General features: G+C 40.3%; 1 protein-coding gene and 1 non-coding gene across 2 annotated transcripts; both read right to left on the reverse strand.

Moving 5' to 3' along the window:
* Positions 1-2,632: 2,632 nt before the first annotated feature.
* On the reverse strand, positions 2,633-121,253 carry SNTB2 (syntrophin beta 2). The gene is made up of 7 exons (XM_036273837.1): positions 120,657-121,253; positions 62,188-62,401; positions 46,471-46,681; positions 36,418-36,560; positions 20,635-20,831; positions 6,307-6,491; positions 2,633-2,781 (listed from the first exon to the last, which is right to left on the reverse strand). Exons 1-7 carry the CDS (start codon positions 121,237-121,239, stop codon positions 2,689-2,691), a joined length of 1,626 nt encoding a protein of 541 aa, XP_036129730.1. The 5' UTR covers positions 121,240-121,253; the 3' UTR covers positions 2,633-2,688.
* LOC118639725 lies at positions 63,942-64,048 on the reverse strand. The gene has a single exon (XR_004961277.1). It is a non-coding gene; the product is annotated as a U6 spliceosomal RNA (small nuclear RNA).
* Positions 121,254-127,534: the final 6,281 nt, after the last annotated feature.

The raw sequence follows: 127,534 nt of genomic DNA on the forward strand, positions 1-127,534 counted from the left end.
ACTACCCATGGATACCCAAATCCATGGATGCTCAAGTCCCTTATATAAAACAGTGTAGAGCAATGGATACAGTCAGCCCTCCTCATATGTGGATTCCCAACTGTGGATCAAAAATACCTACACATTTATCAAGGCTGTCTCACTCCTTAATAAGTACTTTATTTGTGGTTTGAAAATCCCACAAACACACATAATTGAAGAACAACCTGGTCATTCATGATTGGAAAGCGTTTGAACTATGTTAAACAAGCGGCTTAAGGGCTCTTGCTCTTAGGGGTGCTAGTGGTCACAGGAAACCTCCCATCAATTTCATTTCACATCAAGACTCAAAACCCTATTAAATATTAAAAACCCTATGGACCTTGGGCCTATACATGACAGTTTTAGCTTGAACAAAAGGGGTTGAAATGCACACGCTTTACCTCTCCTGCCCACATTTTAATCACACCGATTTTACAGGTCTTTTTCATATAACTAATGAGCAGGTGGCTCAGAAATACCCCCTGAAAATCTTCTCAGTAGCTTAGCCTTTCACACTAACACAGAAAACCTAACCAAATGGCTTTGCTGCAAAAGTCTGTGATTACATCATTCATCTCAGATTAATACTCTCACTGCAAAGAATAAGCTCTCTTATCTGAGGTATTATGTATTCAAATTTTTCTTCCAGAAATCACAGCTGGATCTTCAAGATATTTTTTCTTCTCTAGCTTTAAACTTACTCCAGATGGAACCAAACTTGGGTTTACGAATTTTCAAAACATAAAAAGCTCTTGAAAGACGTATTCTAGTCTAGATTTTAATTTCCAGTTTTAAGTGGATCAGACAATTCATTTTTGGGACAGGTGGTGGAGGAAGAACAGACATCTCTCCCCAGCCTCTGCTTATGGTAAATCTTACCGTACACTGGAAGGGAGTAAAGACAAGGGGGTTACAATGTCTAACTATAACTTTCTGGTCAAGAGTAGTTCTTTCTTATGTCCTACCTATACATTAGTCTGCACTCAAACCAAATAGTTCATGTGCTGTATATACTGTTGTGTTTTCTTTTCCTGTTTGGAGTGCTACCCTCCTTCACCCTCCATAGTGTTCACATCCTCTTATGGTACTCCTGATAGATCTAGTAAATGAGAACTAATCCCAGACCTTTCTTCACAGGAACACAGAGAATATCCAAGTCAATGTTACCTTTCCTTTCAGTTCCGGGAACTACACAAATCTTGACATTTTATAGAGCTATTACACTATTGTAAATAGTTTCAGATATATACCTCCATACTCAGAAATAACAAGCTGAATGTATTCTTCAGTACCACAAAATCCAGTACCACAATCTTATTGCTAATGTGTCCTAACGATGACATCTGGAAATGCTTAGCAAAACCCATGGATCTATTCCATGGTGTCATCGCCCTACTCACTGTAGGATGTGTTACTAAGCTACACTGAGTCTTGAATTAGCAGCTGCTTGTCCATGCCACTCTGCTGACACAGGGGAGAGGGCCACGGCCAGGATCCTACATGGGTGCACAGAACCCAAAGCAACTCGACGTTTTGTTTGTGTTGCAAAGCTGGCTTCACCCACAAATTCTGTTCTAGAAACAAGCTTGCTCTCTAAATTTATCTTCCTCAAAGATATCTGCCCATTAGAAAAGATACCACTAGGAAAACCCGCCTCAAAGACTGTTCTTCAAAATTAGGCTTGATAGACTCCTTGGAATGGCAGTGATATCCAGCTATTCAAATAGTGACTGATAAAGCTCCACTAACCCTAACCAAAGGCACATTTGGTAAGTGATAAAAAATGGCTTAGGATAAAATGAGGATTTTCTCATTAAAGTATATATCAATTATAAGGACATGAAAAAAATAAAATGAGGATTTTCTTTTAAAATAAATCTTACCACATTCCCTGGCTCCTACCAAAGATAAAATCAGAAAACCCTCAAACGAGTTAAACTTTTCTTTCAAAGCAGTGGTTTCCAACTTGCTTTTCAATTTGGTCACCACAAGAAAGGGAGTGGAAGGCAAGGCAAATCAAATTTCGCAAGTTCTAAGTCCTAAAGTTAGCACTTAGGGGTGGCAAAGCTTGTGACACAGTGGGATGTGATGGCCAGGGTAGGATGTAGCCAGAGCCAGGACAGATGGAAGAATGGTTTGGTGATACAGCTCAAGGACTTCCTGGGGTGGAATGAGCAAGTGAGGACAGTCAACTCCAACACAATGTACAACCTATCTAGAATGACCAAGAAGCATAGCTGCTGAAAACTAGCACCTGGGAAGAGATAAACATCTTAAGCAAGAGATCAAAGCAAAGTCTGAAATGCTACAGGAAGAAGAAAAAAATCAACTTCTTGGATATTTGACTACATCCAAAAAGAAAAACAATGAGCCACCCTTCTTAATAGGAGACTTAAACCAAATTACTTAGAAACCACATTAGGAAACCAACAATAAATCAACAGCTTCATTTTGGAGCTTATTAGAGTCCTAGAAATTCTGGCCAAGGTAGCTTGTGAAAGGCAGGCTCTTCTTTAAACATGGTTATGGTCAGCAGTGATTTGCAGGTCCTCATCAAGGCACTGTGCTGGAGGAGAAAGGAAAGAGCTTTCATTTTGTGCTTTTTTTTTTCTTTTTTGAGATGGAAATACTTGTGACATTCAAGGTTCTTTTCTGATTTTCTGCTACTCATACAAGCAGTCCCATGCGAGTGACTTTGGCCGACAAGAACGTGTGCAACACAAATACAATCGGCTTTGGACAAGAGTGCAGGTCCATGGTCTGTGGAGAGAGGACATCAATTATCACTACCACACACAGGTGCTTTAATAAATAAACACGCAAAATAAACAAATTTGGATGGGATGTTCTATTTTTTTTTAATCCTCACCTGAGGACATTTCTTTTTTTTTTTTTTTTCGATATTTTGTTCAGATAGAGTGGGAGGGAGAAAGAGGGAGAGAAACATCGACGTGAAAGAGACACATTGAGTAACTGCCACCCACACGACCCAACCAGGGCTGGGGACAAACTGCAACCGAGGTATGTGCTCTTAGCAGGAACCGAACCCGGGTCTCTTCAGACCACAGGCCAATGCTCTAACCATTGAGCAACCTGCCAGGGCAAGATGTTCTATTTTTTAAAAAGAACTTAGTTATAGAAACTCTTGGGAACTGAAAGCCACAAATGAAAGCATACTCTGAAGTTAGATATTCCACGTTATAATTAAACATCAGTGTGAGGTTTCACATCCACAATTAGGATACACTTGGTAGTATAACGGGCTACACCATGCCTGGTAGAACTAAAAAGCAGAGAATGTAAAAGAAAGGAATAGCCTATATGGAGACCATTAATTGGAATTATATGTATTTCTGAGTGAGAACCACAGTAGGCTCAGCTGAACAGTGACCTTATATGGTATGATTTTTGACACCCCACATAAATTTGTGGTGGGAATGACAACTCTTGAGGCCAGTAAGGAGGGCTATTATACCTTCCTATACACAGGCTTCTAATTTGGACCCTAGGCACCAGAAGAACAGGAGACCTGGGGTCTGGCAGCAAGGGTCAAGTGGGTCGTCAATCATTGGCACTGATAACAGAGACCAGGAATAAGACATAGCTTAATTATGTCTTTAAAAAAAAATACAACTTTATGAAGAATATAGTTATAGCCTGGCCGGTGTGGCTCAGAGGTTGAGCATCGACCCATGCACCGAGAGGTCGCTGGTTCAACCCCCAGTCAAGGCACATGCCCAGTTTGTGGGCTGGATCCCCCAGTGGGGGGCATGCAGGAGGTAGTCAATCGATGTTCTCTCTCATCAATGTTTCTCTTTCTCCCTTACCCTCCCTCTCTCAAAAAAAAAAAAAAAAAAAAAAAATATATATATATATATATATATATATATATAGCTATAGAGCACTAAATTCTGTATATATTAAATATAAAGCAAGGATTAAAAATATATAAATAGCCAGGGATAATAATCTAACACCTTGCTTGCTAACTGGCAACTAATATTAATAACTGGCTAAATAGAAGTTAATAGAAGCATTTAACTTTCTCTAATGCTTCAGGCATTTGAAAAGCCTTGGTCCAGCTAGGACAGTGTGGCTCAGTGAACTAAGAGGTCCTGGTTTGATTCCCATTCAGGACACACGTTCAGGTTGCAGGCTCGACTGGTACGTGCAAGAGGCAGTCGATCGATATTTCTCTCTCACATCGATATTTTTCTTTCTCTTTCCTTTACTCTCTCTCTCTCTAAAAAAAACAAAACAAAAACCAAACCAATAAGCCCAGCCTGTGTGGCTCAGTGGTTGAGCATCAACCCATGCACCAAGAGGTTACCAGTTTGATTCCCAGCGAGGGCACATGCCCAGATTGTGGGCCAAATCCCCAGTTGGGGGCATGCGGGAGGCGGCCAATCGATGTTCTCCCTCATCAATGTTTCTCTCTCTCCCTCCTTCTTCCTTACTTTCTCTCTAAAATCAGTAAAAAAAAAAAAAAAAAAGTCAATAAAAACACATTAAAAAAAAAAAAAAGAAAAGCCTTGGTCCATGGCCTACCTACAGTTTCCCAAGATTCATCATTTAAAATAAGATTTCTAGTCAGTTTTCTCATTTATATATATATATATTTTTTAATCCTCACCCAAGGACATTTTTTCCATTTTTTGTTCAGATAGAGTGGAGGGGGGGGCGGGGAGAGAGAGAAACATCGACGTGAAAGGGACACATCGAGTGGCTGCCACCTGCATGACCCAACCAGGGCCGGGGACAAACCGCAACCGAGGTACGTGCCCTTAGCGGGAACCAAACCCGGGTCTCTCTGGACTGCAGGCCGATGCTCTAACCGCTGAGCAAAACCGGACAGGGCTCTCATTTACATTTTAATTTAGTTCTAAAGTGTTGAGATTCTGTTTGCTAAACTTACACCTATTGTGAATGTGTCAATGGACATAAGATTTCCCATATAAGACCTGAACTACTGGCTCAATATTGATAAAAGAGAAAAGGCACTGTTTTACTCTTTTATCATAATTTATGATTTCTGAAGTATACTTGACATACTTTTCTAGTTCTCTAAAGGGGAATCATGAATTTCTGTTGCTATTTCCTTAAAGGGACAAGGAGGTAAAAAAGAAAATGATGGCTGTATGGACATATCTCTGCATCTTTTTTTCTGATCAGCAAAATTTCTGTAGCAACCAAGTCACTCTATTACTTTAAAAAAACAAAATTCTTACCTGAGGATTTTTTTTTTCAATTGATTATAGAGAGAGAGAAAAGGAGAAAGAGAAACATTCATTTGAGAGAGAAACATAGATTCAAGAAACATCAATCAGTTGCCTCTCATACGCACCCCAATTGGGGATCAAGCCCCCAACCTGGGTATGTGCCCTGACCAGGAATCAAACTCCAGCCTTTCCATATGTGGGACACTGCTCCAACTGAGCCACACCGGCCAGGGCTCAATTCCCTTTAACTCTTATCCCAACAAACTGCTAAACAGCAACGAATAGAATTTATTTAGTATTTAATATGTTTAAATACTTAACGTCTTATTTTTTATAAAAGCCTACTTCTTAAAAGGGCTATTTTTTCTAAGATTCAAACAAAACTTCTAAAAAAGAGAATGATTTCCTAAAGTGGGGAAAAGGAAAAAACAGAACCCAAATCCAACACATCTTGAAAAACTAAAGAATAATTTCCTGGAAAAAAATGGAGTATCAGTCCATAATATTTCTTCTTCTTTTTTTTTTTATCCCCATCCGAGGACATTTTTCCATTTTTTTGTACAGATAGAGTGGGAGGGAGAGAGAGGAAGAGAGAGAGAGGGAAACATCGATGTGAAAGAGACACATCGAGTGGCTGCCACCCGCACGACCAACCAGGGCCGGGGACAAACCGCAACCGAGGTACATGCCCTTAGCGGGAACCAAACCCGGGTCTCTCCGGACCGCAGGCGGATGTTCTAACCGCTGAGCCAAACCGGCCAGGGCTCAGTCCATAATATTTCTATACAAGAGGGTAATAAGCAATAAATAAGAAAAAGACTACCTATTAAAGTAAACATATTTTCTGCCTGGCCGGTGTGGCTCAGTGGATTGAGCATCCTCCCATGGACTGAGAGGTCCTGGTTCCATTTGTGGTCAGGGCACATACCCGGGTTGTGGGCTCGATCCCCAGTAGGGGGCATGCAGGAGGCAGCCCATTGATGTTTCTCTCTCCCTTCCCCTCTCTCTAAAAATACCAATAAAAACATTTAAAATAAACAAACATATTTTTCAGAAATTCTCTTACCAGCTCTCCCTCAGGACCACCAAAATCCAGATACAGATTTCTAATGCCATCATCAGCAGACATTTTCAGCCTTTCAAAGGGATAACGGTACAGTATGCTGCTGGTAGCTCCATTTTCCCTGGAGATAGTGAACCCATTTTCGTAGTGGACAGTGAGTCTTACCTCTTGTCCATTTAACGTGCAGCCTGTTGAAGATAAGCAAAACATTAATAAAGTTTCTGCTTCAGTTATCAAGCGGAAAAGGATTCTTCTGACTTCAAAAAGAAAACAAAATCTTTTCTTAAGAATGTGTGATACATAACCTATTTGGAACCTCCTAAAGTGAGTTTTGTCCTGGTCACTCATGTCAACATCTTGATTGAGATAAGGAAGAAATCACCATAACTCTCCTTGACATCTGATCTGATTCAGTTCAATTCAGTGAGTATCCACTGAATACTTGTGCCTGTCGTAGTACAGGAGAAGAGGCACAGTCCCTGTTCTCAAGGACCTCATAAATGAATAGGCATAAACATGAACTCCCTAACTGTGTCAAGTAGAATGTACAGAACATGAATAAACACTAAACTGAATAAGGCCAAAGTCCAGGAAAGGTTTCCTGGAGGAGATGGAACTTCAGATAGGCCCTAAAGAATAGATCAGCCCAGCCAGTGTGGCTCACTGGTTGAACATCGACCCACGCACCAAGAGGCTGCCAGTTTGATTCCCAGTCAGGGCACATGCCCAGGTTGTGGGCCCGATCCCCCATGCAGGAGGTGGTCAATCGATGTTCTCTCTCATCAATGTTTCTATCTCTCCCTACTTCTCCCTTCCTCTCTCTCTAAAATCAATAAAGAAAAAAAAAAAAAAAAAAAGATCAAACTGGATAAGCAGTGAGGAACAGGGAGAAGGCTTCAAGTGGACACAAAGAAGAAACAACCAAAGGAGAAAAAGTGCGTTTCAGAGGCAGTAACATGATTTGGCTGGTATTTGGGAAGAGGATAGAGATAATGTTTATCAAAGATAAAGGCTATACCTAGCAAAAGTTGTACCATTGGTCCTATCAAGATAAAATTCAAAGGATACATTTAAAATGATAGGACAAAAACCTTTGATCATCAAGACTGGCAAATGTCTTCTCTCGAGACTGGGGAAGTCCCTGTCTCACTAATATTTGAGTACAGTTTTGTTGTTAGTACAGGTGCTACATGTGAGAGGCCCTCTGTCTGAGGCCTGGGAATGAACACAGCCTTTGAGGGCTGACCTTAAAACCACTTCAAGGGTCAGAGTCGAGTATGCTTTGTCAGTTTAAACAAAAAGAATGGTTCCCAAACAAACAAGTGCTCACACTCAAACCAGTTCTTTCACTGGATGTGCAAAAACATTCAATTGGTCAAGGCAGCTGATGTATTTAGGAAATAAGGAAAACAAATAACATAAATACTGGCAGTGTCTCTTCTTAGCACTACTCAAAGAAGAGAGATTTGAGACAATGGACTTTATATATTAGTTACCTTCAGAAAAGAAATCTTGGGGAAGAACATGGATAAAATGAACCTGTAGAAGTAATCTAGTACAATAATCTCTAAATGAATGGCTGAGGGGTTTGGAAAAAGAACAGACAGATCCAAATTAAGGCAACCAGGGTAGAGTTTTCATGAGAATTTTATTCTGTTAACATCCCTGAAACTATAGCATAGTCAAGGGTGTTGAAGTCTGATGAGAAGAGAGGGGTCGTTCTAGTCTAGAAAAGAGAAGCTCAAAGCACAAAGATCTGCCCAAGTCCTTGCAGCACTGGCTGAAGAAGGTGTAATGCAGGGGGGCAAGTATTTCTGCCCCAGTGGGGAAAGATCTGCAATCACAGCTAGCAAAGGCAAGCCATTAAAGCCTCAACAAACTTGTCATGCAAGAGATTTCTTAAAATGTTCTGTTCAGGGTTGTTTCCCCTTAGGAGAGAAGGAAAGGAAAGAAACCATCAGTGTTTGTGTGGGTTATAGCACTGACCCGCGAACCAAAGAGTTTCTGGTTTGATTCCAGTCAAGGGCTTGTACCTCACTGCAGTTTGATCACTGACCCTGGTTGGGGTCGTTCAGGAGGCAACAGAATTGATGTGTCTCTCTCACATCAATGTCTCTCTCTCTCTCTCTCTCTCTCTCCCTCCCTCCCACTCTATCTGAAAATCAATGGAAAAATATCGTTGGGTGAGGATTAAAAAAAATAATAAAATTGTTGTGCCTAATAGTCTTAACTAAATGGTTTCTCCCTAAATAGTAGAGAAAAACAGTTAGGCGACGTTGATTAAGTACCTGACACACCTCACCCTTAGAGGGTCTCAGGAGTAATAAACCAAAGATAAATAAATCTCTGATGATGATTTAAAAAGAGACAGAGAAAGAGAGAAACAAAGAGGGAGAGAGAGAAAGAAGGCAGAGAGGGGGAGAGAGAGAGAGAGAGAGGAGAGAGACAGAGAGGATAGAGAGAGAAGAGAGGAGGGAGGGAGGAGAGGGAGAGCTCAGGCACACATGCATACATATGTGTACATGTATAGGGCAGGCACCTGTGACAAGGTGCCTTGTTCTGATAGGACTGGATCTGAGATTAATTATCAGCAAAATTCTGAGCTGGTCCAGGTGGCTTTTATAACCATCCCGATGTCCTGATTCAACTAAAATCCTTTCAGATGACTATAAAACTACTATCCACCTCAATTTATAGATAAGTCAGTAAAAAAATTTAATATACTCATTTTGCTTAACAGTTATTAATCAGAAATATAATTCAAGGACAATCACAGGATATCATATACTGAAGTTTAAAAGATAGAGAAAACTACAAACTACAGTTTTTGAGGTAACCAATGGAGGGAGATAAGCACTCAGCACTCAGCAGTGGGTGCTTTGTGTTCCTTCTGTAGGGTACAATGTGGGTTGATGGACGGCAGAGCTGAAGATAAAGCTAAACAACTTAGGAGCCTGGACCCAGAATAATTAGAAAACATACATGAAGAGTAACTGTCCAGTGAAATTGTGATTATGTTTTACTTCATTGATTGTTCATTATTTCATTTATTCATGTATTTTTATATATTAAAAAAATTTTTCTTTATTGATTTTAGAGAGAGAGGAAGGGAGAAGGAGAGAGAGATAGAAACATCAATGAAAGAGAACATATTCCGGCCATCCCCCACATGTCCCCCAATGGGGACCTGGCCCACAACACAGGCATGTGTCCCAATCGGGAATCGAACCGGTGACCTCTTGGTGTATGGGTTGACGCCCAACCACTGAGCCACACTGGCCAGGCCTATTGATGTATTTCTAAATTCTCTGCTCTCACTGGGCAGCTGGGAAGACAGATGGGTAATCACAACCAATCTATACTGGATTGTTTTAAGAATATATGTGCCAGACATTGTGTTAGGTGCTAGGAGATACAGAAATGAATAAAAGATGGTTCTGTTCAGACTAGTGTGAGAGAAAGAAAAGGAAATCTAGATGCAGAAGAATGAAGTAAGTGCTGTAACAGAAAGATGAACAAAACACTGTGAAAGGATAGAAGAGAGGGGTGTAGATTGACTCTGGGGAATTGAAAAAGCCTTAATAGAGGTGCTATTTCAGTTGAATCTTAAGTGATAATAAAAAGTATAACAATGGCCAGTTTGCTGAGTGTGTACTATACATCAAAATTAATCATAACCTTTTAACTCATCTAAAAATTAAAATAATAAGCTTTTGGGGGAAATTTTATTACCGAGTAATATGCAAAAGAGACATCCTCATTTCTTGTCTAAGAGTCATCTCCTCCCTGAGACCTACTTCAATACCACCCACAAACTGGGGTAGGGGTCAAGAGCAAGGTGGTGACCAGGGATAGGGTGAGAGATAGTAGGGGAGCAAGACCTATGTGCAGACCAACCACATTAAACCAGGAATCCTAAGTTTACCATATGTACTCATCCAAGCTCAATCATTCTAAACACAGTTCTCTGATGAGACTCTCCCTGTATCATGAATCACTGTACTTGAAAATTCTGACTTTACTTTCAAGGTTTCAATTCTTATACTGATTTATTTATTTTTTTAAATCCTCACCTGAGGATGTTTTTCCATTTATCTTCAGATAGAGTGGGAGGGAGAGAGAGAAAAGCATTGATGTGAGAGAGATACATTGATCAGTTGCCTCCCACATGACCCTAACCAGGACCGGGGACTGAACTGCAACCAAGGTACATGTCCTTGACCGGAATCAAACCTGAGACTCTTTGGTCCGAGGGCTGATGCTCTAACTGCTGAGCCAAACTGGCCAGGGCTATACTGATTTATTTATTTATTTAAATATTTTTTCTTTATTTATTTTAGAGAGAGGAAGGGAGAGGGAGAGAGAGAAACATCGACGTGAAAGGGACACATCGAGTGGCTGCCACCCACACAACCAACCAGGGCTGGGGACAAACTGCAACCAAGGTACATGCCCTTAGCGGAAACTGAACCCAGGTCTCTCTGGACCACAGGCTGATGCTCTAACCACTGAGTAAACTGGCCAGGGCTGATTTATTTTTTAATAATAGCTTTATTGCTATATAATTCACACACTCTACAATTCACCCATTTCAAGTACACAGCTCAATGGTTTTAGTATATTCAGAATTGTATATATTTGTTTATTTTTAATTTTTTTTAATCCTCACTTGAGGACATTTTTCCATTTTTTGTTCAGATAGAGTGGGAGAGAGAGAGAGGGAGAAGGAGAGAGAGAGAGGGAGAGAGAGAGAGAGAGAGAGAGAGAGAGAGAGAGAGACAGACATCGATGTGAAAGGTACACATCGAGTGGCTGCCAACCACACAACCCAACTGCAACCGAGGTATGCGCCCCCTAGTGGGAACTGAACCAGGGTTTCTCTGGACCATAGGCTGACGCTCTAACTGCTTAGCCAAACTGGCCAGGGCTTAATTTCTTTTTTAACTTTTAATTGAATTTATTTTGATAATCTGAAGTAGTGGTTCTCAAACCATTAACGGTTCAGATAATCTGTGGACCTTTTTTTTTTTTTTTTCTTTTTTTTTTTTTTTTTTATCCTCACCCGAGGATATTTTTCCATTTTTTGTACAGATAGAGTGGGAGGGAGAGAGAGGAAGAGAGAGAGAGGAAGAGAGAGAGAGAAACATCGACGTGAAGGGACACATCGAGTGGCTGCCACCCGCACGACCAACCAGGGCCAGGATCAAACTACAACCGAAGTACGTGCCCTTAGCAGGAACCGAACCCGGGTCTCTCCGGACCGCAGGCCGACGCTCTAACCGCTGAGCCAAACTGGGCCAGGGCAATCTGTGGACCTTTTAATGCCCTTGTCAACTGAATTAAAACCTATGTAGGTAGAACTTGGGTCTCAAAATGATTAAAAAGCTTTCCAGGTTATCCCACTGTGAAGTTGGAGTTGAAAACCACTGATCTGAAGCATTAATACATGTTTTTGGGTACAATTCCTGATAATTATGCTAATCTTATTTAATCAGGCAAATAAAAGACATTGGGATTCAGACAAGAGGGTCAATATTTAGGCCCTGGTAAAATCCATTATTTTTGGCCCTTGACTTTCACAGGAAATCCTAACTAAAAGTCTGCTATTTCTCCCAGCTTTTCAGTAATATGATATTGTAAAATTCTTTACAGTGATGGTTTTGGTGTATGAAACTAACTAATGGCTTCCTAGGCCAAAAAAAAAAAAAAAATTCCCCCCTGTTATACAAGATATAACTTTAAAAAGTCAAACAATATAAAAGTAGCCTGTAATTGCACTTGAAGTTAGGGATGAAGTAAAAGCCAGAAACGTCCACAGCACACATTACTCAGGAGAAAAGGCAATGCCCACTTCAACAGCTAAGATGTGGATATACAGCTCCACCCAGCCTCTCCCCTCTCCCATCTCTTCCTCTTCTAGGCTAAGGCCAAGCCCCCCTTGTGCTTTGGATCTGGTCCACTCCTACCTTCTCAGAAACTGTACAAGACTGATTATTCCTTTTTCCTCTTGCCATTTTCAACATTTCCCTCTAAACCAGATCCCTCCATTAATTTTTTAAAATGTTCAAAGTCTCTCTCATTAAAAGAAACACCTCTACTCAACTCCTTACCTTCCTCTTTTTATCAGTCTCCTCTCCTCTTCACAGAAAAACTTGTGGAAAGAGCTGTCTACACTCAGTTTACCTACATTTCACCCTCTTCCCCCATTCAATCTTCAGCCCTCTGCAGTGTGCCATCACGCCCCCAAGAGTCTCTCTTAAGGGCACCAATTATCTCCATATTGCTAAATCCAACCTGCTTCTTCAGCCCTCATCTTACTTGATACTTGCAGTGCTCATTGTTGGCTATCTACCTAGCTTCTCTATCTCCATTCTTACTTTACAGCCAAACCCCAATTTTATTCAGGTTTCTACTTTCTCCTAATGTATTTCAGAGAAGAGTGACCTCAACTTCAAGGGTAGATAGCCCCTGGGCCAGTCAACCTGGCTTTCACCTGGTGATTGGCGTTGGTCCAGGGTGTGCATATGAACCAAATGGGCTCTGACTGAAAACTGTGATTGGGAAGAGAAAACACCACACCGCCCTCCTTTTACTCTTGTTCCTCTCTTTTATGTAAGGGAATACATTTCTTTAATGTTTAATCTATTTTGAGAGGGCATTTTCTGTTAATTGCAACCTAAATCATTCAACTGATACATTTAACCCTACTGGTTATTCCTCTTCTTGAATACTCTTCCTTTGGCTTCCGTGACACTTACTGTCATCACCCGCCCTGGTTTTCCTTCTACTGCTCTGGCTACAGCTTCACAATCTGCTAAGTGGATGGGACATTGGCTTTTTCAAACCACAAGGATACTGTTGAGTGTAATGACACATATTAAAGCAGCTCCCTTAATAGTAAAAAAAATAAATAAATTTTAAGCTAAGAGAATAAAAAGCTCATTAATTAATAATAAATCTATTAGTGTCACACCAAGATGAATACTAGTAAATACAACTTGTGTTTTCTATTTTGTGTCTTTCTAACTGCTGGTAGTTAGCAGTGTATCATGAAGGACTAAGACTCTGATGTCAAAGAAATTCTATCCTGCAAATCCTGTTTCTGCTGCTCTGGTGCCAGTTACTTGGGAGGAGGGCTCTGGGGACTCCAGTGTTTCCAGCAAGACCCTTTAGCAGCTGCAGGGCCATGTGGGCTCCTCTGGGCATTCAGAACAACTCAGAGGAAGTGAGTTTCACAGGTTCAACCTGGTCTGACTGCTCATGACTCTATCAAAGACTGAGGCAACACTATCCATTACTGCACATAAGAAAAGCCAGTCCATCAAGTATAATCATCAGGCTAATCATACACAGGGTTACAAAGGAAAACATGACACTACATTCCTTTCTTATAGCTATTTGGTCAAAAGCATGAGAAAAGTTTTATTTATTTTTATTTCTGTCATTACCAAGAAGAGCTTTGTAACTAATAACATACTCAGTAAACATTTATTGATTTAATGAATTAAGAAAAACCAATAATGTATATGCCTTTCAGGAGTTTAACTTGGCCATAAGAATGAGTCATTTAGAGAGGTAAATGCAGGCGCTTGAGGCACTGTTTTGAAGTCTCGAATTCAAGTCCCAGCCACACTACCCCTAGTTCCTGCATCTTGAAAATGGAGGTAATAAAATTTGCCTTACAGGGTTGTGTGTTAGGGTTATATAACATGTATCTTATTTATGACTTCTAACAACCTTAATATATACCTACTGTTCTTCTCTTTCTGTCCTTCCTACTTCAAAGGCAGAGGCTATTCCTACCTTATTTATTTTAGTATAGTCAAAAGCACAGAGAATACACTTAATATTTTCTGAGTACATGAATAAAAAGGTATTCAAGAGAATTTCTATAAAACTGTAAATAACATGGTTACAGCAAACTCTTTCCTTACATAATGCTAACAACATACTTTTATTTATTTATTTAATTTGTTTTTCCTTTATTGATTTTAGAGAGAAAGGAAGGGAGAGATAGAAACATTGATGAGAGAGAACATCAATTGGCCACCTCTTACATGCTCCCTACTGGGGATCTGGCTCATAACCTGGGCATGTGCCCTGGCTGGGAATCAAACTGGCACTCTTGGTGCAAGGATCGATGCTCAACCACTGAGCCACACCAGCCAGGACAACATAAATCCTTTTATTTATTCATTCATTTATTTAGTTTTTGTTTTTATTCCTCACCTGAGGATATTTTTCTATTTATCACCAGATAGAGTGGGAGCAGGGGAGAGAGAGACAGAGAGAAACATCAATGTGATAGAGCCACATCGACTGGTTACCTCCTACACAACTCAACCAGGGCTGGGGACGAACCGCATCTGTGGTACGTGCCCTTGACCAGAATCGAACCCGTGACTCATTGGTCTGCAGGCTGATGCTCTATCCGCTGAGCCAAATTGGCCAGGGCAAACATAAATACTTTTAAATGCCCATATTCCTTCTCCTCTTGCAGATTTTCTGCATATTTATTAATGCAATTCCTACCTATATCTATGACTTCTTAGTACATATCACCAAAGTTATAGAAATATAGAGCATCTTCATGAAGTTCCTGCATGATTTAAAAACTTTAATAGCTTGGATAATTGGTATAATGACATTAAACCTTTTAAAAGCATACTTACTAAGTTCAAAAAACTACACACATATATGTATTTTCATATTTTCAATCCCTATGACTAATGGAAATGGTTTTATGGACCTAAGGGAGTTAATTGCATTCTCTGCTTAGTCATCTTGAAGTTCATCTTTGCTAAAAGAAAAAAGTCCTGCCCTGGCTGGTTTGGCTCAGCGGTTAGAGCGTCGGCCTGCGGTCCAGAGAGACCCGGGTTCAGTTCCCGCTAAGGGCACGTACTTCGGTTGCAGTGTGTCCCCGGCCCTGGTTGGTCGTGCGGTGGCGGCCACTCAATGTGTCCCTTTCACATCGATGTTTCTCTCTCTCTATCTCTTCCTCTCTCTCCCTCCCACTCTATCTGTACAAAAAATGGAAAAATGTCCTCGGGTGAGGATTAAAAAAAAAAAGAAAAAAGTCCTGAGACTTCCGGTCAAGATGGCGGGTAGGTAAACGTGGTATCGCGTCCTCCCACAACCACATCAAAGTTACAACTAAACTACAGAACAACCATCATTCAAAACCGCCTGAAATCGAGCTGAACAGAAGTCCTACAACTACGGAATTAAAGCAGCAGCCACATTGAAACTGGTAGGAGGGGCGGAGGCAGATGGGCTGGTCCCACACCCACGTGTGGCGGATAAAAATCAGGAGGACACCTCGGCTGGGAGGGTCCTCCCTGAGGACTGAGGGGTACCCATCCCATACCAGACGCCTACTCAGGGTTCCAGTGCCAGGAAGAGAAGCCCCCATAACTTCTGGCTGAAAAAACCATCGGGAACTGAGGCTCAGGGAGGCTGACGCGGCTGGAGCCCCAGGCAGCTCCTTAAAGGGCCCGTGCACGGACTTATCGGACTCACTCCCTCTAAGCTTGGAGGAGAGGCAGCTTGAGGGGCACCAGAGACATACAGGGAAGAACTGAGCTGTTTGGCACTGGAGCAGGGCTGGAGAGGGGGCTTTCTCCTGGACAGGTGTGCTGTCAGAGGCCTTTGTTCCTTTGGTGAGCCCTGCCCTGGGGCGGCAGACAGTCGCCATATCTGGGACTCCAGCAACCTGGCTCACACTGGTAGCCCCGCCCTGGTGACTCCCTGAGGCCCGCCCCACCCAACTTTCAGGCCCACCCAAGCTGTTGGCACTTGCTTAACCATAGGATTGGCCTGTCTTGGCTCCTGCTTCAGGTTTTTCCTAAATTCTTTCAAACGAGCAGCATCTGGTCTCAGCTAGCCCCATACCGCTTGTTAAGTAATACACAGAAACAAACACAGGGAGGCAGCCAAAATGAGGAGACAAAGAAACAGGTCCTAAATGAAAGAACAGAAAAAGACCCCAAGAAAATAATTAAGCGAAATGGAGATAAGCAACCTAACAGATACTGAGTTCAAAATACTGCTTATAAGGATGCTCAATGAACTTAGTGAGGGCCTCAAGAGAATAAAAAAGGGACCAAATTATGGATGCACAGTCAGAAATGAAGGGGGCATTAACTGAAATAAAGAATAATTGACATAGATTCAATAGTAGAGTACGTAAATCCAAGAAGCAAACCATTGATTTGGATTATAAAGAAGCAAAAAACACCCAATCAGAACAGCAAAAAAAAAAGAATCCAAAAAAATGAGGATAGTGTAAGGAGCCTCTGGGACAACTTCAAGTGTGCCAACATTCGCATCTTGGGGGTGCCAGAAGGAGAAGAGAGAGAACAAGAAATTGAAAACCTATTTGAAACAATAATGGCAGAAAACTTTCCTAACTTGGTGAAGGAAACAGACATACAAGTCCAGGAAGCACAGAGTCCCAAACAAGATGAACCCCAAGAGGCCCACACTAAGACACATCATCATCAAAATGCAAAAGGTTCAAGACAAAGAGAGAATCTTAAAAGCAGCAAGAGAAAAGCCGTTAGTTCCCTACAAGGGAGTTCCCATAAGGCTGTAAGCTGATTTCTCAAAAGAAACTTTGCAGGCCAGAAGGGAGTGGCAAGAAATATTCAGAGTGATGAAAAGCAAGAACCTACAACCAAGATTACTCTATCCTGCAAAGCTGTCATTTAGAATCGATGGCCATGTAAAGAATTTCCCAGACAAGAAAAAGCTAAAGGAGTTCATCACCACCAAACCGTTGTTATATGATATGATGAAGGGTCTTTTTGAAGAAAAAGATAAAATATATGAACAAACAAAATGGCAATGAATACATATCTATTGACAATGGAATCCACAAACAAAATGAACAGGCAGAGCAGAAACATTCTCATAAATACAGAGAACATTTTGTTGGTTGCCAGATGAGAGGGGGGTTGGGAGAATGGGTGAAATAGGTGAGGGGATTAAGAAGTACAAATTCATTGCTAGACTGACAAACCTCAAAGGGAAAGGGGTTGGGGGGGGGGGGGGGAGAAATAAACCAAAGAACTTATAAGCATAACCCATGGACACAGACAATAGTGTGGGAAAAGGCGGAAGGGGGGACAGGAATGGGGAGGTGGGGGTCAATGGGGGAAAAATGAGGAACATCTGTAATACATTCAACAATAAAGATTAAAAAAAAAAAAAAGAAAAAAGGCCTTATAATCTAATCTAATAGAGGCTTAAAACTAAATGAACATTATGAAGATCATGTATTACATTCACTAGTCAAATCTTGTAGGTAGTCACTGAAATTTTTCTAAATGAATCATCTATAACCAAAACACATAAGAGACAAGAAAATAGAGCTTAAGTGATTTTTTGTCAACTATCTAACTTTCTTTAGGCCATGAATATCTGGATATGTGATACAATGTGCCACAATTATAGTTTTCAATGACCCCTTCTGACTCTCCTAACAATGGAACAGAAAGTGCTGACATGTATCTGAAGGACTTGCTTGTCTTATGTGCATATGTGTGTATATATGTGAAAGTGTATGTGCACACTAAGCATACACATAACACCTAATAAACTAAGTGTACATACACGAGTATGTGCACACACACACACACATTTTAAAGAAACTGACTTTCATCAAAGTGGTTTATGTTTAGCCAGTTTAATATATCTGACACAGGTCTACATACTGAGTAAGTGATTAACAGTTACAGTACACCAGTTGACCCGAATTGTGAAAATGAAAGTATTACCAAGGTAATATTAAAATACAGCTATGAATGAGAACAAAAAAGTTCAAAATTACCTAAAAATTTTTCTTTTGTCTACTTAAAAATATAAGGAACCAGCCCGTCCCTATTCTCCCTCTCCTTAAGCCATCTCTATTTAAACAACTGTAAGCCATGGACTAGACAGATTTTGATTTCCTACAATGTGCAGTTTAGCTGCCAGACACCAAAGAAACAACCTAAAACTAAAGAATGTTAAAAATCCAAGTTGTACTCATTATTTGGGAAGCATATCTTTCTGGATCCTTGGAGAAGATATGATGACCCCAGATGCCAGTGAAGAGTCTGATGAGCTCTTCACAGGAACACAGAGGCTCCTCATGGGAACACAGAGCATCACGGACCTTCACACTGATGACTGGCCCATCCCGGAAAGCACATTCTGTGGTCAAGAAGAAAACCAGAGCCACATAGTCCTTAATGTGGTGACCAACCACTCCACAGAGAAAACAGACAGAAGATAGACAAATGAGGAAGACAGTGTGGATGTGGTAGCTTTGGTGAAAATCCACAGTGGGTTCTTACTAGTCACTGGTGTTACTGCTTGAATCATCATTGTGGCTGTGAAGGAAATATGAAGCTGGTCCTAAACAGATGAAGATTTGCATCGTCTGACAACATTAAAAAACTCTCTTGCCCAGCCGGTGTGGCTCAGTGGATTGAATGACGTCCATCTCATGGACTGAGAGGTCCCAGTTTAATTCCTGGTCAGGGCATATGCCTGGGATGTGGACTGTATTCCCCAGTAGGGGGCATGCAGGAAGCAGCCAATAGATGTTTCTCTTTCACATTGATGTTTCTATCATTCACTCCCTTCCTCTTTCTCCAAAAAAATCAATAAAAGCATTTTTTGTTTTTTTAATCCTGATCTGAGTATATTTTTCCACTGATTTTCAGATAGAGTAGGAGGGAGATAGAGAGAAATATTGATGTGAGAGAGGCACATCGATTGATTGCCTCCTGTACAACCCCAACTAGGGCTAGGGATTCAATTGCAACCAAGCTACGTGCCCTTGACTGGAATCAAAACTGAAACTCTTTGGTCCGCGGGCTGACATTCTAACTGCTGAGGCAAACCAGCCAGGGCGTCAAAAATTTTTTATTACATTCAAAACAAAACAAAACAAAAAAAACTCTGTCCCCGTTCCAATGTTAGATGATGACCCATAGAAATGCTCCCCATACAGTTCTCAAACTATGGAGCTCCCTCACTTTCAAAAAGCAACAGAAAGAAAGACAAATCACAAGACATTCTGCTCTTGAAACATTTTCTCTTTTTATATAAATTCTGTAAAACTAGGTTTATAAAATAAAATCATAGATAAAAGAAGCAAAATTAAGTAAACTAACTTATAACCAAAACATTTAAAGTAATCCAAACTATATTAGAAACTGTAATTGTATGTTAATTTTTACTGTTCTGTTCCTATTAAAAAAAAAAAAAGCAATCTGGAAACATCTATACATATATATGGTACCTAACACATGCACAAACTTACTCTATACGTATACATAAAACCATATCCCAATTCACATAGACAAGCCACAAGAGGGCGCTTCAAGAATAGGAAGAGAACATCAGAATTAATTCCTTGGCTCTCAACCTTCCTAATGCTGTGACCCTTTATTACAGTTGCTCATGCTGTGGTGACCCCCAACCATAAAATTATTTTCGTTGCTATTTCATAACTGTAATTTTGCTACTGTTATGTCTTAGGCGACCCCTGTGAAAGGGTCGTTCAACCCCCAAAGGGGTCGCCTCCCCCAGGTTGAGAATTTATTTCAGTAATATTGGGCGCAGATCTTCAAACTTTTGAAGATAAACTCCTATTTCAAATTACTTTTCTGCAACCATAAGCTTTGCCAGATGCTCTTATTTTAAGGGTATCTATCCATATCTTATATTCCAAATCTCAACTAGAGGGTTAATGCATCTACTACTTGGTAAATGAGTCCTTATATTATCATATGACTTAAAATGATGAACAGTAAAACTGCCATCTGGGCCCTGGCCGGTTTTGCTCAGTGGTTAGAGCACCAGCCCACAGACCAATGAGTTGTGGGTTTGATTCTGGTCAAGGGCATGTACCTCAGTTGCGGTTCATCCCTGGACCTGGTTCGGATCATGCAGGAGGCGACCAGTCAATGTGTCTCTCTTGCATTGATATTTTTCTCTCTCTCCCTCTCTCTCTCCCCCACTCCCTCCCACTCTATCTGAAGATAAATAGAAACATATCGTCGGGTGAAGATTTAAAGAAAGAAAGAAAGAAAAACAAACAAACAAAACAAACTGCCGTTTGGTACAGAGGGTTTTATGATGTGTTCAGAGCTATGTACTGGCTCAGAAAACCTTTGCTATTGAAACAAAAAAAAAAAACAGGTTTCTTCCCATCATTATCACTTTAAGCTGCCATTTCAGCACATTTTAAAGTCTGGTACACATGACAATGGTTTTTACTTTATGTATAACAACAGTTCCCTTTAATTACTATTAGAAATGAAATGCCAGGATCCATACCTAGAGACACCTCCTTGATGAGCTCAGCAGCAGCATGACAACCCTGAACAAGTATCCTGGTCCAGGTCGACAGATCCCGATGTGTCTCCACCCTGAAGAGATGCATCTCAATGCCCTGCCGAGAGCCTGTCCTGGTAGCAAATGTAAGGTCAGAACCAAGGGAGGGTGATCGACATCCAGAGCCAGAATGAACCAATCTAGAACCACAAACAGAGCAAAGATTAAAAGTAATTAATGTACTATTACAGGAAAATATCAACAATTTATACTGACTAATATGCATAAAATTATAAAAGTTATAAGCAGTGTCTAAAAAAGTACATTTCAAAATAACAACCACTGGGCCTGGCCAATGTGGCTCAGTGGAATGAGTGACGTCCCATGGACTGAGAGGTCCCAGTTTGATTCCCGATCAGGGCACATGCACGGTTGTGGGCTAGATCCCCGGGGATGTAGAAGGCAGCAATCAATGTCTGTCTCTCACATCAATGTTTCTATCTCTCTCCTTTCCTCTCTCTTTAAAAAATGAATAAAAATATATTTTAAAAAAATTTTTCTTTATTGATTTTAGAGAGGGAGAGAGAGAGAGAGAGAGATAGAAACATCAATGAAAGAGAACATTGATTGGTCTGCCTCTTGCATGCCCCAAATGGGGATTTGGCCTACAACCTGTACGTGTGCCCTGACTGGGAATAGAACTGGAGACCTCTTGGTGCATGGGGTTGACAATTCAACCACTGAGCCACACTGGCCAGGCTCATTAAAAACATATTTAAAAAAATAAAATAAAATGACCCTTGGTGTCACAGGCAGAACACAGGGCTGGTGGGCCAAGCTCTCAATTTCCCACCAGCATTTTTATGCCCCCAAGAGGCTATGTATATTAGCAAAAGATTCTATTTTGATTAGGAAATGATAAGCCCCTACACATGCATAGCTGCCTACATTATCTATCACTCACCAGAGTAGTACTATTTTTTTGTAACCAAGGATGAATCTACATTGACACATCATGATCACCCAAAGTCCATAGTTTACTTTAAGGCTCACTCTTGGTGTTGTACATTCTATAGGTTTGGACAAATGTATAATGACATATACCCATCATTATAATATATACAGAGTATTTTCACTGCCCTCCCCCAAATCCTCAGTACTCTGCTTATTCATCCTTCCCCTCCCTCAGCAACCACTGATCTTTTTATTGACTACACTGTTTTGCCTTTTCCAGGATGTCATATTGTTGGACTCATACAGTATAAAGCCTTGTCAGATTGGCTTCATTTACTTAGTAATATGCATTTAAATTTCCTCCATGTTTTTTCATTGCTTGATAGTTCATTTCTTTTTAGCTCTGAATAATATTTCACTGTCTGGATGTACCAGTTTATTTATCCATTTACCTACTGAAGACATCTTGGTTGCTTCCATGTTTTGGCAACTACGCATAAAGCTGCTATAAACATCTTTTTGCTGCTTTTTGTGTGAACATGTTTTTGCAATATATTTTTATTGATTTTAGAGAGAGAGGAAGGAAGAGGGGGAGAGAGATGAAAACATCGATGAGAAAGAAACTTGGTTAGCCCTGGCCGGTTTGGCTCAGCGGTTAGAGTGTTGGTCTGCGGTGCGGCTGCGGTCCGGAGAGACCTGGGTTCGGTTTCCGCTAAGGGCATGTACCTTAGTTGCAGTTTGTCCCCGGCCCTGGTTGCGTCGTGTGGGTGGCAACCACTCGATGTGTCCCTTTCACATCGATGTTTCTCTCTCTCTCTCTCCTCCTCTCTCTGAACAAAATATCAAAAAATGTCCTCGGGAGAGGATAAAAAATAAATAAATAAATAAAATAAAAATAAGAAAAAACATTGGTTGGCTGCCTCCTGCATGCCTCCCACTGGGGATTTGCCAGGAATAACCTGGGCATATGCCCTTACCAGGAATTGAACTGGCGACCTCTAGGTGCATAGGTTGACACTCAACCACTGAGCCACACTGACCAGGTTATTATTGTCTTTTCCAGAGCAGAAATTTTAATTTAATTTTTTTTGAGAGAGACACCAATTTGCGATTTGTTGTTCCACTTATTTATGATTGATTGATTGATTCTTTTTTTTTTTTTTTTTTATCCTCACCCGAGGACATTTTTCCATTTTTTTGTTCAGATAGAGCGGGAGGGAGAGAGAGAGAGAGAAACATCGATGTGAAGGGGCACATCGAGTGGCTGCCACCCGCACGACCAACCAGGGCCGGGGACAAACTGCAACCGAGGTACGTGCCCTTAGTGGGAACCAAACCCGGGTCTCTCTGGACCACAGGCCGACGCTCCAACCGCTGAGCCAAACCGGCCAGGGCGATTGATTGATTCTTGTATGTGCCCTGATGGGATCAAACCCATAATGTTGGTATATCGAGATGACACTCGAACCAACTGAGCTACCCGGTCAGGACAGACATTTTAAATTTTAATGAAGTATAGCTTATCAATGATTTCTTTCATGTATGTCCTTGGTGTTATCCAAAAAAGCCATCAATACACCCAAGGTCATACAGGTTTTCTCCCATGTTATCTTCTAGGAAATTTATAGTTTTGCATTTTGAGTTAATTTTGTGAAGGGTGTGAGTTCTGTGCCTAGATTCGTTTTTCTCCCCCATGTTGACGTCTACTTGTTCTAGCACCATTTGTTGAAGAGACTATCTTTGCTCCATTGTATTGCCTTTTCTCCTTTGTCAAAGATCAGTTGACTATATTTATAGGGGACTAATTCTGGGTTCTTCATTCTCTTGCATTGATCTATATCTATCTATTCTTTCACCAAAACTACACTGTCTTGATTAAGTATAATTTTATAGCAAGCCTTAAAGTTGGGTAGTATCAGTCCTTTAATTTTGTTCTTCTTTAATATTATGTCGGTTACTCTGGTCTTTTGCCTCTCCATAAAAACTTTACAATCAGTTTGTCAATATCCGTAAATAACTACTAGAATTTAAAAAAAATTTTTTTTCTCTATTGATTTTAGAGAGAAGGGAGAGGGAGAGAGAGATAGAAACATTGATAAGAGAACATCAATTGGCCACCTCCTGCATGTCTTCCACTGGGAACTGGGCCCACAACCTGGGTGTGTCCCCTGCCCAGGAATCGAACCAACGACCTCTTGGTGCATGAGTTGACGCTCAACCACTGAGCCACACCGGCCAGGCTAACTTGCTAGAATTTTTATTGAAATTATATTGAATCAATCTATAGATTAATTTGGGAAGAACTAACTGATATGTTGACAATGTTATGGCTTCCTATCTATGAATATGGAAATAGAATATCTCTCCATTTATTTAATTCTTGTTTGATTTTGTTCATCAGAGTTTTATAGTTTTCCTCACATATATCTTAAACATATTTTAGATTTATACCTAAGTATTTCATTTTTGGGGGTGCTAATATAAATGGCATTGCTTTTTTTTTTTATCCTTTTTTTTGCACTTATCTTCAGATAGAGTTGGAGGGAGAGAGGGAAGAAGAGAGAGAGAGAAACATCAATGTGAGAGACACACACCGAGTGGCTGCCACCCACATGACCCCAACTGGGTCGGGGACAAACTGCAACTGAGGTTCGTGCCCTTAGCGGGAACTGAACCCGGACCTCTCTGGTCCGCGGGCCAACGCACTAACTGCTGAGCCAAACCGGCCAGGGCTGTATTTTAATTTCAAACTCCACTTGTTCTTTGCTAGTATACAGAAAAGCAACTAAGTTTTGTATGTTAACCTTGTATTTTGCAACATTGCTATAATCGTTTATTAGTTCCAAGAGTTTTTTGGTCAATTGCTTTGGGTTTTTGACATAGATGATCATGTAATCTGTGAACAAAGAGAGTTTTGTATCTTCCTTCTCAATCTGCATACCTTTTACTTCCTCTTCTTGCCTTATGGCATTAGCAAGGAATTTCAGTATGATGTTGAACAGGAGTGTCAAGAGGGGACATCCTTGCCTTGTACCTGATCTTAGTGGGAAAGCTTTGTTTGTCACCCCCAAGTATGATGTTAGATGTAGATTTTTTTATACATAGTTTTTAATAAATTGAGAAAGTTCCCCTCTACTGCTAGTTTACTGAGGATTTTTATCATGAATGGGTGCTGGATTGTGTCAAATGCATTTCTAAATCTCTCGATAGTACCATGTGATTCTTTTTTAGCTTGTTTATACAATGAGTTACATTAATGGATTTTCAAATGTTGAACTAGCCTTGCATACCTGAAAAAAACTTCACTTGGTTGTGGTGTATAACTCCTTTATACTTTTTTGGATTTGATTTGCTAGTATTTTGTTGAGGATTTTTGCATCTATGTTTATGAAAGATCTTGGTCTTTAGTTTTCTTTTCTGGTAATGTTTATCTGGTTTTGGTATTAGGGTAATGCTGGCCTCATGGAATGAGTTAGGAAGTATTGCCTCTGCTCTTATCCTCTGAAAGAGATTCTATGAAATTTCTTCCTTAAATGTTTGGTAAAATTCACCAGGGAACTCATCTGCGTCTGGTGCTGTTTTGGAAGACCTTACAGTTTTCACAAATATTAAGTCAAAATTAATCTTAGATCTAAATGTAAAATGCAAAAGTATAACATTTCTGTAAGACACCTTGAAAGAAAGTGTAGGTGATCTAAAATAATACACTAAAAGCACGATCCATGGCCTGGCCAGTGTGGTTCAGTGGACTGAGTGGTCTCCCATGGACTGAGAGGTCCTGGTTCGATTCCTGGTCAGGGCACGTGCCTGGGCTGCAGGCTTGATTCCTAGTAGGGGGCATGCAGGAGGCAGCCAATCAATGTTTCTCTCTCACATACATAGATATTTCTATCTCTCTCTTCCCCTCTCTAAACAATCAATAAATATATAAAGAAAAAATAAGTAAATAAAAGCACAATCCATGAAAGAGAATATCAGTAAGTTGGACTTCCTCAAGTAAAAACTTCTGCTCTTTGAAGGACATGGATAAAAGAATGAAAAGACAAGCCACAGAATAGAAGAAAAAAATATGAAAAACATATATCTGATAAATGACTGGTATCCAAAATATACACAGAACTCTTAAAACTCAACAACCAAAAAACAAAAAAACTCAGTTTAAAAATGGGCAAAATAACTCACTTCTTGTTATATAGCCAAAAGAATTGAAATCAGGCTCTTGAGGAGATATTTCAAGCCCACGTTTGCTGAAGCATTATCCACAATAACCAAGAAGTGGAAACAACCTAAATGTCTACTGAAGCATGGATGGCTAAAGAAAATGTAGTGTCACCCTGGCCGGGTTGGCTCAGCAGTTAGAGCATCAGCCTGCGGACCAAAGAGTCGCAGGTTCAATTCCGGTCAACAGCACGTACCTCGGTTGTGGTTTGTCCCTGGCCCTGGTCAGTGTCATGTGGGAAGCAACCAGTTGATGTATCCCTCTCCCACTGATGTTTCTCTCTCTTTCCCTCCCTCCCACTCTATCTGAATATAAATAGAAAAATATTCTCAGATGATGATTAAAAAAAAAGAAAGAAAATGTGGTGTCAACATACAATAGAATACTATTAAGTCTTAAAAAGAAGGAAATTCTGTCATATACTACAACACAGATGAACCTTAAGGACACTATGCTAAGTAAAATAAAGTCAGTCACAAAACAACAAACACCACATGACTCCAGTTATAAGAGGTATCCAAAATAATCAAACTCAGAGAAATAGAAAGTAGAGTGTGGTTACCAGAGACTGGGTTGGATGGGGAAATGGAGTCTCAGTTTTGTAATATTAGAAAGCTTGCCCGGCTGGTGTGGCTCAGTGGTTGAGCGTTGACCCATGCACCAAGAGGTTGCCGGTTTGATTCCTGGTCAGGGCACATGTCCAGGTTGTGGGCCAAATCCCCTGTTGGGGGCATGCAGAAGGCAGCCAATCAATGTTCTCTCTCACTGATGTTTCTGTCTCTCTCTCCCTCTCCATTTCTCTCTCTAGGGTCAATAAAGAAATAAAAAGAATAGGAAGCTCTAGTAATCTGTTGTGCAACAATGTATATATAGTTAACATTAGTACTGTTGTACACTTAAAAATAGTTAAGGTGGTAAATATAAATATAATTTAAAAAATCTTTGGAGTTAACAATACTGAAAAAAAAAAAGGGAAAAAGATCTGAACAACCACCTCATCAAAGATGATATATAGATGGAAAATAAGCACATGAAAAGGTTTTTCTATTAAGTAAATAGAAAAGAATACAGGAAGAACAGGTTTGTCAGAGAAACACAAGATTTGTTTTTAGAAATACTAAGTCTAGGATAGGTATTAGATACTAGGTTTGTCCCCAGGAAACTAAAAACATATGTTAGCACAAAAACTTGTTCACTAATGTTCACAGAAGTATTATTTATAATAGCCAAAAAGTAGAAATAACCCAAATGTCCATTGACTGATGAATGGATAAACAAAATGTGGTATACCCAAACAATGGAATATTATTCAACCATAAAAAATAATGAAGTTGTGATACCTGCTACATGGGTGAACCTTGAAGACATAAAATGTATGATTCCATTTATATGGAATAGGCAAATCCATAGACAGAAAGTAAATCTGTGGTTGCCTAGGGCAGGGGGAGGGGAAAAGAAGGAGTGACTGCTAATGGGTAAGGAGTTTCTTTTTGAGGTGATTAAAGTGGCCTAATATTGATTGTGGTGATGGTTGTACAACTCTGTGAACATACTAAAAATCATTAAGCTTTACACTTTCAATGGGTGAATCATATGGTATGCATATTATATCTCAATGAAACTGCTAAAAAAACAACAACAGTGATGTAAGTACACATGTGGAAAAAATAAAGAGGAAAGTAATTTTCCTTAGGGTCATTAAACTATTCAACATTTTGTTTCATGACAACCACTTAATACAGTTCAATTTATTCACTTCTAAATATATTTCCCTATGTTTAAGAAATTCCAAGTAGATCATATAACAGAACAAACATACTTCCTCACTTAATGGAAATCCAGAAGACAATGTTTTCCATACAGAATTTAAAAACACTTGGCTGAGAAATGTACAGCAAAGAGAGAAATAAAATAGCTATTGGTTTCATAGTAGGCTGTAAATTTATAATATTTTTCTACACATTTGTTGATTCCTTCCTTCACTCCTCTAACAACAATCTGAGCAAGAACACATCTAAGAGCAAATGGACGCTCCTTTACATCTCCTTTAGTTGTCAGGGAGTCACTATTGGTTTAGCTACAAGGCAAGAGTGTCTCTCTCAAAGAAAAGCAATTTCTTCCAATCCACCAACTGGTTGGCCAAGATAATTACTATAGTTCTCAATCCTGGCTGTACACTAAAATCACCTGGTGCATAGCTTTTAAAAATGACTGATGCCTGGTTCACATCTTCAAATATTCAGATTTAACTGGTCTAGGGTGGGGCCCAGACAATCTTATTTTATTAACATTTTTCCAGATGGTTCAAGTGTGTAGCCACAGTTGAGAATCATGAAACTAGTAGTTTGCCAACTTTTTGGTCTGAGTACCCTTCTACCCTCTTAAAAACGACTGAGTACTCTAAGATGCTTTTGTTTATATTGGTTATATTTATTGATATTTACTATAATTAGAAATTAAAACCAAGAAATTTAAAAATATATATTAATTCATTTAGAAATAAAAGTAAACCTGTTATATGTTAACGTAAATAACTTATTTTTATTAAAATATTTTCCAAAACAAAATAATTTAATGTGAAGAGTGGCATTGTTTTAAATTTTTTACAAATCTCTTTAATATCCAGCTCAATGAAAGATAGTTGAATTCTTATATTTGCTCTACATTCTGTTGCAATATGTAGTTGAAGTAAATGAAGAAACCCCAGACTTGCACAGTATGTAGTTAAAAAAGGAAGTATTTCAGCCTGGCTGGTGTGACTCAGTGGTTGAGCATGCACCAAGAGGTTGCCAGTTCGATTCCTGGTCAGGGCACATGACCAGGTTTTGGGCTCGATCCTTAGTAGGGAACACGCAGGAGGCAGTAGATCGATGTTTCTCTCTCACATCAATGTTTCTATCTCTTTCTCCCTTCCTTTCTCTCTAAAAAATCAATAAAAACATACTTTAAAAAAATCCACTGCCCTGGCTGGTTTGGCTCAGCGGTTGGAGCGTCGGCCTGCGGACCAGAGAGTCCCGGGTTCGGTTCCTGATAAGGGCACTCACCAAGAAAAAAAAAAAATCCACTAATTGCCCTGGCCAGTTTGGTTCAGTGGTTTGAGCGTTGGCCCGTGGACCAAAGGGTCTCGGTTTGATTCCCATTCAAGGGACCTTGTCTGGGCACGTGCAGGAGGCAACCACTGGATATGTCTCATATCAGTATTTCTCTCTCTCCCTCCTTCTCTTCCACTCTATCTAAAAACCAATGGAAAAATATCTTCCAGTGAAGATTAACAATAAATAAATAAATAAACCCACTGGTTCTGTCCTGGCTAGTGTGGCTCAGTGGTTGGAGCATTGGTCCTCGCACTGAAGGGTTGAGGGTTCAATTCCCAGTCAAGAGCATGTACCTAGGTTGTAGATGCAATTCCTGGCCCTGGTTGTGGTGCGTGTAACTGGTGGATATGTCTCTTTCACTTCAAGGTTTCTGTTTCTCTCTCTCTGTCCCTTTCACTCTCTAAAAATCAATGGAAAAAATACCCTCAGGTGAGGATTACCAAAAACAAACAAACAAACAAAAATCCATTAGTGTTTCTTGCACTTTGAATGGATCTTTTTTATACACCTGCATGATTTTGTAACTCATTTATTGGTCACTTGGCAAATATTTTTTCACTGAGCTATGCAGATTTCCAAATGTTTAAAGAATCTCATTAAACAATATCAAAAAGTCACATTTGATAATACCGCTACTGATCTCATCAGAAAATTCTTTAGGTATTGAGAAGCTGTCAACTCAGTGACAGATACAAGTTTTCCAGAGTTCTAATTTTTGTTTGAAAGCTAGAATTTTATAATTGGCAACAAATACTATCAGTGTTTTTCTTAAGTGACAAAGTCATTTTGGTCATTTTAGAGAAAAATGTCTGACAAATAACCAAGTCTGACTAACCATAGTTTGTCAGAGAGTTGTTATTTCAAGTAAAAAATGACGTTTCCATGAAAAACACAGGTAGTTCAGCTCATAACTCAAATATACATGTGCTTTTCTTTTGAGAAAACTGTCATACTTCAGAGAATATTTAAAAGATAAATATTCAAGGACTGAGAGTGAATTAAACTAAATTTTTACTGCTTTAACAAAGACATTTTGAAGTTAAACTGGCATCCTTCCCAAGGCCATACAGTTTGGTGCAAACTGCCTTGATTCATGCTAAGACACTAGCAATTTTACCAACCCTCAGTGAAAATGTCAACAGTGAAAAAAAGCAAATTATGTCTTAGTAATAGTTTTGAACTCATAGATTCCCCTGAAGAGGAACTCCCCAGAGGTCCATGAAAGAAGACTTTGAGAACCATCTCACTGAGCTGATTCCCAGAGAACCAATATGCCACTTAAACATTAGCTATTTCAGCAAGAGTTAAATAAGTTTCAAAATTACTCTACATATGATCCACGTAAGACAGAGCATGGGGAAAGTGACAGGGTGTAGCCTACCATATTCAGTTTGATTGTTAATCCCAAGTCAGACATTAAAAAATATAAAGTCTAAGAGAATTTTTCCTACAGATCTGGTTATGAAATATTTGGCAGAGAGAATCTAATGCAAACCAGCTGCTGGAGTCTTGCTGGTTAGCACACACCGCCAAAAGGCTCCTATTAGTGGGAAGGCCAGATGAGCTCATGCAAAGGCGTTTTAGCAGCTTTTGCCCCATAAATCCCATAAGCACACCACCACTCCCTTTTCCACACTGTAAAGTAGTCACACTTTCTTTGGATCTTTTTCTACTCCAGTCAAGAAAGCTATTGGAAAAGACAACAAAATGCACATTCTGCAAAATCCATAGGACCTTTAAAATCATTGTGTTCTTCTACCTCTATTATGTATCTGGCTTTAATCTCAAGAGATGCATAAAATAAAAATAAAATAAATAAAAATCCTCTTCATTTACCACTTTCATGGTTTAGTTAATTCTTCACCAGCCTGAAATATCAGCTATTAAGTAAACATACACACATACACAGAGTCTTGGTTTCTAAGAATAAGGTACATGCAAGCCAATATAAATGATAACATGTTAATTATACCACTCTAATACAGTGATACCTCGGTTCTCGAACGCCTCGGATTTCGACCAAATCGGTATTCGACCAGGAGATTCGAGAAACTTTTGTCTTGGAATCCGAACAAATATTTGGAACTCGAACTTCCGAGATGAGCCGAGTTGAGCCGAATGGCGTTCATTCGGCCCAGCGCGCCTTGCTTGCGTCATCAGTGTGAGTGCAGAGAGAGAGTCACGCTTTGTGGAGTCACGCTTTGTGGAGAGAGTCACGCTTTACACTGAATTTAACCCTTAGACATACTGTACACTTTTATTTCTTGTTGAGACTTATGTTTTTCTACATATTATATACAAATTAGGCCAGTAAATAGGCATTTTCTGGGGCTTGGAACGAATTAATCCAGTTTCCATTATTTCCTATTGGGTTTCATTGCTTCGGTTCTCGAACAATTTGGTTCTCGACCGTCCTCCTGGAACGAATTATGTTCGAGAACCGAGGTATCACTGTAATGGTCTTTGATTTTTGACTATTTTTGGTAGATAATCAAAAGTCCTTAATTTATTTTTTCTTCCCCATGTGTTTATGCTATCTTTTTTTAAATCCATTCATAACATGTTACAAAGTATTAGACAGAATTAGTGAAAAGTAAACATTCAGCCCTTCCTCATTATTCATATAAATCTCAAACCTTCTCTTTTCCCCACACTAAAAAAAGATAAGCACACCATTTTCTGGCCTTGCATTTCTTTGTAGTATACCTCTTGGTCTGGTTCCATCTCCTGGCCTCTCTCAGTGGCTATACTCTTCCCACTCTGGGAGGCAGAGGATGGTTAAGTCCCACTTAATTCTATCATGCAATGACTTAAAGCAATTCCACCTGGCGGACATGGCCACATGGAAAAACTAAACCTCTCATTTGCCTGTCATTTTTGCTCCTAATCCACTGGTACTTCCTGAACAAGGAATTGAGAATCCCTGCTGTTACATTAATTAAACTTAGTTCAGGGAGCTACAGCTCCCACCCATTTAATTAATGGCCAAATGGCCAATTTCAATGTGCATGTCTAGGTTGATACAAATAATATATTTGAATTCCTCCAATTTAATATGAAACTTTCACTACTAGAAAACTGTAGAACTGAGACTCACTTTTAACAATGGTCAAATTAAACCAACTATACTTTTATATATAGACTTCATTGACATTATCACTTAATAATAAATTATTATTATCATTAAAGCAGCTAACAATGTGTCAGGTACCACTGTAGACATTTTACAAGTATTAAGTCATTTATTTATTTATTTAGAAAGAGAGAGACAGACACATTGATGTGAGAATGTTTCAGCTGCCTCCTGCACAACCCCCCACTGGGGATAGAGCCTGTAACCCGAGCATGTGTCCTGATCAGGAACTGAATTGGGACCTCTCAGTCCATGGGACAATGCCCAATCTACTAAGCCACACCGGCTGGGCATGTATTAACTCATTTAATACTCACACCTGCCATATCTCATTAGGGTCCATTAGGGTTTCATTAACATATGAAAATCTGTAGTTCAGTACCATGCTCCCAGTTGCCTACTAGAAGTGGCAGAATAGAGATTCAAATTCCGGTTTATTAAGGATTGGCCTCAGTCCCTTCTTTTAAATCGTCTTTTTTAAAAAAAATTATAACATATTTATTAAGATATAATTCACAGGGGGGGTGGGAGTGGGAAGGAGGGGGTCAATTGGGAAATGGGGGACAATACTTTTAACAATAAAAAAAAATCACATACCATACACTTTACCCATTTAAAGTGTACAGTTCAATGGATTTTAGGGTATTCAGAGTTATGCAACCATCACCAACCACATTCAATTTTAGCACATTTTCATTACTCCCAATAGAAATCCTATTGATTTCTAATGACTCATTAGCAGTCATTCCTTGTTTCTCCCACTCCCCTTTCCCCACTCCTGGCAATGACTAATCTTTCTGTCTCTATAGATCTGCGTATTCTGGACATTTTACAAATGGAATCATATAACATATGGTCTTTTGTGTCCTTTCACTTAGCATAATGTTTTCAAGATTAATCCATGTTGCAGAGTTATCAAAACCTTATTCTTTTTTATTACCGAACAATATTCTATTGTCTAGATATACCATATTTTGTTTTTCCATTCGTTAGTTGATGGATACTTGGGTTGTTTCCACTGTTTGGGTTTTATGAATAATGCTGTTATAAACATTCATGTATAAGTTTTTGGGTGGACATAAGTTTTCATTTCTCTTGGGTATACAACATAGGAGTGGTGACTCAATGTTTATCATTTTTGTTTGTTTTTTTGTTTTTTATCCTCACCCAAGGACATTTTTCCATTTTTTGTTCAGATAGAGTGGGAGGGAGGGAGGCGGGGGGGTGGGGGCAGAGAGAGAGAGAGAGAGAGAAACACCGATGTAAATAGGATACATCGAGTGGTTGCCATCCACACGACCCAACCAGGCTAGGGACAAACTGCTACCGAGGTACATGCCCTTAGCGGGAACTGAACCCGGGTCTCTCTGGACCGCAGGCCGACGCTCTAACTGCTGAGCCAAACCGGCCAGGGCCAATGTTTATCCTTTTGAGGAACTGCCAGACTGTTTGCCACATCAAATGCAGTGTTTTACATTCCCACCAGCACGGTATGAGGGTTCCATTTCCTTCACATCCTAGTCTACACTTATTATTAACTGTCTTTTTAATTATAGCCATCTTAATGGGTGGGAAGTGGTATCTCAATGTGTTTTCAATTTGCATTTCCCTGATGGCTAATTATGTTGAGCATCTCTTTTTTTTATCCTCACCCGAGGACATTTTTCAATATTTTGTTCAGATAGCATGGGAGGGAGAGAGAGAGAGAAACATCGACGTGAAAGGGACACATCGAGTGGTTGCCACCTGCACAGCCCAACCAGGGCTGGGGACTAACTGCAACCGAGGTACGTGCCCTTAGTGGGAACTGAACCTGGGTCTCTCTGGTCCACAGGCTGACGCTCCAACTGCTGAGCCAAACCAGCCAGGGCTGTTGAGCACCTTTTTATGGGCTTATTATCTGTTTATATAGCTTCTTTGGACAAATGTCTATTCAGATCATTTTCCCATTTTTTAATTAGGTAACTTATCTTTTTAATATTGAGTTGTAAGAGTTCTTTAGACATTTCTAGATACAAGTCCAAAATTACATATATGATTTGAAAATATTTTTCTACCATTCTTTGGGTTGTCTTTTCACTTCCTTGGTTTTTTTTTTTTTTTTTTTGCTTTTCACTTTCTTGATGGTGACATTTGAAGCACAAAAATTTTTAAATTTTGATGAAGTCCAATTGACTTTTTTTTCTCTTCTTGCTTAGGTCTCTGGTGTCACAGCTAAGAAAGCTCTGCCTAAGCCAAGGTCATAAAGATCTACTCCTGTTATAGTTTTAATTCTTAAATCTTATTTATATCTTTTCTCTAGTTGCAAATTAATACCACACTGATAGTACAAACACAACCACCCCATTTCCTTTTTTTCTAAGCCCAGTCTAGTCTATGGCCAGAAATGATTTGTTCATGGGACTGTAATTTCTAAAATTAAACAAAGGCTCACCTATTAGATGTCACCGGTTTCTGTTCCATCCCTCCAGTGACATACAGTTAAGGAAATGTCTAAGGATAAAATACCCTCCTTGCATTTTATGATGATAAATAGAGAATAAGCTTTTTCCACGAAATTTAAACTTAAGAGATCTCTACAGTCATATTCATAAGCTCTAACTCTTTGGAAAATAAAAATGTAATCACTCTACTTATATCTACTGAGACACATCCACATGTTTTCAAAGGATTCCTGTCATGTTCCCAATGTCACCATATAACTTAAGTAATAGAATTGACCTCAACTAAGATTTATTGACAGCCTGCTATATGCAAAGCATTACGGGAAGTGCTGAGATGACTAAATCACAGTTCTTGACCTCAAGGTTATAATTTAGTGGGGATTAAAAAAACAGAGACAGCCCTGGCCGGTTTGGCTCAGCGGTTAGAGCGTCGGCCTGCGGTCCTGAGAGACCTGGGTTCGGTTCCCGCTAAGGGCGCGTACCTCGGTTGCAGTTTGTCCCCGGCCCTGGGGGTGGCAGCCACTCGATGTGTCCCTTTCACATCGATGTTTCTCTCTCTCTCTCTGTTCCTCTCTCTCCCTCCCGCTCTACCTGAACAAAAAACAAAACAAAAAAAATGTCCTCGGGTGAGGAAAAAAAAAAAAAAAAAAAAACAGAGACAGAGAAACTGATGGTTAGATTCAGTCTTCTTGCAGGACCCTTATATTCTGAAGAAATTAATGAGGGCACACCTCTCTAATTCTGAGGCTCAACAAACCCCTTATTTCTTTGCTATGATCTAGGTGCTCCAGCTCTAAATTACAGAGAAACTCCTGAAAAGTTATGTAAAACTTATATTTTTATTTTAAAAAATTATATATGTAAGGGAACTTGGCAAGTTGAAGGAAACCCTATATAACATGAAAGTTCTTGTATGTAAAGAATACCCTTCCTCACATGAATCTTTGCTCAAAGCAGGATCTATTCCCTGTGGGACATACCAGATGGTTTCATCATTTAGCTTTTTTGACTACCAAATACTTTTCTGTGGGATTCCTTTTTAACGTGTAGTTTTTTAGTTACATCAAAACCTGATTCTTTTTTTAAGCTCCAATAAAAGTGAATGTGAATATGTTTTTTAGTTTTACACTACATAACTAGTTTCCAGTTATCTCAAGACATATTGGCACCAAAATCTACATTTCTCTGTTCTTTGTGCTTCCAACTCTCCACTCTGACATGCTAGAAACATCCTGTTGCTTTAGGTCGAATCAATGTTTATTTGATGGAATCAAAATTATGTGCTCTTATACCAGAAAGAGAAATTGAAGAATATTTTGGCTGAGTTGTGTGGTTTATCCACAGTACCACATTATGGTCTAAATGATTTCATTACTTAGTCAAAAGGTTACCACAATTTCAGTGGTTTTCTAGTCACAGTCAATAAAGTAAAGGAAAAAAACAACAACACTATTTACTTATATTCATGACTAAGCAAGTCTTGAAGGGAGCAGTTATGAAGCTGTTTCAACAACTTAAAAAATGCACACAAAAATACAAATGAGCCCTGGCCGGTTTGGTTCAGTGGTTAGAGCAATGGCCCTTGGAGCAGAGTCTAGAGTTCAATTCCAGTCAAGGGCACGTACCTTAGTTTTTGTTCGATCCTGGCCCTGGTTTGGGTCTTTCAGGAGGCAACCAATCAATGTGTCTCTCTCTCTCCCTCCCTCCCTCCCTCCCACTCTATATTAAAATTGGTGGCAAAATGTCCTTGGGTGAATGACAGAAACCATTTATTCTGAGCTGGGAGATGCAAAACAATCAATAAGGTTGTGAAAGAAAAGTTTTTGTTTAAATCAACTACATCAGCTACTTAAATTCACTTTAGGCACCTAAGATAATACCTTCATTTTAAAATTCTTTAGAAGATTGAGAGTAGGATATTTTTTTTGTCTTTTATCTTACCTTGTGGCAACAAGAGGGTAGCTGTGACATGGTGATGCCCAGGCATCCCTTGTCCATGGCATACAGTCATAAAGCAGCAAATCCTTCTCAGTCACTGCCATGAGAACAGGTCTCCACTGTTGTCTTCCACCATCTAGTTTTGCCTGTTACAATGGTGAAATCCAGAAAGCAGAGCTAACTATAACAATATGTAATTGTACAAGTCCCTTCAGTGATGGTCTAACATAACAGGTCTCCATTTAGTTTCCCCATCCATATACTCTAAACATCAGTATTTTTCAAAAATGTTTTATAAGAAATATATTTTACATTACAGCCCAACACACACATATACAAATTAGTGAATTAAAAATTTTCTAAAACCATACAATCCCTATATTTTACGCAGTGTACTCTGATAATTTCTTCTTCTTTTTTTTTTTATCCTCACCTGAGGACATTTTTTCATTTTTTGTACAGACAGAGTGGGAGGGAGAGAGAGGAAGAGAGAGAGAGGGAAACATCGATGTGAAAGGGAAAAGGGACACATCGAATGGCTGCCACCCGCACGACCAACCAGGGCCGGGGACAAACCGCAACCGATGTACACGTCCTTAGCGGGAACTGAACCCGGGTCTCTCCGGACCGCAGGCGGACGCTCTAACCACTGAGCCAAACCGGCCAGGGCAATTTCTTCTTTTTTTAAATCTGATGACCTGCTATGCTATATTTTGGTAAACGCTCCTATGAAGTGTTATAAAAGATTTCTCTATTATACTTAGGAAGTTTATTTCAGTTTCAAATGTACTACTGCATTTACTTGCATAAAGTTCAGTTATCTCTGTGAAGGTTTTAAAATGTAGGAAAACAACCACTGTTTATTCATAATGTCAAAGATCCAAGGCCCAAAAGCAAAAGACTATATTCAAGAAAAGCTCTGATATCATCAAAACATTTGCCCTCATGTCCCTGGTCAGGTAGCTTAGTTGGTTAGAATGTCAACTCGATATGCCAAAGTTGCAAGTTTGATTCCCCGGTCAGAGCACATACAAGAATCAACCAATGAATGCATTAATAAGTGGAATGACAAATAGATGTTTCTCTTTCTCTCTAAAATCAATCAGTAAATAAATTTTATTATTATTATTTTTATCCTCACCCGAGGAAATTTATCTTCAGATGGCGTGGAGGGAGAGAGGGAGGAAGAAAGAGAAACATTGATGTGAAAGAGACACCTCAACTGGCTGCTACCCACATGAGCACAACCGGGGCCGGGGACAAACTGCAACTGTGGTACATGCCCTTAGCCGGAACTGAACTCAGGTCTCTTTGGTCTGTGGGCCGACGCTCTAACCTCTGAGCCAAACCGACCAGAGCTATTATTATTTTTTTATTTTAATAATTTTTCTTTATTGATTTTATTTTCTTTATTTATTTTAAGGTTAATACCATCCTTTTATTTTCCAATCCTCACCTGAGGACATTTTTTTTTTTCTATTTATCTTCAGATAGAGTGGGAAGGAAGGGGAGAGAGAGAGAGACACATTGATATGCGAGGGACACATCGACTGGCTGCCTCTTGCAGGACCCAGACCAGTGCCAGGGACAAACTGCAACCAAAGTACATGCCCTTGACCGGAATTAAACCTGAGACTCATTGGTCCACAGGCCAACACTCTAACTGCTGAGCCAAACCAGCCAGGGCTTTATTGATTATAGAGAGTGAGGGAGGGAGAGGGAGAGGGAGAGAGAGAGAGAGAAACATCAATGAGAGAGAACATTGACTGGCTGTCTTCTGCATGCCCCCCACTGGGGATCGGGCCCACAACCTGGGCATGTGCCCTGACCGGGAATCAAACCAGCAACCTTTTTGTGCATGGGTCGACACTTAACCACTGAGCCACACCAGTCAGGCAGTAAATAAATTAAAAAAATATTTTTGCTCTCCTGAGATAAAATCTTTGAGCAGACAATGTTTAACAACGGTGTATTTTAACACTGATCTTTCAGCTCACTATCATCACAGTGATGGATGACTTCAAGGAGAATCCAAATTGATGGATCATTTGTCTCTTAAAGAGTTGTCTCAGAGCCACTTTATTTTCTCCTCCTTAATGACTTCTAAAGGCAATTTGGACATGTTAGAGCACCTTAAGAATCTATCTATAATCTGAAAAGTGGCCAAAGTGGTTCTATTCTGTGTTACAACATCTAACACCCAGACTCTTTTCTCCTAGCTAGAGCCCCCAGATGATTCCAGGAGTGGGAAATGAATTTCACCCAGTGAAGTGATTCTTGTTTTACCGTGTGCTGAAAGCACACAATATATGACTTGACTTTGAGAATTCAAACAAAGTATTGTAGACATAATTATACTTTTCTTATTAGTGAAACCAAGTTTTCTATGACTCTATTAGTCCATGGGTAACTCTGTAATATCTAGAGGGAGAATATCATCTCTAAAGAGGTTCTCTGGATTCTTACATTTTTGGGTCACAGGTACCCCAAAGGATTTCTAGTTTATGTGCACTATTAAGTCTTTGTCTCTGAGGTTGTTATGGATAATATTTCAATAGGGAAAACAATGTAAAATCTATCTTCCCAAAGGGTTAAAATGATAATCTGATTTTTTAAAAAGTAATTATTCCCCAGGTTGTACGAAGTGATTTTTAAAAAATTTTGTTTTTAAATCCTCACTTGAGGGTATTTTTCCATTTATCTTCAGACAGAGTGGGTGGGAGGGAGAGAGGGAGAGAGAAAAAAAGACAGAAACATTGATGTGAGAGAGACACATCGATTGGCTACCTCCTCCATGACCCCTACCAGGGCCGGTGACTGAATTGCAACCAAGGTATGTGCTCTTGATTGGAACTAGACCCGAGACTCTGGTTCACAGGCCAACGCTCCAACGACTGAGCCAAACCAGCCAGGGCTAAAAATATGTGTTTTTTTTTATCCTCACCCAAGGACATTTTTTGATATTTTGATCAGATAGAGTGGGAGGGAGGGAGAGAGAGAGAAACATTGACGTGAAAGGGACACATCGAGTGTTTGCCACCCACACAACCCAACCAGGGCTGGGGACAAACTGCAACCGAGGTACGTGCCCTTAGCGGAAACCGAACCCAGGTCTCTTGGGACTGCAGGCCGATGCTCTAACCGCTGAGCCAAACTGGCCAGGGCTAAAAGTATGTTTTTATTAATTTTTTAGAGAGGGAGAGGGAGAGAGAAATAGAAACATTGATCAGCTGCCTCCTGCACGCCACTACTGGGTATCGAGCCTACAACCCAGGCATGTGCCCTGACCAGGAATCAAACTAGTGACCTCTTGGTGTGTGGAACGATAATCAATCTATAGAGCCACACAGGCTGGGTTAAGAAAGTGATTTTGAAGGCTAGATCAGAGTATATAAATTTGGAAAACTTAAATTAAAAGTATTTCTTCCCAAGGAAGATATTTTAGGCTCTAAAGCAGTGGTTCTCAACCTTCCTAATGCTGCGACCCTTTAATACAGTTTCTCATGTTGTGGTGACCCCCAACCATAAAATTATTTTCGTTGCTACTTCGTAACTGTAATTTTGCTACTGTTATGTCTTAGGCGACCCCTGTGAAAGAGTCATTCGACCCCCAAAGGGGTCGTGACCCACAGGTTGAGAACCGCTGCTCTAAAGAAAAACTGCTAATGTAATTGAAGTAATTTCAAGAGAGAACTTTTTGTTCAATAAAGAATTTTATTTTATTTTATTTTTGATATGTGCCCCTAGCGGGAACCGAACCCAGGACCCTCTGGTCCGCAGGCCGATGCTCCAACCACTGAGCCAAACTGGCCAGGGCTCAATAAAGAATTTTATTTTATTTTATTTATTTATTTATTTTTTTAATCCTCACCCGAGGACACTTTTCCATTTTTTGTACAGATAGAGTGGGAGGGAGAGAGAGGAAGGGAGAGAGAGAGAGAAACATCGACGTGAAGGGACACATCGAGTGGCTGCCACCCGCACGACCAACCAGGGCCGGGGACAAACTGCAACCGAAGTACGTGCCCTTAGCGGGAATCGAACCCGGGTCTCTCCGGACCGCAGGCCGACGCTCTAACCGCTGAGCCAAACTGGCCAGGGCTCAATAAAGAATTTTAAAAAGTGTTTATTCTTTAGCTCTCTTGAATCTTTAGTTTTTGGAGAATATCTTTTCCCTCTTCTACTTCACTGGAGAAAAATGAAACCTCAATTTAAGTCATTCTGTTTGCCTTAACTTATAAAGATACTATTTGCTTTTACTGGAGTCAAATGCTGCCTCCTATATATAGCATGTGTTTTGGGTTGTGGTATCAGTGCAAGCAAGCCTTAGGGCTCCCCTATTGAGGTTTGGCTGAAGAAAAAAGAGACATTAATGTTAGGGTTCTGGTTTGCTTGTGTTTCAACACCCACACATCCATATGCATGCATACACTCTGGCCAAATTAAGAGCCTTCTCCAAACTTTATTTTCTAATAAATAGAGTTGGACAGCACTAAAGAGGAAAAAATACTTATATTTATTACTCATTCCCTAAACCTCTTAATCTTATAAGTATTTTGACAAGTGATATACTTCTATTCTTCATTTTTATAATATAAAATACAGAGCAAACATTAAATAAACCACTTTACTAATACTAATTTGAGTCTTTACACATTTGAGGAATTATCAGGGACCGAGTAAGAACTGTGGGAACAAAGCTTTCTTTGGCTGCCTTGGTTTTTCTAAACTATACTCAAATGCTTAAAAATACTGGTTTTACACATAATACATGTTCCCCATTTGGTACACTTAAAGAAAATCCCTTTTAATAATATAACCAACTAAAAGGTAAACTATCAGTCACATAAAAATCAGTATCAACAGAGGACAGAAGTCCCTAAGCATAGAACAGATTATCAGTTACCAAATATCTGAATTATAGGTTTTCCCTGTTTTAAGCAAACTCAATTTATGACAATGTGAAATAACAGAAAAAGATAAATTAAGGAGAAATCATTTAAAGTTAAATGATATTTTCTTAATTTATTTGCCCTAAATAATTATCTTTTCTAAGTGCAAATGAAATGGTTTTATTTATATGTAAGCTTTCAGGTGATGGACCACTTGCCAAAAGAAATGCTTACCTATACTAAACAGATTCCATGATCTGAAATTATCTTGGCCATCTTCACACTCATAAACACTCTTATAGTCAGAAAAGGCTTTGGCATTTAGTTAGTCCAATCTTTATCAGATATAGAAGCTCATAATACCTCTGAGAAATGGTACCCAATCTAGCTTGAACACCTTATTCTGAAAGTGGTATTTAATTTGGGTAACCCAATCAACTATCTCAGAAAAGTGAAAATCAAGAATATTTTAGGAACAGTGTTTTGAATTAGTTCAGTGGTACTATTTTTAAAGTGGTTGAAACTTTTCTTCTTAGTACTATTCCCTAAAACTAAAGTTGTGTTCTGAGACAAGATTTTTAATTAGCAACTTGTTTGCTTGCTCTTTGAATGTATATACAAAGAAAAAAACTACTGAGCATCTACTATACACAAAGCATGATGCTAAGTTCTCTGGTGGCAATAAAGGTTTGGAAAAAGTGTGCTCCCATCTTCCAAGAGCTCACAAATGAGTGGAGGAAACACACATAATACGGTCCATAAAGGACATACTGTGATGAATTGGTGGCTTTATTTTTCTCCCTTCTACTTGTCCGTATGTAGCATAAACCATATTAAGTTCACTTTTTTGTTGTTGTTAATCCTCACCCGAGGGTATTTTTCCATTGATTTTTAGATAAAGTGGAAGGGAGGGAGGGAGAGAGAGAGAAACATCAATGTAAGAGAGACACATCGATCGGTTGCCTCCTGCACAACTCTGACTGGGATCAGGGACCAAACCTTCAACCCAGGTATGTGCCCTTGACTGAGAATCAAACCCATTATCCTTGGATCCGTGGGCTGACACTCTAACCACTGAGCCAAACTGGCCAGGGCTTAAGTTCACTTTAAAAGTCTGACAACTCGCATACATTGCTGGGAATCTAAATTAATTCAAGCATGAGAGAAGGCAATTTGGCAGTATTTATCAAAATTACAAATGCATATACCCCTTGTGGTAATTTAAAAATATGTCAACAGCCCTGGCTGATTTGGCTCAGCAGTTAGAGCATCGACCCATGGACCAAAGAGTCACGGGTTTGATTCCAGTCAAGGGCATGTACCTTGGTTGTGGTTCAGTCCCCGGCCCTGGCTGGGGTTGTATGGGAGGTAACCAACTGATGTGTCTCTCTTACATCAAGGTTTTTCTCTGTCTCTCTCCCTCCCTCCCCTCATAGTCTATCTGAAGATAAATGGAAAAATAACCTAGGATGAGTATTAAAAATTTTTTAAATGTCCACAAATTCTTTACTACTCTTCCCTTTAAAAGGTGAAACCCTTGGGTGTCGGCTGGATAGACTCAGTAGCTTGATTCTAATGAAAAGAATAAAGCAGAAGAGACTAGGTCATAAGGCACAATAGCTTCCATCTCATTCTCTCTCTCAGATCACTCACTTTGGGGAAAACCACTAGTCATGAGAACATTCAAACAGCCCTGTATGGCAAAGAACTGAGGATTTCTGCAACAGGCAGCAAGGAACTGAGGCCTCCTGTCCACAGCCATGTGAATGAATCATGTTGGAGGTGGACCTGCCAACCCTGGTCAAGCCCTTAGATGACTGCCACCCTGGCTGACAGTTTGACTACAACTTCATGAGGGATCATGGCCAGAACCACTGAGTCAAACTGTAACAAGATTCCTGATCCTTAGAACTATGTACGGTAAATGTTTGTTATTTTAAAGCCACTATGTCTGGGGGTAATTTGTTATATAGCAATATGTAATTAATATACCCTTTGACTCAGCACTTCTAGCAATTTATGCTACAGATACAGAAATACCCGTACTCTGAACTGTCATTATCCAACTTCAGGAATTGATACAAATTTTTGGATACGTTCCTTTCTAACCAAAGTTTTACTACTCACTAACACAAACTTAAGAACCAAATATATGTCCAGCCAGTATAGCTCAGTGGTTGAGCGTCGACCCATGCACCAAGAGGTCACCAGTTTGATTCCTTGCCAGGACACATGCCCAGGTTGTGGGCCTGATCCCCAGTGGGTGGCATACAGGACGCAGCCAACTGATGTTCTGTCTCATTGATGTTTCTATTTCTCTCTCCCTCTCACTTACTCTCTCACTAAAATCTATAAAGCAGGGGGTGGGGGACACCAAATATATTCAGATATGTGGGTTCCCTAGTTATCTGATCTATCTGAACTTGGGAACCAGAGTTTAGATAGCACATGTAAAAACGGACCGACTACGAGGTTATTCATTGAAGCATCAATTGTATAAAAAAAATTTTTTTTTCTTCATTGATTTTAGAGGGAGAGGGAGAGATGGAAACATGGAGAGAGAACATCGATTGGCCGCCTCCTGCATGCCCCCCACTGGGGATCAGGCCCACAACCTGGCCATGTGTCCTGACCGGGAATTGAACTGGTGACCTCTTGATGGCGCATGGGTCGATGTTCAACCACTGAGCTACACTGGCTGAACTTAATTTTATTTATTTATTTATTAATTAATTTATTCATTCATTCATTTATTTTTTTTATCCTCACCCGAGGACATTTTTCCATTTTTTTGTTCAGGTAGAGTGGGAGGGAGAGAGAGGAACAGAGAGAGAGAGAGAAACATCGATGTGAAAGGAACACATCGAGTGGCTGCCACCCGCACAACCGACCAGGGCTGGGGACAAACTGCAACCGAGGTACGCGCCCTTAGCGGGAACCGAACCCGGGTCTCTCAGGACCGCAGGCCGACGCTCTAACCGCTGAGCCAAACCGGCCAGGGCCATTCATTTATTTTTAACTCATCTTTATTGTCTTTTTTTTATCCTCACCCAAGGACATTTTTCCATCTTTTGTTCAGATAGAGTGGGAGGGAGAGAGAGGAAGAGAGAGAGAGAGAAAAAAACATCGATGTGAAAGGAACACATCGAGTGGCTGCCACCCGCACGACCAACCAGGGCCGGGGACAAACTGCAACCGAGGTACGTGCCCTTAGCGGGAACTGAACCAGGGTCTCTCTGGACCGCAGGCTGATGCTCTAACTGCTGAGCCAAACCGGCTAGGGCTCTCATCTTTATTGTTGAATGTATTACAGATGTTCCCCCCTTTTTTCCCCATTGACCCCCCTCTTCCTCAATCCCACCCCCTCATTCCTTCTCCACACTATTGTCATGGGTGTCCTTTGGTTATGCATATATGCATAGAAGTTCTTTGGTTTATCTCATCCTGCCCTCCCTCTCCATTTCTCTTTGAGTTAACCTCTTAACTCTTTATTCTGATTTTTGAACCACGTGAATATGTTACCTTTTAAAAATCATGAAGATTTCTAATAATGCTGAAGGCACAAAACAATTACCACTCAATCAAATTTTTCAACTAGCACATAAAAAAAAACTGATAAACATAATTAAAATACTAAAACTTTCAGAAGTCATAAGTACTTATACCATGATTTTCACTAGTTTCTTCTCTATTTAGTTATTCTAATTATGCTTCCTAGAAATGATCACAGTACTAATTCTATGTCCTAATTTATTATAATTATTATTTGAAATGTTCATAAAATTTCAGAGCTGAAAAAAAATAGATTAGTGGAGTTTAAAAATGGTCTATGACACAGTCACTGAAAGCTACCAAACAAAATTGCCAGGCCTCACAATAGTTCTACCACCTTTGAGGTGGAAAGGTATGAGGCCAGACCTGGGAAACTGTCCTTAAAACAAAACAAAACAAAACAAAACAAAACAAAACAAAACAAAACAAAACAAAACAGTCTGCTGGTGTGGCTCAGTGGTTGAACACTGACCCATGTACCAAGAGGTTGCTGGTTCAATTCCAGGTCAGGGCACATGTCCAGGTTGTGGGCCTGATCCCTGGTGGGGGATGGGGCATGAAGGAGGCAGCCAATCAGTGTTCTCTTTCATGATGTTTTCTATCTCTCCCTCTCCCTTCCTCTCTCTCTCTAAGATCAATAAAGAAAAAATATTATAAAACAAACAAAAAACAAAACCACCCTGGGCTGATAACTGACAAAGTCCCTGGCCCCTTGTACACACATAAGGGATCCAGAATTTAAAGAGATGAGGGAACTTTAAAAAATATCTAAAACCAGTGAAAAACAGAACTAGCACTTGAACCCAAAATTCACTTTTCATTTTTCAACTCTTTTCTGGTCCAGCTGACAGTGAAAGACCCAAAAGGAAAAGTATGTATCATAACACTGCATAGAACTTTTAGTCTCCCTTATGTCAAACTTGGATTAAGTTCGTCCTTTCCCTTCAGCTAATATCCACTTAGGTTTTCTTGTTTCTCTTCTCTTCATTTTTCAGTTGTGGAAGACATCTGTCTAATGGCTTGTAAAATATTTTGTATATTTTATACTTTTCCCAGAGCAGGGGAGTAAGCCTGCTGCCCCTGAAACTCTGTTAACAGACTAGAACAGGGGTTGGGAAACTATGACCTGTGGGCTAAATGCAGCCTACTACTGGTTTTTATAAATAAAGTTTTACTGAAACACAACCACACCTATTCATTTTCATATTGTCTATGACTGTTTTATTGCTACAATGGCAAACTCAAGTAGTTGTGACACTATCTGGCCCTTTGCAGTAACAGTTTGCTGATCCTGTTCTAAAATCATGAAAAGTATTCTCTGTCATTAAGAACAGAGATGACAGATAATAACCTCTTTTTAGTTATGTAGTGATGATTATTATCATGAAGGTCAGTTCTTCTGGTGCAGGTGATAATTAGCAACAAATTGCTAAAAGGTAGAGAGGAGAAACAAAAGATGTGCAAGCTAATATCTAGGACCCGACTATATGATCAATAATACAGATACAAGGAATTTGCAAGCCAGATGTCCAGAACCTGACTGCATGATACATATGAAATGGGGGAACCATCCTGGCTCTGATTGGCAACCCTGTCCTACCTCCCAGCCTACCTGTTCTGCCAGCCAGGCAATGTGCTTGACCTCCTTGCTGCCTCCTGCTGTACTGGTTGCACCAAGCATGGCATTGAGTTCAGCCAACACCTGTGGGAGGAGAGCCATTATGTTGGTGTGGATAGCTACGAACCAGGAGTGTGCAGTGGCTGTATCCTTGCAGCGTAGGATCAACGTGTTTCTGCTATCAGGTGAATGTAGCTCTATCAATCTGTGTGGGGGAAAAAAAAGTGAGCTAGATCAGAAGTCATCAAACCTGCCAGGGTTTAACATACATTACTGGAAATCTATTTAAATTTTACATTCCAGAATAGAGATGCTTTCTCTTAATCCCGTAGAGTCCAGTTCCAGAGAAAACCACATATGGAAAGATAATCATCAGAAAGACTAACTGTTGGGTCTCTTGTTTCAATGTGTTAATGTAATAACCTAAGATGAGGGAACCTGCTGTATAGTCTTTAACAGAACACTCCACTTTGCCTTAATTTCCATGTCAAAGAAATAGAAAACACACCCAGCTGGAGTGGCTCAGTGGATTGAGCATAGACCATGGACTGAGAGGTCCCAGTTCAATTCCTGGTCAGGGCACCCGCCCAGGTTGTGGGCTCCATCCCAGTAGGGGGCGTGCAGGAGGCAGCCGATCAATGTTTCTCTTTTACATCAATGTTTCTATCTCACATCAATGTTTTTATCTCTCTCTCCCTTCCTCTCTCTCTCTTAAAAAAAAAAAAAAAGAAAAAGCACGCTTGTTGAATCTGATAGGCACATTGTAAAGAAGGAATTGGTATTTAAAAAAAATACTTAGATAATACCTTATAAAATATCATTATAAGGTATTGCTAGGTAAATAAAACCCACTGCCAAACAGTGAACAAAAATTTCCACTATGTAAAATAAAGGAAAAAGGAAACAGTTGAAGAATATGATTCCTTACAAAAATTTACAACTGTTTTTTAGTGTCTGGGTAACATCATATGATTAAATCATCCACTGACTCAGTAGAAAAACAGTTAAGAGATTTTCAACTCTGTGACTATTATTTGTTAATGCTCAACTGAGAACAATATATATACTTCAAAAGTAACCTTTAGGAATTAGGTAAAATTTTTAAAAAGTACATTAAACAAATCTAAAAAAAATTATTTTTCTTTATTGATTTTAAAGAGAGAAAGGGTGAGAGAGAGAGAGAGAGAGAAACATCAATGAGAAAGAACATCAACTGGCTGCCTCCTGCATGCCCCCAACTGGGGATCAGGCCCACAACCTGAGCATGTGCCCCAACCAGGATTCGAACTGGTGACTTCTTGGTGCATGGGTCAACACTCAATCATTGAGCCACACTGGCCAGGCAAACAAATTCTTCATATAGCAATTTATTAGGTATTGTTTTGTGTTTTGGCTGACGTTTATGTCAAGATGAATTTAAAAAGTCAAATAAATAAGTGACTAACATATACATACTACTGTGTTCTAACAGTTTTTTCGAAATGGAAAATGCTCTTAGAAGTGTTTTTCATAGTAGGCTAGAAACTGACAAATTGCCATTGATCAAGAGATCCGTTTATTCTTTCACCTTTCTAAATACAGTTTTTGTTGCCTTGAAGCACTATAATCAGATACTATACCTCCTGTCAAAGATAAGCAGTTTACACGTACACTGTACGTCTGCCTTGAAGCTTTCATCCCTTTCTTTCACCAAATATTTTATTTAAAAAAAAAAAAAATATATATATATTTTATTGATTTTTAGAGAAAGGAAGGAAGAAGAAGAGAGAGATAGAAACATCGATGAGAGAGAACATTTATTGACCACCTCCAGCAGGTCCCCCACTGGGGATCGGGCCCACAACCTAGACATGTGTCCTGACCAGGAAAAGAACCAGTGACCTCCTGGTGCACGGGTCGATGCTCAACCACTGAGCCACACTGGCCAGACAAGTTTTAATAATTTTTTGTTTATTTGAGTACCAGTCCTTTGATATGTATTTTACAAAGATTTTCTTCTGGTCTGTAGCTTGTCTTTTCATTCTCTAATGGTGTGTGCTGGTTAATTTCATGTGTCTACTTTTTGTTTGTTTGTTTTCAATCCTCACCCGAGGATATTTTTCCATTGATTTTCAGAGAGAGTGAAAAGGAGGTAGGGAGGGAGAGAGAAACATCAACGTGAGAGAGACACATCAATTGGTTGCCTCCTGAACGACCCCGGGGTTGGGGATCAAACCTGCAACCCAGGTAGGTGCCCTTGACCAGGAATCAAACCCATGACCCTTTGGTCTGAGGGCCGACACCCTAACTGCTGAGCCAAACCAGCCAGGGCTTTATGTGTCATCCTTGACTAAAGGATGCCCAGATTAATGGTAGGTAAAACATTATTTCTGTGTCTGTGAGGGTGTTCCTGGAAGACATTAGCACTTGAACCAGTAGACTAAGTAAAGTGGCCCTCATCAACTTGGATGGGTACCATCCAATTGATCAAGGGCATAAACAGAACAAAAAGGTGGAAGAAGGGCAAATTTGCTGTCTCCTTGAGTTAGGACATTTATCTTTTGTCCTTGCACACTGGCACCCCTAATTCGTGGGCCTTTGAACTCAGACTGAATTATACCACTGGCTTTCCTGTTTCTCCAACTTGTAGACAGCAGATGGGACTTCTTGGACTCTATTATTGCATGAGCCTATTCCTATAATTAATAAATCCATCCAACCATCTTTCCTATTACTCTGTTTCTCTGGAGAACCTTAATACACGGTGTCTTTTACAGAGCAGAAGTTAATTTTAATAAAGGTAAATTTATCAGTTTTTTTCTTTTATGTACTGTGATGTTGGTGTTATATCTGAGAAGTCATTAGCAACCTTTAAAGGGGATTTTTTAAAAGCATAATCCTACAAGCTCAGGGAGAACAGAAGAGGAGCAACCACAAAATTTTGGAAACTGACAAGCAGACAGAGGAATAAAATGACTTATTAGACCTAAGAAAAGTGGGGAGAGTCAAATCTTAGCCAATCCATGTTGTAGAATCCCATAGAGGCTGGGGAATTGGAGACACTAGTTACCTCTGGAACTGGGAGTAAAGCACACAGCTAAAATAGAGAGGCTGGCTGAAAGTCTGTTTCAGCATTCCCCACACCCAGACACCAGTGACTAGCCTACCCTCAAACCAGCAAGATTCAAACCCACTCTCATCACACCTAACTGGGTGAAAGAGCCAGTGATGGATATCCTTACTTCAGACCCTCTAAAGGGCTAATTGTTTTCTATAGGGGATAATTATTTCCACCTGGTTGCTTTGGCACTGTAATCAGCTTAACATCCTTTAGATAGTCGTAAAACTATAACAAGAAATTTCTTTCACTCCTCCTCTTGGCCTACTTAGCACTACAGATAGGAATCAGTTCATCCTTTTCTGGGCACAAAACGTTCACCTTCTGAAAAGGCCTTTTTACCTCATACAGTTCCTGGGACAGTCTCTCAGACACATCTCTAACACAATCTAAATAAATTCTGAAAATCCTAAAGACCCTAGTTATTAATAACTGGAAGAATGGAAAGTAAGTTTGTTATAAAATAAAACTAAACCTGATTAATAAGGACCACTAGGTTGGAAAAAGATGTAAATTAGTTCCCAGGCCAGGATCACCAATTTTTCATGAAAAGAGAAATTTTGCAGTATTTTTTAAAAAAGAGATTATGAAAAAAAAATCCAAAAATGTAACAAAGGGATTATGAAATAGCAAATTAAAAGAAACAGAAAAGCCTGGCCATTGTGGCTCAGTGGTTGAGCATCGACCCATGCACCAAGAGTTTGCCAGTTCGATTTCCGGTCAGGGCACATGTCCAGGTTGTGGGCCAAATCCCCAGTGGGGGCATGCAGGAGGTGGCCAATCGATGTTCTCTCTCATCGATGTTTCTATCTCTTTTTTCCTCTTCCTTCCTCTCTCTCTAAAATCAATAAAGGAAAAAACAAAAAGAAACAGAAAAAAAAAAAACCCAAATCCTGATCGTTCTTGGATCCAGAAGAATCTGCTTTCAAGAGGAAGTCCCTATACCTGATAAAGGGGAAAAAGTATTTCCTAAAGCCTATTGCTGTTTAAAAAAAAAAATTCATATGAAAACTCTAACAAAAATTTGAAGGCAGTTTGCCAGTAATTGTTTGGGTCCACGGGAGAGAGGAGGAAATAGCTACAGTGTGAAGAGTTTTGGCTTCTAGTCAAACCACTGAGGATTTCCTGAGAAATGCAATTCCATTTTGATCATCTGAGTCAAATCAATGTTTAGGTACACAGAAGCATAGGATTCTGTAAAACTAGCCTGAGTATTTCTTCTATTTAGTAGTCTTTGACATAACTTATGTGTTAAATTTAGTAATCATATTGTTTTATATGTCATAAAGCCAAAATTAACCTTTCACATGGAAAACAGCCAATGTGAAGATAAACAAGACATTGTGAACCAGCTCAAAGGAAAGAGATCTACATTTCCAAAAAGCAGTGTTTAAGAACACCTTGTCCTTGCTAAACTCCACACTGCCTACAATGCTGTTTGTTAAGGAATGGGCTCATGTTCTCTCCCTGAACTTCATCATTATTTATTTAGCTTTCACTTTCCAGAATGAACTGTTTATAACTATCAGAAGCATCTAGTGAGGTCTTGAGAACTCAAGGTAGAGGAAGAGAACAGGCTTCCTCCTTCTCCTTACTTACTCATTCTGATGGTCAGCACTTTTTTTTTTAGCCCTGGATAGTAAATATGAAACTAAATAAAAGTAGTAAAGCAGAAGAAAAGAATGCTTCCCTTTCATGTCAAATAAGTTTTTCATTTAGAAGGTGAAAGATAAACCATAAAGAGATTCCTACATACCCACCAGTATAGTTAATATTAAAAAGACAAAAAAAACTAACATCACCAATGTTGTTGAGTGTGTGAAGCAACAGAAACTCACCTACATTGTTGGAGGGAATGTAAAATGGCACAACCACTTTGGGGAAAAGTCTGGCAGTTTTATTTTTTATTTTTATTTATTATTATTATGATGATGATGATGATGATGTTTTTGGTATGTGCCCCTAGTGGGAACCGAACCTGGGACTCTCTGGTCCGTAGGCCGATGCTCCAACTGCTGAGCCAAACCGGCTAGGGCTGTCTGGCAGTTTTTTAAAAGACTAAACATATACCCACCCCTTGACCTAGCAATTCCAGTCCTAAGAATTTATCCAAGAGAAATGAAAGTGTATGCCCACAAGAAGAGTTGTACAAAAATATTCACACTAACTTTATTAATATTAGCTCCAAACAGAAATAGCTCAGGTGTCCATCAACATGAAAATGGATAAAGAAAGTGTGATACATTCATATAAAACAATACTACTCAGCAATAGAGAGAAAGAACTATTGATACATGAAACAAGATGGACGAATTTCAAAAACCTTATGCGGAATAAAAGAATTCTATCCCAGAAGAATATAAACGATATGATTACACTTGTATGAAGTTTTAGGATAATTAGAACTAATCTAATGATAGAAAGTCAGAACAGTAGTTGCCTTGGGGGTGGGAGAGAGAACTGACTGAGAAGGGGCACAAGAAAACTTTCCAGGGTAATGGCAACGTTCTATATCTTGATAGGCTTGGACTATTATTGTATGCATTTGTCAAAACTTATAATTTATGCATTGTATGGCATGTAAATATTATTCCAAAAGGAAAAAAAAACTATAACGAAACACCGAACTCTAGTTATTTATATGCATGCTTAAGTATTTATTTGTTTGTTTGTTTTTTTAGTCCTCACCCGAGGACATTTTTTGATATTTTGTTCAGGTAGAGTGGGAGGGAGAGAGAGGAACAGAGAGAGAGAGAGAAACATCGACGTGAAAGGGACACATCGAGTGGCTGCCACCCACACGACCCAACCAGGGCCGGGGACAAACCGCAACCAAGGTACGTGCCCTTAGTGGGAACCGAACCCGGGTCTCTCCGGACCGCAGACCGACGCTCTAACCGCTGAGCCAAACTGGCCAGGGCTGCATGCTTAAGTATTTAGAGGGAAGTATATTAATGTCTTCCATTCACTCTGAAATGCATTAAAAAAAAATTGGATTGAGATTCCAAAATGGCGGCGGAGTGAATGGAAGCTACACAGACCATCTCCCAGGACCAAACTGGAATTACAACTAAGTGACACAAACCAAGCAGAAAAAGACAAATACCACATGATCTCACTTATTTGTGACATTTTTGCATTTATCTTCAGATAGAGTGTGAGGGAGAGAGGAAGAGAGAGAGAAGCTTGATGTGATAGAACCACATTGCCTGGTTGCTACCCACACAACCCAAACAGGGGCCGGGGACAAACTGCAACTGAGGTACATGCCATTTACGGGAACCAAACCCAGGTCTCTCTGGTCCATGGGCTGACGCTCTAACCGCTGAGCCAAACCAGTCAGGGCTGTATAGTAAAATGTTAATGGTAGAATCTAGGTGGTGGAAAAATGAGTGTTGACTATATAAAGCTTCAATCTGAGTGTCTTGGTGACTGCTGTCCTGATGAAACTTATTTTTGCTGTTCCTATATGAACTGTTTTTTGCATGGCTTTAAATGTTGCAGCTGTGCCCTGGCCGGTTTGGCTCAGCGGGTTAAAGCATTGGCTTGTAGTCCAGAGAGACCCGGGTTTGGTTCCCGCTAAGGGCATGTACCTTGGTTGTAGTTTGTCCCCGGCCCTGGTTGGGTCGTGCGGGTGGCAACCACTTGATGTGTCCCTTTCACGTCGATGTTTCTCTCTCTCTCTCCTCCTCTGTCTCCCTCCCGCTCTATCTGAACAAAAAATGAAAAAATGTCCTCGGGTGAGGATAAAAAAAAATTAAAAATAAATAAATAAATAAATAAATGTTGCAGCTGTGTCAACTGCCATGACACTTCCTTTGACCAAGCAGAGATCATTGCAAAGATCTAAGAACTCCAAGTGATTTTATAGATATTATCATATTTATCCTTGAAGTAGCTCTAAAAAGTATAGTTGAGCACGTATTATTATGACCATTTTACAGACAAGAAAAAAACAAAACAAGAGGACAGAGAAATTAAAGGACCTATTTAAGGTCACAAGGACACTAACAATGCCTATCATATATTGAAAGCTTACTATGCCATTTTTACAATCATTCTCTTATTTAATCCTCACATAACCTTTCTTTTTTTTTTATTTTTTATCCTTACCCGAGGACATTTTTCCATTTTCTGTTCAGATATCGAGTGGGAAGGAGAGAGAGGAAGACAGAGAGAGAGAGAAGCATCAATGTGAAAGGGACTCATCAAGTGGCTGACACCCGCATGACCCAACCAGGGCTGGGGACAAACTGCAACGGAGGTACGTGCTCTCAGCAGGAACCGAACCCGGGTCTCTCTGGACCACAGGCCGACACTCTAACCATTGAGCCAAACCGGCCAGGGACATAACCTTTCATTTTAAACAGGAGGAAACCAAGGCTTCTGGAACACAAATAGCTTGGCCAAAGTTACAAAGACCATCATCCTAATGTCTGACTAATTAGTCAATAGTTCTCAATAATTTTCTCTGCCAAGGTATAATAGATGTTCACATTCCTGTGCATATAAGATGCATAATTTTGTCAAGTACCTGTAATTCCACTGCTTTTCTTTTTCTCTAGAAAGCACACTGGAATGCAAGTAAGAGTGCTACAAGAATAACCTTGAATCTCTTCCAATTTATATTTTATAAAAAGAAAATCATTTGCAAATTTTGGTATTTGAAGTAAAAGTAGAAACAAATTACTTTGCAACATTAAAACTAGGAATCTGTAATAGCCAGAATCTTCTAAGACCTTTCCTTGTATGGTACACCATGGTCAAGTAGACAGATCCATTTTACTGAAGAGTAAGGTGTGATACGACTTTTGTAGTCTAAACTGCCTTCTCCAATTCACTCTGAAGATTTCAAACTTGACCATCCACCATATAATCTGAGCGTATTTATATGCTAAAGAAAATGCAGCCCCAAGTTTTAATGAAGGCCAAGGTTACTAAGCTTTTAGTGTCTTAGTGGATGGTCAAGTAGAACAACTTCCAGCAATACAACCAATTAAAATCACCTTCCTGCCCTGGCCGGTTTGGGTCAGCGGTTAGTGTCTGTCTGTGGTCCAGAGAGACCTGGGTCCGGTTCCCGCTAAGGGCATGCACCTCGATTGCAGTTTGTCCCCAGCCCTGGTAGGGTTGTTCGGGTGGCAACAACTCGCTGTGGCCCTTTCATATTGATGTTTCTCTCTCTTTCCCTCCCACTCTATCTGAACAAAAAATGGAAAAGTGTCCTTGAGCGAGGATTAAATAAATAAATAAATGAATAAATAAATAAATAAATAAATAAATCACCTTCCTCCTTCCTTCTATTTCTACTCTCACTCACAACCCCAGAGTTCTATACAGACTTCCTCCAATACCCAGCTATATTAGCAGAATTACAAGTGTCAAAAACTAAATGTCTGTGTCCTCCTATGCATATGTTAAAAATCTACTCCCAATAATATTACAAGTTGGGGCCTTTGGGAGGTGATTAGGTAAACTAGATTGGTGCCTTTATAAAAGAAATCACAGAGAGCTCTCTAGACTCTTCTGTCATGTGAGGATGTAGCAAGAAGACACCCTTCTAAGAATCAGGAAGCAGGACCTCACCAGACAATGAATCTGCCAGCATCTTTATTTTGGAATTCTCAGCCTTGCCCAGAACTGTGACGAATAAAGTTCTGGTATTTCTAAGCTACCCAGTCTATGGTATTTTGTAATAGCAGCCCAAACAGGTGTCTATTCTCATTCTCAGAAATGACTTATAATGAAGGGCCTTAGCTGAATACGTTCTTCAACCGGACAACCAGTTGACAAATTTAACTGCTTTTTGTTCTTTATCACATTTTCTCTATTCTAGTTCCTTCTCTATGGTCCTCACTACCTAATTTTTTTCTTAAGTCCATGGTTAACAGACCAAAGGTTTTACATAAATATATCTCATTTGTAGGAAAAAAATTAAATTTGGGGTTAAGAGGCAGAGATGATTATTTACTTTACAAATTAAATTCTTATTTATGAAAAAAAATAAGTATAGCATTTTTTAAAGTTCATACTGTGAGGACTTCCGGTCAAAATGGCAGCGTAGGTAAACGTGCGTCCTCCCAGAACCACATCAAAGTTACAACTAAACTACAGAGCAACCATCATTCACAACCACCTGAAATCAAGTTGAATGGAAGTCCTACAACTATGGAATTAAAGAAGCATCCACATCGTGACTGGTAGGAGGGGTGGAGGCAGACAGGCTGGTCCCACACCCACGTGTGGCGGATAAAAATCAGGAGGCTACCTCGGCTGGGAAGGTTGTCTCTGAGGCCTGAGGGATTCCCGTCCCATACCAGGTGCTCCACTCAGGGTTCCAGTGCCAGGAAGAGAAGTCCCCATAACTTCTGGCTGGAAAAACCAGTGGAAACTGAGGCTCAGGGAGGCTGAGGCGGCTAGAGTCCCAGGCAGCTTCTCTAAAGGACCCGCACACAAACTTATCTGACTCACTCCCTCTAAGCTTGGAGGGGAGGCAGCTCGAGGGGCACCAGAGACACACAGGGAAGAACTGAGCTGTTTGGCACTGGAGTGAGGGCTGGACAGGAGACTATCTCCAGGACAAATGTGCTGTCAGAGGCCTTTGTTCCTTTGGTGAGCCCTTCCCTGGGGCGGCAGACAGTCGCCATATCTGGGACTCCAGCAACCTGGCTCACACTGGTTGCCCCGCCCTGGTGATTCCCTGAGGCCCCACCCCACCCAACTTTCAGGCCCACCAAAGCTGTTGCCAGTTGCTTTACAATAGAATTGGCCTGTCTTGGATCCCGCTTCAGGTTTTCCTAAATTCTTTCAAACAAGCAGCATCTGGTCTCAGCTGGCCCCATACCCCTTGTTAAGTACTACACAGGAACAAACACAGGGAGGCAGCCAAAATGAGGAGACAAAGAAACAGGTCCCAAATGAAAGAGCAGAAAAAAATCTCCAGGAAAAGAACTAAGCAAAATGGAGATAAGAAACCTAACAGATGCAGAATTCAAAACACTGCTTATAAGGATGCTCAATGAACTTAGTGAGAACCTCAGTGAACTTAGTGAGGGCCTCAAGAGCATGAAAAAGGACCAGTCAGAAACGAAGGATGCACAGTCAGAAATGAAGGAGGCACTAACTGAAATAAAGAATAATTTACACAGATTCAATAGTAGAGTAGGTAAAGCCAAGAAGCAAACCATCGAGACTTCCGGTTAAGATGGCGGGTAGGTAAACGCGGTATCGCGTCCTCCCACAACCACATCAAAGTTACAACTAAACTACAGAACAACCATCATTCAAAACCACCTGAAATCAAGCTGAATGGAAGTCCTACAACTACGGAATTAAAGCAGTAGCCACATCCAGACTGGTAGGAGGGGCGGAGGCGCGAGGGGTGGAGGCCTACGGGCTGGTCCCACACCCAAGTGTGGACAATAAAAATCAGGGGGACACCTGGCTGGGAAGGTCCACCCTGAGGACTGAGGGGTCCCCGTCCCACACCAGGTGCCCCACTCAGGGTTCCAGTGCCAGGAAGAGAAGTCCCCATAACTTCTGGCTGGAAAAACCAGCGGAAACTGAGGCTCAGGGAAGCTGACGCGGCTGGAGCCCCAGGCAGCTCCCTAAAGGGCCCGCGCACACTTATCGGACTCACTCCCTCTAAGCTCGGAGAGGAGGCAGTTCGAGGGGAACCAGAGACATACAGGGAAAAACTGAGCTGTTTGGCACTGGAGCGAGGGCTGGAGAGGGGGCTTTCTCCCGGACAAATGTGCTGTCAGAGGCCTTTGTTCCTTTGGTGAGCCCTTCCCTGGGGCGGCAGACAGTCGCCATATCTGGGACTCCAGCAACCTGGCTCACACTGGTAGCCCCGCCCTGGTGACTCCCTGAGGCTCCGCCCCACCCAACTTTCAGGCCCACCCAAGCTGTTGCCAGTTGCTTCACCATAGGATTGGCCTGTTTTGGATCCTGCTTCCTAAATTCTTTCAAACAAGGAGCATCTGGTCTCAGATAGCCCCCATTACCTCTCGTTAAGTAATATACAGAAACAAACACAGGGAGGCAGCCAAAATGAGGAGACAAAGAAACAGATCCCAAATGAAAGAACAGAACAAAACCCCAAGAAAAGAAATAAGCGAAATGGAGATAAGCAACCTAACAGATGCTGAGTTCAAAATACTGCTTATAAGGATGCTCAGTGAACTTAGTGAGGGCCTCAAGAGCATAAAAAAGGACCAGTCAGAAATGATCGAGGCACAGTCAGAAACAAAGAAGGCTTTAACTGAAATAAAGAATAATTTACAAAGATTCAGTAGTAGAGTACGTAAATCCAAGAAGCAAACCATTGATTTGGATTATAAAGAAGCAAAACACACCCAATCAGAACAGCAAAACGAAAAAAGAATCCAAAAAAATGAGGATAGTGTAAGGAGCCTCTGGGACAACTTCAAGCGTGCCAACATTCGCATCTTGGGGGCGCCGGAAGGAGAAGAGAGAGAACAAGAAATTGAAAACCTTTTTGAAACATTAATGGCAGAAAACTTTCCTAACTTGGTGAAGGAAACAGACATACAAGTCCAGGAAGCACAGAGAGTCCCCCCAAAAATTAACTGCAAGAGGCCCACACCAAGACACATCATCATCAAAATGCAAAAGGTTCAAGACAAAGAGAGAATCTTAAAAGCAGCAAGAGAAAGGCAGCTAGTTACCTATAAGGGAGTTCCATTAAGGCTGTAAGCTGATTTCTCAAAAGAAACTTTGCAGGCCAGAAGGGAGTGGCAAGAAATATTCAGAGTGATGAAAAGCAAGAACCTACAATCAAGATTACTCTATCCTGCAAAGCTGTCATTTAGAATCGATGGCCATATAAAGACTTTTCCAGACAAGAAAAAGTTAAAGGAGTTCATCACCACCAAACTGTTATTATATGAAATGTTGAACGGTCTTTTTGAAGAAAAAGAGAAAATATATGAATAAACAAAATGGCAATGAATACATATCTATTGACAATGGAATCTACAAACAAAATAAACAGGCAGAACAGAAACATTTTCATAGATACAGAGAACATTTTGTTGGTTGCCAGATGGGTGGGGTTTGGGGGAATGGGTGGAAAAGGTAAAGGGATTAAGAAGAACAAATTGGTTGCTAGACTGACAAACCTCAAAGAGAAGAGGGTTGGGGGGTGGGAAGAAATAAACCAAAGGACTTATATGCATAACCAATGGACATAGACAACAGTGTGAGAAAAGGCAGGAGGGGGGCGGGAGAGGGGAGGAGGGGGTCAATGGGAAAAAATGAGGAACATCTGTAATACATTCAACAATAAAGATAAAAAATAAATATATAAAGTTCATGCTGTGTTGCACTTAGATATGATCCAATATGAACACACTCTTTGGTCTGCAGGTTAAAATTTTTTTTTTTAAATCCTCACCCAAGGATATTTTTCCATTTATCTTCAGATAGAATGAGAGGGAGGGAGAAAGAGTGAGAAACATCCATGTAAGAGAAACACATCGATGGGTTGCCTCCTGCATGACCCCAACCGGGGCTGGGGACCGAACCGCAACCAAGGTATGTGCCCTTGAGCGGAATCAAACCTGCGCCTCTTTGGTCTGCAAGCCAATGCTCTAACAGCTGAGCCAAACTGGCCAGGGCCATACCCTTTCAAGAATAAACTGTAGGTAACACAACATAATTTCTATAATGTCTTGAACTTTAAAATTGCTTTTTCCTTTATTGATTTTAGAAAGAGGAAGTGAGAAGGAAAGAGAGATATAAACATCAATTGGTCACCTTCTGCATGCTCCTCACCAGGGACCCAGCCCACAATCTGAGCATGTGTCCTGACTGGGAATCGAAACGGCAACCTCTTGGTGCATGGGTCAATGCTCAACCACTGAGCCATACCAGCCAATGTCTTGAACTTTTAAAAGAAAGCAACAGCCCTGGCTGGTGTGGCTTAGTTGATTGTTGCATCATTCTGTGTACTGAAGGGTTGCCAGTCAGGTCACGTACACAGGTTGTAGGTTCAATCCCCAGTTGGAGCATGGGAGGCAACCAATCAGTGTTTCTCCCTCTCTTTCTCCCTTTTGCTTTCACTCTCTCTCAAATCAATTAAAAACAAATTCTCGGGTGAGGATTAAAAAATCAAAATAAAAGAAAGCACCCTGGCTGGTTCAGCTCAGTGATTAGGGCGTTGGCCTGTGGACTAAAGGGTTGCGGGTTTGATTCCCAGTCAAGGGCACGTACCTGGGTTGTAGGTTTGATCCCTGGCCCCAGTCGGGGTCGTGTTGGGAGGCAACTTATTGATGTGTCTCTCTCACACTGATATTTCTCTCCCTCTCTCCCTCCCTTCCAATACACACACACACACACACACACACACACACACACACACACAGAAATCAATGGAAAAATATCCTCAGGTGAGGGTAACAAAAATATTACAAAATAAAGCAACAAAAACAATACAAATATATTGGAATATAATTTTCAAAATGTGTAGACATAGTTGTCAATTACGACTTTTAAAAGCTATTATTTCTTAAGAATCTACTATGTGCTTGGCTCTATGTAGAGGGCTTCATATTTAAATCTTCATGTTGAGTTAAGTATTATTATTATTACTATTATTATTTATCTTCACCCGAGAACATTTTTTTTCCATTTATCTTCAGACAGAGCAGGAGGGAGAAAGGGAGGAAGAGAGAGAGAAACATCAGTGTGAGAGAGACACATCAACTGATTGCCAACCGCATGACCCCAACTGGGGCCAGGGACAAACTGCAACTTAGTTACGTGCCCTTAGTGGGAACCAAATTGGGAATTCTCTAGTCCATGAGCCGACACTCTAACTGCTGAGCCAAACCAGCCAGGGCGAGTTAAGTATTATTAATTATTATGTTTTGGTTTTTATTAATCCTTGCACCTGAGTATATTTTTCCATTGATTTTTAAAATTAGAGTGGGTGGCCCAGCCAGTGTGGCTCAGTGGTTGAGCATCAACCTATGCACCAAGAGGTTGCCGGTTCAATCCCCTGTCAGGGCACATGCCCAGGTTGTGGGCCAGATCCCCAGTGGGGGGCATACAGGAGGTGGCCAATTGATGTTCTCTCTCATTGATATTTCTCTCCCTCTCCCTCTCTCTCTCTAAAATCAATAGAGAAAAAAAAAATTTTTAGATAGAGCAGGTGGAAAAGAGGAAGGGAGAGAGAGAGAGAGAAACATTGACGTGAGATAGACATATCGACTGGTCACCTCCCACGTGACCCTGACTGAGGTGGGAGATAGAACCTGCAACTGAGGTAGTGCCATTGACCAGAAGTCGAACCCTCAACTCTTTGGTCCGTAGGTTGATGTTCTAACTGCTGAGCCAAATATCCCAAGGCTATGTTCTTTTTATTTTAATAGATGAGAATATGGCAGTTTGTGGAGGTAAAGGCATTTGCTCAGACCCTTCCTTTTAGCAGGTACTTAGGTTAGATTCAAATCAAGGTCTATCTGACTGCAGAACTCAGCTTGTTAGGGCATACCATACAACATATTACAGAACAGGAGCTTTAATGTCCCTATGGCCTAAAATGCACAAAAAAGTCAGTCAGCTTCTTGCTGTCGTCTTCTATGATCCATTCCATCCTGATCGGGCACCAAGCTGTACATTCAGATGGGAGGAGACCATAAAAATAAAAGTTCATTATAAAAAGTTTGTCCTGCCCTGGCCGGTTTGGCTCAGCAGTTAGAGCGTCGGCCTGTGGTCCAGAGAGACCGGGGTTTGATTCCTGCTAAGGGCACGTACCTCGGTTGCAGTTTGTCCCCGGCCCTGGTTGGTCGTGCTGGTGGCAGCCACTCCATGTGTCCCTTTCACGTCGGTGTTTTTCTCTCTCTCTTCCTCTCTCTCCCTCCCACTCTATCTGAACAAAAATGGAAAAAAATGTCCTCGGGTGAGGATTAAACAAACAAAAAAAGTTTCTCCTTAACTATGTCTTTGGATAAGTTTATTTCTCCCCCCCTCCAATCCCTAATCTAACACTAGGTTTACTAATATCACTTCATGGGGTTGATGAAGATAAAGTACCAAATGGCTATAGAACTAGGAGGGACATTAGAAATTATCCAATCCAACTCTCATTTTACAAATGAGGAAACTAAAGTCAAGAGAAGCTAACTTGCCAGGGTTGCATAATTGATACAGTCAGATCTATAATGCAGACAGATCTCTCGCTCTTTACACAATCCACAGTATAAGGAATTTCCTTCTAACGAGACATTTTAAAAAATTCTTCAATAAGATATTTTCAATGACAAAGTAATGTTCATAGTGAAGAAAGTAATAATGACACTCCAGAAAGATATAAAATGAAAACCAGAAGCCCCTTCTTTCCTTTTAATACCTTTTCACTCCCCAGGAGTATCCATCATTAAGTTTTTTGTGTTTGTCCAAAATTTTTCTATATATGTGCTGTACATATATTTATGAAATAATTTATATATGGAACATAAAAAATTATTCTCTCATCTCAGACTGATATTTTCCTCTGTGTAATTTAGTCAGTCATATTCTTGCAAAATAATATGCATAAGTAGTATTGCAACATGTTTTTAAGTATGATGTTCTGCTTAGGTACAGCTCACCTGTTCTCCAGATCCGGCATGCTTAGGTTTCTAGCAGCAAAGCACATTTTGAGAGGAATGACTTTCCTGTCCTTGGTGCTATTCTGGTGTTTTGGAGAACCAGAGTCCTCGCTGCCACTAAAGCTTGGTGACTGGGGAGCTGCACCTTCCCATGGCAGATCTGATACTAATGATGGCTTCTTGATATATGGCGTTACTTCTCGGATGAACTTGACTATGAATGAAAATTAAAGAAGGAGATTAGCATTTGTGCTTCCTGTAAAGAAAACGACAACTAAAATACACACATTCATACAATATCTGACATTAAGTAAAAAGAAAAAAATACACTAAAAAACCAGTACACATAATCAGAACTGGAGGGTCCTTTACGAGCATGTAATCCAAACAAAATAGCATTTCTCTATTCTAAAAATGTTAACTCCTGAGCTTGTGCATGTATTATTCTCTGCTTAGGACATTCCTTTCTCCCTTTGTCTACCTGGTCAACTCTACTCAAGAGTCACCTCCTCAGCAGCCTTTCCCATCCATTCTCTCCAAGGTATTACTATTACAGCCCTGTAACAACCTCTTAGAACCCTGGGTTGTTTTGTTTATTTTATTTATTTTTTAAATTTTTTTATCCTCACATGAGGACATTTTTTCATTTTTTGTTCAGATAGAGTGGGGGGGGGGGAGAGAGAGAGAGAGAGAGAGAGAGAGAGAGAGAGAGAGAGAGAGAGAGAGAGAAATATCAACGTGAAAGGGACACATCGAGTGGCTGCCACCTGCACGACCAACCAGGGCTGGGGACAAACTGCAACCGAGGTATGTGCCCTTAGTGGGAACCGAACCTGGGTCTCTCTGGACTGTAGGCCGACGCTCCACTGCTGAGCCAAACTGGCCAGGCCAATTTGATTCACTTCAATCAACATTTTTAGCTACCTACCAAGTGTCAAGCATTAGGCAAGGCACTGAGGAACAAGAGCAAATGAGGCATGGACCCTGCCCTCAAGGAATGACCAGTCTAGTAAGGAAGATAGCTATGTAAACAGATCATTAGTTTTGAAAACAGGTACAAAAATAAGCATATTCAAGATAAAGTATTTCCATTAATGGTAGCCCCAAATTAAAATACAGCTTTCAGTAGATGGGAAACTTTTTTAAGTTCAATTTTAGGAGTCATAATAAAATAAAACTTTTACCTCAGTCATAACTGGCAACTACTGTCATTTGAGGCATTATGTTCTTGTTTCAAAAACTAGATAAACCAAAGACTATTAAAATCTTAAAGAGCACTAAAAATGTAAATGTATAGTTGAATTGGATTAATTAGTTACCATTACCTTTGCTAACATCAATATATGTTATATCAGTATTCTATTTCCCTCTCAAAATCCAAAGTGGCAGGTCATTAGAGTAGATCATGGAAATTGAAAACTGGAAAGATACGATCATTACCAATGCTTATCAGTATCATAATAGCTAACATTAACATTTTATAGCATCAGAAACTTTGCAAGCCTATGAAACTTTCCTGACAAATAGATTACTAAATCTAAAAAATAATCAAATGTTTCTAAAAACATAGCTAACAACAGTCTTTAAAATAGTTTCTTTTTTGAATAGGTAATATATGCACATAAAACAAAATTCAATGATATAAAAGATTTTATAATAAAAAGATTTCTAGCACCCAGTTCCCATCCCTGGGGGCAACCATTGTTCGGTCTTCCAGAGATATACTGGATATGCTAAGCATATGTATTTTTTTTAATATGGAACAACGCTTCATAAATTTGCATGTCATCCTTGCACAGGGGCCATGCTAATCTTCCCTGTATTGTTCCAATTTTAGTATATGTGCTGCCAAAGGGAGCACAGCATATGTATTTTTTTGTTTCTGTTGTTTTTTTAATCCTCACACAAGGATATTTTTTCCATTGATTTTTAGATAGTGGGAGGAATGAGGGGAGGAAGGGGGAGAGAGAGAGAGACATCGATGTGAGAGACACATTGATTGGTTGCATCCTGCACAACCCTGACCAGGGCAGAGGAGTGAATCTGAAACCAAGATACATGCCCTTGACTGTGAATTGAACCTCAGACGATTTGGTCTGTGGGCCAATGTGACGCTCTAATTGTTGAGCCAAACTGGCCAATGTATAGATATGCTAAGCATATGTAAAACAGATACATGTGAATATATGTGTATACACATTTCACACAGTGGCAGTATATTATGCCTACTGTTCTGTACCTTGTATTTTTGTTGTTGTTGTTAATCCTTACCTGAGGATATTCTTCCATTGATTTTCTAGACAGAATGAAAGAGAGGGAGGGAGAGAGAGAGAAAGAGAAAGACAGACACATGGACTGGTTGCCTCCCAAACTACCCCCAATGGGGCTGGGGATCAAACCTGTAAGTCATGTATGGGATCTTGACCAGTAACTGAATCTGAAACTTTTTGGTCCTCGGGCAATGCTCCAACCTCTGAGCCAAACTGGCCAGGGCTGCACCTTGTATTTTCTACTTAATAATATTGATAATAATCTTTTATAAGCCTAGCATTCTGCAGTTCATTTCACAGCACGGTGTGATGGTAGAGAGGCCTTTGGAATAACTGTGCTTGCCACTTCAGAACCATGTGACCTCATTTGCCTGTTCTAAGGTCCTTATCTATAAAATAGAAGTTAACACTAAACAAGTAAAAATTCCCTAAATCAGAAAGTTGAAGAAGTTAAAAATTTTTTTTCTTTATTGATTTCTAGAGAGGGGAGACGGAGAGATGGAAACATAGATTGGCTGCCTTCTGCATGCCCCCTACTGGGGATTGGCCCACAACCTGGGCATGTGCCCTGACCCAGAATTGAACTGGCAACCTCTTGGTGCATGGGTCAACGCTCAACCACTGAGCCACATCGGCTGGGCAAGAAGTTAAAATTTTTAAACAGCAATCAATAGAAGAGGTGAAGGTATTTTCTTATGTTATTAAACAAGATCTGCTGAAATTAAGCATGATTCTAGAAAATATTAAAGATCACAAAGGGGGACTTCCGGTCAAGATGGCGGCGTAGGTAAACGCAGTATCGCGTCCTCCCACAACCACATCCAAGTTACAACGAAACTACAGAACCACCACCATTCAAAACCGCCTGAAATCAAGCTGAATGGAAGTCCTACAACTAAGGAATTAAAGAAGCTGCATCAAGACTGGTAGGAGGGGCGGCGGTGCGATGGGCTGGTCCCACACCCACGTGTGGCGGATAAAAATCAGGAGGACACCTCGGCTGGGAAGGTCCTTCCTGAGGACAGAGGGGTCCCCGTCCCACACCAGGTGCCCTGCTCAGGGTTGCAGTGCCAGGAAGAGAATCCCCATAAATTCTGGCTGGAAAAACCAGCAGGAACTGAGGCTCAGGGAAGCTGACGCGGCTGGAGCCCCAGGCAGCTCCTTAAAGGGCCCGCGCACGGACTTATCGGACTCACTCCCTCTAAGCTTGGAGGGGAGGCAGCTCAAGGGGAACCAGAGACATACAGGGAAGAGCTGTTTGGCACTGGAGCAAGGGCTGGAGAGGGGGCTTTCTCCGGGACAAACGTGCTGTCAGAGGCCTTTGTTCCTTTGGTGAGCACTTCCCTGGGGCAGCAGACAGCCTCAATATCTGGGACTCGAGCAACCTGGCTCACACTGGTAGCCCCGCCCTGGTGACTCCCTGAGGCTCCGCCCCACCCAACTTTCAGGCCCACCCAAGCTGTTGGCACTTGCTTAACCATAGGAGTGGCCTGACTTGGATCCTGCTTCAGGTTTTCCTAAATTTTTTCAAACGAGCAGCATCTGGTCTCAGCTAGCCCCATACCGCTCATTAAGTAATACATAGAAACAAACACAGGGAGGCAGCGAAAATGAGGAGACAAAGAAACAGGTCCCAAATGAATGAACAGAACAAAATCCCAAGAAAAGAACTAAGCGAAATGGAGATAAGCAACCTAACAGATGCTGAGTTCAAAATACTGCTTATAAGGATGCTCAATGAACTCAGTGAGAGCCTCAAGAGCATAAAAAAGGACCAGTCAGAAATGATCGATGCACAATCAGAAACGAAGGAGGCTTTAACTGAAATAAAGAATAATTTACACAGCTTCAATAATAAAGTACGTAAATCCAAGGAGCAAACCATCGATAAGAAAGCAAAAAACGCCCAATCAGAATAGCAAAAAGAAAAAAGAATCCAAAAAAATGAGGATAGTGTAAGGAGCCTCTGGGACAACCTCAAGCGTGCCAACATTCGCATCTTGGGGGTGCCAGAAGGAGAAGAGAGAGAACAAGAAATCGAAAACCTGTTTGAAACATTAATGGCAGAAAACTTTCCTAACTTGGTGAAGGAAACAGACATACAAGTCCAGGAAGCGCAGAGAGTCCCAAACAAGATGAACCCCAAGAGGCCCACACCAAGACACATCATCATCAAAATGCAAAAGGTCAAGACAAAGAGAGAATTTTAAAAGCAGCAAGAGAAAGGCAGCTAGTTACCTACAAGGGAGTTCCCATAAGGCTGTCAGCTGATTTCTCAAAAGAAACTTTGCAGGCCAGAAGGGAGTGGCAAGAAATATTCAGAGTGATGGATAGCAAGAACCTACATCCAAGATTACTCTATCCTGCAAAGCTGTCATTTAGAATCGATGGCCATATAAAGACTTTCCCAGACAAGAAAAAGTTAAAAGAGTTCATCACCACCAAACCGTTATTATATGAAATGATGAAGGGTCTTTTTGAAGAAAAAGATAAAATATATGAACAAACAAAATGGCAATGAATGCATTATCTATCAACAATGGAATCTACAAACAAAATGAACAGATAGAACAGAAACATTCTCATAGATACAGAGAACATTTTGTTGGTTGCCAGATGGGAGGGGGTTTGGGGGAATGGGTGAAAAAGGTGAAGGGATTAAGAAGTACAAATTGGTTGCTAAACTGACAAACCTCAAAGGGAAAGGGGCTGGGGGTGGGGGTGGGAATAAATAAACCAAAGAACTTATATGCATAACCAATGGACACAGACAATAGTGTGGGAAAAGGCGGGAGGGAGGCGGGAGTGGGGAGGAGGGAATCAATGGGGGAAAAAATGTGGAACATCTGTAATACATTCTACATGCAACAATAAAGATTTTAAAAAATTAAAAAAATAGATCATAAAGGGTCTTTATTAAATTATGCCAGCATTTAGATATAGTTTGTGTTTGTATATATGTGTGTGTGCTTTCTATATAGTTATAAAATATGTATTTCTTTTTCTGTTTTTTATTTTTTATTTTATTTTTTTTTAATTTTTTATTTATTTTTTTGTTACAGATATTTCACCTTTTTTACCCCATTGGCACCCCCTCCCCGTCTCCGGCTTCGTTGTCCATGTCCATTGGTCATGCATACATGCATATAAGTTCTGTGGTTTATCTCTTCCCACCCATCCCCCACCCCCTCTTCTGAGGGATGTCAGTCTGTGCCCTACTTCCATGTTTCTGGGTCTACCATATTCCTCAGACTGTTATGTTCATTATATTCCGTACATAAGTGAGATCATGTGGTATTTGTCTTTTTCTGCTTGGCTTATTTTACTTAGGATAATACTTTCCAGGTCCCTCCATGTCGTCTCAAAGGATAAGAGATCTTTCTTTCTTACCGCTGCATAGTACTCCATTGTCTATATGTACCACAGCTTTTTTATCCATTCATCTACTGATGGACACTTGGGCTGTTTCCAAATCTTAGCGATTGTAAATAGTGCTGCTATGAACAAGGGGGTACATATATTCTTCCTGATTGGTGTTTCAGGCTTCTAAGGGTATATTCCTAGAAGTGGGATCACTGGGTTAAATGGAAGTTCAATTTTTAATTTTTTGAGGTAACACCATATTGTTTTCCATAGTGGCTGCACCAGTCTGCATTAGAACCAGCAGTGTATTAGAGTCCCCTTTTCTCCACATCCTCGTCAACACTTGTTGTTTGATGATTTGTTGATGGCAGCCATTCTGACAGGTGTGACGTGATACCTCATTGTTGTTTTAATTTGCATCTCTCTGATGATTAGTGATGTTGAGCATTTCTTCATATGTCTCTTGGCCATTTGTATGTCCTGTTTGGAGAGGTGTCTATTCAGCTCCTCTGCCCATTTTTTAATTGGGTTCTTTGTCTTCCTTTTGTTGAGTTGTATGAGCACTCTACATATATTGAAAATTAACCCCTTATCTGATACATCATTGGCAATGATATTCTCCCATACAGTGGGTTGCCTTTCCATTTGGATGATTGTTCCTTTTGCTGTGCAGTAGCTTTTGAGTTTGATGTAGTCCCATGTGTTCATTTTTTCCTTTGTTTCTGTTGCCTTAGGTGATGTATCAGTGAAAATTCTGTTCCGTATGATGTCCGAAATTTTGTTGCCTACATTTTCTTCTAGAATTTTTATGGATTCACGGGTCACATTTAAGTCTTTTATCCATTTTGAGTTTATTTTTGTGTATGGTGTAAGTTGATGGTCTAGTTTCATTTTTTTGCATGTAGCTGTCCAATTTTCCCAATACCATTTATTAAAGCGTCTGTCTTTACTCCACTGTATGCTCTTGCCACCTTTGTCAAATATTAATTGAGCATATTGCCTTGGGTCCATTTCTGGGTTTTCTGTTCTGTTCCACTGGTCTATATGCCTGTTCTTGTGCCAGTACCAAGCTGTTTTGGTTACAGTAGCTATGTAGTATAACCTGATATCTGGTATTGTGATCCCACCTACTTTGTCCTTCTTTTTCAAGATTGCTGTGGCTTTTCGGGGTCTTTTTTGGTTCCATATGAACTTTTGAAGTATTTGTTCTAGTTCTATGAAATATGTCGTTGGTATTTTGATGGGGATGGCATTGAATCTATAGATTGCTTTGGGTAGTATGGACATTTTAATGATGTTAATTCTTGCAATCCATGAACAGGGTATGTGCTTCCACCTTTTTATATCTTCCTCTATTCCTTTTTTCAATGACCTGTAGTTTTCTGCAAATAGGTCCTTTACTTCTTTGGTTAAGTTTATACCTAGGTATCTTAATTTTTTTGGAGCGATGGTAAATGGGATTGTTTTTTCAGTTTCTCTTTCTGTGAGTTCATCATTGGTGTACAAGAATGCCGTCGATTTCTTGACGTTAATTTTGTATCCTGCTACTTTGCCAAATTCATTTAAGTCTAGTAGATTTTTGATGGAGTCTTTAGGGTTTTCTATGTATAATATCATGTCATCTGCAAATAATGACAGTTTCACTTCCTCCTTTCCAATTTGGATCCCTTTTATTTTTTCTTCATGTCTGACTGCTGTGGCTAAGACTTCCAGTACAATGTTAAATAAGAGTGGCGAAAGTGGACATCCCTGTCTTGTTCCTGTTCTTAATGGAAATGTTTTTAGTTTCTGTCCATTGAATATGATGTTGGCTGTAGGTCTTTCATATATGGCCTTTATTATGTCGAGATATGATCCCTCCATTCCCACACTGCTGAGCGTTTTTATCAGAAATGGATGCTGGATTTTGTCGAATGCTTTTTCAGCATCTATTGATATGATCATGTGGTTTTTTTTTTTTTTTTCATAAATAAGACTTTTTCTCATTTTATTTTATTTATTTATTTATTGTTAATTTTTTGTGTGTGTGTGGTACGTGCCCCTAGCAGGAACCGAACCTGGGACTCTCTGGTCCATAGGCCGACGCTCAACCACTGAGCCAAACTGGCCAGGGCGATCATGTGGTTTTTATTCTTCATCTTATTTATGTGATGTATCACATTTATTGATTTGCGAATATTGTACCAGCCTTGCATCCCTGGAATGAATCCCACTTGGTCATGGTGAATAATTTGTTTGATGTATTTCTGGATCCGATTTGCTAATATTTTGTTCAGGATTTTGGCGTCTATGTTCATCAGGGATATTGGCCTGTAGTTTTCTTTCTTTGTAGTGTCTTTTTCTGGTTTTGGGATTAGAATTATGCTGGCCTCATAGAACGTGTTTGGAAGTCTTCCTTCTTGAATTTTTTGAAATAGTTTGAGGAGAATGGGTGTTAGTTCTTTTTTGGTGCATAGGTCAACACTCAACCACTGAACCACACCGTTAGTTCTTTTTTGAATGTTCGGTAAAACTCCCCCGTGAAGCCATCTGGGCCTGGGCTTTTTTTTTTTTTTTTTATCCTCACTCGAGGACATTTTCCCATTTTTTGTACAGATAGAGAGGGAGGGAGAGAGAGAGAGAAACATCGACGTGAAGGGACACATCGAGTGGCTGCCAGCCGCACGACCAACCAGGGCCAGGGACAAACTGCAACCAAAGTACGTGCCCTTAGCGGGAACCGAACCCGGGTCTCTCCGGACCGCAGGCCGACGCTCTAACCGCTGAGCCAAACTGGCCAGGGCTGGGCCTGGGCTTTTGTTTGCTGGGAGAGTCTTGATTACCTCTTCAATTTCATTAGTTGTTATTGGTCTGTTCAAGTTTTCTATCTCTTCCCAGTCCAGTTTTGGGAGACTGTGTGTTTCTAGAAATTTGTCCATTTCGCTTAGATTGTCGAATTTGTTGCCATATAGTTGTTCATAGCAGTTGTTAACGATCTTTTGTATTCCCATGGTGTTGGTTGTTACTTCTCCTCTTTCATTTCTGATTTTGTGTATTTGGGTTCTCTCTTTTTGTTTCTTGGTGAGTCTAGCTAAGGGTCCATCAATCTTGTTTATCTTTTCGAAAAACCAGCTCTTTGTTTCATTGATCCTTTGAATTGTTTTTTTGGTCTCTATATCATTTATTTCTGCTCTGATCTTTACTATTTCCTTCCTTCTACTTGCTCTGGGGTTTTCTTTTTGTTTGCTTTCTAATTCTTTAAGTTGTGAGGTTAGACAGTCAATTAGAAATTTTTCTTGTTTTTTGAGGTAGTCCTGTAGTGCTATGAACTTCCCTCTCAGAACTGCTTTCGCTGCATCCCATAGATTTTGAGTTGTTATGTGTTCATAAAATATGTATTTCTAAGTAGAGAGAGTTGAAGCTAGCTAGCTGTCTCAGGTCACTAAGGAGATTTTTTTTCATCCTAGAAAAATGAGTAGGGTTGCTGCCAGTATATCCCTTGAGCAGCCAGCTGACTCAGGCATTTCAATACATGCTTTAGCTTTGTACTTCTAAGAGAGGATTAGATCACAAGAACTTTGGCAGAAATTCCTCCAGTTTCCAGTCACTGCCAATAGCAGAGACTTGCTTTTTGAACTATTTAAGGCAGTATACCAACTACTGGGCTATCAACTGGGGAAACTTAAAGACATTCTAAATGACTAATCTTGAATACTACAGTGGTTAGAAAAGGATCCTTCATAATCTACTTAGAAGTTCATTCAATCACACAGTAGCAATGCTGAACTGATTACTGCATACATATTTAAGTAAAACAAGCATGCCTTGGCCAGTGTGGCTCAGTGGTTAGAGTGTCGGCCCTCGGACCAAAGAGTTGTGGGTTCGATTCCGGTAAGGGGCATGTACTTCGGTTGCGGTTCATCCCTAGCCCTGGTCGGGTCGTGTGAGAGGCAACCAGTCGATGTCCCTTTCTCTTTTCTCTCCCACTCTATCTGAAGATAAACGAAAAAATATCCTCAGGTGAGGATTAAAAAAAATAATAATAATGAAACAAGCATACATATATACATAGCCTACTGAATGGCTTTATTCAGAAAGCAATGAGTTTCACTTGAGTTGATGACAATGATGCTCACCCCCCATCTAACTGGCCATCCATAATGGCTGAAGAACTGTGAATGGACATCTATTTCTAATTCACCTGAGATATGAGGAAGATGGAAAGTTAATGGTGCTGTATTTTATTTGTTTTTTCTTCTTTATTGATTTTAGGAAGGGAGAGGGAGAAAGAGAGAGAAACATCGATGAAAGAGAACATTGATTGGCTGCCTCCTGCATGCCGCTCACTGGGGATTGGGCCCACAACCTGGCCATGTACCCTCCTGACCAGGAATCGAACCAGCAACCTCTTCGTGCATGGGGTCGACACTCAACCACTGAGCCACACTGGCCGCGCATTAATAGTACTGTTTTAGTTCTATACTTAGACCTTTCAAGTTGCCACAGTGCTTTAACCTGGATACTTAGATTAATAAGCAAAGCCTCTATACCCCGACATGGCATTCAGGTCAACTGAGAACACTCAATATATTCCAGAATTATGTCATTTTTCCTGAAAAAGATCACCCTAAAAATGTTTAATTAAACACTGAGCCCTGGCTGGTTTGGCTCAGTGGCTGGAGCATCGGCCTGTGGACCAGAGAGTCCCAGGTTTGGTTCCTGCTAGGGGCACGTACTAAAAAAAAAAAATTAAACACCAATGTCTGCAGTGTTTTAGGTAGTGAATTTCCTTTCTTCTATGTACTGATCACTCTTATTGAAAATGAAAGGGGTGCCCTGGTCAGTTTGGCTCACAGTTAGAGCGTTGGCCCATGGACTGGAGAGTCACGGGTTCAGTTTCCACTAAGGGCACGTACCTTGGTTGCAGTTTGTCCCTGGCCCTGGTTGGGTCATGTGGGTGGCAGCCACTCGATGTGTCTCTTTCACATTGATATTTCTCTCTCTCTCTTCCTCCCTCTCTCCCTCCTGCTGTCTGAAGATAAATGCAAAAAGGTCCTTAGGTGAAAAAAAAAAAAAGAAAATGAAAGGGGCTCTCCTTTACCCTAAAAGCATCACTGTAGCCTCTCCTCTTTAGAGCAACAAAAACATTACATCCACCTGGAAAGATATCTGGAAGGATTTCATCAAAATATCAATAGTGCTTATAAGTGTGGGATTGCCTTTTTCTCTTCATATTGTTCTGTATATTTGAAGTTTTTATGAGTCCATATCATTTATACCAAAAAAAAAATACATTTAAAAATAAAGAACTATTCTGAAACCTTGCTCAAACTTTAAACATGGAACCACTTTAAAGTGAAATCTTGCTAGCCTTCAAAAACTATAATGCACTAGATGGGATCCAAGAGCCAACTGATTCTTACTGAATTCCATCCTCCTAAAGAATAGGGCTACAGGGGGTCCATGTACACTGCTATCCTGGCTTGGAACATTAGGCAATAAATGATTTTAAATGGAATGTCACTTAAAAGCTTACCTAATACTTCATAATTAGGCATAGGTTATGGCTGTTAACACAGATATTCCAGTAAATCAATCAGCTTCATTTATAAACATCAACCTGTCATATAATCATTATTTTCCTCTTTATCTCAAAAACTTATCTTTTTCTTATCCCATCTGGTGACCTTTACTGAGTTTAAGTGAAACTAAATGGATCAGACAATATGGGGGAATGATGCCATTATTTCCCCTGCTTTTGCAAGCAAGTTTTTTTCTGAGTTATCCTTAGAGAGGAAGAGTTGGCTTTTCATTTTGCTCACAAATGAATTATGTTGACATCACTGTTAAAGTACTCTCCCAAGAGTTTTCTCCTTAACCTCATCCCAAGCTCCTCCTCAAATCAGGAATCTGATAGATGGCCACCAAAAACATTAAGGAGGAATTACTTTTGTAAAAAGCTTTTTACATTCTTAACTCACAGGTGTCTTTCAAGTCTCTTGTCAGTTGGGGTCTGAGTAACCCTGGTAACACTATACCGTTCCATTTTAAAATAACATTGCATATTCACCAATCTGTTGAACTCCTGGCATGCGCCAGGAACTGTTTTAGAAACTTAGACTTACACATCTGTGAATAAAACATGCAAAAAAGATGAATGTAATTAATAAGTAAATTACATTCCAGAGAAACAAAAACTTATGTCCACATAAAAATCTGTACAGGAAAGTTTTAGGAATTCTATTCCTAAGTGCCCTGGAAACTGGAAACAGCCCACATTTCCTCAAGTGGGTGAATGGATAAACTGCAGTATAGCCACAGAACAATACTACTTAGAAATAAAAAGGAATGAACTACTGATACATTCAACAACTTGGATAAATCTCCAAGGCACTATGCTAAGTAAAAGAAGCCAGTGTCAAGATGTTACATACTGCATGATCCAATTATTGAAAAGACAAACTACATGATGAAAAGATCAGTGGTTGCCAGGGGTTATCGATGGGGAAGATGTAATTATTTTTCTGGAGTATGGAACTGTCCTGTATCCTGACCATAATGCTGGACATAAGAATTTATACATGCGTTAAAATTCAAAGAACTGTATACCACAAGGGGGGGGGGGCAATTTTACTGTATAATTATTTAAAAAATAAATAAGTAAATTTATAGCATGTTAGAAGATATTAAGCATTGTGGAAAAAGAAAAACAGTAAGGGAAGATGGATCAGGAGTGCTGGGGGGATGTGTAAACTTGCAATTCTAAATAAGGTGGTTAGAGTAAGCCCCATTAAGACATTTGGAAGAAGACTTAAAGGAGGTGGGGGAAGTAGTCATGCAGATATCTGGAAGCATTCTTGACAGAGAGAACAGTGTTAAAGCAGTAAGAGAAGCCAGTGTGACTAGCACAGAGTAAGAGCAGGAAAGAGAAGAAAACAGGGTCCAGAGGTAAAGGGTGTGGGAGGCAGATGGTGTAGGGCCTTTTAGGTCATCCCAAGGACTTTGGCTTTTATTCTGAAATGGGAAGCCACTGGGCGCTTTTAAACAGAGGAATGACATGATGTAATTTGTATTTGAATCATTTTCACTATGTTGAAAATAGTGTGAAAGAGGTTAAGGCAAAAGCAGGAAGACCAACTGGGAGGTTATTAGAGGTGAGAAATTATAGTAGTGTAAATCAGGTTAATAGGAAAGAAGGTGGTAAAAAGTGGTCAGATTGTTTACTAAAGGAAGACCTACTCAGATATCCTTACAGATTGGATAAGGGGGTGGGGAGGATTGAGGATGATTTTGAGATTTTTGTCCTGAACAACTGGAAAAATAGAGTTGCTATCAACAGGTTTAGGAGGAAAGATCAGTAAGTTATTAGACAATCAAATCTATCAGGCAGTCAGATATATGAGCCTGCAATTCAGGAGATGGGTCTGGGTTGGAACTATAAATTTGGAAATTGTTGGCATGTGGTTGATATTTAAAGCCATGAGACGAGATAAGGTCAGTCAGGGTTCTAGCAGGAAATGAATGGCACAGGGTTAATACAGGAACAATTTATAAAGTTGTGGGCAAGAGTTCAGGGAAACCACAAGGGAAAATAGAGTGTGATATCCTGTTTCCACACCTAGGCCTGAAGGGACTAGGAGAGGAAGTGGTTACCAGAACCAAAAGAAGAGTCCATAGAAGGTGGACTTGAGAAGAGCAGTAACTTTCAGTCAGTTCAGTCAGACTAAGTGACCCTGAAGATTGGGAGCTAAGGGTATAAATGCACCCACCTCTCTTTCCTCCCTTTTTCCCTCCAGCATCCCAGGAAGCTTGTTGATAAAGTCCATCAAGTCAGCCTCCTGGGAGAGAAAGCAGGTAGAGGAGGAGGAGTGGACCTAGAGGGGCAAATGGAAGACTTTCCAGCACAATCACCAAGGGAGAGAGGAAGAGGATATTCCACTACTAAAGGGCTGGGGAGAAGAGAAGGCACAGCTAAAGAGACAGGAGGCCCACGAGACAAGTACTCCACGGAAATATTACCAAGTTTATCTAAACTGAAAAGCCTTGCTTTGATCTTACTAACCCTGACTTGGTTCCTTCCTCTCTTTACCACTCCTATTAAAAAAAAAAAAAAAAGTTTATGCCCTAGCCCATTTGGCTCTGTGATTAGAACATTGGCCTGTGGACTGAGGGTTTGATTCCCAGTCCAGGGCATGTACCTGGGTTGCAGGTTCGGTTCCCAGTTCCTGTCGGGGTCACGCAGGAGGCAACCAATCAATATGTCTCTCTCGAACTGATGTCTCTCTCTCTCTCCTTCCTTCATTTCTGGCGAAAAAAAAATGATGCTTACTGTTTCTCTTTTCTCCCGTTGCTCCTTAACTCTTCTGAATAAACCTGAATTCTAAAGTGTCATTAATGTTTTCTTACCCAATTCAAAGGCCCTTTCTCAATCCTTATTTATTTTTAATCCTCACCCGCAGATATGTTTATTGAATATTTTTTAAGAGTGAGAGAAAGAGAAATGGAGTGAGGGAAGGAGAGGGAAAAAGGGATGGGCGGGGGTAGAAAGAGAAACATTGATCGGTTGCCTCCTGTATGTGTTCTGACCAGGGACTGAACCAGCAACCTAGGTATGTACCCTGCCTGGCAATCAAACCTGCAACCTTTTGGTGTACAGGAGGACTATCCAACCAACTGAGCCACACCCCCCGGGCTCAATCCTTATTTATTTATTTTTTGTCCTCACCTGAGGACATTTTTGCATTTATGTTCAGATAGAGCGCGAGGGAGAGAGGAAGAGGGAGAGAGAACCATCAATGTGAGAGAGGCACATTGAGTGGTTGCCACCCCCATGACCCCAACTGGGGATGGAAACAAACGGCAACCGAGGTATGTGCCCTTAGCAGGAACTGAACCCAAGACTCTCTGGTCTGCAGGCCGATGCTCTAACTGCTGAGCCAAACCAGCCAGAGCTCAATCCTTATTCTTGACCATTCCAACATCTGACAATGTACTCTATCAACTGTTTTTTATTCCTCCTTTGTGGCCATTATTTTCTAATGCCTTGTTTCTCCTCCAATCCCTACAATGTAGTTGTTCCCCAAGGCTCTAATTTTAGCACTTTCCTCTCACTTTACCCTCTAGTCCCTAACAACTTTCATTGCTAGATCTCTAAATTTAACATAGAGCTGTAGAACAAATCTCTCTCTTTTTTTTTTATCCTCACCCAAGGACATTTTCCCATTTTTTTTTGTTCAGATAGAGTGGGGGAGAGAGAGAGGAAGAGAGAGAGAGAGAACATCGATGTGAAAAGGACACATCGAGTGGCTGCCACCCGCATGACCCAACCAGGGCCGGGGACAAACTGCAACTGAGGTATGTGCCCTTAGCAGGAACCGAACCCAGGTCTCTCTGGACCACAGGCCGACGCTCTAACCGCTGAACCAAACCAGCCAGGGCACAAATATCTCTTGTTGACCCTGATTCATTACACTTGGATGCTGTCCTCACCTTCAAACTCAACATATCCAAAGGTAAACTAATTTTCATTATCTTAAAATTCCTCCTGTGTGCTTTGTTTTAGTTATTAGCATTAGCATCTTTCTAGCCACCTAGCCCAGTAATCTGTATTTTATTAAAAGTTCCCTTGTTAGTTGATTCTCATGCCCAATCAAGCTTTGGGAACCACTTTTCTGACTTCTCTATCTCCCTAGCCCCCACATGCTGGCAAGTGCCAAACCACCCCATCCTATCTCTGAAATTTTGTTGTAATCTTACTCCCCTCAGTTCCTACCATCAACATGCTTCTGGATCAACCAAACCACTGTTACAGCCATTGTTGTTGTAGTTATTGTGGTAAAATAGACAAAACATAAAGTTTACCATTTTAACCAATTTTTATTTGTACAGTTCAGGGGCATTACAAGTTCATTCACAATGTTGTGCAACCATCACCACCATCCATCTCCAGAACTTTTTCATATTCCCAAACTGAAATTCTGCCCCCTCCCCTCCTTTCCCAGACCCAGACAACCACCATTTTACCTTCTGTTGGCCTCACCCTTTTCTCTCAGATAATTAAACTGACAAATACTGAAAAGAAAATGAACACAAATATAAAAATTCCCAATTCCAACACATTTCCTTCCAGACTTTTTAGTCCTTTCCTAGTAACATACTTGTTTCCATATTATACAAAATCTTCATAAGCATTATTTAAAAATATCTAGACAGCCTGGCTGATGTGGCTCAGTGGATTGAGCATCATCCCATGGACTGAGAGGTTGCAGATCGAGGGCAGCCTCAATCCCTAGTAAGGGGTATGCAGGAGGCAGCCAATTGATGTTTCTCTCTCACATCGATTTCTCTTTCTCATTTTCTAATAAATAAATAAATAAAAATAAAAACAACATTATGTCAAGTGTGATCCATAAATTTAAAAAAAATATTTAGACAGCATTTCATTATGTGTTTATCATAATATATTTAGGCATCCCGTAAGTATTAGGCACTTACTTTAATATGATGGTAAACATATTTTTTTGGGAGAGAAAATACTGGGTCCAAGGAATATTAGAGTTCATAAAAAATATTGCAAATCCTTAAAAGGATTGTACAATTTTATGTTCCCACCAGCAGTGTATGAGCATGTCATTACACTTGCTAACATCAAGTAATCTTATTTAAAACAATCTTTGCTATTTTAATGGGTGAAAAACGTATGTATATATGCCCACCCAACCTTGATCTCCTGCCTTAACAAATGCAGGATATTATTATTTTATCTTCTTTAAAAGCAGGAAATCCTTGTCTCTTTATATTTTTTTGGTCTGAAGACATGGGAGGAGTGATTTGTGAGGTTACAACAGTGGAGTTACAGGAGGATAACTAGCACCTCAGATCTAACAAAAACTGAGTTACAATTCTCTATATTTGCTGTACCAGCATTTCCAAAGCCATACTTAATTCCCATTACTGCCTTATCATTTAACTCTAAAGTTAGCTCCTTTCTTCTTTCTAGTCATCAGGAGGAAAACAAATCCCCAACAAGGAAACCAAGCATGTCCTCAGAAGCAGTACATGTGTTTATAGATGTGATTTCAACATTTTTTGGGTAAAAACAAACAACCACCTGCTCCCAATAACAAGAAAACAGCTGTGGTTTATGTTGGTTCTGGGATTTTCTTTTTCTTTCTTTCTTTTTTTAATGTTTTTCTTGATTTCAGAGAGAGGAAGGGAGAGGGAGAGAGAGAGAGAAAAGTTGATGAGAGAAAAACATAGATTGGCTGCTTCCTGTATGACCCCTACTGGAGATCGAGCCCACAACCCCAGCATGTGCCCTGACCTGGAATCAAACCCGGTGACCTCCTGGTGCATGGGACAATGCTCAATCAACTGAGCCACACCTGCTTGGGAGGCAGTCCTAGAATTTTCAATTCACTTCATTACCATCATTCCTTCTCCATTTCAATCCAAGGCCTAAGTCAATAAAAACAGGAGTCATATCTTTTTTGAGGATCTCAAATTACTATTAGGATGACAAGGAGAGCTCTGAGCGATGGTGGGACAGGTACAAATACACCAGAAATTAGGTCTAAATCTGTGCCCAGCAATTAAAATTTTAGTATTTAAAAATGATGGTTTTAAATAATATTTTAGGCTTCAATCAAATTCTAACATAAGTATCCATTACTTTTATACAAAAGTATTAGCTTTCACATATACAAACATAGAACAAGCTAGATGGAAACAATTTGGGTCTTGAGACTGTTTAGTATATAATTTATTCCTGGTAGTCTTCTTTAACTACTAATTTTTTATGGTAAAACTAGTTGTGGGTCATTCATAAAGTAAATACTTAAAAAATAAATTTAAAAAGTGTTTCTCTTTGGAATGTTTCCTCAAACTGCAAAGGAATATGCAAGATCTTCAACTTTTTTATTTAATAAGTTAAAAAATTAAAGTTTTAATCATCTTAGGTTTGCATTTTTTTCCCCTTTATTGATTTTAGAGAGAGAGGTAGGGAGAGGAAAAGAGAGATAAAAACATTGATGAGAGAGAACATCGATTGGCTGCCTCCTGCATGCCCCCCTCTGAGGATCTGGCCCACAACCTGGGCATGTGCCCTGACAGGGAATCGAACCCGCAACCTTTTGCTGTACAGGAGGACTATCCAACCAACTGAGCCACACCCCCCGGGCTCAATCCTTATTTATTTTTTGTCCTCACCTGAGGACAATTTTGCATTTATCTTCAGATAGAGCGCAAGGGAGAGAGGAAGAGGGAGAGAGAACCATCAATGTGAGAGAGGCACATCAAGTGGTTGCCACCCACATGACCCCAACTGGGGATAAGGACAAACGGCAACCGAGTCAAACCAGCTGGACAGGTTTGCATTTTATTTTTTATCCTCACCCGAGGACATTTTTTGATATTTTGTTCAGATAGGATGGGAGGGGGAGAGAGAGAAACATTGACGTGAAAGGGACACAGAGAGTGGTCGCCACCCACACGACTCAACCAGGGCCGGGGACAAACTGCAACTGAGGTACGTGCCCTTAGCAGGAACCGAACCTGGGTCTCTCCAGACCGCAGGCCGACTCTAACTGCTGAGCCAAACTGGCCAGGGCAACAGGTTTGCATTTTTAAGTGTTTTTGTAAGGAAGATAGCTGTCGGCAAATTTCCCTGTGGGAAGTGCCATACCTTAAGTATATGTGTTTATAAGCCTTTATATAACTAATCCCAAAACCGAGAGACACTGCATCTGAAAAATTACTTCAAATTACATATTTTTCTTTTCCTTCTGTTGTTGAGATACATATTTATTTTCTATGCCATATCTGTTTTTATACGTCAATTCCATTCCTAGTATTTCTCCCCTCCCTAAAAAGAAGTAGTGCTTAATGTGAAACAGTGTTTCTTCTGCTTACTTCAAAACATACAAAGCAGACTTCCGGTCAAGATGGTGGCGTAGGTAAACGCAGGTATCACACCCTCCCACGACCACTTCAAAGTTACAACTACAGAACAACCATCATTCAAAACCACCTGAAATCAAGCTGAATGGAAGTCCTGCAACTACGGAATTAAAGCAGCAGCCACACTGAGACTGGTAGAAGGGGCGGGGGCGGAGGGGTGGAGGCAGAGGGGTGGAGGCAGAGGGGCGGGTCCCACACCCAAGTGTGGCGGATAAAAATCAGGAGGACACCTCGGCTGGGACAGTCCTCCCTGAGGACTGAGGGGGTCCCCATCCCATACCAGGTACCCCGCTCAGGGTTCCAGTGCCAGGAAGAGAAGAGAAGTCCCCATAAATTCTGGCTGGAAAAACCAGCGGGAACTGAGGCTCAGGGAGGCTGAGGCAGCTGGAGTCCCAGGCAGCTCCTCTAAAGGGCCCGCGCACAAACTTATCTGACACCCTCTAAGCTTGGAGGGGAGGCAGCTCGAGGGGTGCCAGAGACATACAGGGAAGAACTGAGCTGTTTGGCATTGAAGGGAGGGCTGGAGAGGTGACTTCCTCCGGGACAAATGTGCTGTCATAGGCCTTTGTTCCTTTGGTGAGCCCTTCCCTGGGGCGGCGCCACATCTGGGACTCCAGCAACCTGGCTCACACTGGTAGCCCCGCCCTGGTGATTCCCTGAGGCCCCGCGCCACCCAACTTTCAGGCCCACCCAAGCTGTTGCTGGTTGCTTAACCACAGGATTGGCCCATCTTGAATCCTGCTTCAGGTTTTCCTAAACTCTTTCAAACAAGCAGCATCTAGTCTTAGATAGCCCCGTTACCTCTCATTAATACACAGAAACAAACACAGGGAGGCAGCCAAAATGAGGAGACAAAGAAACAGGTTCCAAATAAAACAGAACAAAACCTCAGGAATAAAACGAAGCGTAATGGAGATAAGCAACCTAACAGATGCTGAGTTCAAAATACTGCTTATAAGGATGCTCAATGAACTTAGTGAGAACTCAGTGAACTTAGTGAGGGCCTCAAGAGTATAAAAAAGGACCAGTCAGAAATGAAGGATGCAACGTCACAAATGAAGGAGGCACTAACTGAATTAAAGAATAATTTACAAAGATTCAATAGTTGAGTAGGTAAAGCCAAGAAGCAAACCATCGATTTGGAATATAAGGAAGCAAAAAACACCCAATCAGAACAGCATAAAAAAAAAGAATCCAAAAAAATGAGGAGTGTAAGGAGCCTCTAGGACAACTTCAAGTGTGCCAACAGTTGCATCTTGGGGGTGCCAGAAGGAGAAGAGAGAGAACAAGAAATAAAAAACCTATTTGAAACAATAATGGCAGAAAACTTCCCTAACTTGGTGAAGGAAACAGACATACAAGTCCAAGAAACACAGAGAGTCCCAAACAGATGAACCCCAAGAGGCCCACACCAAGACACATCATCATCAAAATGCAAAAGGTTCAAGACAAAGAGAGAATATTAAAAGCAGCAAGAGAAGGGCAGCTAGTTACCTACAAGGGAGTTCCCATAAGGCTGTCAGCTGATTTCTCAAAAGAAACTTTGCAGGCCAGAAGGGAGTGGCAAGAAATATTCAGAGTGATGGAAAGCAAGAACCTACAACCAAGATTACTCTATCCTGCAAAGCTGTCATTTAGAATCGATGGACATATAAAGACTTTCCCAGACAAGAAAAAGTTAAACGAGTTCATCACCACCAAACCGTTATTATATGAAATGATGAAGGGTCTTTTTGAAGAAAAGGATAAAATATATGAACAAACAAAATGAATAGGCAGAACAGAAACATTCTCATAGATACAGAGGACATTTTGTTGGTTGCCAGATGGGAGGGGGGTGGGGGGAATGAGTGAAAAAGGTGAAGGGATTAAGAAGGACAAATTGGTTGCTAAACTGACAAACTTCAAAGGTAAGGGGTTGGGGGGTGGGAAGAAATAAACCAAAGAACTTATATGGATAACCAATGGGCACAGACAACAGTGTGGGAAAAGGCAGGAGGGGGTCAATGGGGAAAATGAGGACACCTGTAATACATTCAACACTAAAGATAAGAAAAACCAAAAAATAAAAAACATACAAAGCAGAGAGGACTGTGGAAAACAGTAGAAAGGCCATGACCACTTATAGGATTAGAAAAAATAGAAAGACCAAGCTTTAATTTCATTTTCATTAAAGCAGAGGCAATTTGCACAAGAAGAAACAGGCTGGTTAAGAACAATTTATATTGCTTCTTTGTCTCTGCTGAATACTAAAGTAGGGGGGAGAACCCTACTAGACTTTTTAAAGCAACATAAAATGACTCATAATGATAAAACTACAGGTATCAGAGTTGCTAAGTAAAAAAAGGAAGTTGTCAGTTATATTTTAAAAATTATAGATAGATTAGTATGTTTATAAAGTGCTGAAGAAAATATGACAATTGCTAATAATGGTTATATTTGCATTGTAATTATAGGGACTTCTATTTTTGAAGTTAACTTTCTATAATTGAACTTTTTAATAATAAGCATTTGTTCTATAATAAGTAACAGTAAAGTTAATTTTTAAATACATGCCATCAAATAATAAAGAAAAATGGATTAGAAAATTAATTTCAGAACTAGATTCAATAGCAGAAACAATAGACAATGGGGGAAGTCACTATTCAATAAGTGCTGAAAGAACAATGGGGTATCAGTATGGAATTATCTTAGATCTATACCTCATACCCTACAATGCATTTGCATTAACCTACAGCTGATGTCCTTTAGATAATTTTTGTAAAATCATTAAAGTATAAATGCAGAGCAACAAACTTTAAAGTCAGATTTATCTCAGTTCAAGTCTTAATATTACCATTTACCTTTTGGGAGGTTTGAAGTACATAATTTAACTCTCTGAGCTTATGTCTCTTCATTTCTAAAACAAAACACCACCCTCAAAGGGCTGTTGTGAGGATTAAATGAGATGATGTTTGAAAAGTGCCTAGGCCCATCCTTGAGCATTGTAGGCACAGAATGTTAATTTGTGTGTGTGTGTGTGTGTGTGTACAATTAATACAATATACTTTGGAGGAATTATAGTATAGTAGGTAGAGTCTAAGATTTGAAATTGAACAGACCAGATTTAAAATTCACTTCTGTGAATTATAAACTTTGTGATTTAGACAAATCATTTACTTTTCAATCTCAATTTCTAATCCATAAAACTCTAATACTAACCCTAATACCAACTTTACTGAGTAACTGAGAGGACTGAATAAGATAAACTAATAATAAAAAAAAAGAGTAAATTTCTTAAGAGAGCCCGAAAGATAGATAGTAAGCAATGAACATAAATGATCTACAGAATGCGATTATTATGCAACATGGAAGACTATTTGGAGTGTAATCAAGATATTTCCAGAAATACAACAAGCTAACTGTTTTATCTTCCCTGTCAGAAAAAGACCAATTTTGACAGCACTTAGCCTTTCTCATTTATATTCTTATAACATTCCACATATCACTATTATAGCATGTCGCGTGTCATTGTTTCTGTTTTGCCTGTCTTTTCTACATGACCAAGTCACACTGAAGGAATTAAAACTTAAGACACCATAAATGTCAATGATAATTACAATGCATCATTTCTATAGTGTTTATCTACCCAAGGTTCTTTCACTTTTTTCTTTTAGTCACTCTTCAGAACTGTGTTGCAGTTTGTGCAGAACTACTTAAGGCCCTGCATACATTCTCTTGCACGTTCATGAGGTAAAATTAATGTTTTTCAAGCACATACACAATCTTTCTGTGACTCTGGTTTGACATTATATTTGCTTCCAAACTTTTAGAGCAAGCTGTATTCCAATCTACATAACATCACTATAACAAAAAGACATACGTAGTTGTAGCACAAATGAATTTTATACATTAGTCTAAATCTGGCAGTACATTGTCAAAGTGTTCATAGCAGGGATCACTAACACACAGAAGATATACTGTAAATATTGGTTAGATGAATTATGAAAAATTCTGTCACAAGTACAGATATATTTTTGTAGTCTTAATTTCCCTGTCTTGGTGAAATCGTGAGAAATATTTGTCGCATGTGTAACAAAATCCAGTTTAAAAATGTTAATAGGCCCTGGCCAAGTAGCCCAGTTGGTTAGAGCATCATCCTAATACACCAAGGTTGCAGGTTTGATGCCTGGTCAGGGCACATACAGAATCAACCAATGAATGCATAAATAAGTGGAATAAGATTGATGTTTGTCTGTTTCTCTATCTAAAATTTTAAAAAAAAATGTTGATAATAGCTCTAGATTGAGAATTTTTGCAAATATTTGGATAAAGTGTCCTTGTTCAATACCATTTGTGCCTTTTAACTATGTGGGACATGATCACTCCATATACTGAAGATTATCACATAAATTCTATATGTAGGATCTTTGTTGTTCTCTTCAGTTAAATTTGCTATCAGAACAATCTGCCATTAAAACAAAATTCTTCTCAATAAACTATTATCAACTTAAACCCATGGCTTAAGTATGAGCAGTTTGCTCTTGCAGTGACATAAAAATTTAACCTTACTATGAGTAGTCAATAATGGATTAGAACATTCTTCTATAAGTAGAGAAAATACTTGCCTCCCAAACCCAGTGTGTAAGCTTTTATCCATTCCTAACTTAAGTAATAGAAAAAGATTTTTTTCCTTTTTAAAACCATAATATTGCCCTGGCTGGTTTGGCTCAGCGGTTGGAGCATCGGCCTGCGGACCAGAGTCCCGGGTTCGGTTCCCGCTAGGGGCATGTACCAAAAACAAAACACAATAAAACACAACACAACAAAACAAAACAAAACCATAATATTTCCTCCCTTTCAACAACAAAGAATTCTCTCCTTTGTGTAAAGCATGTGGGATATTTAAAATGTTTGATATACAGACTTTGTCCTCAAGTTGTTCAGTTAAGAAGGAAAAGGAAGACATGTACCTTGAAAAAAAGGCTAATTCATAAAGCAGAAACTATAAAAGGCAAAATGTTGCAAGAGAAAATATAAATAAAATGTTACCCATACTTGAACATAATAGTAAACAGTTAACAAAATGAAATGACTGAAAAAATACTAAAAAATAATGTTTTTCACTAAGCAAAAACAAAAACAAACAAACAAAGAAACCCCAAACCAGCAGTTTAAACACAAGGACATCCTTAGCCATATTTTTATTGCTAAGTGGATATGTCCTGGACTAGCTGGATACACCGGATGGTTTGTTTTGGATCAGCACCCCAAGTGACAAACTACAGACGGAAACACAATATTAACCAAGCACAATAGCTGTGTTCCAGGGGTCAGCAAGCACTCCATCCTGAACACCCAGTCACAGAGTCACCACTGGGGAATGAGAATGCCATCAAGTTTCCATATCTTTAAACACTTTGCAATTTAAAAAAATTGTACAAAAGAACTTGCTCTTAGTAACTGCCAAGCTTTTGTTGTCATTAGGGATTTTCTGGCCAAACTGGCAGAATTAACTGGGTTCAGAAAAGAGAAAAAAATAAAAATGGGTTCATGTTCTTTCACTCCTCATTCTTATATAATACATAACTAAGATGTTAGTTCAGTAGTAGTGGATGAGAATTGTCAGAGTTCACAGAAATCAACTACTGAATGTTAAGCTGTTGTGAAATACACTTTTCAACCCACATAACGTAACTGTATTCAATGACAATTTGTTTTATTAATTTTTTTAAATTCTCACCTGAGGATATGTTTTTATTGATGAGAGAGAGAGCGAGCGAGAGAGAGAGAGAGAGAGAGAGAGAGAGAGAAACATCAATCAGTTGTCTCCCATACATGCCCTGACCTGGGTATGTGTGCTGACCGGAAATTGAACCCACAACCTTTTGGTGTATGGGATGATGCTTCAGCCAACTTAGCCACTCAACCAGGGCTTATTCATTTTTTAAATTAAAAGGTAATGAAAACAAAAGCTGGAACGATTTGAGCATCAAAATAAATAATAATGGTATGGGATTATAACCTATAAAACAAAGTAAATATCCATGAGTCTATAATGACATAAGAAATAATTAAACAAATAAGTGGGGGAGAAGAGACAGATCTTATAGAAGAATTCCAGTTAATAAATGTCAAAGGAATGAGAGAAATAGAAAATAATCACTATAATACTACAGTAATAATTATTGTAAGACCCAGTGGTGAATGCTAAAATTAGTGAAGAGTTTAAATATTTAAAATTTTTAAGGATATTTACAGTCTCAATAAAATAAGAGACAAATTTGCCTGCCCAATGGTGCTCAGTGGTTGAGTGTCAACCCATGCACCAAGAATTTGCCGGTTTGATTCCTGGTCAGGGCACATGCCCAGTTGTGTGCCAAATCCCCAGTGGGGGGCATGCAGGAGGTGGCCGATTGATGTTCTCTCTCACTGATGTTTCTATTGCTCTCTCTCTAAAATCAATAAAGAAAAAATATTTTTAAAAAACCACAAAAAACAAAATAAAAGACAAATTCAAATTGGTAAACATTTTACAAAATGATGTAAATGGCTCAAAACTGATTACCACAATAAGGTTATTAGTTAACATGTCCATCACCTCACATAATTACAATTTTTTGTCTGTAATGAGAACATTTAAGATCTACTCTCTTTGCAACTTTAAAATGCAATCTATAGTACTGTTAGCTATAGTCACCATGCTGAATATTAGATCCCCAGAACTTATCCATTTTACAACTGGAAGTTTGTATTCTTTGACCAGTATCTTCTCATTTCCCCCACCCAATCACACTTCATTCTTAATGAGCCAGAATAAATTTGAGTTGTTAGAATAATGACAAAACCAAAGAATACTGTCATTCTAGGGTATCTATTTAATTCCAAAATCCCATGACAAATATTCTGGTCCAATAACATTACGGTAATATTATAAAGCAGCTTTGGATATGTGAAAGTTTGTCCTTGAAATTGAGAGCCAATTTCTGTTTATATTAGCTTCCTATAATCAGTAAGAGTGCTTATCTTCAGATTATATTTATTTTCATGCATTCTAAATCCTCCCCTCTCTCCTGGAGATTATTCTAGGAAAGGAGGAAGATTCACCAGTATAGTAAGTACACATGAATTACTGAGCTAAACTCAAGTAACATTTTTCACGTTAGCCTAAGTAAATGAAGATATTTAGAGAAAATTAAATATGAACATATTTAGAGATTTTAAAAATAGCTATTAATTTCAAGTATATTATGTTCTGTACCCTACATACACAAACCCATCCAGAGTATCCTATGTGCAAATACTAATCTAAAAATAGGTAACATATAGAAGTCTAGAGCTAGAGGAGAGCTTAGTGATAATTCAGTCCAACATGTTCATTTTTTTAAATGTTAAACTGAAACCCTAAGAAAAATGAGACTCAAGAAATTAGAAAACTTATTCTAAGTCACAGTCTGTGGCAAAGCCATGGCTAAAAACTCATCATCTTTTCCTGAATTTCTCTTCAACTTTCCATTTGGTTTTTTTAGTTAGCATAAAATCATAAAATACTATTTGTATAGATTACTCAGAAGCCAGTAGAAATGAAATCAGCACTCAAACTTACTATGTCTTTGTAGCTAAAAAATGAATTAGTCAATTCTTTTTTTAAACTGTAATTTATTGATTTGAGAGAGGCAGAGAGAGAAAAATATTACTTGTTGTTCCACTTATTTATGCATTTATTGGTTCTTTTGTTGTTAATCCTCATATAAGGATATTTTTCCAATGATTTCTAGATAGAGTGGAAGGGAGGGGGGAGAAGGAGAGAGAAGGAAAGAGGGTGAGAGGGAGGGAGAGGGGGAGGAAGAGAGGGGAGAGAGAGGGAGAGAGAGAGAGAGAGAAGAGAGAGAGAGAGAGAGAGAAATATTGATATGAAAGAGACACATCAATTGGTTGCCTCCCACACGACCCCAACCAACTGGGGCTGGGGACTGAATCTGCAACCAGGTATGTACCCTTGACTGGGAATTAAACCAAAGACCCTTTGGTCTAAAGGCCAAAGATCTAACCAACTGAGCTACTCTGCCAGGGTGAATTAATTAGTTCTTTTTTTTTTTAATCCTCACCCAAGGACATTTTTCTATTTATCTTCAGATAGAGTGGGAAGGAGGGAGCGGGGGGGACATGACGGGGCCTGGACCAACCACAACCGAGGTACGTACCCTTGGCTGGAATCAAACCTGCGACTCTTTGGTCCATGGGTAAGATGCTCTAAAGACTGAGGCAAACCAGCCAGGTCTAATCAGTTCTTATCTAAGATTTACAGGATAATCTCACCATGTATGAGAGCAAGTGAGCATTTCAATTCATGTTTCAAGAATGGTGAAAAAGGAAAGAAGAGCAAAACATGGGTGCTGACTAACCATCTCACAGGGAACATTTTATTACTATTTACCATTAACTATTTTAAAAACTCAGGCCAGAGTCCTTGGTAATCCACTTTTTCTATATCAGACTCAGGCTTTTTGAAAAATATCAGGGATCAATATTTAACTCACTAGTATGACCACTCTGAAAGTAATGATGCTTTCTGAGCCATTAGAAGCACAGAGAAGCCTAACCAGTCACAGCCACTGTTTCCCTCCCTGTCATGGGCCTGGTAGCAATAGTATGGGAAGAGGGTGGTTGGAAAAGCAGCACAGTAGCCCCAGCCAAGCCAGAACTAAATAAAAAGCATAAAGCAAGAATATTTGTTTTTCAAAGAAAGTTATTACTTTTTAGAAAAGATTGTCCTTCCTTCAGAACTTACATCCATAGAACTGGCTGAATTCTATTTCTTTGGATTTCAGTTTGTTTATAATGTAAAATCATAAAACCCACCCTTAGGGGTTTATTGTGAAGATTAATGAATTAAAGTCTGAAACATAATTTTAGAAATGACAAAAGCTATACAAATTTGAAATATTACTATTACTTAATGCAGAACTTAAAAATCATTTTCAGTTTCAGAAATTAGCATGGTAAATGGAAAAAAGTAGGTGCTTGAAAAACGTTTGTTAAATAAATTAGTGTACAAAGTGGTTAAGACCTCCTCCCAACGGCATTTTCATTTAACAAAATGAATTACATGTGGTGGGAATTTAGAAAAATGACCACTATCCCTTTCTGAGTCTGACCAATACATGCCAGAGAACTACTGTAAGGGTTAATGAGATAAAGCTCATAAAGCAGAGAGGGCTCTGAGGAAACAGACTCCTCAGTGCCGTCATTTTCAAACATATAAGCCTATTGCAGCAATAGCACAAAGGCCAAAATAAAACTGAAAATTTAAGTGGTGATAATATCCTCATGGCAGTGGAAAAAATTGTTTGAATAATTTTTTTTTTTTAATCCTCACCTAAAGACATTTTTTTTCCATTTTTAGTTCAGATAGAGTGGGAGGGAGAGAGAGGAGGAAAGAGAGAGAGAGAGAAACATCTACGTGAAAGGGACACATCGAGTGGCTGCCACCCGTACGACCAACCAGGGCCGGGACAAACTGCAACCGAGGAACACGCCCTTAGCAGGAACCAAACCCAGGTCTCGCTGGACCACAGGCCGACGCTTTAACTGCTGAGCCAAACCAGCCAGGGCTGTTTGAATAATTCTTAAAGTTGTAAAGGCTAGAGTGTAGGGTTCAAAGTGAAAAGCAGTGATCTGCTGTTGAAAGGTCGTTGATATTCAGTTAAGTGTTATCAGACACCAAGAAATATAGTATTGTATGTTATGGATTATTTCTCCTTAAAAAGCTACCAAGGTAAGTCTACAAAAGAAAACAAGTACCCTAAAAATCTATAAAACTTTTCTCCCTCAAAGTAGAGCTTGAGATCACTACTAAAACACAGACGAAACACTTCATAATAGATATATGTATACTTTTATTTTTGTTTTGTTTTTATATGTATATTTTTAAAGATAACTTTTGAGTAGAGAAAGGATCTCACTCACGCATCAAAACCAACACTTCAGTCGTGAGCAGGTTGGTGTAAGATGTGCATTACTGGGTTCCTGACCTCAAGTAATAACATATAATCATGTAAAAAGGGTTGTCTCTGTGCACTCCAAAGATACATACACAACATGTACATACAAGGTTATCTCAAATATGGCCTTAGCCTTAACCTACAAATACAAGTAAAACAAACAAACACCAATAAAAGCCATATATGAAATCTTTTTCAATTCAACTTGTTTCTTTTACATTTCAAATTTATATTGAAGAGTGGCTAAAGAATAATTAAATAGTATTAGGATATTTACATTTGAAATGGCTAATTAAATAACCTTAAAATAAACACTCACCCCCCCCCCAACAATTGGGTATATACTTAAGGAAATAAAAATCTTGAAGAATTTAAGGGAAACAAAGTTTCTCTCCAAAGTATCCTAGAATATTACCCTAAGCCTCAGGCCAGTGAGTATAAGATTTCTTTATTTTATTTCATTGCTTTAAAACAATTTTTATACTTACTGTGTTTTTTTTTTTTAATCCTCACCCAAGGACATTTTTCCATATTTTGTTCAGATAGAGTGTGAGGGAGAGAGAGAAACATCGATGTGAAAGGGACACATCAAGTGGCTGCCACCCGCACAACCAATCAGGGCTGGGGACAAACTACAACCGAGGTATGCGCCCTTAGCGGGAACCGAACCTGGGTCTCTCTGGACCGCAGGCCGACGCTCTAATTGCTGAGCCAAACTGGCCAGGGCTATGGTGTTTTTTAATCACAAAAGAAATTGGGTACTCTGCAAATATTTTCATATTACAGAAGTGCATAACATAGATGAGAGGGCTCTGTAAAACCTTCCCAAATGATCACTGTGAAAACATAGGATGCTCTCCTATCACTACCACCATTAGAATATATCAGGTATGTACACCTGTAAGTGTATAATAATATATACTCTTATCCTATAATAAGATCTAAAGTAAAGGAAATTGTATAAACAAAAAAATATCCGGGAAAGGGGAGAATCTTTATTTAATTTTATACACTTCCCTATTGATTGACTTTTTTTTTAAACCATCTTTTTTCCCCCTTTATTGATTTTACAGAAAAAGGAAGTAAGAGGGAGAGAGAGATATAAACATTGATGAGAGAGAACATTGACTGGCCACCTCTGGCATGCCCCTGACCGGGGATCAGGTCCACAACCTGGGCATGTGTCCTGACTGGGAATCGGACTGGCGACCTCTTGGTGCATGGGTCAACATTCAACCACTGAGCCACACTGGCTGAACTACTGATTGATTTTTTCACAGTACTTGATCATTTTGTGACAAATAATCATTTATAATTAAGTAATAAAATTAAAATGTCAGACTTAACCAAAAATGAGGAAATTACAAGAACAAGGATCTCCAAAATCTTGCTAAACTTTTAATGGTCTGTCCCCTAAAGTGGCACATTTTCCTAGTTATGTAGCTAACTCAGGATCAATAACATTTGGGATAAATTTCAATAATAACTAGCACAGTAGTTAGAGTGTAGGGTTCCTATCAGACCTCCACTTATTAGATTTACAACCTTGGGCAAATCTCAGTACCTCAAATTATTTACCCTTAAAATAGGAAAACAACAATATCACCTTCACAGGATTGTTATAAGAATTATTAAGATGTAAAGCACTTGGATTTGTGTCTAGAACACTGTAAATGCTCAATAAATGTTAGCTTCTGTAATCAATCAATCCCCTTTTTTTTTTTTTTTTTTTTTTTTGGTACGTTCCCCTAGCGGGAACTGAACCCGGGACTCTCTGGTCTGCAGGCTGAGGCTCCAACCGCTGAGCCAAACCAGCCAGGGCTCAATCCCTTTTCTTAAAAGTAGTATTAATTTTCTTTAAGTATGTCAGATATTCTATTTCTAGAGAAAGAAACTAAGGTTCAAAGAGAACGTCTCTAGTACAAACATTTTACCTAAGTGAATAAGATCCATGTAGCAAAAGAAAGAAAAAGGATTAGCTTCCAATCTGACCTTAGTTCTAGCAGCTAGGGTGTAATATTAGCAATCTATTGTGTAACCCTAATATAAATTATCTTCTTCCTATAGTTTTCACTCCATTAAGGCAAGATTTGACCTCAAAATAATGTCAAACTGACCAGAGTTGAATCTTCTCTCATTAAAAGTAGCATTTAAATGGATTAGTTTTAGGTGACAAAAATAAACTTAACAATGGAAACAAAGGAAGTTTAACTAAAAAACAATTGTACTCCACGGGCCAAAAGTAAGGAAAAAAATAGGGCAATTGATAGGAAAGAAAAAAAACAAAACACACAAAAAAAGCAAATTTAAAAAATCTAGTCAGTCACTATGATTATAGTGTAGAAACCTATAAATTTGTCAAATAATTTGTTTAATCTCCTTAGGAATCAACTACTTTATCCTATCTACATAGAAAGAGGTATAGTTATTATACTAATTTCTTTCAAATTCTGAAAGAATAAAAACATAGCAAATTCCTTACTAACAAAAGCTTACTGAAGATAGTTTCCTGCAGGGAAACTGGAGATTAATTACCTAGATCTTGCCCAAACAGTAAATTTATTGGAAAGATGAGGAGTAATGACTGTCAAACAAAAAGTTAAAAGGTAGGAGCCAACAGTGGTTTTCCACATTTCTAACACTCCCTAAAAGTACAGGGCTTAAATGGAAAGAAAGGATTTTGTGGGAATACAATGGATTATTTTTCATACTTAACACATTGATTGCATTTCAGTGGTTTTAAGAAGCATTATTAGCTTGGCTGGTGTGGCTCAGTGGTTGAGCATCGAGCCATGCACCAAGAGGTCGCTGGTTCAATTCCCAGTCAGGGCACATGCCCAGGTTGTGGGCCAAATCCCCAGGAGGCGGATGGTGGATGTTCTTTCTCATCAATGTTTCTATCTCTCTCTCCCTCTCCCTTTCTTCCTCTCTCTAAAAATAAAATAAACAAATGAATAAATAAGAAAAAAATTTGTTTTAAAAAAAGAAGCATTATTACAGCCCTGACTGGTGTGGTCAGTTGGTTTCATGCACTGAAAGGTTGCGGGTTCGATCTCTAGTTGGGGCACGTAGAGGAGACAACAGATTAATGTTTCTCTCTCTCCCTTCCTTCCTCTGTCTCTAAAAATCAATAAAAACATCCTCAGGTGAGGATTAAAAAAGAACAACAAAGTAGACAAGGTACAGATTGAAAAAAATACTCACAATACACACATCTGACAACAGACTTGTATCCAGAATATATAAAGAATTCTACAAACCAACAAAAAAAGATAAACAGCCCAGTAAAAATAAATAAATAAATAAGTAAAATACTCACTTAAGATAGTTGAATCATCAATAAACACATTGAAAAGTGGCTTATCTTTATTCACCAGGGAAGTGGAAATTAAAAACCACAGTGAAATATCATTTCACACCTACTAAAAAGGCTAAAATAAAAAGACTAATAATACCTTATGTTAGCTAGTTGGTGGAGCAAATGAAACTCTCATACACTGTTGTGGAGAGTATAAAAAGGTACCCAGAATCTAAGGAACTGTTTGAAAGTTTCTTATAAAGTTAAACATGACCCTATGAACAATTCCATTCTTAAATATTTACCCAGAGAAATAAAAACATATACACACATAAAAGAAAACTAAACTCAAGATTGCTCATAGCAGTCTCATTCATAGCATCCAGAAACTGAAAACAATTCAAATATCTATCAACAGGAAAATTATGGTATACTTGTATAATGGAATATTAATCAGCATTAAAAAAGAATCAACTGCCCTGGCTGGTTTGGCTCAGCAGTTAGAGCGTCAGCCTGCGGTCCACAGAGACCGGGGTTCAGTTCCTGCTAAGGGCATGTACCTTGGCTGCAGTTTGTCCCTGGCGCTGGTTGGGTGGTGCGAGTGGCGGCCACTCGATGTATCCCTTTCATGTCGATGTTTCTCTCTTTCTCTTCCTCTCTCTCCCTCCCGCTCTATCTGAATAAAAAATAGAAAAATATCCTCAGGTGAGGATAAAAAAAATAATAATTAAATAAAAAGATAATTTACTGTTTAAAAAGAAAGAATCAACTACTGCCCTGGGTAGTGGCTCAGTTAGTTGGAACATCATCCCATACACCAAAAGGTGGCAGGTTTGATTCCTGGTCAGGGCACCTACCTAGATTACAGGTAGATCCCCAATCCGGGCAAGTGCAGAGGCAACCGATTGATTTCTCTCTCTCTCCCCACTTCCTCTCTCTCTCAAAATCAATTAAAACATATCATTGGGTGAGAACTTAAAAAAAAAAAGTCATATTTCTCTCTCTCTTTTTTTTTATCCTCACCCGAGGACATTTTTTTGTTTTTTGTTCAGATAGAGTGGGAGGGAGAGAGAGGAAGAGAGAGAGAGAGAAAGAGAAACATCGACGTGAAAGGGACACATCGAGTGGTTGCCACCTGCACAACCCAACCAGGGCCAGGGACAAACTGCAACCGAGGTACATGCCCTTAGTGGGAACCGAACCGGGGTCTCTCTAGACCACAGGCCGACGCTCTAACCACTGAGCCAAACTGGCCAGGGCAGTCATATTTCTCTTTTAAAAAAAATCAACTACTGCTACATATAACAACTAAGAATCTCAAAAATAAAAACATAATATTAAGGGAAAGAAGCATTATACAAAAGAGTGCCTACTGCATGACTCCATTATTATACATTTCAAGAACAGACAAAACCAATTTATGGTGAATTAATTCAGAAAAGTAAGGGTGGGGAAAGGAACTGACAGAAAAGGGCAATGAGAGAGCCTTCTGAGGATGATAGAAATGTTCTAGGACATATGTAGTGGTTACACAGATTTATACAATTGTCAAAACTCATTGAACTGAATATGTAAGGACATGTTATTGTGTGTTAATTAAAATTCAATTTTAAAAAAGGTTAAGAAGTCACTCGGCTGGTGTGGCTCAGTGGTTGAGCGTCATCCCATGCACCAAGAGGTCGCAGGTTCCACTCCCGGTCAGGGCACATGCCAGGGTTGTGGGCCTGGTCTCCAGTGGGAGGCATGCAGGAGGCGGCCAATCAATGTTCTCTCTCATTGATGTTTCTTATCTCCCTCTCACTTCCTCTTTCTCTAAAAATCAATGAAGAAAAAAATTTTGAAAAAAAAAAGTTAAGGAGTCAGACTTAATTAAGGTAATAGTTAAGTAATCCAGAAGAAACTGAACTTTATTTTCTCTAAATTTTAAAAACTGAACTATTTTTAATATGCTAAAAAAGTAGAGTACACTATAATGAACATTCACATACCCAACTCCATCAGTCTTAATGCTATCATATTTGTTCAGTTTTATTTCCTAACCGAAAGTCCCTCTGAATCGCTCCCTGACTCCATTCATCTTCCTGCCCTGGCAGCAACCATATCCTGAACTTAATGTATCACAAATTTGTTGTCTTTCTTATATTTCAATTCTATAGGCCTAAAAAATAAATTGTGTTGCAAGAACATTTTCAAGACACCTATATTTTAAACACCGTTTTTATACTTAAGATTGGATGCTCCATAATTCCATCCTTCTTTGATTTAACAAACATACATAATACCAGTGATGTGACTGGCACTTTGCTAGGTGCCAAGAACACAGTATACAGAATGCCTGACATAAAAATCTCATGCCTGTGTGCTACTGCAAAACAAGATATATATTAGTTTCTTTGCAAAAGAAACTGACTCCCCACCTTGTTAAAATAGTCCTAGCATCTAAATTCCTAAATCACTGAGTAAATTGCTTAACAGCCAACACAAATAAATATAACATTTATACAAATAACTTCTCTATTTTTCCTGCTTCCTCTAAAAAAGATAAAGAAGAAGGAATTATTTGGCATCTAAGTCCTAGACTTTGACCTTTCTTTCCAATATTCATTAAGAAGTCTTACCCGGCCGGTGTGGCTCAGTGGTTGAGCATCGACCCATGTACCAAGAGGTTGCCAGTTCGATTCCCGGTCAGGGCACATGCCCAGGTTATGGGCCCAATCCCCAGTGGGGAGCATGTAGGAGGCGGCCAATTGATGTTCCCTCTCATGGATATTTCACTCTCTCTCCCTCTCCCTTCCTTTCTCTCTAAAATCAATAAAGTAAAAAAAAAGAAGTCTTGGCCTCATTCACTAAAGAACAATAAAGAAACCTCAAGTTACTCAATAATCAGTGACAAAATTAATTGCAATCTGAGATGGCTCAGTATTTCTCTCTTCTCTAAGTGATTCTTTTCTGTTTGGAGAAAAAGATAATTTAAAAAGCCGGCTGTGTTGGCCTAAAGGAGATTAGTGACTAGTTATAATGAAAGGCAGAAGAGCAAAAGCAAATTTATCTGCAAATCTATAACATAAAATCTCTTATCTGGCATTATGCCCATTTCTATCACAACAGTCAAGTTCACAATCAGGTATTACAAATCCTGAGGTTCCATAAAAATTGTCAAAGAAAGATTCAATTACATTTAAAATATCTTTAGTATTGCCCGGCCAGTGTGGCTCAGTGGTTGAGCATCAACCCATGCTCTAAGAGGTTGCTGGTTCCATACCCAGACAGGGAACATGCCCATGTTGTGGGCCAAATCCCTAGTGGGAATGGGAAGACATGCAGGAGGCAGCCAATCAGTGTTCTCTCTCACTGATGTTTCTATATCTCTCTTCCTTTCCCTTCCTCTCTCTCTAGAATCAATAAAAAAAATATCTTTATTATTAATAAAGATACTTACTTATTAGTATTAAAAATAATTTTATTATATTCTAATTCTATGACTATCCATGTATTTGTATATAGTCAATTTATATTAACTATAATTCTTCATTCTTTCATTATCTCATATTTAGAATCTAATTTTATTACCGATGTCCCTCCTTTTCCTCCATTGACACCCTCCTCCCTGCTACTGCCCTCCTAAGGCACCTTATTTTTTTATTTTTATTTTTTTATCCTCACCCAGGGACATTTTCCCACCCTTTGCTCAGATAGAGTGGGAGGAAGAGAGAGAGAGAGAGAAACATCCAAGTGAAAGGAGCACATCGAGTGGCTGCCACCCACACAACCAACCAGGGCCGGGGACAAACTGCAACTGAGGTATGCACCCTCAGCAGGAACTGAACCGGGGTCTCTCTGGACTGCAGGCTGATGCTCTAACTGCTGAGCCAAACCGGCCAAGGCAGGCACCTTATTTTTAATAGATAAGAAATATAAGGCTTGTAATGCTAAAATTATTTTTTCCAAGGTCACATTAAGAACTAATGGCTGCCCTGGCCGGTTTGGTTCAGCGGTTAGAGCGTCGGCCTGCGGTCCTGAGAGACCCGGGTTTGGTTCCCGCTAAGGGCACGTGCCTCGGTTGCAGTTTGTCCCCGGCCCTGGTCGGTTGTGTGGGTGGCAGCCACTCGATGTGTTCCTTTCACATTGATGTTTCTCTCTCTCCCTCCCACTCTACCTGAACAAAAAATGGAAAAATGTCCTCGGGTGAGGATAAACAAAAAAAAAAAAAGAACTAATGGCCGTTAGAAAAGTTTTGCTGCAGTTTTCCCCCAAGTATCTTGTCCTCTCATGCTTCAGTTTGGACAGGAAGCATTTCTGGTACCAGGATTCACAAGTAGTTTTTGTAATTACATTCTGTGGGTTAGAGATGCCTTAAGGAGCCTAAAGACTTCTTTTGAGATCCAAGCACAAAGAAAGTAGGAGGAACTAGGAGCAATAAAAAGAGAATAGTGGGAATAAACCTGTGGAGAAATAAGAGCGAACTAGATTTTCTTTCTCTCAACCACAGTCTCTTTAGAGAGAAGCAGAGGAAAAACATGCAAGAAAAACATTTTTTTCCTATTTAAATATTTTATTGTTGACACTATTGCAGATGTCCCCCATTGCCCACCTCCACCCAGCCCCTGCCCTCCCTTCCCTTGGTCCTCATCACACTACTGAAAAACATTTTTGTTGTCAAAATATGTATGTGAAATATACATACAAATATAGCTGTCTGATACTACCTATCAGACCTGGCTGCTAAAAACCGGTGTTGGGGTTGCAGTTTGTCCCTGGCCCTGGTTGGGTTGTATGGGTGGCAACCACTCAATGTGTCCTTTTCACGTCGATGTTTCTCTCTCTCTCTCTCTCTCCCTCCCACTCTATCTGAATAAAATATGGAAAAATGTCCTCAGGTGAGGATAAAACAACAACAACAACAACAAAAACGGTGTTGACAGCATTTAAATTATTTCATTTCTTTATTTTCCAATATAAGTGATTAATCTTGTGAGTACTGTCATTATTCTGTATACTAAAATGAAATTACCAGTACAAAAATCAACTCTATGACACTGTAAGTAGACAAAGATCAATATTAAAACATCTGTGGCGAACAGTGATTTTCACAGATTCACTTTAGCTTTCTTTCTGTTGTTTTTCTGCAGAATTTATATTTGTCCAGAGCTAGCTTAATTTTTTCAATTATTTTTACTTTATGTTCATTGTAAAAACAAATGCAGTTTTATTCTAGAATATAATTCATAATCTTTGAAGAGACTAATACAGAATATTTATCCTTAGTACTCTAAAATATAGTACGTGCCCTTGACTGGAATCGAACCTTGACTCTGGTCCACGGGCTGACACTCTAACCACTGAACCAAACCGGCCAGCTAACAATTTAACAGCTAACAATTTAAATAACCTACAATTTAAATAACCTAGCCAACAATTACAGCAGAACAAGGAGGCAAATCCAAGACACTTAGTATTCAATGAAACTGACTGTTTCATTTGGTCATACATGTTTTTATAAAGGTGGATACAGTTTGGAGAATGCTACTTGGCTAAAATTGATGTTTTCCAAAAGTAAAATAACATAGTAATAAATTACAAATAGAAGAGCTGCTCTGGCAGGGTAGCTCAGCTGTTTAGAGTGTCATTCCGATGCACCAAGGTTGCGGGTTCAATCCCTGATCAGAGCAATATGAATATCAACCAATGAATGCATAAATAAGTGAGACAACAAAATGATGTTTCTCTCTCTAACATTAAAAAAAAAAAAAAAAAGAGCCCTGGCCGGTTTGGCTCAGCAGTTAGAGCGTCGGCTTGCGGTCCGGTTCCCGCTAAGGGCATGTACCTCGGTTGCAGTTTGTCCCCGGCCCTGGTCGGTCGTGCGGGTGGCAGCCACTCGATGTGTTCCTTTCATATCGATGTTTCCCTCTCTCTCTCTCTGTTCCACTCTCTCTCCCACTCTACCTGAACAAAAAAATGGGAAAATGTCCTTGGGTGAGGATAAAATAAAAATAAAAATAAAAATAAAAAAAACTCATGTTAGACTTATAAAAAAAAAAAAAGCTAACAAAAAAATGTTTGGCTACAATAATTACAAAAGAAAAATTGATTTTGTATTACAAAGCAGCAAATGAACAAAACTGTTAAAAGAAAGTATCTAAGAAGTCACTTATATAATTTTTACTGATAAAATATTAAAATGATTAAAGTCTGTATTCCGGAGTCCTAAAAATCAGCTATTTCGTTAGGTATGTTAGCTGGGGTTTGAACATCACTTGATTGTTCTCATCTCTACCCCTTGTACATGCCATTCCCCTCACACAGGATATCTCCACCTTCCATACCTCCGACCTACATTCCATGTCCCACCCTCCTTTCACCTGACTCAAAACACATTCTTTTTTATTAATTTTTTTCTTTATTGATTTTTAGAGAGAGAGAGAAAGGGGGAGAGAGAGAGATAGAAACATCGATGAGAGAGAACTTCGACTGGCCGCCTCCTTCATGCCCCCCACTGGGAATTTGGCCCACAACCTGGGCATGTGCCCTGACCAGGAATTGAACTAGTGCATGGATCAACGCTGAACCACTGAGCCACACCAGCTGGGCATAAAACACATTCTTTTTTTTTTTTATCCTCACCCAAGGACATTTTTGCATTTATCTTCAGATAGAGCAGAAGGGAGAGGGGGTGGAGAGAGAGAGAGAGAAACATCGATGTGAGACATATCTACTGGCTGCCACCCACACGACCCCAACCAGCCGGGGACAAACTACAACCAAGGTACGTGCCCTTAGCAGGAACTGAACTTGGGACTCTCCAGTCCGTGGGCTGATGCTCTAACCACTGAGCAAAACCGGCCAGGGCACAAAACACATTCTTTCTGGACCACAGGCCAACGCTCTAACCGCTGAGCCAAACCAGCCAGGGCACAAAACACATTCTTAACACTAGGTGCTCCTTTACTCCAAGATCGTTCAGCATTTGTCTTATCACTTATAATGTATGAAATAATTTGGATTAATTTATTAGTTTATTAACATTTATAAACTCATTCTGGGTACTTCTTAAAAGTACACAGAGTGCTGCCTGGCCGGTGTGGCTCAGTGACTGAGCATTGACCTATGTACCAAGAGATCGTGGGTCTGATTCCCGGTCAAGAGCACATACCTGGGTTGCAGGTTCTGTCCCCAGCCCTGGTTGGGTTCGTGTGGGAGGCAACCAATTGATGTGTCTGTCTCACATCGATGTCTCTCTCTCTCTCTCTCTCTCTCACCCCCCTCCCTCCCTGCCACTCTGTCTAAAAACCAATGTGAAAATATCCTTGGGTGAGGATTAACAACAACAAAATCAGAAACAAAAAAACTGGGAGGCATTAACAATAACCTCCAGACAGATGCAACAACACAGAATCCAGAGCACAAGTTCCTGTACATTAAGCCAATCATAACAGTAAATTAAATCCTGTTGGTCTTTAGACTTATTAGTTTCTTAACCTAAACTGATTCATCAGAGAAGCAATCTGCTATAATGGTAAATATCAAGAGCTGTGGAGTCTGATAAATCTCAGTAACTACCTTGCCTTTACCATTCAAGTGCTCTCACCTTGGGTGAATTATTTGATTTCTCCAGGCCTCAATTTCTTCATACTTAAAATGGGCATGATGCTACCTGCCACACAGATGATAAATATAATACATGTGAAGTTTAGCAGCAATAATATCATTATTTTGATTGCTTTAATTTTTTTAAATTTACAATTTAGATACAAAAATATTTTAAGCTGTATAGCTTCAACATCTACATGGTTGTAGTGGACATAAGTCTGCCTGGCCACCACCCCATTTCACATTTCATAGTATGGTAAGACTGCCAATTTCAACATACCAGGGATGGACATATGACCCAGGCCTAGATCATAGTCTCCATCATCTTGGAAATGATAGGTCCAAGGGGTAGACAAAGCAGAGCACTCAGAGTCCTTCCCAGAGACTGATATGTGGGTGCTAGTAACCCTATTTTTTTAAAAAAGTCTTCTAAGTTAGGGCAACATATTCCCAGAACTACCAGCACCATCCTAAACTGACCATACAGAATTAGACTCCACAGCAGGAGGTGTTGCAGCCAAGATAATTCAAGCCTTTGGATCCCTCTGGACCTAAACCTACATCCACCCCTACTCTTAGGAGTTATATGAGGCAATACATTCCACTTCTGCTTTATTTGGTTTGGGTGTCTACAACCAAAATAATTCTTACTAAAAAAATTGTGTATGTCTATTTTGACAGACAATGATTTTTCTCCAACCCAATCTAACTTCAAGACCTATCCCTGAGTTCCATATATTTTCATTGTCTTAGTTATAAAATTATAATAATGCAGTTAGCAAAGTCACTAGAAATTCATACAAAAGTGATGTTCCAAATATACTACAATAAATGCTGGGAATAATTTATTATTCACTTTGGAGTGTTAAGAGTTTTTGAAGAGTTTCAACTAGTTCACCTGTACCCAAGCAATTTTATTTTTTGCGTTCCTTTTACATCTGTCTATAAAGTTTCTAAATCTCTTAATATGGTAGTTTCTCATTTAATCTCTAATACCATCTCCTGATGTTTTTAGAACATTGTAGTGGACATCTACTGTTTGCCTAGTATCCATTCCCCCTCTTTCTGGTAACATTACCTTGATTATCCTTAGAGAAACCCCCACATTCAGTCCAAGTGGAACCAAGAGAAGCTGCCCTATTCCCTGGCTCCAAGGTGAGTACCTGATCTATGCCTGGCCAATCTGAACATCCAATAGACCTTGCCACATAATTGAAACATAGATGAGTGAGGTCTAGATTTCTGGCAGGATGACTGGGAAAGATATTACAAAGACATGCTTTCTTCATATTAATTTATGGATTTAATACAATTTAAATAAAAATCCCAAAGGAGCCCGACCAATGTGGCTCAGTGGATTGAACATCATCCCATGGACTGAGCAGTCTCAGTTCAATTCCCAACTGGGGTACATGCCCGGGTTATGGGCTTAATTCTCGATGGGGGGGCGTGCAGGAAGCAGATGATTGATATTTCTCTCTCATAGTGATGTTTCTATCTCTCTCTCTCTCTAAAAAAAAAAAAAAAATCAATAAAAATATTTTTTAAGAAAAACCCCAAAGGATTTTTTTTTTTTTTTTTTTTTGGTACGTGCCCCTAGCGGGAACCGAACCCAGGACTCTTTGGTCCTCAGGCCGACGCTCCAAACACTGAGCCAAACAGGCCAGGCCCAAAGGATATTTTAAAAGAATGATAAAAATCATTCCAAACCTTGTATGGGGAAATAAGTAACTATACTAGCCTGCAATTGTTTATTGTTGTTTTTCTTTTATTGATTAATTTTTGTTACAGATGTTTCTCCTTTTCCCCCCACTGATTCCCCCCTCCCCCTCCCTCCCTGCCCCTTCCCCAGATTGTTGTCCATGTCCACTGTTCATGCACACATGCATATTAGTTCTGTGGTTCATCCCTCCCCCACCTCCCCACTCCTTAGGGGATTGTCAGTCTGTACCCCGCTTCCGCGTCTTTGGGACTACCCCATTCCTCAAACTGTTATGTTCATTATATTCCACAAATAAGTGAGATCATATGAAACTTGTCTTTCTCTGTTTGGCTTGTTTCACTTAGGATGATACTTTCAAGGTCCCTCCATGTAGTCTCAAAGGATAAGAGATCTTTCTTTCTTACCGCTGTGTAGTACTCCATTGTGTATATGTACCACAGCTTTTTGATCCATTCGTCTACTGATGGACACTTGGGCTGTTTCCAAATCTTAGCGATTGTAAATAGTGCTGCTACAAAGATGGGGGTACATATATTCTTTCTGATTGGTGTTTTATGCTTCTTAGGGTATATTCCTAGAAGTGGGATCACTGGGTCAAATGGAAGATCAATTTTTAATTTTTTGAGGTGATACCATATTGTTTTCCATAGTGGCTGCACCAGACTGCATTCCCACCAGCAGTGCACTAGAGTCCCCTTTTCTCCACACCCTCGCCAACACTTGTTGTTTGATGATTTGTTGATTATTGTTGTTTTTCTTAACTGGTATAGTCCACTTGAATGATCATATATTAAATGTTATAAGTGCAACATAAAGCGTGGTATGTTACAAAATACTCAAATAGAATACAGTAGAAAATCTAGAATCAGATCACAGACTATAAAAAAATTAAGTGTATAAAAAAGGGTACATTACAAATCAATAAGGAAAAGACAAATCATTCCTCTGATTGCCAACAGGTAGCATGTGTATTATACCTCACCACGACAGACTCACTGCAGACATCACTAATGAACTAGCATGCCTTTCTACTGAACACAGATACGGCTTTACATTTTTCCCCACATGCCATTCCAGGCAGCCCCATCAATCTGACAGTGCATACAAGAGGATTAGGATTATTTGACAAATAATGCTAAGACAGTCAGCTAGCTATTTGAGAAAATAGTTACACCTCTACTGCACACCATACGCCAAAATAAATTCTACATAGATTAAAGAGTTAAACTAAAAAAACAAAACCATACAAGGAGCAGAACAAAGCTGTTGCAAAAGATATTCTCAGAGAGAAACAGGAAAGCTCTGAGATGAGGAAACATGAGTTTGAGAGGTGGTCCTCAGCACTAACTTGGTTCCTGACACATTTCTAAGGCCTGGCTGCTCAGTTTTCCCTGGAGTTCTAAGATGTCTCTTTATCTTTACAGTATCTCCATCCTTTTATGTGAACTATCTTGAATAGGTTTCTGTGCTTTAAAACCAAAAGAGTCTTGAATAAGGAACTTGTACTATCATTTTTTGTTGTTCACTTATTTTACTAAAAATCAATCAATCCATCTATAATTTTTCTGAGTCTTTTTTTTAATCCTCACCAGAGGATATGTTTTTTAAATATTTATTGTTTTTTTTTTTTTTTTTTTTCGAGAGAGGAGGTGGGAGAGAGATAGAAACTTTGATGTGAGAAACATTGATTGTCTGCCTCCTGCATGCCCCCAACTGGGGATTGAGCCCAAAACCTGAGCATGTGCCCTGACTGGGAATTGAACTGGGACCTCTCAGTCCATGGGATGACACCATTCCACTGAGCCACACTGGCTGGGCAGGAGAATATGTTTTTTAAAATTGATTATAAAGAAAGAAAAAGGGAAGAGAGAAAGAGAGAAAGATCGAGATGAGAAACATAGATTGGTTGCCTCCCATCCCCACCCTGATCTGGAATCAAACTCACAACCTAGGTAGATGCCCTGACTGGGCATTGAACCTGCAATCTTATGATGTACAGGACAATATTCCAACCAAGCCACCTGCCCAGAAACTCTTTCAATGAACAATCAAAGCTTCCCATTTTCCAAGTGTGAGATGTATTATTTTACACAGACAAAAGATTAATTAAATGGAAAGATACAGGACTGGACTTTCTCAGCTCTCCCATTCAGTTTAATTTTTATAAAGGATTTAAAAAAATATTTTTTCGCCCTGGCCGGTTTGGCTCAGCGGTTGGAGTGTCGGCCTGCGGTACAGAGAGACCCGGGTTCGGTTCCCGCTGGGGGCGCGTGCCTCGGTTGCAGTTTGTCCCCGGCCCTGGTTGGTCGTGTGGGTGGCAGCCGCTCGATGTGTCCCTTCGCATCGATGTTTCTCTCTCTCTCTCCCTCCTGCTCTATCTGAACAAAAAAATGTCCTCGGGTGAGGATTAAAAAATATATATATATATTTTTTCTTTACTGATTTTAGAGAGAGAGGAGGGGAGAAGGGAAAGAGATGGAAACATTGATGAGAGAGAACACTGATTGGTTGCCTCCTGCACACTCCCCACTGGGGATAGGGCCCATAATGTGGACATGTGTCCCTGACCAGGAATTGAACTAGCAACCACTTGGTGCATGGGTGGATGCTCAACCAGTGAGCCACACTGGCCAGGCTAAAAGCATTTTAAATAGTTCGAAAATTCAAAAACAAGAGGGGCAGAAGACAGTAGAAAGAAAAATGTTGCCGAAAAGTCAAAGGGCCCTGGCCGGTTTAGCTCAGCAGTTAGAGTGTCGGCCTACGGACCAGAGAGTTCCGGCTTCATTTCCTGCATTCAGTTCCCGCTAAGTGCATGTACCTCAGTTGCGGTTTGTCCCCGACCCCGATTGGGATTGTGTGGCAACCAGTCAATGTGTCTCTTTCATATCAATGTTTCTCTTTCTCTCTTCTTCCCGCTGTATCTGAAGATAAATGCAAAAATGTCCTTGAGTAGGGATAAAAAAAAAGTCAAAGGAATAAAACAAAATCTGCACTTCACATATTCTTACCTAGTTATACTGTATGTCAAAGCATTATAGCAATATCTTGGGAGCCAGGTCAAAGAAACAAAACCAAATTTGAGTTTTGTAACTCTTTTTTTTTAAAAAAACTTATCTTTATTGTTGAATGTATTAAAAATGTCCCCCTGCCCTGGCCGGTTTGGCTCAGCAGTTGGAGCGTTGGCCTGCGGACCAGAGAGTCTTGGGTTCAGTTCCCGCTAGGGGCATATACAAAAAATAAAAATGTCCCCCATTTTTCCTCTATTGACCCCCTCCTCTCTACTCCTGCTCCCCTCCTGCCTTCCCCACACTACTGTCTGTGTCCACTGGTTATGCATATATGCATATAAGTTCTTTGGTTTATCTCTTCCCAACTTTTATAACTCTTTCACTCTTTCCAAAAGGCAAATCTACTGACACCATAATCACTGGCACTATGTTCATATACCAATTATTTAATGAGTTTTGCTTTTAAACTGAAACCAAACACAAATTTGATAAAGGAATCATTGTGTTTTCCTTAGAACAGCACTTAAAATAACTAAACAAACTGTATTTATGCATTTCTCCAGACACAAACTTTTAAACTAACCTAAACACACCATAATTTCTTCAGAGGAAGCCAAAAGTTCATTTCTCTAATCTAGGGGAAAAAACCCTTTAAAGGAAGAATATGTTCCCATGCTTTGTAACTCTTTGTAATGCTTATAGACTAAAATTTTTCTTCTCAGTCCCCACGGCCACACCAGAGTTACATTGCCTAAGTGGTTTATAACAAAGCTGAATGGTATAAGCCTAACCCCTCCCCACCCCCAAACACACACACACACACACACACACACACACACACACACACACACCAGTAACAACCAATCTTCTACTGTCCTTAGAATCTCAGGCTAATTTCATTATATCCAGTCTGCCCCCACATCCTGTCATTTCTTTCTTTAAAACAGTAGCTCTCAATTTTCCACCCCAGTGTCTTTGAGGGATCCCACGCCTGTGCTAATAACAGAGGTTAACTGCCATAGATTCTCTACAAGAATCAAATCTTTGGGTGCACGAGCAATCAGAATGAGGCTGTCTGGGTGGAAAAAAGGTCCCCGGTGGGTTATACTGTCCCCTGGCAAGAATCACCTGCTTTGCCCAGCCAGTATGGCTCAATGGTTGAGCGTTCACCTGTGTACCAAGAGACTGCCAGTTCAATTCCCAGTCAGGGCACATGCCCAGGTTGTGGGCCTGATCCCCAGTGGGAGGCATGCAAGAGGCGGCCAATATTCTCTCTCATTGATGTTTCTATCTCTCCCTACTTCTCCCTTCCTCTCTCTCTAAAACTAAGGAAAAAAAAAAAAAGAATCACCTGCTTTATTTATTTATTTATTTATTTTTAATCCTCACCCGAGGACATTTTTCCATTTTTTGTTCAGATAGAGTGGGAGGGAAAGAGAGGGGGAGAAAGAGAGAAACATCGACGTGAAAGGGACACATCGAGTGGCTGCCACCCGCACAACCCAACCAGGGCCGGGGACAAACTGCAACCGAGGTACGTGCCCTTAGCGGGAACCGAACCCGGGTCTCTCCGGACCGCAGGCCGACGCTCTAACCGCTGAGCCAAACCGGCCAGGGCAAGAATCACCTGCTTTAAAACATTTCTTCAAGGCTGGTCGGGTAGCTCAGTTGGCTATAGCATTGTCCTGATACGCCAAGATTGCAGGTTTGACCCTGTCAGGGCACATACAAAAAGCAACCAATGAATACATAAGTATGTGGAACAACAAATCGAGCTTTCTCTCTCTCTAAAAATCAATTTTTAAAAAATGTTTCTTGAATTGAATCTTACTCTCTCTTCCCAGTGCCACTACCACTACCCTTACCCCCTCCAATGGTTATCATCTCTGGTTCGGATTGTGTTTTACTGCAATAGCTGTATTGTTCCTTCCAACCTTTGGTCTTTCCTTCTTGCATTGCATCCAATGTATTCACTACTGCCAACCCAAATTCTGTTCCCATCATGTCACTTCCTGGCTCAAAAATGGATTGCATCAGTTCCCCACCCTTTCTATCTCTTCAACCTCTCCCCCTCTCTGTTGGCCTCCTCTCCTTACTGTACAAGCATGTCTCAATTCTTTCCCATTTAAAACAAAACAAAATAAAAAACAAACCACCACAAAAGTAAAATCTTCGTTGGACACTTCATTCAACTCTAGTGACTATCTTTGCTTCTTTTATTTTTCTGAGAAGCTTTTAAAAAGTGTGATTGACTCACTGCCTTTTGCTACTGTTACTTGTTGAAACTGCTCTTAAGAGAACTCTAACAATCTTGTTCTCGGATTGCCAAATCCAACCAACTCTCTTTTTGTTCTTGACTTTCTTGGCTTCTGTGTAGCATCTGAAGATGCAGATCTCTTCCTCCTTTTGAAACTCCTGTCTCCCTGACTTCCGTTGCACCATTTTCTCCAGACTTTCTCCCTGCCTCCTTGGATCATTTCTTTCCAGATTATTTCTCCATTCTCATTTTATTAAAAAACATATATATATATATATATATATATATTTTTTCCCCTCTATTGATTTTAGAGAGAAAGTAAGAGGGAGAGAGAGATAGAAACATCAACGAGCAAGAACATTGATTGGCCACCTCCTGCATGCCCCACACTGGGAATCGGGCCCACAACCTGGGCATGTGGCCTGACCAGGAATCGAACCGGTGACCTCTTGGTGCATGGGTCGATGCTCAACCACTGAGCCACACTGGCTGCACTCCACTCTCATTCTATTTTATTTATTTATTTTATTGTTATTATATTTTATCCTCATCCGAGGACATTTTTCATTTATCTTCAGATAGAGCGGGGGGTGGGGGGAGGAGAAACAGCTACATGAGAGAGATGCATCGAGTGGTTGCTACCCACACGACCCCAACTGGGGCAGGGACATACCGAAACTGAGGTATGTGCCCTTAGTGGGAACCAAACCCGGGACTCTCTGGTCCGCAGGCCAACGCTCTAACCGGCCAGGGCTCCACTCTCTCTTTTTTTATATTTTTTTATCCTCACTCGAGGACATTTTTCCATTTTTTGTTCAGATAGAGTGGGAGGGAGAGAGAGAGAGAGAAACATCGACGTGAAAGGGACACATCGAGTGGCTGCCTTCTGCACGACCCAACCAGGACTGGGGACAAACTGCAACCAAGATATGTACCCTTAGCGGGAACTGAACCTGGGTCTCTCTGGACGCAGGTTGACGCTCTAAACACTGAGCCAGACCGGCCAGGGCTACACTCTCATTTTAAATGAAAGGGTTCTGTGGGGTTACATCCTTGTTCTAATTCTCTTTTTAATTTGCACTCTCTTGAATGATTACATCCACACACAGCATCAATTACCACATCTACACATATCTTTTTTTTTAAACATGTTTTTATTGATTTTTTTTTAGAGAAAGAGGAAGGGAGAGAGAGCTAGAAACAGCAATGTGAGACAGAAACATCAATCGGCTGCCTCCTGCATGTCCCCTACTAGGGATCAAGCCCAAAACCTGGGCATGTGCCCTGACCGGAATCGAATGGGGACCTCTCAGTCCATAGGACGATGCTCAATCCACTGAGCCACAATGGCCAGGCTACCCTGACATCTTATATCTTCATCTCAGTTTTGACATTTCTCTTGGCTATAGAACTGTACTTCAAACCAACAACTAGTCTTCTGCACCAGGATGTCACACAGGTAACTCAAATTTAACATGTCCCAAATAAAACTTATCTTCACCCAAAAAACTAGTTCTCCCCCTGTTCATATTGGTTTCATAGCTATTCAGTTTCCCAAGCCAGAAATCTAGGAGTTATCCTCCACTTTTCTCTCTCCCTCAGCCCCCAAACAAACTGATCATTTATTATTTTGTTTGTTTTAAATCCTCACCTGAGGTTATGTTTATTTGAGAGAGAGAGGAAAGGAGAGAGAAACATTTACTGGTTGCCTTGCGCCCAACCGTAAATTGAACCGCAACCTAGGCATGTGCCCTGACCAAAAATGGAACCTGAAACCTTTCAGTTTACTGGACAACAGTCCAACCAACTAAGCCACATGGGCCAGGGCTTCAAACTGATCATGTAAACCTATTGTTTCTATGTCCTTAATATTTTTCAATTTCATACTGTCCTATTTAGTGTCACTATCCTTATGGTGTCACAATATCTCTTAACTGCTTTCTTTCCCTTACCTCACATCCTGAGCTCCTACATTCCCTTTGCCACTCTAAACTTTCTAAGATATCACTCCCTCATTTAAAGCACTTTCTCACTTAAAGCACTTTAAAGACTGAGTGGCTCCCCAGGTCTAAAACTTTTTATTTTATTTTATATTTTTATTGATTTTTTTTAGAGAGAGAGGGAGAGAGTGAGAAAGACGGATGTGAGAAGGAAACATCGATTGGCCTCCTCCTGCATGCCCCCCACTCGGGTCCTTATGACCCAGCCATGTGCCTTAACCGGGAATCATAAAGGCAACCCTTTGGTACACAAGACAATGCCTAACCAAGCAAGCTACACTGGCCAAGGCCCCGGGCCTAAAACTTTTCATCAGTAAAAATGTGAGTCTACACCCTCAAACTATGACTATTCATATAATGTATTATTATAAAACCTATAAAGTATAGAAATCAAGAAAAAAATGAGATAAAGATGAAATAAATACACAAACATATCCCTGATGAAGTCATACTATCATTAGCTACTATATGACTCAAAGTATAATTTCCTTGGGGTGAAGTTCATTATTAATGATAATTATTCACATAGTCTACTTGGCAATTTCAATTTTTAGGTTGACTTCTTGGCAGATATGATTACCTTGAAATGTGACAAAGAGCTCCTACTAGGAGAAATGTCAGCTCTACCATTTTGTTATTGTTTGTTGGTAGAATTATCTTCAATCCATGGCTTCTTTGTGCAAATCTTTAAGCCACTTGTTCATTGTGTGAAGATTAATTTAGTTAAAAGCAGATGATATAAAGTAAATCCACTCAAACAGACTCAAGTAAACTGCAATAAGTTGCAATATGATAATAGCAGACAAATTAGTAAGGTCACCACTCTCAGTTCCTGTGGTTTGTGAAGCTTCTGCTCTTCCCTTAAGACATCACCTTGTATGTTGAATGTAAAATGGCACAGTCTTATAAGATTGAGTGAGAGAACCAGTGTCATCTATACATTAAATATTAATAAAGCTCACCTAGCTAGTGCGGCTCAGTAGATTGAGCACGGCCCCATGGACTGAGAGGTCCCCATTTGATTCTAGTCAGGGCACATGCCCAGGTTTTGGGCTCAATCCCCAGTAGGGGACATGCAGGAAGCAGCCAATTGATGCTTCTCTCTCACATCGATGCTTCTATCTTTCTCTCTAAAAAAAAAAAAACCTATTTAAAAAATGAATAAATAAAATATTAATAAAGCTCAAGACCTTTTTTCAGGTTGAAAAGTAAATTCAGGGTGGGGCAAAAGTAGGCTTATAGATGTTCATATGGAAAATAATAAATAATACATGAATAAACTGTTTCGCATACTCACAACTATAAACCTACTTTTGCCCCCCTCTGTCTAAACCCCACTTAGAGACCACTGACTGGCACTGCATACAAAGCCTTTAGTGATCTGGCCTCTCCCACCTTTCCAGCCGCTCTCCAGGTATACACTTCCCATACCTACGATGCTTTACTTCTCTCAACACACCAGATAATTATCACATTTTTATCTTTATTTAAAAATATTTTTTTATTTTTAAATAGAGAAGGGAAAAGAAGAAACATCGATTGGCTGCCTCATGCACACCCCATTACTAAGGATCAAGCCCGCAACCTGGGCATGTGCCCTGACTGGAAATCGAACCAGCAACCTCTCAGTGCATGGGATGATGTTCAATCCACTGAGCCACATTGGCCAGGCTCACTTTCTTATCTTTGACATGCAGTTTCCTTTGAGCTTCTACCTTTGCTTCCAGGGCACTATGTTCTCACCTCTTTTAAAGCACTTATCACAACCTGCTATAACTGTTTCCTTACTAGCCTAAAGGGCAGGGATTACTCCCAATTCTGAATTCCCAGAATTTACCATAGCTCCTTGTTTGCAATAGGTACTTAATAAAATAAATGTTGATTGACAGAATGAAAAAGTTCCAGATTCCCCTGGCTGGCTTTCAAGGTCTTGCATAATCTGGCTCCAATTTATCTACCCAGCTTTATTTTCTTTCCCCAAGTTCATTCCTGTTCTCACTTCCTATCATATGTCATGCTCATTTTGGTTTTAGCTCAGGTTACCCCCTCAACTTAGACTGCCTTCCACATAGAGAAGCAACCTGTCCTTCACACCTCAGATCAAATTTATCCTTTCCCCATAAAGTCATACTCAACTCTTCTGTCTCCCAATTGATCAGTCCCTTTAAAGAACTCTTGAAGAGTGAGTACCACACATTTTAGCAGTTACTCTCTATGTGGTATTTTTCTCTCCCCAATTTCAGTCTAAGTTCTTGGATGCCAGGGACTACCTTCAACTTCTTTTGCACACTGATCTCTTATTATTATTACTTTTTATCCTCACCCAAGGACTTTTTCTCCCCATTTTTGTTCAGATAGAGTGGGAAGGAGAGAGGATGAGAGAGAGAGAGAGAGAAAGAAACATGGACATGAAAGGGACACATCAAGTGGCTGCCTCCCACACGACCCCAACCAGCGCCGGGGACAAATCGCAACCGAGGTACATGCCCTTGGCCGGAATTAAACCCACGACTCATTAGTCCATGGGCCAACGCTCTAACCACTGAGCTAAACTGGCCAGGGGTGCACACTGATCTCTTAACAACACACTGCAGTGATGATCCAAAGGAGATGCTAAAAGATCTGCTGACTGGTTATAGGTAGCACAGTAGACGAAAGAAAGCACTGGACTGGGTTTTAGTTCAAGTTCCACCACTAATTAGTTAAATGACCTTAACATGCCACTTAACCTCCTCTCTGGGTCATTGATTTCTTATCTGGAAGATGAGACTTTACAACTTTTTAATCAGATAGAGTGGGAGAGAGAGAGAGGAAGAGAGAGGAAGAGAGAAACATCGATGTGATAGGGACACACTGCCTCCCCCACGACCCAACCAGGGCCAGGGACAAACTGCAACCGAGGTATGTGCCCTTAGCGACAACCAAACCCAGGTCTCTGGACCGCAGGCTGATGCTCTGACTGCTGAGCCAAATTGGCCAGGGCGAGACTTTATAACTTTTTAAATTCTAGGTAAGATTTTTCCTCTTGCCCAAAGGAAACATTAAAATTTTCCCCTTAAAAATCAAGAGAAATTCTGAGACCTCTGGTAACTCACTTAACTTTAATGAACTTCAGTCCTGGCCAGTTTGGCTCAGCGGTTGGAGCGTCAGCCTGTGGACCAGAGAGTCCCAGGTTCGGTTCTTGCTAGGGGCACATATAAAAAAAATAAACAACTTTAATGAACGTCATTGTAATCATCTGAAAACAAATATAAAACAGCCCACCACTTCGAAAGACTGTGTAAAGGTCAGATGAGAAAATACAGATAAAAGTGTACAGATAATTTTAAAATCCTGATAAAAATGCAAGACATTATTATACTTGTTAGTGGAAAACGTAAGAATGTGGCATTATTTGTTGTTCAGTTAGGATAGTGTGCTAACCTAGCCAAGGAAAGTGATTGCTTCTTTTCTTTTAAAAAAACAAATTTTTCTTGTCCTCACTGGTTTGGCTCAGCAGTTAGAGCGTTGGCCTGCGGTCCAGAGAGACCCGGGTTCAGTTTCCGCTAAGGGTATGTACCTTGGTTGCAGTTTGTCCCCGGTCCTGGTTGGGTTGTGCAGGTGGCAGCCACTCAATGTGTCCCTTTCACGCCGATGTTTCTCTCTCTTTCTCTCTCCCTCTCTCTCTCTCCCACTCTATCTGAACAAAAAATGGAAAAATGTCCTCGGGTGAGGATAAAAAATATATATATATATTTTCTTTATTGATTTTAGAGAGAGAGAAAGGGAGAGGGAGAGAGATAGAAACATCAATGAGACAGAACATCAACTGGCCGCCTCCTGCTTGCCCCCACTGAGGATTTAGCCCACATCCTGGGCATGTGCCCTGATCGGGAATCAAACCAGTAACCTGTTGGTGCATGGGTCAATGTTCAATCACTGAGCCACACTGGCCAGGCAGTGATTGATTCTTTGAATGACCACTATTTTATAGCCATAGGTTGTACCTCATCTCTCATATACAAAGACACACATTTGATCACAAAATAAAGTAACTTTATCCTGGAAGGATTACACAACACAAACTATATCAGTTGAAGTTACCAAGTCATCAGTTCAGATCTAAATTAAATCCTAGTTATGGTTTCTAAAAATGTTCTTAGACTTTTTAAAATCACTGTTTTAGAATCAAACTTCTCATATTTTGAAAATAACTTAAAGGGCATATTTTAGCATGAAGGGAAATAACCTGATTACAAAGACATAGCTTCTTATACAAACATGTCTGTCTAATCATTCAAGTGAAACATAAAGAGGCTAAACAACAAAAACCACAGAAACACAGATGTCCTGACAATTTAGTTGTTCTTTAAGAGATAGATTAATAAATATACACGCAAAGCATCAATGAAAATGTAAAATGTTTTCCCTAGGCCAAAACTCTCAACTCATCCAACAACATACAAAAAAAGTGGCAGTGCTAGGAATCTAAACTAGTTTATTTAATTTAGCAGTGTAATAATGTCAGCAGTATTTGATACATGTCCCCTAACATATACAAGCCACATTATATATAACACTCAAAATCTCAAACCATCCTAGATACAAAAATTATTTTCAATTTTGAAGTTAAATTTCATGCCAATCTATTTCCTCTATACACGTAACCATTTTTTTTGTTTTGTTTTGTTTTTTATCCTTACCCGAGGACATTTTTGCATTTATTTTCAGACAGAGGGGGAGAGAGAGAGGGAGGAAGAGAGAGAGAAACATCGATGTGAGAGAGACACGAGTGGTTGCCACCCACACAACCCCAACCAGGGCTGGGGACAAACTGCAACCAAGGTACATGCCCTTAGTGGGAACCGAACCCAGGACTCTCCGGTCCATGGTCCGGCGCTCTAACCGCTGAGCCAAACCGGCCAGGGCTCATTTACCTTTCAACATATTCAACAGAAACACCTTTTTTTTAAATCCTCACCCGAGGACACTTTTCCACTTTTTGATCACCTAGAGTGGGAGGGAGAGGGAGGAAGAGAGAGAGAGAGAAACATTGACGTGAAAGGGACACATCGAGTGGCTGCCACCCACACAACCCAACCAGGGCTGGGGACAAACTGCAACCGTGGTACATGACCTTAGCGGGAACCGAACCCGAGTCTCTCTGGACCGCAGGCTGCTGCTCTAACCACTGAGCAAAACAGGGGGCCAGGGCCAGAAACACTTTGTTTTTTAATCCTCTTGAGGAGATTTTTGCATTTATCTTCAGATAGAGCAGGGAGAGAGAGAGAGAGAGAGAGAAACATTGATGTGAGAGAGACACATCAAGTAGCTGCCACCCAACAACCCCAACAGGGGCCGGGGACAAACTGCAACTGAGGTACTTGCCCTTAGCGGGAACAGAACCCGGGCCTCTCTGGTCTGTGGGCCGATGCTCTAACCACTGAGCAAAACCAGCCAGGGCTCAACAGAAACACTTCAAGAACCATATTTAGGCAATAAAAGATGATATTTGAACAATATTCCAATGATGACTCTTTTAAAAATATTGATCTCTTCTCAAATATCAAACCCTAAACTGGACACTTTATATTGTCTTCCCTGACCTTCTCTGGAACATTTTTGATGTGTAGTCTAATTCATGGTCATTTAGCCAATTTTATAGCCCTAAAAATATAAATTCTAGAAGCTTTCTGAATAGACCCTATGTTTAGCATACAAAATATAGTAAATTCAACATACAATATTTGATAGATTAGTAGTCACCCTTTATTCTTAATATCTCTGCATATCTTAATATCAGTGCTAATAGTCACTAGCCAAAACTACAATTACAGTTAATAGCAAGTTTTAAGGTTCTGAGTAGTAAATGTAAAGAGGAAAAATCAGAGGTATGGAAAACTAAACACAAAATTGAAGGCTAAAAATGTGGGCCTAGACCAGAGATGATAGAAAAACAGAAAAACAAGATTAGGAAAAAGGTGTTCGCATCCAAGAAATGCAAACTCATTCTTAATCTAAAGTAAGTCTTATTCTTTTTTTTATTTTTTATCCTCACCCGAAGGTAGAGGAGCAGGAGGGAGAGAGGAAGGGGGAGAGAGAGAAACGTGAAACATCTATGTGAGAGAGAGTGGCTGCCATCCACACGACCCCAACTGGGGCAGGGACAAACTACAACCAAGGTACGTGCCCTTAGCAGGAATCGAACCAGGTCCACCGACCAATGCTCTAACTGCTGAGCCAAACCGGCCAGGGCAATAAGTCTTATTCTTATCATGGATTTCTTTTCAAGTAAAATGGAGCCTTGGATTTTAACAACTTATCCTGTATTTTGAGAATGTCTTTGTTAACTCAAGGCATACCTTCATGACCTAGTCCTACCTTTCCAATTCACACTTTGTTTTTTTGTTTTTATTACTGTTGTTATTTACTGCTGTACACCAATCCCTAAAAAGTGCCCAGCACATAAATTGTCAAATGAATAACAACCTTTGAGGGAGGCATTATTATCATCCTGGTTTTACAGATGAGGAAACTAAGGTTAGCAAGGCTGAGTAAACTTGCCTAGGGGCTATAACACTAGCCAGAAACAATCTCCTCATTTGTACTCTATCCTCACTGGGCAGAATACTTTCTTAATGTTTCTGTGTCTTTATTGGTAGCAGCTTTCCCTTCTTAGAGGAAGGCTCAATTCAATCTTCAACTTCTCCATCAATCTTTCCTGGGTGTCCTCATACCTATGATCCCCACTATGGTCTTCTACAGATCTCTCCTTGCTTTGTGCTGTGTCCTCTTAAGAGTTCTGTTATTATAGCCCTTTGCTGTACTTATTTCTTATCTCAACTTCAAACTTCCGGAGGGACAGAAATGAGGTATCTTCAAATGTCTCTACCAAAGGGCAGAGATGAATAAATGTTAGATGTATAAATGAATAATCCCTACAAATCCATGAGATAAAATAGAAACCCTTTAGCTCAGTTCCCTAACCATAGGTGACCAGAGACTACAGCTTTCCTTTGCTTGGGGGTGGCAAGGCATGCCTGAAATTCCCTGCCCATACCACTAAAGAGCATCACTGTGTTATGTTAGGGCAGTTTTTCTAGTTTTGAGACATCTAATGAAAGAACAATACAGTTCCAAAACTTTAAGAGCTAAGCAAAAATCTATCTTTTCAAAGTTGGCCTACCTGGATGGGATACCAGCTCTCATTTTTAAATAGTTTGGATCAATTAAATCACTGTTTTCAGTGATTTTTTTTTTATTATTCTAAGTAATTCTATTTTTATATCCTTTGTTTGAAAGTGCAATTTTATACTCCTCCCACCCCCCAAACACACACAAATAAGGACAAAAACTGCTTGTTTGTTACAAAATGGGAAAATAAAGTAGAACCTGTGTGTTAGATAAAAAGGCATTAAGTAAATGTTATTATGACACCATTTGTAAACCTTCTAAATGCACATGTGGCCTATTTTAAACTAATAAAAACATTTACTAGATGATTTTCATTTAGTTGGTATGAATACCAGGTTCAAATTATATTTGAACTAAAACTGGGTTTTAAAAAAATATGGTGTAAAGAGTTGAAATATCTGTCCATCACCACTGAGTACGACATAAATAGTACTACATTCAATAATATTCTGGCATTAAGAATTTATAATCAAATACTTAGCTAGGCCAATTTCAAGGTACACAGTTAAGGTAATAATTTTTTTTTCATACACACCACCCAAGCCACAAGTATAACTTTACTCCATTTATTAACACTTAACTTTTTTTATTTATTGGGGTGACATTAGTTAAAAAAATTATACAGGTTTCAAGTGTATAAGTCTATGATACATCACCGGTATATTGCATCGTATGCCCACCACTCAAGGTCAAATCTTCTGTCACCATATATTTGACCCCCTTTAACCTTTACTATCCCCATTCCCTCTGGTAACTACCATACTGTTGTCTGTGTCTACTAGTTTTTTTTTTTTAGTTTAAAATATTTCAAATGAAAAAACTTTATTATTATTTTAGATGACTTGTTACAAAGCTCCTAAGTATACATACATGTATAAAACAAAAAGTTATTACTATCTGACACCTCAATCCCCGACTTCTCCTAACCCTCCCAGTGTGAACAATTAATCTACCGGGAGAATTCACCCTATACTTTTCAGTGTCCCGCACAAGGATTTCATTTATACTTTGTGCACAGTTGAAGACATTTCATTATAGTGTGTCTACTAGTTTTTGTTTGTTTGTTTTTCTTGTTTGTTCCTTTGTTGCTTTATTAACACTAATTTCTCAGCACTGTCTAGCCCCACCTATAAGTGATATAAATAAAATTTATAAATAGGATATTTTAAAGGTTGAATACTGGAATTTCACAACTGGAGAACCATGTACTTGCAAACTAATATTTTTCCAAATATTTACCAGCAATTTTGAAAAAAGTAAAAATCACTTTGTCAAGCAATAAGTCTGGGTTTCTCAGTTGGAGGACTGGTCCCTTCCTACCCCTACTCCCTACCCCTTCCCTCTGTTCTTCCCCTGCCAGGAATACGCTCCTGCCTAGTTCCATTACATCCTTGGAAACCTGGTTCAAGATTCAGCTCCTTGAAAAAGTCCTCCATGACCAATCCTGATTTTCACTAACTACTTCCTAACTTTATATACCCTTGGCCTTTATATATAGTTTGCACTACATAATCAGTAACTTGTAATTTTCACATTGTTCTATCATGTCTTCAAGAAGAGACCAAATAGAGACACATCATCTTTTATATTGTCTTCTATATACGGCCAGCAATAGATGCTTCCCGAACAGCTGAATCACCAGTGAAAGCCTGTCGCTCAAAAACTTCTGAAGTAACCCTGGCCGGTTTGGCTCAGCGGTTAGAGCGTCGACCTTCCGTCCAGAGAGACCTGAGGTTCCTTCCCGCTAAGGGCGCGTACCTTGGTTGCAGTTTGTCCCTGGCCCTGGTTGGGTGGTGCGGATGGCAACCACTCTCGATGTGTCTCTATCACGTCGATGTTTCTCTCTCTCTCTTTCTCCCTTCCTCCTTCCCTCCCACTCTATCTGAACAAAAAAATGGAAAAGTGTCCTTGGGTGAGGATAAAAAAACAAACCAAAACTTCTTAAGTACAGGGCTCTTCAGATCACATTTACAATACAGATAGATACTCATCATCTCCAACATGCATGAGTCCTTCAAGATGAAATTTAGTTTGCCTTAGTCCCATAAATTCACCATGAAAAGATACAGGTTACAGACCACATATACACTACAGTAAATAATCCTGGCCATTCAAATATATCTTGAGATTTAACATTTCAGGCTTCTAAAAGCTTAAAGCCATGCAGCAGCACGCCTGTGAATGGAAGGAAGCTGGCAACAGTCAGTCTCTTCTTGCAAAAGGGGCAAAACTCTAGTTGGCAGTAAATGTTCAAACACGTGAGCCTCACTGTTAAACAAGGCTCATTAACCACCCAAATCTGCTGTTTCAGCTTTCTGGCTTCAAGGAAGTGCTATGATCTCCTTTGGTTATCGCTGAGAGCCAGTGATGGATTAAATTCCCATAAATTAACCGGCGTTTTGGTGGTGCCCAAGCATACTGTTGCCATTCGTGTGGATTTTTTTTTAACAGACCCGCCCGCCCTGAGAGCCAGACGTGAGTGAAGAAAGTGCTAACCCGGTGCTTCTCAGGAGGCCAGCGGGGACCTCCAGAACGCGAGCCCTCCAAGTTCTTAGTGTCAGCTTATCGTATATAGGCGGGGCTTCAAGCGCGGCTGCTTTTTACTAAATCTCAACCGAGTCTTCCTGGGTACTGGAAGCCACACTTGGGCGGCTGCTCAACTTTTCCTGCAAGGAGGGAGCATCAGTTTTTCCATACTCAAAACCCCAGCAAACCGCGCCTGGGGAGAGCCGGGCCACCAGCAGAGGAGACGACGAGGACTCGGAGGGGGAGGGAACGGGCTCGCTCCGCAAAGGGGGAAGGGTGGCAGAAACAAAGTGAGCGTCGGCCCGCCGCCGGCCCGCCGCCCTCCCGCCCGCCAGCCCCGCTCACCCTCCAGCAGCACCTCCTTGCCCGCGCGCTTCAGCGCCTGCACGGCCTGGTCGTGGGTGGCCTGGCGCAAGTCCGTGCCGTTCACCGACAGGATGGCGTCGCCCAGCCGCAGTGCCCGGCTCTGGTCGGCTGCCAGACCCGGGAAGATCTTGGAGATGAGGATCGGCATCCGGTTCTCGCGGCCGCCCTTGATGCTGATGCCCAGGCCGCCCGCCTCCTGCTTCACCACCCGCACCCGGCGCACCGGCGGCGACGCCCCCGCCTCGCTCGCTTGGCCCCGCGGTGGCGCGGGAGGGCTCGGGGGGCCCAGGCCACGGCTCGGGCTCCCGGGCAACGAGTCACCGGCGCCGCCGCCGCCGTTCGGGAGGCCGTTGAAGGCGGCCGCCGCCGGCCCCAGAGCTGGCTCGGGCTCCGCCGCCGCCGCGTCGCCCGTCAAGCTCAGGCTCTCCCCGCTCAGTTCCGCGACCACCCGGACCCAGCGCTCCCTCAGGAGCAGCTCCACCAGCCCCGCTTTGGTGGCCCGCGTCCACACCGCCATGGCCTGTCCCGCTCCTGCCGCCGCAGTCGCCGCTGCTACCCTCATTCCAGTCAGGCAGCCTCAGCGCTTCCCCCTTCCCGCCCGAGGGGGCGGGTCGACCCCTCCCCCCGTGGTGATTAATTATTCATGAGACCACGCCCATCTCCCGGAGGGGCGGGGAGACAAGCTGCTTCCGGAAGGTTAAGGAGTTGCCCGCAGCCGGGTCCTTTGCTGCTCTCCGGACGTGGGCAGGGTGAACCGTGTGGCGTTTCATCTCAAGTCCTTCCTTTCGCCTACGACGGACCCCCTCCACCACACCTCCGGACCTTTTCCATGCAATTCACCGGAGCTGTCTGGGCACGGAAAAAAGTCAGCTTCGAGAAGCACTTTGCAAGCCTGCAAATCTGGGTTGCAGGTTCATTCTTGCATTCACTGGTTTAGTCCGTATTTACTGAGGGCTCCGCTGGTGTGCTCCTTTTGAGGCCTGGAGAAGAGCTGAAGAAAACGTACCACAGCTGCGAACTAGCGGTCAGGTGGGGGAGGGGGGAACCCAACCAACCTGGTGTGATATATGTGGTTAAGTGATAAAAACAGCCCTGAGAACGGAGTAGAAGAAAGAATTAGTTAGGCCTGGGGTCATCTTCACAGAGATGACAATGGAAGGTGAATAGGCGGAGCAGAGATAACTGAGTAGGCAAAGGTCCAGAGGCAGAATTCAAGCATTTGCAGCCCTGCTTTGTAATCACCTGTTTACTTGCCTGTAATGCTAGAGGGGAAGTGTCTTCTTCAACCCTGCTGCCACAATAGGTAGGCCTCAAAAATATTTGCAGAATGATGGTTACTTAGGAAGATGTCAGAAGTCCAATGTGAACTGAGCATAGAATTAGTGGAGGCAGCAAGATATGAGTGTGAAAAGCCTCATATAATCAAATATCAGTTTGAACTTGAGTTTGCAGATCTGACTTATTCTGGAGGCTGTGGCCTTTGGGGCATGTGTTGATGGGCAGCTCCAGAAATTGTATGCATGCTGCAGAGCCTATAGCAGCTTTTATCCAAAGACATGGGTGATGCGATTCACCAGCTTCTTCCAGCTTCGTAGAATGAAGAGCTAAGAAAGGTGAGGCCATGAAAGCCAGTGATGCTGGCCCAAAGTCCACAGTGAGGAAGCAGAGAAAACCAGCCTCCTGGACCAGTGCTTAAAAAACAAAACAAAAAACTACATACCTCAGACCTCAAAAATAAGGATCCAGAAATCACAGTGCTGAGAAAGAAAAATCTCAGCAAAAACATGAGGTCAAGGTGCCCTCTTTCAGCAGTAAAAGCAAAATCCCTGTATCTTTATTGGGGGGGGGGGGGTATGCAGTCTGCAAGACTGCAAGAGGGAGTGCACCAATTCCTGTAAAAGGGACTGTATACCTGCTTGCTCATGAAGTACGTGTTAAAGCTCATAATCCATGTCCATGTTCCAGTCAATGAATGCACATTAATATGTTGACAAAACTTCCAAAGAGTCTCCTATAACAGGAGTTAAAACAATAAAAATAGAGACTGGAAAGCACCCAGAGCCCAAATGAAGAATTCAAAATGAGAAAACTATCTTACCAAAAAAATCGTTACAGCAGAATCCGCTTTACAATTAATGGAGCAGGATTTTCCAAGTTGCAAATGTCAGCAGAAGCTCAACCCTCCAGCCCTCTCCTAAATCAATTGCAGTGAGGCTAGCTTGCTGTTCCAGCAGGTCCTGATGTGCCCAAGTGCACCTGCACTCCCAGACATTTCTGGCTTTGCTCCAGCTGGGGCGTGAGCCCCCAGAGGTCTGAGTTATGTGAAATGTCTGCTTATTAGAGAGCACTTGGCAGTTGATTCCTTAGAGTATGAGCACTATTTTGAACACTTTCATGAATATAATCACCCAGAGGTTGGACACTTAAGGACACCTTTATTAACAAAAGGGAAGTGCTGGAAATTCTTTTCCAAAGTATCAAGATCCAGAGTTGGAGGAAGTTATAGATCTTTAAACTAAATAGTAAATGAGGGCGCTTACATAAGATAGTAAGTTATATAACAAAATATTTAATCCTAGGAGAGAAGGTAATGGAGATCAATATTTGGATTACTTGGGGGCAGGGGGGCGTAATTTAAAAATATATCCATAAAAATTTCCAAACTATCAAGCTGTTTTTACAAGGGATTCCATCAGAGGCTCTGCCCAGGTAGCTGAGTTGTCTGAGTGTCTGATATGCCAAGGTTTTGGGTTCAATCCCTGGTCAAGGCACATAGAAGAATCAACCAATGAATACATAAATAAGTAAACAACAAATTGGTTTCTCTCTCTCTCTCAAAAAAAATAAATACAAGGTATTCCATCAGAACCTAAATTAATTTTCAACAATCACTTCACTACTTTCAGATTAGCCAAACTCTTCTAGTGTTTCCCAATGATGCTTTCCAAATTCCTGAGTCCATCCTTCCAAACACCTCCTGCTCCTTTTAACCACTACCTACCTACCAAGTTGGGCTGGTTACCTTATAAGCTTATTTCTTCCTTTGGCCTCTTTAGTAGCAACTGAACAGTTCATGCTTTGTTCCTCTGGCATCAGGCCGCCTTTGTGGCAGTGACCTTTAGGCTTGCTAAATGCTGCAAGATTCCCACCTACTAAGATTAAAATTTTCCCTGTCTACACAACTCATTGGGATTTTTCCATTGAACAATTTTATTTTATGTTTGACTGGTTTGCCCAAGTAGATTTAAAAATACAGGAGGGCAGGGACCACCCATAGACTTCTTTTTATTCCCCACTATTCCGAAAAGATTGCCTTGCAGAAAAAGAACTCATTAAATGTGATTGATTGACATTCAGTGCCTCCTGGGATGTAGTCATTTCAAATAATCCCTCTGAAGGTTACTGGTTCCCTGCAGAGTGAAAATTACCAGCTAGGAAATCTCAAGTAGTCAGTGGAAATCTACTTACTGTGGATACTGAAATCTGAAATAAAGAGTACACATCTGTTTCCACAGCTTCTTAAGGACTGCAAGACAAGCTTAGATAATTTGTTTTTTTGTTAATCCTCACCCATGGATATTTTTTCCACTGATTTTCAGAGAAAGTGTGGAAGTGAGGGAGGGAGAAAGGGGGTAGAGAGAGAAGGGGGGGGGGAGAGAAACATCAATGTGAGAGAGATACATCAATTGGTTGCCTCCCGCATGCGCTGACTGGGGCCAGGGATTCAACCTGCAACCCAAATATGTGCCCTTGACTGGGAATGGAACCTGTAACCCTTTGGTCTGAAGGCTGACGCTCTAATCACTGAGCCACACTGGCCAGCAAGCTTAGATAACTTTTGAACAGCCATGTTATTTTATCTACCTCTAAAAAAGGAAATGGCTTATTCCTAATAACCTTTCATTCCCGTTACCTATCAATATGTAATCGCCTCTGCTCAAGCTGTTATCTTACTATTTCTCAGAACAAGGCAGGGATCTTTGCTACTTTAAAATGAGGATGAAAGAACTCTCAGATCCCTAATTTCCTACAACTCTATAACTCAGGCTCTGATTCTGTGCCCTCTCAGAACCCAGTGGTCTCTTTTTTCCTTCATAGATGTATATAATATAGCATGGTAATTAAGAGCACAAGGTTCAAATTGTAGGTCACCACTTACTATGTGACAATGGTCAAGGGGCTGAGGTCACAAGCTTCCATCTCTTCTTTGGAAGAATCCAGACACCTTTTACCTCTGAGGGTGGTTATGAGGGTTGACTGGGATGATGTATGCAAAGCACTTAGCACAGTACCTGCCACAGTGTGAGAGTTCCATAAAAAGTACCCACTGCTGTTGTTATTACCTGTTGACCTTCAGTTGCAACAGCAACAATAAAACCTTTAGTAGAAACTCTAGAGCTGAGAGGCTATACTTTATCTAGGAATGAGTCTGCCATGATACCATTTGATTCCAAGCTTAAAGGGCAAATGGCCAAATTAATTTCTGTAACAAACAGATCTTGTATAAAGCTACACTTGGGCTGAAAGGGAGAACATATTGCCAAGAGTCCGTCAAAGGAAAGAATTAGTGGATCTGGGGCTCGGTCCAAGGTTTGAGTGTTGTGTAATTTCATAAGGAGAGCCCCAGGCAAAATTGCAGCCCTTAGCAAGCCTGAAGGTCACTACCACAAAGCAGCCTGAAGCCAGAGGAACAAAAGCAAGAGCTGCTCAACTGCTACTAAAGAGGCCAAAGGGAGAAATAAGCTTCTAAGATAACCTATCCAACATTCCACTATGAAAAACTATCTGAGCATAACTCTTCTCCAGTTAGAAGACAGTGAGATCAGTTGTCCTGTTCAACAGGCAATACTCCTTTGCCTTCCAGGAGAAATATCTTAAAATGTATTTTTCTCTCCAGCACAAACATGAAGTGAAAGAGGGAAAGGTGCATATATCCCTTAGCTGATGCAAGCAATTTTAAAATTCATCCCGCCAAGATAAATCACTATCCATCTGAAACCCACAAAATGGATTAACTATCTCATGCTTTATGACTATGAAAACCCACATCTGCTAACCACATTACTAATGAGAAGCAGCTGGTGACAGTTTTGTAGCTCTGTAACTTTCTTTTTAGGAAAATATTAACAAGGACATACTAGGCAGAAGGTTAGTTTTGTTGAATACACTTAGTTATGGAAAATTACCAGTGTTTTTTTAATTGACAATCATGGAAATAACATAATTTGCCATGAAATTCAAAAAGGTTCCAGAATAAAAATCCCCTTTCTTCCAATCAGTTCTGACAGAATTTCCAGTACCTCATAAGACTTGCAGTCTTATAGTTAGCTTCAACTCTCGTTTTTCATATACTATTGAACACCAAATCATGTTTATTGATGCATATGGTATTTCTAGGCTTTTGCCCCACAGCTTTAACTCCCTCCTGAGTGGGTTAATGGACTAGCCAACTGCAGGATCACAGACCCCTTTGGAAATCAGTTGCACGCTGTGGCCATGCCTAAGACAAATGAAGACTTGTACAGAGTTCTGGGTTCAAACTTTGGGGCTCAAAAAGCCTTTAAAGTCCTCCCAAGGACTCCTTTATGGACTCAAATGTGTCCCCCTCAAAACATAGGTTTGAAGCCCTAATCCATAGCACCTCAGAATGTGCCTTTTTTGGAGATGGGGTCTTTAACAGTAATTAAGTTAAAATGAGGTCATTAGGATAGGCACTAATCCAACAGATTGTTCTAATGAGATTAGGACACAGAGGGAAAATAATGTGAAGATACCAGAAGATGGCCATCCACAAGCCTAGGAGAGAGGACTTGAAAGAAACCAACGCTAATGCCTTGATCTTGGACTTTTACCCTCAAGACCTGTGAGAAAATAAATCTGTTATTTAAGCCACCCAGTCTGTGACAGTGTTGTGAGAGCTCTAGCAAACTAATACAGAACTCAAGTCAAGAACCCACATGACAGCCTGTGTTTTACCTTTCTAACTGCCAGTCTCTTCTCTCCCTTACTTACTTAAACAGACATTTTTTACGGTGCTATTCCATTTTTCTTTTTTTTTTTTATTGATTTGAGAGAGTAAATGGGAGAGGGAGACAGAAATAGAAACATCAATGAGAAAGAATATCCACCGGCCGCCTCCTGCATGCCCCCCACTGGGGATTGGTCCCACAACCTGGATATGGGCCCTGACCGGGAATCAAACCAGCGACCTCTTTGTGCATGGGTTGATGTTAAACCACTGAGCCACACTGGCCGGGCAACTGTGCTATTCCTTTGATTCTGAGTGGTTCACAAATATGTTTTCCACTGAGTGACTGTTTTTAACTAAACGTCAAGGCTCACGCCTACCTGGTCTTTTTTTTTTTTTTTTATCCTCACCGGAGGACATTTTTCCATTTTTTGTTCAGGTAGAGTGGGAGGAAGAGAGAGGAACAGAGAGAGAGAGAGAGAAACATCGATGTGAAAGGAACACATCGAGTGGCTGCCACCCGCACAACCGACCAGGGCCGGGGACAAACTGCAACTGAGGCACATGCCCTTAGCGGGAACCGAACCCGGGTCTCTCAGGACCGCAGGCCGACGCTCTAACCGCTGAGCCAAACCGGCCAGGGCCTACCTGGTCTTATTTCTCACTACATGTTGGCTTAAGAGCTCTTTATCCAAATCTACTTATCTTTTCCACATACTTTTCTAAGATGCTTAGCTTCCCTCTGTGGAAACTGCTCTACTCTTAGTTTTTTCTAGAAACCTCACCTGGTTCTTAATTACTGTCAACTAGGGAAGTTGCTACCCTGCAGAGTGCTTTCTTAAATGAGACACGCATGCTCTCAGTACTATGGTAGGCCCTGCCTGCCCTG

The sequence above is a fragment of the Molossus molossus genome, unplaced genomic scaffold, assembly GCF_014108415.1.
Source record: "Molossus molossus isolate mMolMol1 unplaced genomic scaffold, mMolMol1.p scaffold_m16_p_21, whole genome shotgun sequence".
Classification (NCBI taxonomy): Eukaryota; Metazoa; Chordata; class Mammalia; order Chiroptera; family Molossidae; genus Molossus; species Molossus molossus.

Coding starts and splice junctions, on each gene's coding strand:
- SNTB2 (XM_036273837.1), bottom strand. CDS start 121,239: ATGAGGGTAGCAGCGGCGACTGCGGCGGCAGGAGCGGGACAGGCCATG. Junction 62,402..120,656: donor CAAGGAGGTGCTGCTGGAGG/GTGAGCGGGGCT, acceptor TTTCATTCATAG/TCAAGTTCATCCGAGAAGTA. Junction 36,561..46,470: donor TTGCCTGGCTGGCAGAACAG/GTAGGCTGGGAG, acceptor CCATTGTAACAG/GCAAAACTAGATGGTGGAAG.